The following is a 127105-nucleotide window of genomic DNA, read 5'->3' on the forward strand; positions in this document are numbered from 1 at the left end:
TTGCTGAATGAATTAACCCAAGCTTGTAAGAAAAAAACTTTGTTCCATTTAATAAGATTAATCTTGATTTGTTATTAAGAAAGGACCTGCTCTGTCCTGTGGTAAGGAGAATCCTGCCTGCTCCTTCTTCTCTCTGCAGTTCCTTGTTTTTTTGTTTGTTTGTTTTCTTCATTCAGCACATTGCTTTCTTAGTTTTTTGTTACCCATAATTTCTAAGTTATTCTATTCTGCATTCTCCTTCTAATCTTGCTGTCTCCTCCTGCTCTGATGTCACAGTGATGCTCTTACTCTCAATGCCTTTTCTTTCAATGCTATGCCAATACTTCTAAGGCTTTTTTTTTTTTTTAGTTCAGTTCTGTCTAAAAGTTTCTGCCTAAAAAGCTCGAATCAGCTCAGTTCCTCTGACTCTTCTCTTTTTCCTCAGCACTTAACCATCTTTCACAATACATGATCATGTCTTAAAAAGTTCATCACAGTGTTAAAAAGTTCATCACAAGTTCACATAAAAAATCCAATTATGAATTGAAATAGAAGTAATATCACAAGTTTACATAAAAAATCCAATCATAAATTGAAATAGAAGTAAAATAGAAGTTTACCACACAGAATGTTTACATGCATATCCATTAGGAGTAATGATCTGTCTAAACATCCACCACCTGTCACAGCTCCACAGGTTTGTAGAAGGTTAAAAACAATAACCAAGTTATCAGTCAAGTTTTGTATAGATAAACCCAGTCACTATTTTATCTTCTGTAATAAATATTCTCCTTTTTAAGCCTTTGGTTAATTGTTTATAACCTCTCGGAATGTGCCCTGAGTATGAGAAAGTGTGGTTACTATCTAAGAGCAGCTAACTGGTGACACATGAGAGACTGATGGAGTTATCCTTGCAATTTTGACTATCACAAAAGGACCTAAGAGCAGTACCACTGTAAAAGTGCTTAATAATCACTGGTATAATTTTAGGAATTCTTATAGGATCATGATTAAGAATTAATAAGTCATCTACTTGTCTATATAGCATCACTATAAGGCAGTACATCTTCATAGGTCTGCAGAGATCTGCTCTAAAAGGGGTGGGCTAATACCTAGTGACTGTTATATATGTTTAATCATAAGAGGAAAAAAGTATAGGCTGGTGTTGTATTTAAGAGAAGTAACAAAAGAATGGAAGATGTCCACCCAAGAGCTCCAAACCCATATACACATTTGATTTCCCTACCACCTAACAGGGAAATTTATAGAGTCTTGTGATTTCTTCAGCATTCCCCTAGATAAGAACAGGCAGCCACCTTTTGCCTTTAAATAGCAAGGCCTGCGGAATGGATTCAGTGAACAGCTAACTTGGCTGAGACTTCCACGGGGATTTAAAGATCACCCACTATTATTGATGAAACCTTCCACCAGGGCTTACATGAGTGCAGGTAGACTATGGCACATGTTTCAGTACTCCAGGATGTGGATGATTTACTGTTGGCTACCACCAAAGTTGACATTTGCATGAAATCAACCAGGTCTCCTCTAGAAACATATAGGGTGTTAGTCAAGAAGCCTCAGATCAGTATATCTAAAGTAAGGTACTTGGGTTTCTAGCTAAAGGTAGGTCAACAAAGCCTCTGCTAAGCCTGTTAGGCTTAAGACCATCTTAGGCATCCTGAGGTCTAAGAGCAGTCACCAAGTATGGGAATTCCTGGTGTCAGCTGGTTTCTGTAGACTAGATACTGGTGTTTGCTGACATAGTCAAACCACTCTATGAGGCCACTAGGGGGCAGGAGGAACTTGCACATAGACTGAGGAAAATGCCAAAGCTTTCCAAAGCATCAGCCTTGTCTCTGCCTGACATGAAAAAGCCTTTTCATGGATGAAAGGCAAGGCACCTGCTAAAGGGGCACAAACCTTGGGTCCCTGGTGATGACCACTGGCCTACCTCTCCAAGAAATTCCACCCAGTTGCAGCAGGATGGGCCAACTGCCTGAAAATTACAGTGGCTACCACTTGATCAGTAAGATGCAGACAAACTAACTTTGGGACAGCCTCTGACAATAACCCATGCAGAATCCCTCAAGTTTCCATTGCTCCCTTCCCCACGCACCTCACTGAAACCTGCCACAATACCACCTGATCTGGACTTGAAAAGTGTACTGATATATTACTGGGAGGAACCTTGCAATATAAAAATGGGACCCAGCTAGACCTATTTAACTATGCCTGGCCTAATGCAGATCTTACCATGTACACAGATAGAAGCAGCTTCATGGAAGATAGGAACCAATATGTAGGGGCAGCAGTGATAGATTTAGGGAAGACATTATGGGCATCTCCACTCTTAAGCAGAATCTTGGTCCATAGGGCAGAATTAATAACCCTCACTGAGTCACTCAAATTTGGAAAGGACAAAGTAGTTACTATTTATACTGATAGTCACTACATATTTGCCACTGTACATGCTCATGGGATGATATATCCTGAAAGAGAACTATTACCTGAAGAAGGAAAAACAATTGAAAACAAACAGGAGATCCTAGACCTCTTAGGTGCTCTATAGCTCCCAAATAAATTGAACATCCTACATTGTCCTGGGCACCAACATGGACAGACCCCAGAGGCCATTGGAAACCATGACGCAGACATGATGACTAAAGAAGCAGCCAAACTGCCTCTCCCGCATTTCCCAGTAACCTTCTTAGACCCAGTCCTGCCTAAACATCCAATCTACTCCAAAAAATATGACCAGACCAACACATCACCAGTGTGGTTAACAGTAAACAGCAGACAGAAAAAAGATTCTACCAAAAACTTTGGGTAAAACTTTGACTCAAGATCTCCATGGCAGCACACATCTGAAAATAATTAAAATAAAATCTGCAGTGTTTTTTTTTTCTTTTTTTAACCTTCAGCTCTAACTAAACAGTTATAAGACATTGTCACTAGATGTCAATCTTGTTAATTAACAAGCCCAGGTCCAAAAACCAAATTATGTTAAGATAGAAAGAGGAGCCTCACCAGGAGTCTACTAGAAACTTCACATAGATAAAACCCAGAAAATTTGGTTACACATATCTTTTAGTGTTCATCGATATCTTCTTAGAATGAACTGAAGAATGTCCAACCAAGAAAGAAAATGCTCAATTTGTGAGTGAAAAAAAAAAAACTTGTCAAGAAAATAGTATCTTGATTTGGAAGTCCTAGCACCATGGGATGTGACAATGTACCGGGCCTTATCTCTCAGGTTAGTCAAACCCTAGCAAAAATATTGGGGGTCAATTGGAAGCTTCATTATATATACCATGCCCAACTTTCAGGTCAGGTAGAGAGGATGAATTTGACTCTTAAAAAGACCTTAATAAATTAACCTTAGAAACTGGTGATGACTGGGTGAGCCTCCTTTCCTTTACTTTCCTTGGGGTCAGAAATACTCCTTATATCAATGGGATAACTCTCTATGAGATAATGTTTGAGAGACACTGTCACATTCTTCCCCAGACCTGTATGGCCATCCCTGGCCTAATGCTGATCTCATCATGTACACAGATAGAAGCAGCTTCATGGAAGATGGCAACCAATATGTAGGGGCTGCAGTGGTTATTTAGAGAAGACATTATGGGCATCTCCCCTTCTGAGCAGGACTTCAGCCCATAGGGAAAAATTAATAATCCTCACGTAGGGCAGACTTATTAGCAGACATTTCTAATCATGATGTCCTTGAGTCAATCTAAGCACTCCAGAGGTACCAACTCTCCTGCACACCTATGTTTGACATCTACATGAACCAGACCCACTAACTACCCCTCATTGGTCCCAGACTATAGATTTTGTCCTGATTAAAAGACACTACAAAGAATCCCTGGCCCTCCCTGGAATTGACCTTACACTGTAATCCTGATGATCCACACAGCAGTTGTGGTCGACTAAATCCATACTTGGGTTCACCATTCCCATCTGAAACCTTCTCCTCAAGAACATTAGGACCCAAAACAACTATGAACCATGCAGCCTCATCAACAGGACACACTGAATTAAGAATTGTGCCCAAGAGACAACATCAAGGTCCAGAGTGATGAGAAATTATATGACAATACCCAGAGTTCCCTCTAAAGATAAGACTTGTTACAAGTGGACCTTTACCTTATCTTTAGTACTTATGATAACTCTTGTATAATCCTAGGACTAATCAGAACTAATAACTATAAGTTAAAAACTTTACTATGAAGCTGTCTAATACTAAAACAAGCAGCATTATAACTGATCGATACCATGACGATCGCTTTCAACCTTGAAGAATTGTTACAGACCTTTGTTACTTATGGCCAGAATGAGGCAACAAGCCTCAAGAAGCTCACATTTACCAGCCTTTGCCTTATGATTTTGTGGCTTGGCCACATATGCCTGGACATAAGGGACTAGGTATAGGGCTAACAAAGTGGTAGAAGAACACTTAGTACAAGATCAATTTTATGCATGCCCAGCAGTTACAGGGTCCATATGCACTCAGTATCCTGCTTATTAGAATTGCCATCATTAGGGATGTGAAACCTGGCTTCCAGAAAAGAAACTGAAATGTGCCCCTTATATTGAAATAAAACTCACTTGTCATTAAGATTGTAAAATTCCCGGGGCTTATAATCCCTTAGTTGTAGCTCTCAAATCCTGGGACTCTTTCATTTCCTGACTGAGAATTTGGACACAACTGGGGATTCAAAGCTTCTGTGACAGGAACAGATCCTGGAATATCCTTTAAAATCTGATAATTAGCAAAACCAAAGGTCCTACACACAGTGGGACCTTTAGCACAAATCACAAAACAGAGCTCTTTGACAAAAGTAGAGCCTACAACACACTCAAGACCCAGGGGCACATTGAGGGAGAAATATTAACAATTCACAGGCATTTCCTCAGACTACACTACCTCTTCTTACTGTGCTTCCTCTTTAAGAGGTCCCTGAGTCCTTTTATTACACGGGTGTCCCTTGGTCAATGCCATAGAAGCCACCTTTAAGTTTCTTAATGTTTTTTGGCCAAACATTACCAATGATTTCTGGTTCCTTTTGAACCCCAGACCATCTTATTATATAGAACAGCTACCATTAACCCTGAACATTTCCAACTCCTCAAACTAGTCCCCACTATGATACAGTGTTCAGTCCATGGGACTTGATCTTCCTGGGGATGTACTGGGAAGTGTTTTAAATTTTAAAAATATTTATTACCTTCATCACTTTATTCAGATTATGTCATGATCTTAATATTCATGTCATAAAATTGTCTAATTCCCTTGAAATGAAAAAGATAATCCTTCTGGCAGCACCTAAAGTTATCTGGTTTGCAGGTACCACAAGCTCTTCCCCTTGCTGATCCATGGCTCATTTCCCAAACAAACAAAAGTCAAAATTATGTGTCCTTGTTCATGTGCTACCACAATGAACTGGTAGAAAACTGGAAAAGTCACATCTTTTAGAGGGACAATAGGACCGGAACACAGGGCAACAAAATTTCTGAGTAAACAAATGGATAAGGATCTGGCCCAATTGTATTCTGACACCTCATTTTTAGAACAACGAATAGACTCCTCAGCTGAAATGATCTTGCAAAATGGACAGGCATTAAACTTGCTTATCCTCAAGAAAAGAAGATTATGCATGGCTCTAGGGGAACAATGCTGCTTCTATGTCAATCATTCTGGGATGATTAGAAGCACTTTGAATGAAGTTAAAGTAACCTCCTCAATGGGGAACAAGGGAGAAAACAAGACACAAACTGTTTTGATAAATTATTTAATTGGTCCCCATGGCTAACATCCCTGATTACCTTTCTAGCGCTCCTCCCCATGTATCCTGTTACTAATTCTCCTTTGTGAGTTGTGTCTTGTCAATGTTGTTATGTCCTTTGTCAATAAAAGGATCTCTGCCATTAAACTCATGGTCCTAAATATTCACTATGAGTTTATAGGCGTGAGGAATGAAGCTTACTATGACTTCCTAGACCCTGGGAAAGAGACTCAATATGTATCTTTAGACATAGAGGAAAATTCAGAGTCAATGGTTTGACTCAGGTACAAGCTCAAGGGCAGGTGGGCATGAATGATATAATCAAATATAACTGTAGCCATTTCTTGATTGTAACCATAACTTCATGGCTTCCATGTGAACAAGGATGAAACCAAGTTCATCCACTATTAGGCTGATACCACAGAATGCTACAAGTTGGTCAAAAGGCTGGGGCTGTATTACTCACATTCTATTTCAATGTGCCAAAAATGCCCTATCCACCACCATTCTTGCTTCACTTGGAGCCAATCCGCTTAAAGGTCAGCAGATAATACTCTGTCTAGGAAGCTAAAATTATTTACTGCTCTCCTATATGCCTTTTAAACCTTTGAACTTGATTTTCTTATAAAAAGTCTGCCTTAAGAACAGACTATTACTGCATTTAGGCTCCTAAGTCATTTTTGTGGTTTTGATAAATCAATCTAAATCCAGTGTTCAGTGATAAACTCTCTTTATATCTGATTGGTGTCTGAGTGGTTAGTGCATGGCTAGTCCTGGACTACAAAAGGCCTATAGCCTGATGTGATTACATCTTGGTTGATGACCCATCCTATTGTACAAGTTTTCTGCAGATCAACATGAAGATGAGCTTTCATGAATTAATGCTGTTTAGATAAATTAATGATCCTATATTTCTGGATTTAAGTCAAATAATTTTTAAAAAAAAGTTTAAGGGAATAGTTTTATTTGTTTTGCAGAAAGATGTAATATAGTGTCAAGAATAGAATGTTTGTCCTTCTCATAAAATAGTAAGTAAAGCTGCATAATAAGTAACACCAGGAGCTATCATAAACTACTCTAAGAAGAAAAATGTGTTTGGGACACATTTGTAATCAAGGAAAAACACTCATTCTAGGTCAAATTCAAAGATGAAGTTACAGGCATGCACTATGATAAAGCAAGGCATGCGCTATGATAAAGCAAGGCATGCACTATGATAAAGCAAGGCATGCGCTATGATAAAGCAAGGCATGCACTATGATAAAGCAAGGTATGCGCTATGATAAAGCAAGGCATGCACTATGATAAAGCAAGGTATGTGCTATGATAAAGCAGGGCCAGCACTATGATAAAGCTAGAGCGTGTAAAACTGTTGCTTTGAACTTATAATGAGCTTATAGAATAAACCATCTCTTTGTACTCACTATGGACATCTTTCTGTAACTTCTCTTTTGTGTAACATTAAATCTATGGTATAATTTTTCTTACATAGTGTCTTAGGGATTTACTCCTGTGAACAGACACAATGACTAAGGCAATTCTTATAAGGACAACATTTAATTGTGACTGGTTCACAGATTCAGAGGTTCCATCCATAATCATCAAGGCACGAGTATGGCAGCATCCAGGCAGTCAGTGCAGGAGGAGGTGAGAGAGTTCTACATCTTCATCCAAAGGAAGCAAAGGAACACTGTTTCTTCTACACTGGCTGGAGCTTAGTTCTTCTAACAAGGCCACACCTACTCCAACAGTGCCACACCTCTTAATAGTACATATCCTGGACCAAGCGTATTCAAACCACCCACATGTAGAAATTTTCTATCTAAAAAATTATTAAAAGCTGAAAACAATAATAAAGATGTGTTGTAGCCCTTTTCTGTTTCATCTTGTGTGTGTGTGTGTGTGTGTGTCTGTGTTCCTGGCCTTTTTCTCTTTTTCTTTCTCTCTGATTCATGAAGAGTTAGCAAACTCTAAGCATCTCCTCTGAGCAGTAAGAGACCCTGTGAGTCAAGGAGTAAAGAGACCAAGCACATGAGGTCTCCTCTTTATTTCCCTGTCACTATTATCAAGAGTTACATTGCCAGAAGCTATCAGCTTTTAACCTCAGGAAAATAAAAGTGAGTTAATTGCCAGAAGCCATCAGCTCTGGGCCACTGAAGAGCAAGAGAAAGTTAAATTGCCAGAAGCCCTCAGCTTTTGGCCCTAGAATAGCAAGAGGAAGTCGTCAGTCTTTGGCCTTCATCAGATGCTATGTATCACCTCAGTACCTGATCCAGTCGAGGCTGGGCCTCAGAAAGGCCTGAAAGAGGTCTGAGAAAAAACTCTTTGGGTTGCCACAAAAGGCTGTTAAGAAAAGGGAAAAAAAAGAGAAAAAATAGGAGGAAACATACACACACACACACACACACACACACACACACACACACTGGGATAGATGAAGCAAACTTCAACAAGCTCTAACAAGCAAGCTCCAATGAACAAACTCCAACAACTTCACACATATATTCATATATACAAATAGGCAGACAAACATACACAAAAGCAGACAGACATATATTGATTTATACATTGCGTCAATGGAGCAAAGCTTCAGTAACTTTACATATATACACATTCACACATTTGTGATGAATGGAACTGTTGCATGAAATATTAGAAAAGCAACTCACACTAGCACCAGCTATGTTCTAGTAACATAGTTTCCCCACCCTCAAGGTCCCCATGGTCCCCATGCAGTGAGCCCAACTAGTGGTTCTCTTGCTGCTGGTTCTGCTCACATTCCCAGTCATTGGCTCCCTATTGTTAGCTGTCATAAGCACTCATAGCCTAGTAAAATCAGAATTCTAGAAGCTTATAATTTATCAGTCAGACTCAAATCAGTAAATTCTTAACCCAGAAAATGCGCACACAATGAACTCAGAGTTAATTGATATTGATATAAGTGGTCCACCTAGATTGGACAAATTGTCCCGTATTAATCCATCCCTTCTATGATATTCATAGCTACCTGTGACTATTTAAAGCCACACAGATCTGGTTCATCCTTTCCTTCCACCATCTTCCTTCCTTCTCCTTGTGAGTCCCTGTCTGCCTTGTCTTTAAAACTCTCAGCCCACCTTCTTTAATCCACTGACCAATCATAGGCTATAGCATTATCTTGTACCTGCTCTCACCTGAGTATAGACAGCAATCTACATGGAACAAACTCCAATGAGCATGCTCTAACATCTTTAGATACATACATACATACATACATACATACATACATACATACATACAGGCAATACATATTGGGTGGGTGGAACAAATACCAATGAGTTTACTCTAACAACTTTATTTTTTTTCTCCCAGAGCTTATATATCCCAGTAAAATCTTCCAAGTAGTATAGAATTACAATATGATTACATTCTACTTTTCTTCTAGTGAATGACTATGAAAAAAGTTTGTTCCCCAATAACTTTACATCAAAAACATTACATAGTACAATTAAGGAAAACAAAATACTTCCAAGAACCCACATACATTTTTAACTAAGCAAGTGGTTATAGATTTACAAAGTATGAGGAAGCAAGATAATTTTGTAGCCAGTTTCACTGGCAGATAGCAATTTTTGCTTACAAAGAAAGGATGCGTTGTTTTAATATTTATCTTAAAAAGTAGTCTTACAAAAATCTCAAAAGTATCACAAACCTAAACTTTTATATAAAACAAGTCAATCATTCCTACTTAAAATCCCCAACATTTTCATCTACTCAGTAGCAGTTTTTATTAAGCCAAACCATCAAATTGAAGGCAAAAATGTGTACAGGAAATTCATTATCTTGGTCACCAGCACAGTTTGAGTAAAAAAGAAAAAAAAAAAATCACATGAGCCAGTGATGCCATTGTTTTTGTTCCCTTACCTTAAAAAAAAAAAATTCCTAGGTTAACTATAAGAGTGTGCCTTTCTGAACTTCAAATTTTTCCCTAAGATTTTCTACATCAGAGCTACTAGCAAAAATATCGTAACACGGTTTCACTAATAAATTTTTTTCCAAATTCCTTTTAAGGATGGTATCCATTACTGACAATCTAAATCTCTAAGTTCTTACCTGTAATGGTGATTGAATCATTAATCTACTCCAGCGTCTATGTCTGGGAAAGATCAAGCATGATTACTTCTAGTGTCAATGATATTGTACAGTGAGGCCCTGCAAGCCCCCTTAGAGTTTTTATAAGGTTCATAGATTAAGAGGGACAGGAAGGCAACAATCAGAGCAAAACTCCACTACTACATGCTGTCCTAATGTAGTCCTTTGAGGCCTACACATCATAATTGTGCTAACTGGGGTGTGTGGGTGCATTCCATGGATTCTAAAGCCATTTTTTTTTTTTGTTCCTCCTGCATGGCCCTTAACAGAACACTAATAACCTTTGTGCAGAGTTAATACTAGGCTGTTTTGACATTTCCTTTGCCAATTCAATTAATCCAAAAATTTTTATTTAGCCTCAGAAGACTTTCCAAGCAAGAGCATTGGCGAATACACCAACTGCTAGCATTTGAAGATGGTTTGTCCCTTTCACATGTGATGTGGAAACCTAATCTTTATCATAATCTAGTATGAAAAGATATCAATTCAGATATGGGAAAAGTCATCCATCTAACTAATGAAAAGTCATTTAGGAAAATGCTCTGGGAGAAGTCATTAATTCTACCCTTTGAATGGATCAATTTATCCATCTGATTAATGAATATTGAGTGACTGTGTTATAAAAAGCCTAGGTCTGTTATGCTCTCTGTACCTCACTGTGTGACTCCCTTTCAGCTGCCAATACTCCACCAATCCAAGGCCTTGTCTGATGTGAGATCCATCATTCTTGAACAAAAATCTTGAGCCCAAATAAACCTCTTTAAAATAGTAACGTGGATAATCTTTAGCACTGTTTCTTTGACATCAACAAACAGACCAATATACTAACCTTGATTCTTGTTAAAATTCTACCAAGCAACATAAACTACTCTCCTCAAGTATTTTTCAGAGTTAAATCTGCACTGGCCTCATAGAGAGATTTGTTATTGAATATGCTTTCCATTTTTTCAAAGATTTATCCATTTTTCTTTGTGTTTGAGTATTTTTCCTGAGTGTATGTCTATACACTAGATATATGCAGTGCCTGTGTTGGCTTGAAGATGGCATTGGACCCTCTGGAACGGGAGTTAGAGGCCATATGAGGAACCACCATGCAAGTGCTAAGAACCAAATCCAAGTCCTGTGTGTGCATGAGCAGCAGGTTCTTTTAATTGCTGAGCCATCACTTCAGCCCCTAGGATAACACCTCTCAGTGCCATCTGTGGCCACCAAGGGGAAAAATTACTGAGTTTCTCAGAATGCTCACAATAGCAGAATGTGTTTGGAATTCTACAGGGATAGAGTGATAGGGGGTGTGGCTATGGACTTTGTCCTCTGGAACCGGACTTACTTCTTTGAGTTTTTACTAAGGTCTCGTCTGTTATCTCCCTTGGGAGTTCTCACTGTTTTATTTTACTTAGTGTGAACTATTAATTTTCTAACTCTTCAGGAGTTATTCTAGAAGCATACTAGCTCTACCACAGGGAAGCATTAAACTTTGACCCTGTATGCAGGCATGGGGGCAAGGGAAAAAGATATAAAAGCAGTTTAGAATATTGGCTTTGTAAATGAGAGGTGAGTATACCGCTTGTCAGGTGCTAAGTATATTTATCAAATGCCAACTTCATAATTCAAATTTTCCAGAGGTCCTGTTTGGAAAACTGTTTTTGCTTTTTTTCTGAAAGGATTCCACACCTAGTGAAGCAAGTTTTCATTCGCCCACAGTGCTGAGGTTTGCCACTTCCGTGAGTTCTCACCAACAGTTTAAAACAAATCACTTGTTGGGATTTTAATTGGCCTGCCTTTTCAGCTTAAGCAATTGCTACTTGTGGGCTGGGAAGACAACTTAGTAAAGTAGATAAGTGCTTGCCAAGTAAGCATGCAGACTGGAGTTAGGGTCCCTGGAGCCTATGTGAAAACAGGACATGTGTGGCGGCAGAGAGTCCCTGAATTCAAAAAGATTCCTTGTGAGTTTCAGGCAAATGTGATCTACAAAACAAATCCAAGACAGCATGGGTTACACAGAGAAACCCTGTGTCTATAAACAATAATAAATCAATGTACTGGAGGATATTTGGACCCCATCCAGTCTTGTTCTGATTTATCATCATGAAAATCAGTGTATGTTCAATGGTAATGGTGGTATATAGTACATTTTCTTTGAAAGAAATAAAAATGAAACAGACCTGGATTAAAAAATGGGGTGCTAAATTGGATCAGTCTATACTTCTAATGAATTCAAACTACTGGAGAAAACATAAGTTATGTTGGGAGAGAGGTGTTGTGTTTCTGTCAGCAGAAAAAGCAAAAATGCTTTGGACCATGCAAACTAGTAAGGATTAGACTTGATAGAGGGAGACCTCTTGAAGACCTTGGCTCCAGGCAGGAGGAAAAGAGAAATCAAAAGGACTTTACAGGATGACCGTTTCTTGTTCCATCTACTTGCCTGCAAAATTCATGATGTCATTGTTTCTCTTAGTTGAATAATATTTCATTGTGCAAATGAACCACATTTTTAAATCTATTTCTTGGTTGAGGGACATCTAGAAGGTTTGCAGTTTCTGACTATTATGAATGAGGCTGCTTTGAACATAATGGAGCATATGTTCTTGTGATATGAGGCAAGATTTCCAATGGATGGATTAGGACACCAACCCCATCACAAAACCTTTGACCTACAATTTGTTTCATATACATATACATATACATATACATATACATATACATATACATATATATATATATATATATGTATACATATACATACATACACACACACAAACACACACACACACACATACACACAAGCATTTCCCTTCTGTGTATAAGTATCTCTTTCTTTCTCTCTATTCCTTGACCTTTGTCTGCAAGAATATCTTTCCCTTCAAAGCTGTAACACTCTGGTGAAAAGTTCCCCTGTCGCAGAGATGTAACACTACCATTGGAGAAGGCTTTCCTCTCCGAGCTGCAATGTTCTCATACATTAAATTGAAATGACTTCTACTACAGATTTGCATATTATTTTGATAGAGCGATGGTTAGTTTCCATTATCAATTTGAATGGATTTATAATCACAATGGAAAGGTTTACCTATGGGGCATCTCCTGAAAGTTTAGCTAATGTGTGAAGGATGTGAGTGGTACAATTCTAAGGGCTAGGGGTTCCCAGACTCAGTAAAAAGAAGAAAGTGAGCTGAGCACTAGTCTGCTTTCTGACTGGATGCAATGAGACCTCAGTCCTCTCACTCCTCTTACAACCTCCCTACCATAATGAACTACAACCCCATGGACTGGGCCCAATAATTTCTGTCTCATATTGATTCTTCTAGATATTTTATCTTAGATATGAGAAAAGTAATTAATGCAGTGATCAAGGATGAAGACTGCAATGCACTGAATAGAACAAAATTATGAAAGTTCATAGAGCCTTAAATTACTCTATGTTGGAAGATAAGAGAAACCCTATCCTAGAGCAAAAATCCATCTGCTGAGTGTAAATGAGTTTAATTTTCACTGGAAGCTACAATGAGTGAATTACATTTAGAAACTGTGTGGTATATAGAATGGATGACAAATGTCCTTTGAAACAAATGAGAAATTAATATCTTGATACTAAACATTGGAAGATCCACATGGACCATGGAACCAAAGCCCTCATTACAAATACTGGGACAAATAGACATAATGTATTTGAGCCTTTGTAAAGGCATCATATCCTTCTGATAGTTTCTCACTCAATCTGGGGCATGAGAAACTTTTCATGAAGGATTTCAGACATATTTGTACTGATAGGTATTATGAAAAGCTGACATTCTTAATTTATATTAACAACTTTACATATGTATATATGTGTGTCTGCCATATGTGTGTCTCCTCTAAAGGAGGCTAGAAAAGGGTTTTGCATCTCCTGGACCTGGAGTTACAAATGGTTCTGAACCATCTGATGTGTGTTTTGGAAAAGCAGTGAGTGCTCTTACCCAATAAACCATCTCTCCGGCCCCATAATGTTCTCTGTAAATGGTCAAGATGAACCTTATTTCGATGAAAAGACTGAGAAACTGTGTGTATCAAAGTAAAGTATAGATAATTACCTAAACACAGAGTTGAGATTAGATTGAGTCTTGGGACAATATTTAAAAACATATAGCTGGGCGTGGTGGCACACGCCTTTAATCCCAGCACTCGGGAGGCAGAGGCAGGTGGATTTCTGAGTTCGAGGCCAGCCTGGTCTACAAAGTGAGTTCCAGGACAGCCAGGGCTATACAGAGAAACCCTGTCTCAAAAAAAAAAAAAAAAAAAAAACAAACAAACAAACAAAAAAAACAAAAAAAAACCATATAATGGGTCTGTGAGATGGCTCAATGGATAAAAGTCAGTTGCTGGCAAGCCTTAGGTCATGAATCAGATCCCTAAATACACATGGTGGGAGGAAAGAAATGTTCCTGTTTGTTGCATCCATACACACACACACACACACACACACCTCAAATAAATTAGTGAAATTATTTTTTTCCAAACACCTATAAAGAAAATTACAAGGACAATGAGCCTAATTGAAATAAAATACTATATCATATATTTGATGTTGAATCAATGCTAGTAACAATTTAATGGTAACAATTTGGGTAATATCAAAAGAAAACATTGCACTGGTACTTAAATTAAAAACGTCTTTAAACAGAGAACTTTATTAAAATTCTGTGTTGACAAAAATATCTGTGGCAGAGTGTCCTATGTAACAAGTAGAAAAGGAAGGAAGCAGCTCAATAGTTAACATATGTAGTTGCTAAAAACAATGGGAATTTTAGATTTTACTTCATAGACTGGGTATTCTGTAGCAGGTCTCTGCATAGACTACCACAGTTTTGATCTTTCCATAGCTGCTAAAGGAGGATGTGATTGAACCAATACTCTCAATCTTTTTTGACCATGATGGCTCTTGGAAAACTTGCTATTCCAAAATAGATGGGTGCACTGAGTTCACTGAATATATAGAAATATATATCTTTGAACTTTGTGCCTATGCAGCTATTCAAAGTAAGATTATGTAATTTCTCTTTTTGATGTTTTTCAGATTCTGGACTTCAAATATTTGTGATTTTGCATTGAGATGACACTCTTGCATCATCTGATTGAATGCCTTGTAATCAAACATGAGGAAAGATTCCCAAATCACAAAAACAGTCATCAGTACTCACATACGTAGCATGCTTTTATGATAGAAAGTGCATATATCATATGAACACAGATGGATTACAATCCAAAAAAGCTTATTATATTAACAAGATAGAAAATCGGTGTCAGAAACACTTGAGTAGAACTTCTTCAAAGTTAGTAATGTATTCTAGAATCTCAGAAATGTAGTAGTTAAAAAATGGAGCGTGTCAGAGGCATTTGTGACCTCTGGGATTGTCAGTGGAGCTCTGGGAGCTGGATACACTTTGGAAATAGTGTTATAGCAACAGAAACTTTTTTTCAGGAAAGGCAACTCCGCTCATGTTTTTTTCGATATAGAACATGAGCCCATGTTGCAGGAATATCTAAGACGGGAGGGTGCACAATTGTTTAGTTGATTGCTTGCTTGCTATGAGACATAAGGACCTGAGATCAGGTCTGAAGAACACAAGTATAGCTGGATGCATAGTCCTAGCATTCCCACAGAGATGGGAGTCAGTGACAGAAGGATCCTGACAAGCTCACAGGACAGTTGTCATGGGCATTGAGCAACAATGAGGTGCTGTCTCAACCACGTGGATGGTGAGGACCATTACTTGAGGTATCTGCTAACCTCCACAGGTGTACCTGTAAAAAAGTGTGTGTGTGTGTGTGTGTGTGTGTGTATGTATGTATGTTTTTATGTGTGTATTTCTTTGTGCAAACACACACCTACACACCCATGCAATACACATGTATATACATGCACATGTATATACACATATGCACACACAAAACACACAAACACAAACTCATGTCCAGAAATTCTAAGACAAATAAAGAATAATAGTATAAAACTCAAATGTATATCCTGGTGGAGTTTGAGGCATATAGTTTGTTTTCACTAGAATGGAACACCAAATGGCAGAGACAGTTTTCCACAGCATTTGGAAAGCACATTGGTGTTTCCATGCTGCAAATATACACATAAGGAGAAGACTCTACAGTGGGAACTAGGCTTCATTACAGGCAGAGTTAAAAGAATGTTACAAAAAATGGCAAAAATAACTAACAGTAAGTGTTTAGTTGGCTCTTATTCTTAATCACTTTCTTGAACATACCACTTGAATAAATCATGACATAAAATTCAACCTTCAACACCAACTGGAGCCAGTTACATCATGCTAGAATGATGTTAACCTGATCCTCTATGGAATCTCACCTCCTTAAACTCCATGATCTTCCCTGAAATGGAAAGTAAATAGCTGCTTCTGAAATCTGCAATGAGTGGGAGGCAGTGGTGTGCAATGCATTGTCAAATGGCAGATAGCCCCTGATAAAAATGAATCCACTCATATTTCAAAGTCTGTCCTGAAGAAATCTGAGGTTTGTTAGACACTGAAGTTAAAAAAAATTAAAAATTAAAAAAAATTTTGGATGTTGGAGAGATAGCTGAGCAGTTGAGGATACTGGCAGTTCTTCTAGGGAACCTAGATTTAAAGCCCAGCATCTACATTATAGCTCACAATGATGCTCGAGTAAGGATTACGGTATTCTTGATCATTGTTCATCTGGTCTCACATCCATTTTCATTCATGTGTTTTCCATTTTGTATCTCAGAGAATGACATATTAAGTTTAAGTTTCTTTTTTTTAATTTTTAATATTTTTATTACGTATTTTCCTCAATTACATTTCCAATGCTATCCCCAAAGTCCCCCATACACCCCCCCACTTCCCTACCCACCCATTCCCATTCTTTTGGCCCTGGCATTCCCCTGTACTGGGGCATATAAAGTTTGCAAGTCCAATGGGCCTCTCTTTCCAGTGATGGCCGACTAGGCCATCTTTGATACATATGCAGCTAGAGACAAGAGCTCCAGGGTACTGGTTAGTTCATCATGTTGTTCCCCCTATAGGGTTGCAGTTCCCTTTAACTCCTTGGGTACTTTCTCTAGCTTCTCCATTGGGAGCCCTGTGATCCATCCAATAGCTGACAGTGAGCATCCACTTCTGTGTTTGCTAGGCCCCGGCATAGTCTCACAAGAGACAGCTATATCTGGGTCCTTTCAGCAAAATCTTGCTAGTGTATGCAATGGTGTCAGCGTTTGGAAGCTGATTATGGGATGGATCCCTGGATATGGGTTAGGGTTAGGGTTAGGGTGGGACCTCATGAAACTGCAAAGCTTCTGCAAGGCAAAAGACACCATCAATAAGACAAAAAAAACACCAACAGAGTGGGAAAGGATCTTTACCTATCCTAAATCAGATAAGGGACTAATATCCAATATATATAAAGAACTCAAGAAGGTGGACTCCAGAAAATCAAATAACCCCATTAAAAAATGGGGCTCAGAACTGAACAAAGAATTCTCACCTGAGGAATACCGAATGGCAGAGAAGCACCTGAAAAAATGTTCAACATCCTTAATCAGCAGGGAAATGCAAATCAAAACAACCCTGAGATTCCACCTCACACCAGTCAGAATGGCTAAGATCAAAAATTCAGGTGACAGCAGATTCTGGAGAGGATGTGGAGAAAGAGGAACACTCCTCCATTGTTGGTGGGATTGCAAGCTTGTACAACCACTCTGGAAATCAGTCTGGCGGTTCCTCAGAAAATTGGACATAGTACTACCGGAGGATCCCTCAATACCTCTCCTGGGCATATATCCAGAAGATGTCCCAACCGGTAAGAAGGACACATGCTCCACTATGTTCATAGCAGCCCTATTTATAATAGCCAGAAGCTGGAAAGAACCCAGATGCCCCTCAACAGAGGAATGGATACAGAAATTATGGTACATTTACACAATGGAGTACTACTCAGCTATTAAAAAGAATGAATTTATGAAATTCCTAGCCAAATGGATGGACCTGGAGGGCATCATCTTGAGTGAGGTAACACAATCACAAAAGAACTCACACAATATGTATTCACTGATAAGTGGATATTAGCCCAAAACTTAGAATACCCAAGATATAAGATACAATTTGCTAAACGCATGAAACTCAAGAAGAACGAAGACCAAAGTGTGGACACTATGCCCCTTCTTAGGATTGGGAACAAAACACCCATGGAAGGAGTTACAGAGACAAAGTTTGGAGCTGTGATGAAAGTTTAAGTTTCTTAGGCTTCCTGTTCATCAGATTCAGTTAAGCTGTGTTGCTAGGAAAATTTTGTGTAGCACTGGGATTGTGGAGAATTAGTAAAATACCAGGTCTTTTCTAGTTTCCAGTGGTGGCTTGATGTCCTTGGGGACTGCTCTGTGCATCTCAGCTCTTTCCTTTTCTGATACACTCCTTATCATATTTTCCAGATTGTTTTTCTAACTTGTCTATGCCTTTGTGATGTTTTTCCCACATTAAATGTTCCTGCTCTCTATCATAAACTCTGTTTTCTTCCTTTTACTTTAAGAAAGATAGATATTGTTTTCATTTATAGATAGAGAAATGGAGTGGCTTGTCCATAAATGTAAAGGTAGTTTGCAAACACATCCTCACATTTGTGCTTATTTTAAAACACGAGTGGTTAAACTGTTATACTCCACCCAAATGACACATGAGAATGGTTTTCATTAATATTTTTTTCCTCTGAAATTCATGGCATCATGGCAATAGCTACCAATTAACCCTTAATAATCAATTACTTCAAATAGCCTCTGAGATCTCTCCAGAGCAAGCACAAACTATGCATCTTCAAACCCCTAACACCTACTATTTTGTTTAGAATTGAGTATAGTCTTAATAAATACTTGTGGAATGAACGTATAATTATCAGTGCTGTTGGCAGAGCAACGTACTATTCTAGATCTCTATAAGAGTGGCAATGGGAGATTGACAGTTCATTATTAATAACAGTCTTGCAAACACATATAAAGATTCAGTTTTGTGTTTTGTTTGTTTGTTTCTTTTCTTTTCTTTTTTTTTCTTACTGAAGCCAACTAAAAGCTCATATAAGTAGATCAGCTCTTCTGGGATTAAAGTCATAATAATGTTTCAGATCTGACATTATCTCCAGCTATCTCCTATTTTTTAATATATGAATGAGAAAATGCACTGGTGTGTGGATTAGGGAAAGTTTCTGGGGTTTCGTTGGATTTCCAGATAGGTGTGAAACATTAGAAAGAGAAAAACTCATCCATGGGAAAAGGAAATCAAACATTTCCTTTTGTGAGATTAAGATAGATAACTATTTTGCTCCACAAACTACACATTTGCAGATAAAAGGAAAGAAATAATTGGAACAATCTGAAGAAATTATAACTCCCATTGTGTTGCTCTCAAAGCAAACCCAGTTCTGAGCAGTGAGTAGTGTAAGGCAAACTTTATTTAGGAACTGTACCAACTGCAGAGGGTCTTGCACTCTAGTTCTTGGGACAGTTCAGGACACAGTGGAGATAAGTAGGGCAAGGAAGGTAGGAAGATATCATCAAAAGTAGATAGCATGGCAGCTGCTGTTGTGCTAGCTAAGCCAACCAGAAAATTCATGCTGAGGGAAGCAAGGGTGGACATAACCTGATGATGACTGGGGCATGCAGAAATGGCCCAAATATTGAACCGACTGGGTTTCAGGAGTGGTCATTCTCCAACCTGGCTTTGATTGATTGTCAGTTGAGCAAGAGCACAGAGTTTCAACTAGACTGTGCCATCAATGGGAGGAGAGGCCCTTGTTATTGCGAAGATCATATGTCCCAGTGCAGGAGAATGCCAGGGCCAGGAAGGGGGAGTGGGTGGGTTGGGGAGCAGGGTGGAAGGAGGTTTGAGAATAGCATTTGAAATGTAAATGAAGAAAATATCTAATAAAAAGAAGAAGAAGAAAAAAGACTGTGCCTTAAACAGCTTAAAGCTGCCTGATAAGACTGAGGTCAGAGCATGTCACTCAAGTATGGAACATTGGCTTCTCCTGCAATTATCTCTTCATTCTCTAGATGTACAGGAAGTGACATTGATGCCATTCACAGAAGGCTTTGCTAAACGCAGAACTCAAGTCTTTAATTCCCTGTTCTGCCTCTCAGTCTAGAATTAGAATACATCTAAACTGACAAACTGGGTAGATTGCTGGTGAAGTAATGGTCTGTGTCCCAGTCTTGTTTTGTGGGGTAAAACCACATGAATGGGTAAAGTTCTTGATATCTGACGAGGTTTTTCCCCTAAGGGACGAATTCCAGGGACCTTGACTGTAGGAAATAAACGTGTAAATATATATGTCAGTCTTAACAGGTAGAATTTAGTACTGTCTCCATTGATTTCTGATTGGAAGGAGCTAATAAAAGTAAAATCATTTGCTAGGAATCAAACAAATCATTGTAGCCTTCCTTGACTTAATATTGATTTAAACTATTTCAGCTGGAAGGTATGAAAAAGGCTGTCTAAGTTAGAGAAAATATGAGGATTCTAAAAATAGGTGCTATTCTTAAGACTTTTGTTGCTGTGTATTTCTTTTCTTATCAAATTGGAGAGCATCATTTCCTAAGGATTCTTCATGTATATTCTGTTCACTTGGCCAAGGTAAGGCAAAGTCTTTGTTTCCATAATTCAGTAGTACAGAGAAGGTGGAATGAACAGCATGCATCTTCTGATAATACAAACCGTGTGCGTACGGAGTGTGAGGGAGCATGTTTATTTACTTTAACAAAGTTGTACCCTTCTGTGATTGAGGTGTTATTGACACAGGAGATAATTTCCTCAACAGAACACCAATGGCTCAGGCTCTAAGATCAACTGTAAACAAATGCGATCTCATGAAACTGACAGGCTTCTGTAAGGCAAAGGACACTGTCAATAGGACAAAATGTAACCTACAGATTTGGAAAAGATCTTTACCAACCCTAAGTCTGATAGAGGGCTAATATCCAATATATACAAAGAACTGAAGAAATTAGACTCCAGAGAACCAAATAACCACATTAAAAATTGGGTACAGAGCTAAACAAAGAATTCTCAACTGAGGAATCTTGAATGACCAAGAAGCAAGTAAAGAAATGTTCAACGTTCTTAGTTATCAATGAAATGCAAATCAAAAGGACCCTGAGATTCCTCCTTACACTACTCAGAATGGCTAAGATCAAAAACTCAGGTGATAGCAGATGTTGGTGAGGATGTGGAAAAAGAGACACACTTCTCCATTGCTGGTGGGATTGAAAGCTGGTATAACCACTCGGGACATCAGTCTGGCAGTTTCTCAGGAAATTGGACTTAAATACTACCCGAGGAATCAGCTATATAACTCCTGGGCATATATCCATGCTCCAACATATAACAAGGATACATGATCCACTAAGTTTAAAGCAGCCTTATTTATAATAGCCTGAAGCTGGAAACAACCCAGATGTCCCTCAATAGAGGAATGGACACAGGAAATGTGGTACATTTACCCAATGGAGTAAACTACACAGCTATTAAAAAGAATGATTTCATGAAATTCTTAGGCAAATAGATGGAACTAGAAAATATCCTGAGTGAGGTAACCAGTCACAAAAGAGCACACATAATATATACTTACTGATGAATGGATTAAAATCTCAGCAAACCCATAATACAACTCACAAACCATAGGAAGCACAAGAAGAAGAAAGTTTAAAGTGTGGATGCTTCAGTCCTAAGTAGAAGGGGGAACAAATAATCATGAGAGGTAGAGGGAAAGGAGGGAGGGAGGGAGGGAGGGAGGGAGGGAGGGAGGGAGGGAGGGAGGGAGGGAGGGAGGGAGGGAGGGACCTGGGATGGACAGAGGAGTGGGAGGGGAAAGTGGGGCAGGATCAGGTGTGGTAGAGAAGTGGATGGAAGTGTACAGAGTGCAGGAAATTGAATGGAGGTGTGTATCATTGGGGTGGAGGGGAGCTGGGGGTAGCTACTAGAAGTCCCAGATGCAAGGAAAGCAGGAGGTTCCCAGGACCCAACAGGGATGACATTAGCTAAAATGCCCAACAGAAAGGAGAGAGACCCTATAGAGACCATATCCAAAAGTTAGTCTCAGCCCCCAGTTGAGGGATGGGGCTACTCACCCATCTCAAAAATACTAACTCAGAATTGCTCCTGTCCAAAGAATTGCAGGGAGAAAGAGTAGAGAAGAGACTGAAGGAAAGGCCATATAGAGACTGCCCCACCTAGGATCCATCCCATCTGTAGACACCAAACCCAGACACTATTGCTGATGCCAAGAAGTGCTTGCTGGCATGAGCCTGTTAAAGCTGAACCCTGAGAGGTTCTGCTAGAGCCTGACCAATATGGATGCAGATGCTTGCAGTCAACCATCAGACTGAGCACCTGAGCCCAGGGACCCCAGTGGAAGAGGCAGAGCAAGGACTAAAGGAGCTGAAGGAGTCTGCAACCCCTTAGGAAGAACAATAATATCAATGAACCAGACCTGCCACAGCTCCCATGGACTTAAGCACCACCAAGTGTCCAAGAGTATACCTGGAAGGACCCATTGCTTCAGCTGCATATGTAGCAGAGGATGATCTTATGTCCCTTAGTCCTGTGCAGGCTTGATGCCCCAGCATACAGGAATGCTAGGGCTGTGAGGCAAGACTGGGTTGGTGGGTGGGGGAGCACTGTCATAGATGCAGGGGGAGAGAAAATAGCATAGGGGTTTTGTGGAGGGGAAATCAGGAGGGGGTTTAACATTTGAAATGTAAGTAAATTAAATAACCAATTTTTTAAAAAAGATGATATAGCAAACTGAAGCTTGCCCCCACGGAGGGTTTTTGCTCAATGAATATAAAGTGTCAGTGTGCCAAGGTTAGTTACTGTTCTAGAGATCTGCTCTGTAGGAAGCTCAACTCTCTACTGAGGAATTATGCACTGTAATCTCAAAATGTTGGAGAGAGCATATGTTCCATCATATATCTTTAAAATCAAATAAACAATGCAAAATGATTCATATTTGAGACAAATTTTGCCTTAGAATACATGTGGTGTACTACTATTCCTCATGTGTAAGTTAAAGACATCACATTATTTTTTTTTTTATTTGCTTAAGTAAAAAGTACAATGTAAAAGTAAAAATAAAGTGCACTGCTTTCGTGAGCATTTCTGTTTATACTCTATGACACTGGGAGCAAAAGTAATTGTTTTAAACAAATCTGTGCAAACAAAGGACACTGTTCCATGGCTGTCACTTACCCTGTGCACATTTCTCATCTAGGTTCAAAGTGTTCAGTTACAGAATGTGCTATGATTCAGTACTGGTTGCACAAATTTTGTTGAATCAATGAAACAGATGTTACTTTGCCTCTTTTTCTCTATAGACATTTTTAAAATGTGTCTAAAATATGTAACATTTTTCAGAGAAGAGGTTGGTACATTAGTAGGAAGAGGAGGCTAATTATTAACACTGAATCAGTTTTCAAGTGCCTTACTTTGCATGGTTCACTTACACTCAAGACCCTTGTTTGCAAAACTTCTCTGACACAGCAAAATTATTTTCAAAGTATTCTTCAAGGTGGCGTCTGTTCACAGCAATAAAACCCTAACTAAACCACCAGTATATCTTTATTTATTCATTTATTTATATTTTGATTGATTTAAGCTTTACAGAAGAACCATAGAATTCTAGGGATCTGGTTCCAAGCTCTTTCCTATGGAGACTGGGGCATCTTCTTAAACAATTTCACTTTTCTCTAGAACAGCAAGTTTGTCTTCTTCTGTGTTGAATCTTTGGTGCTTCAGGGAGTAAATGGCAAGAGGTGGGTGTTCGGTAAGTATTTCTTGTAACTGCAAGGCAGTAAAGAGGACTAGAGTAATACAAATGTTGTTCAGAGCATTTTTATAAGTTCTTACTGTGGACATTGATTTAGTGGTGATAAAAATTATCCTACTTTAAAGTAGGATAGTAGATAAAGTGTGAAGAGGCAGGAAGAGTTGAATAGGCAGGCTGTGTCACGGCTTTGGCTAGAAAGCCTCTCACTTCCCCTGTCCCTGACTGTGCTATGAACCCTCTGTGCTTATTCCTTTGAACTTTTCTTCAAGGTTGGCTTTGCATCTCCTTCTGCTTCACATTTAGGAAATACCAGCTCAGAAAAAAAAACAAACAGGGAACACAAGGTAACCTGTCTGCTAGAGCACACAGCCACCTAATGGTGGCTATCTAGATTAATCAAATACTGTTTAAAACTGATGTTATTACCCTCAAACTGTACTCCACATGGAACAATTATAATTGATTCAATAATTCCTTTCCTTCCCAACTCCCACCCTTAACCCTTCTCACCACTCTGGCTTAATTGTGTTACTCTCTGGCCTGTGTAGTGTTTTCTTCTGAAACTACCTCCCCACCCCAAATTTTCACTACAAATGACACAGTCACTCCAGTGATCCCTCACTTTTTAACAAAGTAAAAGGGGGAGTTGTAGGACCATCTCTGAGTGTTTCTCTTTTTAACACTCCAGGGAAGTTTTAGAATGCAAAAGACTCAGGAAGGAAGGCTCCTCATGTAGACTTCATTGGCACAGTGAGGCAAATATTTAGCACAAACAAAATGGATGTCTTCTCATATTTTTTATTGATTTTATATCACATTTAATCACATCGATGGCTCAATGTAAAATGAATTTGTCTTGGGGTTTCCATGGATAAGAAGTTGAGTATATCTTCTTAGAAATTCTACTCAAGATGCCATAAAGCCTCAGAGTATGTACTGGACTTCATACATCTGTGACCTTGTGGACTCAGATGAAAAATCAAAAATGTGATGGGAAGGCACTCTCTTGTTAGACTGTGCTGTACTGCACAGTGTTGGGATAGGCATTCTCATCATTGCCAGTCTTCAACAGGAGCTCTTCCTGTGAGGATTGGAAGACATAAACTGCTTTAACTCTAAAGAAGATTTGTGAGCAGGCCACTTGGTCACATTTAAGGCTCTCTGAGTACCAAGAAGACTGGGTGAAAATCACTATGCAAGCCAAAGTCTCAGTACTACAATTGCAAACAAATTATCCATGTCAGCATTATTAAATGCAGAACCCTTCAAGTAATGCTGTCACCTGAGTTTCATTTGCTTTGACTAAAGAATTGAGAAGCATTATTTTAACTTTGTTTTCATTATCTTAAGGTCAGGGCCTAACTTTCCCAAGGCTATCTTTAATATTACTAAAGAATAAGCATAGTTATTTTCATTGGATTTTTCACTATATATTAAAAAACTATTTCTCCTATGCAGGTATTTTTGACCACATTCAGAATAAAAAAGGCCTTACTAAATAACTTTATAATATTAAAGGTACTGATTACATTTTTCCTATACAAGAGATTCATTCATTCTCTGTCTCTATCTCTGTCTCTGTCTCTGTCTCTCTGTCTCTCTGTCTCTCTGTCTCTCTGTCTCTCTGTCTCTCTGTCTCTCTGTCTCTCTCTCTCTCTCTCTCTCTGTGTGTATGTGTGTGTGTGTGTGTGTGTGTGTGTGAGTGTGTTATAAATGTATTTGAATAAAGGTAAAAGTATGAGCTAGTTGGTTCATTTTACATGAACCTTAGTAATTTTAGTTACAAATGGCAAAATATTATTTTTATATTAACATATTTACATGATATTTACATGACAATTCATAACAGTAGCAAAATTAATTATGAAGTAGCAACAAAAGTGATTTTACAGTTATGAAAAACTGTACTAAAGGCTCACAAGCACTAGGAAGGCTGAGAACCATTGATTTTAGTGGTCTTTTTAAAAATATTGACTAATTTATTTATTTACAGCCCAAAAGCTGCCTCACCACCCTATCCCTTCCTCAGACACCTTTCCTCTGTCTCCCCTTCCCTTCTTTTCTGAAAGTGTGGGACCCCCTGAGGTATCTCTCTACCATGGAACATAAAGTCTTTCCCACTGAGGGAAGACAAGGAAGAGAGGAAGACTTAGCTTATTGTCTGATATGTATGGTCTGGCAGCCTTGTTCCAACCCCTGTCTGTTCTTTGGTTGGTGGCTTAGATTCTGAGAGCTCCAGGAGTCCAGGTTTGTTGACTCTGTTTGTCTTCCTGTGGGGTTCCCAACCGCTTTTGGTCCTTTAATCAATCTCCCAATTCGTCCGGAAGTGCCCCTTACCTTCATCTAATCCGTGGCTATGGTTATATGTATCTGTTTAACTTTGCTGCTGGGGAGAGCCTCTCAGAGGCCAGTTATGCTAGGCTCCTGTCTGTAAGCATAACAGAGTATCATTAATAATATCAGGGATTGCTGCTTGTCCGTGGGATGGGTTTCGAGTTGGGATGGTAATTGGTTGTCCTTTTCCTTCAGTCTCTGAGTGAGATAATCCAGTCTCAAAAGGACATCAGTGGTATATATTCACTGATAAGTGGATATTAGCCATAATGTACAGAATATACATGATACAACCTACAGGCCCAAAGAAGTTAAACAAGAAGAAAATCTCAAGGAAGGATACTTGAATCACAGTTATAAAGGGAAGCAAAATAGTCATAGGAGGCAGAAAGATGGAGGAAACTGTGTTGGAGAGAGATGAGGAGAGGAATGGGGAGGTAGGATAAACTGTGGCAAGAGATAGGAGTTAGATCTACAGGGCCAGGAGAAAAAATGGAAATCTGCAACTGCAGGGCATGGGAAGTACAGAGGTGAATCTCTAAAAGGTCTCAGAGACCTGGGATATGGGAGGCTTTCAGGAGTCAATTCAGGTGACCTTAGCTGAAGTGTCTAACACTGGGGACATGAAAGCTGAAAAAAGCAATGTACTATAGCCTCAGTGAAGGCATGAGCACAACAACTCACCCACAAAATTTTCTACCCCAAATTTACCCTGTCTAAAAGAAATGTATGGATAGAGTAGAGGGTCTTAAGGGAGGGTGGGGTTTAATATGCTTTAAGCTTTTAGGTGTATATTATATTCTGGTAGAATATAGCCTATACTTAGTCTTCAGGTATTCCTGACAAAAGGTTGGGGGTCACAGCAAGGAAGTGGTTCCCAGAAAGTAGCACTTTGTTGATTAATATGTAAAGATGGCTTTGTGATCCAGTCAGATAAATATTTTTCCTCTAGTGTTGGCAACATAACAGTACTATTTATAATAATATAGGCCATTTTGTTAATTGTTTGATTGGCTTCTATTAGTTAGAGACAATTATTGTTCTCATAGCTGAAATGACATCCTTACATCACAAAATGTAAACTTAGAGTTAGGTTTACATCACAAAATGTGAATTTATATTAACCCAGGAAATTTGAGCCTGCCTAGTTTCTGTAGAGTCCCGCAGAGGCTCCAGGGAGTGTATGAGAATGAATCTAGCGGAGATGTCTATCAGTGGGTGATATGGAGCCTAGGGTGGCCTCCTCCTATAGCCAGGCAGGACTCCTAGTGGAGGGATAAGGACATTAACCCTCCCATAAAACCTTTGACCAAAAATTTGTCCTGAATACTAGAAGTACAGGGATTCTGAGGATATTGTGAAGGAATGACCAACCAATGACTGGCCCAATTTGAGACCCATCCCATTGGCAAGAATCCATCCCTGATATTATTAATGATAGTTTGTTTGCTTGTTGACAGCAACCTAACATAACTGTTCTCTTAGGGGCTACAATCAGCAGCTGACTAAAACAAATGTAGAGAGTCATAGCCAAATATTGGATGGGGCTCTGTGAATCATGTGGAAGACATAAGGAAAGGATTGAGGGACCAGGAGGGGATAAGGACTCAACAAGACCAACAGAATCAACTAATCTGGACCCTTGGAGTCTCCTAGTAACTGAACCACAAATCAAAAAGCATACATGGGCTTGATCTAGCGCCTCTACCTGTATGTCACAGATGTGCAGCTTGGTCTTCATGTGGGTCCCCAACAAATGGAACAGGTGCTATCCCTAATTCTCTTGCCTGTCTTTGGATTCTGTCACCCTAACTGGGCTGCTGTGTCTAGTCTTACATGGAAGAAGATGTGCTTATTCCTAGAGTGAATTGATATGCCAGACCAGGTTGGTGCACATGCAGGGACCTCCACTTTCTCAGAGATAATGGGAGGCAGAATCAGAGAAGGGCTGGTAAGGACAGGACTTGGAATAGATGGGAGCACTGGAACTGGATGTAATGTGAATAAAGTATTAATGGAAAAAAGGAAAGGAGAGGAGAGGAGAGGAGAGGAGAGGAGAGGAGAGGAGAGGAGAGGAGAGGAGAGGAGAGGGGAGGAGAGGAGAGGAGAGGGGAGGGGAGGGGAGGGGAGGGGAGGGGAGGGGAGGGGAGGGGAGGGGAGGGGAGGGGAGGGGGGGGAGGGGAGGGGAGGGGAGGGGAAGGGAGAGGAGAGGAGAGGAGAGGAGAGGAGAGGAGAGGAGAGGAGAGGAGAGGAGAGGAGAGGAGAGGAGAGGAAAGGAAAGGAAAGGAAAGGAAAGGAAAGGAAAGGAAAGGAAAGGAAAGGAAAGGAAAGGAAAGGAAAGGAAAGGAAAGGAAAGGAAAAAGGAGAAAAAGGAAAAAGAGGGAAAACAAAGGAAAAAAGGAAAGGAAAGGACTCCCATGACAGAGGAAATCATGGCTTTGATGATGAGCAACTGGTAACTTCACTAAACACCAATTCTTCTAATTTAGTGGCTATCCAGATAGACTTTATTAAGCTACCTGTGTCAACAAAAGCAAACGAAAACCCATGAATCTTGGAAGAAAACTACCAGAAGTAAGGGTTTTGGTGGGAAAAATGGGAGGTGAATAAAGGAAGAAAATAATAATCCAAACATACCATGTCTGTTTGAAATTACTGATCTGAATGAAATTATCAAACAGTAATTTTAATCAATACAAACTATTAATAAAAATAAAGGAAAAAAATTCAAGGGTGTTGGGAAGATGCCTCGGTCAATTAACTACTTGGCTAGGAAGCAGGGAGGCCTGAGTTCAGTCCATGACTTCTACATAAAAACTGGGCACAGTAACATGAATATAGCTTCACCATAGAGAGATGGAGTCAGGCAGATATGTGGGGCTCACCAATAAGACAGCTTTGACTGTTGGTTGAATTTCAGGCTGGTGAGAGCCACTGTTGTCGTTGTTGTTGTTGTTGTTGTTGTTTTGTTTTTCTAAAGTATAATTCCTGAGGAAACATATGTACATATGCATACATGAAGAAAAAATCTCTGCAAATGGCATTTGGAGTTAGAAGACAAACATCTATATTTTTGAACTATACTGATTTTTGTGTTCATATTTTCCAATTGTCTTTTGCATATGTTTCTGCTTAGGTTTATCCAAATTAATTGGTGATATTGTCAATAAATTCATAAGCAGGAAGTACTAGTATAACAGAGTATAATATGAGTGCATATCCACCCTTTATCCTGCACCTAAAGAACTCCAAAAATGTTCTGCTGTGGCTATCTATGCCATGCAAACCACTTGGACTTCTGAGATAAAGTGTTATAGAGCATATTGCATTAGGAAGAAAAAAATGGATCACTTTACTGTGGACGTTGCAATCTGTTGAGAGACTGTAGCTGTTTGTGCAAAAGAATGCAGAGAAAGAGGACAAAGTTGAAGTGGCCAAGGACATCCAGACCCCTGTCATTCCTGTTGAAAGAAGATAGGCTTGCTGCAGACACAATGCCTTGGTTTAATTCTGTGTTCTATTCTTTCCCTTCCTTATCAGGACAACCAACACTTGTCCTTCAGGTAACCGTATAGTCCTGAAGCCCAATCACTAGCTGTGTCTTACATAGAACAACTCCATGTCTTTCTGTATGAATAAGGCACACTGATAAAAGAGCAAAGCCATATAAACATCACAACTGCTAACCAGTTCTTCTACCTGCATGTGCAGAGTGAGGACAGCATAGCAGAAGAGAGATTACACTTTAACAGTTCTTGCATTGTTCAAGGGCTGCTTATATTGAATACAATTGACAGCCTCAGGTGGAGGCTTTTGGATCAGTAGAGGACAGATTCGCAATCAGAAAACAAAGTTCTCATTTTCATGAACATTTTTCCCTAGGTGTTTCTTCTGGCATTCATGTGTGCATGTGTATGCAAATCACTAACAGCAAGTTACACCGCACCGTGTCCATGCTTCTACAAATAGAGAGACAGTTCGGTCTCCCCATATACGCAGTTGGGCTTCTCAGTGGGAATATTTTTATAGGTGAGTTACTCTTACACATACTTTCATATGTTGATATTTTCTCCTTATTTCCTATATTAGACCACTTAATCTGACTGAGATCCATGCTTTCTGAAATTGATGGATAGCCTAGTTTGATGTAAAGGAACTGCTTATTTAAATATTCTCATGATATCAGTTAATGATTGCCACATACTCTGAAAGCCTCTCTCTTTTTTTCCTAAGGTGTGGCAGAAGATTTAAAGTATTGATATCTAATTTTCTCATTTTATATTTCAATGAGAAGCTAAGAAATTTTCCTGGCCATTTTAGAAGGATGCTGTGGTAGCCTAGTGGAGTTTAGGTTCCAAAAAAGAGAGCAAATGTTTCCTCTTTCCGTACTTTGTCTGTGAGGTTGATGGCTCTCCACTCCTAGTCAGTTGGGAAGTTGGGAATCTTTCCTTTGTTTGAGATCTGCAAGACACAATTGTTAAGCAGAGTGAGTAAACGCCACTCCTCACGTGTGTGATAAATTGGTATATGAGAGTGCCAAGTGTAAAAGAGAGGAAGAATCCCTCTATAAGCCCACTGACAAAGAACCCTCGGTGCTTCTAGTCTATAGTTTATTCATAATAGTTTCATCATGTTAGTGGAATTTTCTTTAATGTATTTAGATCAAAATATCATAGAAAGTTTTACTACTCCCTAAGTTGCCCATGCTGGTTGTGAACTCCCTCTGTAGCACAGAGTGACTGATCTTGCAGTCTTTCTTTCCTGACCTTCCAGAAGCTGTGGACAGAGTGTCTGTGCTACCAGGTCCCACTTATTCTTTAAATTCTCAAAAATTTAAAATGAGACCCCCCCCTTTTTTTAAATAAAGCCTTCTACTAAACCACAGAGATGAATTTTTGGTTTGAATTTTTAACTCCCACAGTGTAAAATTGTATAATAAGTCACTGTTTGTAGCATTAGGACTCTAAACAGTATTATCTAGTCTAAGAAAAGTAGTGACAATAAAAGCAGGCTTCGAGATTTGCCATGTTGAGCAATTAATGTGTTTTTATATATTATGTTTAAAACAATGAACCCATTTGAATCTGCGTAGAACAGGCCTGAGAGGACAGGGAAGAAGGGACATGAAAGTATACATCTGCTTTTGTATCCTAAAACAAGGGCAAGATAACCCTGAATAGAGACAGTAATATATTCCAGAGTGGAGGAGATCTTTCCTTTAGGATCACAAATAATTTACAAGTTAAAACAATAGGAAAAACATCCTAAGATCCTGTCCCTGTATTCTTAAGGTGGCTGTTAAACAATGAGGCCTAGACTAGCAATGCTGGAGAGTCTGCTAAGAGTTGCTAAGACTTTATTGAAAAAAGCATTCTCATTCCCCTCCCAGGATATATTTTGGTGATTATACCCGTGAGTTATTTTGGAACAAAACTGCACAGACCTATCGTGATTGGTGTTGGTTGTATGTTTATGGGCCTTGGGTGTTTCATAATCTCACTACCTCATTTTCTCATGGGCAGGTGAGTATTCTAGTCCTTGATATTTTAAGTTCACTTTTCACCTACAGGAAATGAGGCTCAGAATTTCCTCACTGGGGGAACCATGCTCTCTCATCTTACTGAAGTCTCATAGGGAAATTACAGTCTTCAGTGTAACAGTATAATTGGTGAACCTGTGTCCTCAGGCCCATTTAAGTTCCCATCCAGACCATTTGTTAAAAGGAGGCTTGAGACACCTCTTTTGTGAAGTTGAGACCCAGGAACTGATTCTCTGAACCTGTCAATGGTTGTGCTGCCTCCTTCACCAGGACTATTTAGATATGTTGGTCACAAGAGGTCTACAGTGACATAATCATGTATTACTAAAGCTGATTTTTATTTTCATGTGTACCAAAGCAATACACAGAATATTGTACAATATTACACAGAATATTGTAAAAGTGGAATAGATTGAGTTATTTCTTACCTCTCTTCTGCTTTTTGGGGACAGTTTTCAGTTTTTTCTTTCTTTGCCTGAGTGTCTAATTACGTTTTAATACATTAGTGTTAAGTGATTTAAATTTTTCTCTATTTATATTGACTAAAAATGTTTTCTACCATAGAATCATGTTATACTTTGTATAGAACTCAATTTTTTACTTGATTTTTATTCTTTGCTAGTTTTTTTTTCTATTTGATTGACTTTGTTTGTACTGCTCAATATCTTACAAGTCACTTGCCAACTGACAGGGTGAATGTCTCTCAACACATATCAGCAGCTTCACTGTGGTTATCTGGATCCACTTGTTGTCTCCTGTATTACTCTTGCCCCTCCAGTACCATCTACTTGAAATTCCCTATCACTATTTTCCACAAAAAAATATGTTAAACACACACACACACACACACACACACACAGTCTGGAGTTACAGGTGGTTGTTTGCTACCATGTGAGTGCAGGGAAATGAACACCTGTCCTCTTAACCACAGAGTCATCTCTCTCTCTTCCTCATTTTGATTATATTTTTTACAATACGATCTTACTATGTAGCTCAGGCTTGCCTGAAATTTACTGTGTAGCTCAAATTTGCCTCAAACTCTTGGCGCTCTGCTCACTTGAATGGTCCAAGTGTTTCTATTCCCAGGATGAGTTGTAGCAAGTACTCTGCCTTGCCTCTTTATTGCCCTTAATTATTCACTGGAAGAGCATGCTACCCTCTGTGTTGCTGTTTACTCCCCAACTCTTCACTCTGTAGAGAAAAACAATTCCTTACAGACTGTAAAGATATCATCTCAAAATTTGTGGATTAAAAAGAATGAATTTATGAAATTCCTAGGCAAATGGATGGACCTGGAGGGCATCATCCTGAGTGAGGTAACACAATCACAAAGGAACTCACACAATATGTACTCACTGATAAGTGGATATTAGCACAAAACTTAGGATACCCAAGATATATAATACAATCTGCTAAGCACATGAAACTCAAGAAGAATGAAGACCAAAGTGGGGTCACTGTACCCCTTCTTAGAATTGGGAACAAAACATCCATGGAAGGAGTTACAGAAACAAAGATTGGAGCTGTGACGAAAGGATGGACCATCTAGAGACTGCCATACCCAGGGATCCATCCCATAATCAGCTTCCAAACGCTGACACCATTGCATACACTAGCAAGATTTTGCTGAAAGGACCCTGATATAGCTGTCTCTTGTGAGACTATTCAGGGGCCTAGCAAACACAGAAGTGGATGCTCACAGTCAGCTAGTGGATGGATCACAGGGCTCCCAATGGAGGAGCTGAAGAAAGTACCCAAGGAGCTAAAAGGACCTGCAACCCTATAGGTGGTATAACATTATGAACTAACCAGTACCCCGGAGCTCTTGACTCTAGCTGCATATGTATCAAAAGATGGCCTAGTCGGTCATCACTGGAAAGAGAGGCCCATTGGACACACAAACTTTATATGCTCTAGTACAGGGGAACGCCAGGGCCAAAAAAAAAATGGGAATGGGTGGGTAGGGAAATGGGGGAGAGGGACGAGGGTATGGGGGACTTTTGGGATAGCATTGGAAATGTAATTGAGGAAAATACGTAATAAAATATATTAAAAAAATTTGTGGATTTTGGAATCAGAATTTGTGTTTTGGTCCTTATGATTGCTATCTACTGTAGCTTTTAGCTCCACAACCTGAAACTGATGACTCTTGATATAATTCCTTTGCCAGTTTTATTGGGTGCCTGCAATCAGGATATTTTACGAAGTTTCTTGTAATCTTTTCTACTTCATACTATATTCTTCCCTCCCTCCTCACCCCTTTCTGCAGCTGAAATTTGGGCAATGGTACCCTATGTTTCATTCATATTTTGCCATCTTCATTTTCTAACTTAATGTCTTCTCATCTCCTTGGTGTTTCCTGGGAGATTTAACTTTGTCATCCAATCTCTTCATTACGCTTGTCACTGCTATTCTCATATTTATGAATTTACCTTGACTATCTTTCTGGGAGAACATCTTATTATTTTGTCAAGAATTCAGTGTCTTTTCCTGTGTGACTCTCTCCTGTCACCTTTGTGTTCGGCTCCTTGAAGTGTATTTTTGACTTTCCTCTAATAGTGTCTCCATGATATCCTTGGCTAATTGTTCATATCTAAGAGAGAACAACAACAGAATACTAACTGGAAAATCTGTATACTAATATAGACTTGCTTCATGGCAGTTTTTTATCTCTTTCAGATGGATTCAGTGGTCATGTGCATATCCATATCCCAGTCTCAAAATTGTATTGTGCTTAAGTTGACAGCATTTGCAGTCACTCATCTGCAGTTTTGTTGTCATTGTTGTTTTGTAGCTTTTAGTTACTTTGATTGTATATGCTATGGTAGCAGTGGAAGTATATGTGTGTGATTTCAAGTGAGATCATGATACAATTCTGAGGAGACTATTCTCTCTGCCTACCATGTGGGACTTGAAGTAGAATCTAGGTAGTCAGACTTGCACACAATAATCTTTACCCAAGAAGGAATTTGGTAACACACAGCCTGTTTTTTATTTTTCATTTTTTTCTTTGTTTGAAACACTAGTTTTATCTACTGCAGGGTCTCCTCAAACTTGCTATGTAGTTAAGAATATTCATGAACCCGGATCCTCTAGCCTTCATCCCATAAGTTCTGAGAATACAGGTGTTTCTCACCATATGTATTTTCATTGATTCCTCAGGATCAAATCCTACATTGGTGTTTTAAGACCCCAGCTAACAATTGAGCTTCATCTCCACATTGATATCACTTTATTTTTGAGGAAATCGTCTTCCTCGATTTCATTTGAAATCTTTTACTGCCATCTTATTCCCAGTCATGGGAGTAAATGGTCCCCAAATGAACAACTTAGTTTTAAGTGGGCATCGAACCAAATGATGATTATTTGACGGGTATTTTTGAAAGGGATTGAAACCTTGTGAATGGAGCCTAAAAATTTGTATTTTCTATTTCATTTAATGTTAAGATAAAGGTGGCGCATGCCTTTAATCCCAGCACTTGGGAGGCAGAGGCAGGCGGATTTCTGAGTTTGAGGCCAGCCTGGTCTACAAAGTGAGCTCCAGGACAGCCAGAGCTATAAAGAGAAACCCTGTCTCAAAAAACCAAAAAAAAAAAAAAAAAAAAAGAAATATTAATGGTATTTAATGTTAAAATAAAGTGTTAATGTTATTCAATGTTAAGAAATATTTGGCTATTATTGTGTTTCCCCACCTTCTCCCAAAAGTGATAAGTTTTTGATAGTGACCTGTCTTCATGGGATCACGGGAAGAGAAACAAAGGCCATAATTTATTAGCACTCTTGGTCTCATGACAGTGTGTTGGCTGGTGAGGGATTCTATCACTTCTCATTATGACAAGTGTATTCTTCTGTTGAAGTTATTGAAAACATGAAAGAATGATTGAGTTCACAGAAAGAAAGAATAGGGTCACAGGTCAGTGAACCCAGAGGAGGTGTCTTGTTTTGTGTTGTTTGTGTCTTCCTAAGCTCTTGTCTTCTTCATTCTACTTTATTGTGTCTATTTTTCTGTATTTGCATTTGTTCTTTATCTTACATCAATTACTGGTTTTTTTGGAAATAGTCATTCAGAAATGAGAGTTGACATTAGAGAATCTGAAATATATGTCAGCTACATGTAGGAACTTGAGACATAACTATTAATAATTGGCACATTTTTTGGTGATTATCAAGTTCTTTTGATGCTACTGACTACCTACTTTTATTCATTTGTTTTTATGGGTATTGTTTTTTGAGAGGTTAACATGAGGCCCAGTTTGGCCTTAACATGTTTCAAAACCAAGGTGGGCCTTGTGCTTCTGGTTCCTGTGTGTCCACCTTTGAAGTGATTCAGAGACAGGCCTCCAAACCAAATTTATGCAGTTCTGGAATATAAATCTAGAACTACATGCCCAATCTATTGATATAGATTTCTGTTACTAATTATTTATATACTTATTCATTTGTGTGTGTGTATGTGCAAGTATGTGCCTGTTTGTGTGTGTTTGTGTGTGTGTGTGTGTTTACATGTGTATAACAGATGACTATTTAGGCAGCCATTCCTCTCCTCCACTTTATTATGGGTTCTAGGAATTGAACTCAGCTCATTAGGTTTGTGCAGCATATGCCTAACCCGCTGCACAGCCCTGCCATAGGAATCATAGCTATTAGACTGAATGCTGTAGAAATGTCTTACTAGCTCTGAACAACCTGTTTTCAGAGAACCAGGAGTCAGTAATCTGCAGATGCTCTCCCTGAATTTAACACCTCACAGTGAATGTTTCTTGTGTCCACACAGATACGAATATGAAACAACAATATCACCTACAAGCGAATTTTCTTCAAACAGCTTCTTGTGTGTGAAAAATAGATCCCTGACCTTAAACTCAATGAAAGACCCAGCAGGTTGTCTCATGCTTATCATATGAAGTGATCTATGTGATTGGTCTATTTAGTTTTCTGTTGCTGTCATAAAACACTGACTAAAAGTAACTTATTGATGAAAGGATTCATATAGATTACTAATTATAGTCTACCCTGAGAGAAGCCACAGCAGGAACCTGCAGTTACAGACCAAAGCAGAGACCACTGAGATATGCTGCATTCTGGTTGCTCCTCTGATTTGTTCAACTACCTCTATTATACAGCTTAGGCTCACTTGCTAAGGGGTGGTACCACCCTCAGTACTCCATGTCATCTCCCATTAATTATCCAAGACAAACACGCATCATAGACATGCTCAAGGCCAATACGATGGAGACAATTCCTCAACTGAGATTACTTCTTCTTAGGTGTCTAAATTTGTGTTAAGTCGACATAAACTATCCATCATAGTGATTATACAAATAGGAAATAAAGGCAGAAAGAAGCTTCCCTGGATCTGTGATATATACCATGGGTAAGTGGGTGCCTGTGTCACATCTCAGAATTCCTTCCTTTGAGTCTCCTTTTTCCTCTTCAAGAGAGACATTACTTTGAAGTACAACCAAACAGTGGTGCTTCCCTTACTTCCTCTGATCCCAGGCCCTGTGATCCTGTTTCCAGCCCATTCAGTTGTGGTATTAGTTACATTTACATCACCATTATCAAAATCCAGGGGAAGAACTCAAGCGAGAAAAATCTTTGTTTTCCCTCCAGTTTCAGAGAGTTCAGCCTGTAATCTCTTGGCCTTATGTTTATGGACAGAGTTTAATGGTGGCATGAATGTTGGCTGATACTGGTCTTTACTTCTTGGTGGGCAGAAAGAATAAAGAACAAGAAACAGGGATTAGTAAGATAAGATCTCTGTATCCATGCACGCACCAAGCCCTATTTCCTCCAACTAGGCCCACTACTTACCTTTCAGTACTGCTCAATAGTATAAGTCTCATGACTGCACCAACAAATTAGTCCATTAATTATGTCAGAGACATGATGACCTGTCTCTGGACAAGCACTCACAAACACAGCCAGATGCTGTGTAAAAGTACATACCTATCAGTATTAATTCCTTTTCTTTTACTCTGATAGACAGCATGATGAAAGGAACTTCTACAATGAGGAATTCATTTATATTTATGGCTCTAGATCAGTGCTTCCCAACATTCCCAATGCTCAGCCCTTTAACAGAGTTCCTTATGTTGTGTTGACCCCAACCATAAAAATGCTTTCTTGCGACTTCATAACTCTGAGTTTGCTACTGTTATGAATCATAGTGTGAATAGCTGATATTTCTATTGATCTTAGGTCACCCACTTAGGTGACTTAGAGAGATGAGAAGCAATCATGGCAGGGAGGTATGGTAGGAAGCTCAAAGCTTACATCTCAATGATTTGGATAGGGCAGAGATAAAGACAGCAATCTGAAAATAAAGTGAGGCTTTAAACTCTCGAAGCCAGTCTTCAGTGGCTTCTTCATGAATCTCCCCAAACAGCACCACCAACAAGAGACAAAGAATTTAATACCAGAGCCTCTGGGAGGCATTTCCACTAAAACCACCACAGTATTCATACAGAGGGCCTGCTTTGTTTCTAGCACTAACACATCAGGGTGCTCAGAAGCACCTGTAAGTCCAGTCTTGAGGATTGAATGCCCTCTTCTGGGCCCCTTGAGCACGTGCACACATGTGATGCACACACACTCATGAAGGTGTATACACTTACATATCCATTTTTACAAAGTGCTTTTAGAGGCACATATGGAAAAAGAGCAAGCACATTTCCTGAACCTTCAGTTGGGGGCAGAAACAACAGGAATCACCTCAAGTCAGAATATCTTATACGTAATGCATGCTACAGAAATGACAGTAATGTCCAAGTCTTTGAATGTCACTGTTCTCAGGGAATTTATGAAGAACAAAATAATTTGAGACTCAAAGAGTAGCCATGTGTGGAGCTCCAAACTACAAAAACTTCAGTACAGCAAAGTGATTTAACTATGTGTGACTTTCTAAGTTCTTTTCAGCTCCTGAATCAGGGTAGAGTCTTATTAACGCGTATGACCTTATTTTGCCATGTTCCACAACTAGCTCTTAACTTATTTTAACCCATTTGTTCTATTCTGTGTCTACCATGTATCTTGTAGTTACTTCTCCTTAGTTTCATACCTCTGACTTCCTCTGAGTTCAGGTGGACAATCCTCATGTGCCTCTTTCCCAGCATTCCTACCTTCTCCTGAAACTCTCACCTACTCCTTTCTGACTTTGCTATTGGCCATCACATTTTGTTTTATCCAATCATAGGGTGCCTTTGTCTATTAAAGAAAAGAATGTGAATACCTAGACATTGAAACTTAATTTACTGAACTAGAAGTGAATATGAGTTAGACCTCATGGCCCAGTTCAGCTTAGGACACTTATGGGCAATGCTTACCACTGTACATTGTCACTCACTTCTCTGAAAACAAAAAAACAAAAAACAAACAAACAACCCCCAAACAAACAAACAAACAAACATGAAGTCACAGCTTCCCTAGAGAGTGGAAGCTCATTTACATTAGAACTAACTTGGAAAGTACATGCAAACATTCAAAGCATTCTCCTTTTGCCTTTCAAATACCTTTGGCCCAGTTTTGCTATTCTACTGATCACCTTCTACTTCAACTGTTAGCATATTTTATTGATAATAAATTATTAAATTTATAGAAAAATATACATTTACTATTTAGTCAAAATCTTTGGTTTTTACAATGTAATGTAGGCCATAGACAATTCAGACTTCTATTAATTTTATATCTGGGTTGTATAAAAATATGGTGATATGTGGGAGACTTATACAGATGTGTGCTTGTTTATCCTTCCTCAAAACTTTAGAGGAGTTGAATGAGATAGCACAACTACTAATTAACTGGAACTCTGGTTGTTGGAATACTGAGTCCCTGTAGGTGAGGGAAAGTCCTAGATTTTTTCTGTTTGTCTATTTCTATGATGTAATTCTTACTACAATCAATGTGTTGCAACTAAAGGCTGAGTTGGGAAGAGGTATTGATCTGCAGAGTCATCTTTCTCACACAAATGGGAATTGATTCCAGTATAGTACTTATATTCCATTGCTAAGTATTCTTTCAAAGTACACAGTAGTGGTGATTCACAGACTCATAGCTAGCATAGTAATATAAGTCCTTGAATGATCATCATGGGCTTATGACCTGAAAAATGCTTAAAAGTTTATAAATTTACTGTAGGTAACACTTGATTGTCAAATGCTCATATACCTATTTGTTTTAATGCAGAGTGTGTGAAAAACTTAAATCACTAATGTGAATATACATACTGGTAGGAAATATTATACATAGAGTTGGTGAAACTCCTATCGTGTCCTTGGGTATTTCCTACATAGAAGATTTTGCCAAATCTGAAAACTCTCCTTTATACATTGGTAAGTTTAAGAAATATCAGACTTGGAATCATTTCTGGGGTCACAGAAATTGATAATTGATTTAGGTACTCTGTGCCTTCCAGATGGTGAGGAGAATGCTGGGGATGAGCTGGTGATCAGGATCCTGAAGTGTAGTCCTTCACAGTTGATGGCTTCTAGCAGGGGTATGGGTGGGAAAGGACACTTTGACTTAAGTAGCTGTCATTGGGAGTCTAGCCATGGTCCAATGTGTAAATGGCCAACAGAAAATGACTTGGATTCCCTACTTTTAGGGAGGACACAAGAGGGAGATATATCTGAAAAGACTGGGAAGTGAATGAGATCAAGGTTCATTAAGTGAAACTCCCAATTAACCAATACCAAAAAGGAACAGTAATGGAGAAAATGATTGTTGGTAGAGGTCACCTGTAGAGGTCACCAGCAGAGAATCTGAGAGTCAGGAAGCACCTGAGCAGAATGAAAGTGAGACTGTGTGGAGCAGGAACAAACTCAGTAGAAGTTGGAGACCATGTGAGAATCATTGGATAGAGGGCATCAAACAGCAGGGTGTATTTGAGGGAACAAGAGAGATATAAGGGATGGTATTGAGAAGTCAATCACATAAAGGAAAACTAACCCATAGAACCACAGAGAAGGAATAAACAACAGATTCTAAAGTGAAGAGAAGGAAGGAAGTTGACATTCATATCTGGATTTTCTGTGAGTAGGAATGCCTCAGGAGGGATTCTGAACGGCCGATACATTGGGAGATGCTAGAGGCAGTTTCAGAGAAGCCCAGTGTGGTCAGAAAGGACCAAGGAAGTGAAAATAGCTATAAGATAAGAAAGGTGACCAGGATAACATGAAAGAGAAGTGCAGTTATGAAGACATATTCTTTCTATTGAAGGAATTTTCCAGAGTCCATCTTGGATGAAGCTGCAGTAAAAGAAGTTCATTACAATAATATATACTCTACTATATAAACCGTTTTAGTTTAATTTCTGTTGTTGTAAGAATATGTAACTTTGGTGATAACGGATTTCATTTGGAAAAAGGGGTTCAATTTGACTTAGAATTTTATCACAAATTGGAGGTCACACTAGCAGGAACTTGAAACTGCTAGTCACACCCAAAAGAACAAAGAGAATGAATATATGCCCTTGTTCTTGTTGATTTCCTGGTTCTGCTCAGCTGTTTCTCCACTCATACACAGGTCAAAGCCTTCCTAGGGATTGGAGCTGCCCACAGTGGTCTGGGTGTTGTCATATAAAATAGTTTATACTATTATATTTTGAAAACTGCAGTATGATGTGTTGGGTGGGTCACCTTAGTGAGCTCACACTGAAGCATCTTCTCATGAGGTACCATAATACTTAGATGGGTTTACAATAAAATGAAGTTTATTTGGGGGGCATGGGATTGAGAAGGTAGTAGAGGCAGAAAAAGAGAAGGGACAGAGAAGGAGAGAGGGGGTAAAGAGGGAGGGAGGAAGGGAGTGAAAGAAAGAGAGAGACAAGAGGCCAGAAGAAGAAGAGAGGAGAGCAGAGAAGAGAAGGGAAAGGAAGAGAAGATACCAGCCATGAATATATGGAGGGATAAAAGGATGAGACAGAAGAGAGAGAGAGAGAGAGAGAGAGAGAGTTAGTTCAGAGAACTAGGGAGAGGAGGGAAGATAGTGGTTTTATACCAAGAAAGGCTCATACCTAGGTAACTATTGGGCAGAGCCTAAAAAGAAATGTTAATATACTAACAAATACAATTTCCTACTGGCATGTCCACAGGTAAACCCAATGTAGACATTACTTTTTTAAGACCCTACTCATAGGTAATTCTGTGTTGTGTCAAGTCGACAATGAAAGCGAGCCACCACAGATAGTCTCTGAAAACATTGCTATGGAAAAAAGCATCAAAGGGCCTTACTTACATCATTGTTTTGATTGGACTGCCTGTAGTAGCACTGTGTTGCCTTTATTGGAGCATAGGAGAGCATTTGAAAGGTTTTAAGTAATAAGGCATCCATTTCAGGCAGCTTTCTTACCCTTTAATAAATACCTATGTTAATCATTTGTAAAGAGAATCAAATTCATTTTGCTTACATCTTGGTAGGTTTTGGTCTATGTAACTGGACAGTATGGTTTGGTGTCCTGTCATGAGGCAGGCCATTATGGTGAAATGAAGGATTGGTGCAGTCACACCATTAATTTTGTGACTGGGAAGTATAACAGAATTAGGAAGGGGGTATGGTTCTACTCCAGATTATCTGAAAACCCACTACTATGCAAGGAATGGCACGGATCCATCAGACTGCAGTGGTGACCCTGGGGAATAAATCTGTAAGAGGAGGTTTAGGGGAACATGACATATTAAGACAATGGGGACTTATTTCTCAATATTTTTAGAAAACAGTACAAGTACAGGTAATATACATATGTATATGTAACATATATGTACAGGAAACCTAGATACGGAGCTTCATTTCTTTATATGTTGAACATGTGAAAATATGTGAGGTAGTAAGCTATAGAGTACCCAACTTGGCAAAGAAAGGAAAAGAAATCTAGGACTTAAAAAATATCTCTATTTTTTTCCCCAAGGATATTCTTTCTGTGGTTATATATCTTCCTGTCATTGTTTACTTCTAGGGATATTAAAATCAGGAGTGGCCATTGACCCTTTCATTGGACTTACCTTGGGATCTTTCTGTGCAAACGTTTATGTAGACATTGATTCCATGAATACAGGTAACACAAGCATTTTACTCATACAGTACAGCCCGCAGAGTGTGGAAGAATGCTCAGTAATGTTACTCTGCTGCCACTTTTGATACTAAGTTGTATTGTGATATTAGAGATAGTAAATCTAAGAAGAACAGAGGAAAAGATAAAATGCCATCTTCTGCTTCTAAATCCAACATTCTCTAACCACAATTCAGCTACATATTAGTTTCAAAGAGTTAGCCACATAGATTATTTTTACTTTGATTTTCCTGGTTATTTTCTTTATTTAAATATCAAACGTTATTCCCTTTCCTGGTTTCCCCTCCAAAAACCTCCTCCCCCTATCCCCTTCTCCCTCCTTCTGATCACCAACCCACCCACTCCTGTTTTCTAGCCCTGGCATTTCCCTAAAATGAGGCCTAGAGCCTTCATAGGAACAAGGGCCTCTTCTCCCATTAATGTCTGACTAGGCAGGTCATCCTCTGCTACATATGCAGCTGGAGCCATGAGTTCCACCATGTGTAATCTTTGCTTTTTTGGTTCAGTCACTGGGAGCCTTGAGGCAACTGGTCAGTTCATATTGTTGTTCCTACTATGGGTCTGTAAACACCCTCAATTCCTTGGGTCCTTTGTCTAGCTCCTTCACTGGGTACCTTGTGATCAGTCCAAGGGATGGCTGTGAGCATCCACCTCTGTATTTGTCAGGCACTGGTAGAGTCTCTCAGGAGATAGCTATATCATGCTACTGTCAGCAAGCACTTGTTGGCATCCACAATAGTGTCTGGGTTTGGTGATTGTATATGAGATGGATCCCCAGATGGGGCAGTATCTGGATGGTCATTCTTTCAGTCTCTGCTCCACACTTTGTCTCTATAACTCCTTTCATGGGTGTTTTGTTTCCTCTTCTAAGAAGGATCAACATATCCATACTTTGGTCTTTGTTCTTCTTGAGTTTCATGTGGTTTGTGAATTGTATGTTGGACATTCTGAGCTTCCGGGCAGTAAGTGCATATCATGTGTGTTTTATTGTGATTGGGTTGCCTCACTCAGGATGTTATCCTCCAGATCCATCCATTTGCCTAAGAATTTCATAAATTCATTGTTTTTACTAGCTGAGTAGTACTCCACTGTGTAAATGTACCACATTTTCTGTATCCATTCCTCTGTTGAGGAACATCTAGGTCTTTTTCAGCTTCTGGCTATTATGAATAAGGCTGCTATGAACATATTTGAGCATGTGTCCTTATTACATATTGGAGCATCTTCTGGGTACATGCCCAGGAGTGATGTTGCTGGGTCCTGAGGAAGTATTATGTCCAATTTTCTGAGGAGCTACCAAACTGACTTCTAGAATGGTTGTACCAGCTTGCAATCTCACCAGCAATGAAAAAGTGTGCCTCTTTCTCCACATCCTTGCAAGCATTTGCTGTCACCTGAGATTTTAATCTTGGCTATTCTGACTGCTGTGAGGTGGAATGTCAGGGTTGTTTTGATTTGCATTTCCCTGATGACTAAGGATGTTGAACATTTTTTAGGTGCTACTCAGCCATTTGATATGCCTCAATTGAGAATTCTTTGTTTAGCTCTGTACCCCATTTTTATTAGAGTCATTTGGTTCTCTAGAGTCTAACTTCTTGAGTTCTTTGTATATATTGGATAGTAGCCCTCTAGTGAATGTAGAATTGGTAAAGATCTTTTTCCCAATCTGTTGGTTGCCTTTATGCCTTATTGACAGTATCCTTTGCCTTACAAAAGCTTTGTAATTTTGTGAGGTCCCATTTGTCTATTCTTGATCTTACAGCACAAGCCATTGCTGTTCTGTTCAGGAATTTTTTCCCCTGTGACCATATGTTCGAGGCTCTTCCCTATTTTCTCTTCTATAAGTTTCAGTGTCTCTGGTTTTATGTGGATGCCCTTAATCTACTTAGACTTGAGCTTTATACATGGAAATAAGAATGGATCATTTCAAATTCTTCTACCTGCTAAACACCAGTTGAGTCTTCAATATTTGTTGAAAAGGTTGTCTTTTTTCCACTGGATGGTTTTAGCTCCTTTGTGAAAGATCAAGTGACTATAGGTGTATGGGTTCATTTCTGGTTCTTCAGTTCTTTTCCATTGATCTACCTGTCTGTAACTGTACAAATACCATGCAGTTTTTATCACAATTTCTCTGCAATACTGCTTGAGTTCAGGGATAGTGATTTCCCCAAGAAGTTCTTTTATTGTTGAGAATAGTTTTCACTATCCTGGGTTTTTTGTTATTCCAGGTGATTTCACAAATTGCCCTTTCTAACTCTGTGAAGAATTGAGTTGGAATTTTGATGGGGATTGCATTGAATTGCGTTCAGCAAGATAGCCATTTTTACTATATTTTTTTAACAATTTTTATTATATATATTCTTCATTTACATTTCAAATGCTATCCCAAAATTCATGCCAATCCATGAGCATGGGTGATCTTTCTATCTTCTGAGACCTTCTCTGATTTCTTTTTTCATAGACTTGAAGTTCTTATCATACAGAGCTTTCACTTGCCTAGTTGGAGTCACACCAAGGTATTTTATATTATTTGTGACTATTGTGAAGGGTTTCATTTCCTTAATTTCTTTCTCAGTCTGTTTATCCTTTGTGTAGAGGAAGGCCAATGACTTTTTGAATTAATTTTATGGTCCAGCTACTTAGCTGAAGTTGTTTATCAGGTTTAGGAGTTCTCTTGTGGAATTTTGGGGGTCGCTTATGTATACTATCTTATCATCCACAAATAGTGATATTTTGACTTCTTCCTTTCCAATTTGTATCCCTTTGATCTCCTTTTGATGTCTAATTGCACTGACTAGGACTTCAAGTACTATATTGTATAGGTAGGGAAAGAGTGGGTAGCCTTGTCTAGTCCTTGATTTTAGTGGGATTGCTTCAAGTTTTTCTCCATTTAGTTTAATGTTGGCTACTGGTTGGCTATATATTGCTTTTACTATGTTTAGGTATGGGCCTTGAATTCCTAATCTTTCCAAGACTTTTATCATGAATGGATACTGGGTTTTGTCAAATGCTTTCTCAGCATCTAATGAGATGATCATTTGTTTTTGTTTTTTTTCCTTTGAATTTGTTTGTATAGTGGATTACATTGATGGATTTCTGTATATTGAACCATCTCTGCATCCTTGGGATGAAGCCTAATTTAAAATGATGGATGATCATATTATTGTTTTCTTGGATTCAGTTTGCAAGTATTTTATTGAGTATTTTTGCATCTATATTCATTAGGGAAATTGGTGTGACGCTCTCTTTCTTTGTTGGGTCTTTGTGTGGTTTAGTAAGGTATCAGAGTAATTGTGGATCCATAGAATGAATTGGGTGAAGTGCCCTATGTTTCTCTTTTGTGGAATAGTTTGAAGAGTATTGGTATTAGGTCTTCTTTGAAGCTCTGTTAGAAATCTGCACTAAACCTATCTGGTCCTGGGATTTTTTTTTTTTTTTTGGTTGGGAGGCTATTAATGACTGTTTCTATTTCTTTAGATGATACGGGACTGTTTAGATCGTTAATCTGATCCTGATTTAATTTTGGTACCTGGTATCTGTCTAGAAAATTGCCCATTTCATCCAGGTTTTCCAGTTTTGTTGAATATAGGCTTTTGTAGTGGGATCTTATTATTTTTTTGGATTTCCTAAGTTTCTGTTTTTATGGCTCCCTGTTCATTTCTGATTTTGTTAATTAGAATACTGTCTCTGTGCCCTCTAGTTAGTCTGGCTAAGTGTTTATCTACTTTGTGGATTTTCTCAAGGAACCAGCTCCTGGTTTTATTGATTCTTAGTGTAGTTCTTTTTGTTTCTATTTGGTTGATTTCAGTCCGGAGTTTGATTATTTCCTACCATTTACTAATCTTGAGTGAGTTTGCTTCCTTTTGTTCTAGAGCTTTTAGGTAGGCTGTCAAGCTGCTCATGTATACTTTCTCCAGTTTCTTTTTGTAGATACTCAGAGCTATGAATTTTCTTCTTAGGACTACTTTCATTGTGTCCTATAAGTTTGGGTATGTTGTGGTTTCATTTTCATTAAACTCTAAAAAGTCTTTAGTTTCTTTCTTTATTCCATCCTTGACCAAGTTATCATTGAGTAGTGTTGTTCAGCTTCCACATGTATGTGGGCTTTCTATTATTTATGTTGTTATTGAAGATCAGCCTTAGTCTGTGGTGATCTGAGAGGATTTATGGTATTATTTCAATCTGCTTGTATCTGTTGAGGCCTGTTTTGTGACCAATTATATATTCAATTTTGAAGAAGGTACCATGAGGTACTGAGAAGAAGGTATATCCTTTTGTTTTAGGATAAAATGTTCTATAGATATCTGTTAAATCCATTTGTTTCATAACTTCTGTTAGTTTCACTGTGTCTCTGTTTAGTTTCTGTTTCCAGCATATGTCCATTGATGAGAGTGTGGTGTTGAAGTCTCCTACTATTATTGTGTATTGTGCAATGTGTGCGTTGAGCTTTAGTAAATTTTCTTTTATGAATGTGGATGCTCTTGCATTTGGAGCATAGATATTCAGAATTGAGAGTTCATCTTGGTAAATTTTACCTTTGATGACTATAAAGTATCCCTCCTTATCTTTTTTGATAACTTTAGGTTGAAAGTCAATTTTATTCTATTTTTGGAAAAGGTACCATGAGGTGCTGAGGAGAAGGTATATTCTTTTGTTTTAGGATAGAATGTTCTATGGATATCTTTTAAATCCTTTTGGTTCATAACTTCTGTTAGCTTCACTGTGTCCCTGTTTAGTTTCTGTTTTCATGATCTGTCCATTAAAGGGAGTAGGGTGTTGAAGTCTCCCACAATTATCATGTGAGGTGCAATGTGTGCTTTGAGCTTTAGTAAAGTTTCTTTTATGAATGTGGGTGGCCTTGCATTTTGAGCATAGATGTTCAGAATTGAGAGTTTATAGTGGTAGATTTTTCCTTTGATGGATATGAAGTGTCCATTCTCATCTTTTGTGATAACTTTAGGTTGAAGGTCGATTTTATTCAATATTAGAATGGCTACCCTAGCTTGTTTCTTGGGACCATTTGCTTGAAACTTTTTTTTCAGTATTTTACTCTGAGGTAGTGTTTGTCTTTGTCACTGAGGTCCTTTTTCTGTATGCAGAAAAATGCTGGTTCCTGTTTACCCGTCCAGTCTGTTAGTCTGACTTTTTATTGGGGAATTAAGTCCATTGATGTTAAGAGAGATAAAGCAAAAGTTATTGTTTCTTCCTGTTATTTTTGTTGTTAGAGATGAAACTATGTTTGTGTGGCTATCATCTTTTGGGTTTGTTGAAAAAAGATTATGTTCTTGCTTTTTCTAGGGTGGAATTTCCTTCCATGAGTTAAAAGTTTTCCATTTATTATCTACTGCAGGGCTAGATTTGCAGAAAGATATTGCGTAAATTTGTTTTTGTTAGAATACTTTGTTTTCTCCATCTATGTTAATTGTGAGTTTTTCTGGGTATAGTAAGAGGCCTTGGATGGAATTTTTGTTCTCTTAGTGTGTATATCTTCTGGTTTTTATAGTCTCTGGTGAGAAGTTTGGTGTAATTTTTATAGGTCTGCCTTTATATGTTACTTGAACTTTTTCCCTTACTGCTTTTAATAGTCTTTCTTTATTTTGTCCATTTGGTGTTTTAATTATTATATGATGGGAGGTATTTTTTTCTGGTCCAGTCAATTTGGAGTTCTGTAGGCTTCTTGTATGTTCATGGGAATCTCTTTCCTTAGGTTAGGGAAGTTATTTTCTATAATTTTGTTGAAGATATTTACTGGCTCTTTACATTAGAAATATTCACTCTCTTCTAAATCTATTATCCTTAGGTTTTTTCTTCTCGTTGTGCCCTGGATTTCCTGGGTGTTTTTCATTAGAAGCTTTTCATTTTGCATTTTCTTTCTATTGTATCAATGTTTTCTATGGTTTTTTCTGCCCCTGAGTTTCTCTCTATCTCTTGTATTTGATGGTAATGCTTGCATCTATGACTCCTGATCTCTTTCCTAGATTTTCTATCTCCAGGGTTGTCTCCCTTTGTGATTTCTTTATTGATTATATTTCATTTTTAAGATCCTGTATGGATTTGTTCAATTCCTTCTCCTGTTTTGTTGTGTTTTCCTGTAATTCTTTAAGGGATTTTTGTGTTTCCTCTTTAAGGGCTTCTAGCTGTTTACCTGTGCTCAACTCTATTTTTTTAAGGGAGTTATTTATGTACTTTTTAAAGTCCTCTATCATCATCAGAAGATATGAGTTTAAATCCAAATCTTGCTTTCCCAGTGTGTTGGGATATGCTGGACTTGCTGTTGTGGGAGGACTGTATTCTGATGATGCCAAGTAGCCTTGGTTTCTGTTGCTTAGGTTCTTGAGCTTGCCTCTTACAATATGGTTACCTGTGGTTTTAGTTGGTCTTGCTGTCTCTGACTAGAGCTTGTCCCTCTGATGGGCCTGTGAGCCTGTGCTCTTAGGTGTGTCAGCACTTGTAGGGAGTTCAGCTTTCTCCTGGGCAGAATTTTGGTGTGGAGGGCTGTGGGACAGCCTTAGCTCCAGGGCACAAATAGAGACCAAAAGGATCCTGTCCCCAGATGCTCTGCTGTTCCTGTGCCCTGTATGCTTCTGGCTAGTCCCTCTTTGGAAAGTTATTGGAGCTGAAGTGGTGATCTCACCTCTGGGCTTAGGAGTGAGTGTACTCCTGGGAGACAAGCTCTATCATGGAGGGAGTTGGGTGTGGAAGGCTATAGGACAACCTTAGCTCTGGGGCGCAGATCTAAACTACTTTTCTTAAGTTCCAGACGTTCTTTCTTAACACAGGTGTTTCTTATGTATCCCTCTTTATCAAATAATCTATGTAAAGTGCAAACACAATCACACATGGACACAAGTGAATACTGCAAGTTGTCTAATGACCCAAATCATTGATGCTGATGAATGACAAGTTGTATATACACACCTTGATGAAACCAGCCTCTGATTATCCTTAGTGTTTATTCAGTGCCCCATGCTGTTCCCTTTGTGAAATTTATTGTTTTCCACCATCTACATAGAAACCTGAACCATACTGCTCTGACATCAAATATATGCAGCTAGCAGGACATTCTATTCAGTGCCTCAGGGAACCATTTGGCCATTCAATAGCTCTGGGTAGAGACTTAGCATGGCCTTGGACTGACTCATTAAACTCAAATCTATAAAAAGCAAAAGAACAGACCAAATGAGACTTAACACTTGCCCTGAGTGAAATCAATGATAATTACTATCAAAAAGAATTAACATACATTAATCTTGCTCAGAATTATATAGTATTTCTGCTAATATTAAAGAGTCAGTAATAGTAACTTTTGCATAGAACTTTATTTTTTTTTTCATTTGAGAAAGGCTTGTCTTTATCTTATCATGGAGTCCAAATGAAGACCAGGCTTACTCTGACCTTATAACTATCCCCCTGCTTATCCGACTGTAGTGCTAAAGCTGAGAATAAAGGCTTATATACCCCTTATCCTTTATTTAAGAGGTTTTATCTTATTTATTTTTCTGTGATCTTGTGTATCGGCGCCCATGTAAGTCAGAAGCAGAACTTCGGCATCCCTTGCTAGAATTCAAAGACTTTAATAGCTATCTAGTATATGTATTAGGGTCCTGTGCATAGTCCTCTGACCAAGAAGCAAGAGTTTTAAGTACTAGTTCTCTATATCACACCTACTAATCTTACCCAGAAAATCTCCAATGATATTTACAGAAAACAACATAGAAGTTACCAAATGAAAATGAAATGAAATTTGGCAGTAAATCCATTTTGAAGATTCTGGTTTATCGCTTACCCAGAGACATATGAACCTGAGAAGGACCAGATTGCTACCATTGGTAAGAGTCTGAAGGGGAAAATATTGGTTTTGACAATTATGCCATATGTGACATTATACATTTGGCCAAATGCACTGTGCTTGATTCCTGTATCTTTAAAGTTGTATGACAGTATGTTTGCCACTGGGATGTAGGAGAATTTAATGTTCTGATGTGACAATACTTTCCAGTGTATTGCATACAATTTGTGAAACAAACATCAGGTTGTTCTTTATTATTTACTATTATAATATCCCACCATTTCCAACTTTATCAAATAATGTGTTCTATAAATGAGTTCAGAGCTGTCTTTCCAATATAGAAGGAGTTCTTCAGTAATAGACTGTTTTATACATTTCTTGTGTATTAGTCACTCAACTGAAAAGCACACATCTCAGGTGGCATCCATAATATCACCTTGAGCTGTGAGTAAGCTGGTGTTTCTGAATATGATGTCTTACTTCTTTTGACAAGTAGATTTCCTGGCAGTAAGCCTCCAAAGACTTAGTCTTTTCCTTGTGGACAGACTGTGCTCTGTGAAGATCTGATGAGTGTAGCCTTTTTTACACTGATACTGAAGGACTGAGATCATGAATTCTACTCAATAAAAAAATAAGGTGACATGATGGCAAACCATTATTTTTACTGTCACTCAGAGATGTGAGTGTAGGACCAAAAAGCTGCTTAAATAAGCAGCTCTCTGCTGATTGAAGTCAGAACAGCACTGATGACCTAAGTCTATCATGCAGAAGTAAATATCTACCATTCATTGAATGTTACTTGTGCACTCATTTGTTTATAGGAATTAAACATTGTAATTATGCAGTGAGGAATATGGTATTCTTGGTCATTATTCATATGGTCTCACATCCATTTTCATTCGTGTTCTCTCCATTCTGTATCTCAGAGACTGACATATGAAGTCTAAGGTTCTTAGGCAGCCTGTTCATCAAATTCTTTAGGTTGTGTTGCTAGGACATACTTGTAGAACACTGGGATTATATAGAATGAGTGAAATAGAAGGTCCTTCCTAGCTTCCAATGGTGGCTTGATGTCCTTGGGGACTTCAGCCTTCCCATCTCAGTTGTTTCCCTTTCTGATACATTCTTTAACCTACTTTTCAGTTTGGTTTTCTAACACATCTATACTTTTGTGACTGTTTTCCAACATTAAATATATCTGCTATTTATTATGACTTCTCTTTTCTACCTTGCACTTCAACAATTATAGATGTTTTCATTTATAGGTAGAGAAATGAGGTGGCCTCTCCTCAAGTGTAGAGTTTTTTTTGCAAAGATATCTTCAAAGTTGTGCTTATTTTAAAACATCAGTGGTTATACTCCATTCAAATAGCACATGAGAATAGTTTTCATCAATCTTTTTCCCCTGAAATTCACAGCATTACAGCAATAGCTACCGATTACCTCTTAATAATTCATTCCTTCCAATATCCTCTGAGTCCTCTCCAGAGCAAGCACAAACTATATTCATCTTCAGACCGCTAACACCTACTATTCTGCTTAGAATTTAGTAGAACCTTAATAAATATTTGTGGAATGAATGCATAATAATCATTCCATGGGCAGAGGGTCTCTTTCATTCCAGGTCTCCATAAGTGTGCTGATGGGAGCTTTACAGTTCAGTCTTAGTAACAGTCTTAGTAACAGTCTTGCAAGATAGTTGTAAATATTGTGGTGTTTTGTTTTGTTTTGTTTTGTTTTGTTTTCTAACTGATGCAAGCTAAAAGCTCATATAAGCAAATCAGCTCACCTGAGATTAAACTCATAATAATGTTTCACATCTGACATTATCTCCAGCTATCTCCTCCTTTTTAATATATGAATGAGAAAATGCACTGCTACGTAGACTGGGGGAAATTTCTGGTGTTTTGTTGGATTTCCAGATATGTGGGAAATATTGGAAAGAGATGAACCCTTTCTCCTTTGTGAGAAGGAAGTCAAATATTTCCTTCTTTGAGATTAAGAAAAATATCCATTTTGTTCCATAAACTATACCTTTGCAGATAAAAGGAAAGAAATAATTCAAACAATCTGAAGAAATTATAGCATCCATTGTGTTGCTCTCAAGGCAAACCTAGTACTGTACAGTGAGTAGTGTAAGGCAAGCTTTCTTCAGGAACTGTAGCAACTGCAGAGGATCTTGCAGTCCAGTACTTGGAACAGTTTAAGACACAGTGGGGATAAGTAGGAACTTACAGACAAGGAAGGGAGGGAGATGTCATCAAAAGTACATAGCATGCCAGCTGCTGTTGTGCTAGCTAAGTCAACCAGACAATTCATGCTGAGGGAAACAGGGTGGATATAACCTGATGATGATTGGGGCATGCAGAAATGGCCCAAAAATTGAAGTGACTGGGTGTCAGTAGTGGTCACTCTCCAATCTGGCTTTAATCGATTGTCAGTTGAACAAGAACACAAAGTTTCAACAAAACTGTGCCTTAAACAGCATAAAGCTGCCTGATAAGACTGAGGTCAGAGCACGTGACTCAAGTATGGAACATTGGCTTCTCCTGCAATTATCTCTTCATTCTCTAGATGTACCAGGAAGTGACATTGATGCCATTTACAGAAGGCTTTGCTAAATGCAGAACTCAAGTCTTTAATTCCCTGTCCTGTCTCTCAGTCTAGAATTAGAACACATCTAAACTGACAAACTGGATAGATTGCTGGTGAAGGGATGGACTGTGTCCCAGTCTTGTTTTGTGTGGTAAAACCACATGAATGGGTAATGTTCTTGATATCTGATGAGGTTTTCCCCTAAGGGACACATTCCAGCTATCTTGACTGTAGGAAATAAATGTGTAACTATATATGTCAGTCTTAACTGGTGGAATTTAGTACTGTCTCCATGGATTTCTGATTGGAAGTGGCTGACCAAAGTAAAATCATTTGCTAGAAATCAAACAAGTCATTGAAGCCTTCCTTGACTTAGTATTGGTTTAAACTATTTCATCTGGAAGGTATGAAAAAGGCTGTCTCTCCCAGTTAGAGAAAATATGAGGATTTTGAAAATAGGTGCTATCCTTAAGACTTTTGTTGCTGTGAATTTCTTCTCAAATTGGAGAGCACCATTTCCTCAGAATTCTTCATGTACATTCTGTTCACTTGGCCAAGGTAAAGCAAAGTCTTTGTTTCCATAACTCAGTAGAACAGAGAAGGTGGAGTGAACAGCACGCGTTTTCTGATAATACAAACTGTGTGCATGTGGAGAGTGAGGGAGCATGTTTATTCACTTTGTACAAAGTTACATTCTCCTGTGATTGATATGTTATTAAAGACCACCACCCGAAGGGTGAAACAAAGGGTTTCTGTTCAATGAGCATGGAGTGTCAGTGCAGGAAGGTAGTTAGTATTCTGCAGAGCTGCTTTGTGGTAAGCTAACCCACCTACTTAGCAACTCTCCCCCTTAGTCTTATGACATTTCAGAGAAGAAGTCTCAACATATATCTTTAAAATAAAACAATGCAAAATGATTTATATTTGTAAAAAATAGAGCCTAAGAATTGGTGTGGTGCACTCCTACTCCTCATGTGTATGTTAAAGACATCACAATTTATTTTGCATATTAAAAGTATAATGCACTTTTTTCCTAAGCATTGATGATTGATATGGATTTACCTGTGATACTGTGTGACACTGGGAGCAGAAGTAATTGTTTGAAAGGATACTCTTCACATGGCTGTCACTTACTCTGTGCACATTTCTCATTTAGGTTCAAAGTGTTCAGTTACAGAATGTGACATGATTCAGTATTGGCTTAGACAAGTTTTGTTTAATCAATGAAACAGATGTTACTTTGCCCCTTTTCCTGTATAGACATATTTTAAATGCATCTAAAACAGATAATATTTTAGAGAAATGGTTGGCACATTAGAAGAAAGTGGAGGTTAGTTTACTCACACTGAATCCGTTTTCAAGTGTCTGGCTTTATATAATTTAGTTACTGTCCAGACACTTCTTTGCAAAATTTCTCTGGCGTAGCAAAAGTGTCTTGAAAGGAATCTTCAATGTGGTGATAGAAACTACCGAGATGATTATCTAGTGCTCACAGAAAGAAATATCCACTGATATTCTAGGGACTAAACCCAGTTTCTCTTGGCTAAAAAAAAAAAAATGAAAAATGGGTCTTTAGAATGGTTCTATTTTAAGCTACTAAATGAAGTGAAGGTAGCTTTGACATGGGAGAGGAGTACGTTCTCTCTTACTGATGAGAAGGGTGACCATCCTGGGCTCAGACATGGGCAAGGGGAAACAGAAGAAAGGCTGATGAGAAATTGGACTATGGATGAGAACATAAGGCAGGTGGGGCTGTTGAGAGTTTAATGTTTCATCTGTATCCATTGTAGAATTAAATTATGAGCTTCCTCTCTCCTATAAATGGTCCCCTCTCACCTTTCTTTCCAAAATCAGTATCAGGTTCTCTCAAGAAGTTAAGTGGAAGTTAAATTTTATGTGGGAGCCCTTCAACTGGGAGTTTGGTTCAAATGTGGGTTCAGAACTGCCAATATAGTATCTATAATTTTTTCCATATTCTAAGAATTTTCTTCCCCATTTCTACATAGCCCCATTCAACCCCAGTATAAATTGGTTGATTGATTGATTGATTGATTGATTGATACATACATTCATACATTCATTCATTTCTAATAACTTTTAACTTTTCCAGGAGAACCATTGGCTCCTAGGGTTTTGGTTGCAAACTACTTTCTGTGGTGACTGGGGTATCTTATACAATTTCAGTTTTCTCTAGGAGAGCAAGTTTGTCTTGTTCTTTCTTGAATCTTGGTGCTTCAAGGAACGAATGGCAAAAGGTAGGTGTTCAATAAGTATTTGTTGAAACTGCAAGGAAGTAAAGAGCACTAGAGTAATACAAATGTTGTTCAGAACATTTTTATACATTAATACTGTGGACTTGTTGAGAAATCATGTGAGTACGCTAAAATAAATTCTGTAGAATAATTATGAAATTAAGATACTTGAGTGGTGATAAAAATTATCCTACTTTAAAGATGTAAAATAGATGAAGTTTGAAGTGGCTAGAAGAGTTGAATAGACCTCAAGATATCTTTTGGCATTACATATAAATACTCATACCAACATATTGCCTATACAAACAGGGGCATGGCCACAAATACATAAGATATAGAACATAAATAACCACATTTAGATATCTGTTTAGGTTTCTAGTCTTTTCCTAAACTGTACATTTTAAAACCTAGCATTGTTGGATTCATCCACAGATGGCAGACATTTTTGCAGTTTTTAATTAGCTTGTTTTCACAACTAAAATTCTGTCTCTACACGTTTCTTTGAATTCACAGAGTCTTAATGTCTTTCTCTTTTTGAGAGACCAGGAAACTATTAGAATGCAAACAATTCAAGAAGAAAGAAGTCTTATGTTCATTGACACCCACATAGAAGAGAAGGAAAGAGATTCCGACCTTTGTGCTATGGTAGAAGTTTGGGAAATGGTTTTGAGTTTAAAGTATGAACACTCCTTAGTTTGACTGAAAACTGTGTGAGAGAGTCTTCTTTCCTTTATTCAGAAGACTGGGTGTATATAAATTTAGTATTTTTGATTCTATACTTAAAAGTCCTCTGAAGAAAACTTAAAAATTCTGAGCTGTGTCTATGATATCATCAGAACTCCATTGATCAATGTAAAGACTTTGAACTTTATATAGCATGTTGTAGAAAATACCTCTGAACTCCTATCATCATTACACAAAAATCTATACCAAAGTAAAATATTGACTCCTGTAATTTTCGACTAAAAGGAGATAAAATAAAATTTTAAATTGATTAAAATATCTTTAATCATTGATTTAATCTTTCTAATGTTGTAAATCTTTAAAAAATGTAAAAGAAGTTTGAAATCTCCCAATTGTGTTTTTGAAGTTTTAAAATAAAGTAGCATTTAAGAATAGTCACAGAGCAAAACCATAAGTTTCAGAAGACAAAACAACTGAAATAAAATAGAGTTCAAATTCAAGCAATCCATCTACATCTCTTGTAACTTATTTTCCAATTTTCTGTTAGACTCAGCTGATAATTTTCTTCGAGTATTTAAGTCCAAACTATCTGGGAAGCTTCTAGATAAACATCTTAGCTTTTGAGTAGTTTATCACATAATCTGATAATATGATAGCTAGTTCTGGATAGTAAGTTCATATGTCCCATGAAGGAAAAATCGGCAGTTGTTTCTGCTATTAGGAAAAAAAAATTAAGCAATATTCAAACTAAGCAACAGGAAAATTCTAAGTTTGGAGCCAATGGCATTGTTCCAAGATATGTCATCACAAGTTGCAGATTTAGCAGCAAAATTCTACCCATCACTCTTGTAATTCAGGTTTTGAAGCTCTGTGACTTTTTGCTGAAATGCTGCTAGTCATGAAGTATGCTCAGGTTTCCCAGAGACTTGCAGTGGGCATGTAGTATTGGAGGATCCTTTCCATTACTACCATCCATGCCTGGAATTGGGGAGGCGCCCACCATACCATTGCCAGGTAATACCAATTTTTAATTTACCCCTTGGAAAGTAGACTGACAAGGGAGACAGGTGCAGGGGGTGGGGAGTTGTGGGTGTGCTCATGGGGCCAGGGGAGGGGTTTTGTGAGCCAGAGGCAGCAGTGACTTTGTCTCAGGCTTGAAGCTTATGGAGGTGCACTCAATTGCAACAACCGGCTGAGCTGTGGGAAAAACTGCTTAAATTGGTAATCTGACTTTAGGGGAATCCAGCCCTAATAGAGTGGACATCAACTGGGAATGCCTGAACTGTAGACTACTGGCAGAGTCAGCAGTAGAGGAAATAGCAGAGATAGATGGGAGGTTGATTTGTAATTTTTCTACTTTAGGATTAGTGGAAGAAGTGAAGGGGTTTTGTGATATTTCATCCATTTATTTATTTATTCATTCATTCATTCATTCATTCATTCATTCCGGGCAGAGTTGTGAAGAGTACAGCTTTGCTGGCCAGTGGAGTAATGTGTAAAAGAAGCCCTGACTTGGCAATAAGGTATGTCTACCTTTGTAGTGGAGTCCTGCAGGGTGCAGAGTTGTTGGGTGATTGGAGGGGAAGCAGATGGGACTCCAGGTCCATGTGGCATTTTGGTGAGTTTCATGGGTGATTTAAGAGGACCCATATTTTCCTAATCTGAGGAGATTTGTTTGTTGTTTGCTTGTTTGTTTTGTTTTGTTTTTTACGTGATGGGGAATTCCCTATAATAAAAAAGGGAAGGAGACATCTGTTCCACAGAAGAGCTACCCAGCAGCCTTACTGCTGTCAGGGGAGTTACATAATAGTCCCAAACCATCAGCCTGCAGACAAATTTTAAGAGTTCTTAGTGATCATGCTAGGTGGTATTTATTGGTCACTGTGTGATCTTTTTTTAAGGAGAAAAACTATAGGAGATTTTTGCAAACTACTGGGCAGGCTATCAGGGTTAGGCACAGTGGTTTAGGGAACTACTGCCAATATCAGAGAAGGCTTTGGCCAGAAGACTTCAATTGGCCTTTCAGTATGTTTGAACTGAATACCATGGCATAAACCAAATCAAAGAAGGAAAAAGTAGTCTGCCACCCCTCAGTATGTTGAGACTTGAGCCTTTGGGCTAATGCTGAAGACAGGGGGCACTCACCTTTCATTGCTCAAACAAGAAATCCCTGTTGCAGCCATGTGGAAACCAGCTGCCACCATATGTTCTGCTTCAGGTCTCAGGGTATCTAAGCTGATATCAAGGTAATGATGTATAGCTGGGCAGGTGTGTTCCATTGGATCTCAGTCAGCATGAGGGTCAGGAGGAAAAAATAGGCTTTGCAAAGATGGTTTTCAATGAAATAGATATCCTTTATTAGGGGTACAAGAGCTATATATGCTTGGGGAGTTGGCAGGAGTTTGGGGAATGAATGTACATTATTGACTGGTGCTGAGGTGCTGCGAATGCTTTGTGTGCATGAAGAGAAATTCCAGGTGCTTGCTGGAAATGTCCTTACGAGAAGGGAGGAAGTTAAACCTATAGTTTGGCCACCAGACTATGTGACTTCATCAAGGGTACAGAGGTGGATGTTATCCTGGCTCTGTTCCCCTGGAGTTGCAGGCCCAGAGCAAGTAGGAAACAGGCCTAACTACTTCGAGTCTCGGGATAGTATTTCCTGGATTTGGACATATCTCATTCAAAGTAGGATGTGGCAAACAGGTGACCTTTCTGGTGATGGCCCAGCATTTTCTTTTTATGGCTTCAAGTGAGGTACCCTGTGGGGCAAGGACCCCAGGGACAACCTCTTTGACTTGATCCTTGCTGATATGCTTTCCATGTCCCCACTGACTTTTTCCTCAAATACCTGGCATGGCCTTGTTTGTTGCTTGGTTTCTATACCCACTCAATTGGGCAGCTTTTCTGAAAAATCAATATGAAGATATATTGCCATGGACTTACCTCATTTGGCTCCTTACTCCTTGGGAGAATCAGAGTCCCAGTACAGGTGGGCATGAGTCGGCAAAAAGGTGACAAACAGTTGTGAACACAAGGGAGTGTTGTATCTGAATGTAATTTCTCAAAGCAAGCACCAGACTTATAATACAGAAGAAAAACAAGAAAGCTAGGTCAGCCGAGGTACATTGAAATGCATAATGGTTCTTTATACAAAACAAAGAAAATGTATGCATAAAATGCTAGGGGGAGCCAGACAATGTTTACAACTGAGATAGGAACAGCCCTATCTAAGATCAGCTAAACACAGGAGCCAGGTGAATGGTCTGATGCAATGCTAATCTAAACCCACCACCAGGGGTCCCTTAGTAAATACCTAATTATGCTATTCCTCTGGTCCTAGTGAAAATCATGTACCAGGGGAATTCCATTCTACTAAGCCTTTCATGAATAATACAATACTTCAGTTCCTCCTAGAACCACAACCCACCTTCTTTCCACTATTATGTAATATAGGCTGCCATTCATGTCTGTAACGAGAATTCTAAGTTTACTCTTTTGAACTAGCCCTGAGAGTACTAGCTCCTATCCTTCAAACTGAGATGCCTGATTGCTGTCAGCAGTGGAGCATTTTGTCTGGATGAATAACATTCTTAAGAAATTCCAAGCCCAGGGTCAGCTCAAGGACTGCCTAGGACATTGATGAAAGCCAGGGAGTAAAGTTCAACATGATTTAGGTATTTGTAAGATCATTTCTTGGAGGCACCTATAATAAAAAATACTGAAAGAAAGCACACAGATCCATTCACTGACTAACTCAGGGACAGGTTTGGAGCATTCGTGCTATAGGAATGCCAAGGTTCCAGGAGGCTATGTTTAAGTGAAACTCTTTGCCTTTAGGCCTGTCATGCAGACTTCACTGGAGTGGGTGTGGCAATATATTTCATGTAATAATGCTGTTATTAATGATTTCATAATTTCTGATAATGATATTATAGAACTACTGAATTGATTCAAGTAATTGTAAGAGTTCTGTACCATGAGCTAATTGTACTAGGAAAAGGAAATAAGCTTAGAACAAATTTATGATCAAGGAATACTTTTCTTCTAGGTTAGAAATGAGGCCACCAATCTTGGTAACTACAGGTCATAAACTGGGAATTAGCAATTTGTTATGGGCATAATGACAGAAAATAAATGGTTGGCTAGTTTATCTATGTAAGACTTCAAAATAATAAGGCACAGGCAGATGACCTTTCTCTTGGAAAATCTTTGCTAACTTATGACGTAAAAACTATTGCTCTAAACTTAGAATAAACTTGTAGAACTATAAAACTCATGAGGAACATTTAAACAGATATGATGACTCTTAATAAAATACATATAAACAATTATGCTGTAATTCCTTAAACCACTTTGACCAGTGACATGAGCTCTAACTTTAAAGTAACTAGGGATTTATAGAATGTAAACTTATTTAGAGAACTATGTAATCAATTAAGCTGCCATATTGATTTTTACCTGTATTTATGCCAGAACAACAAGAGAGAGTTGACTGCCAAAAGCTATCATCTTTGGATCTTGCCAATTCTATGTTCCACTCAGTGCATGGATATCAAGGCTGGTCCTGGCACTCAGCCTCCTTCCGGCTCAGGCTCTGGCTGCCCAACTCACATGGCTTTCTGGGTCCATGCATGTGCCTATTGTGAAGGCCTGAAGGCAGTGCTGAATGTCTTCCTCTAGAATATTCTGTAAGTGTGCCAACTTGGCACACTGGAATGATTCTGCTCTCTGTGTACTCTCAGTGTTGGGGTTACAGACAGATGTAGAGAATCCCAGGTTTTATCTGGTTGCTTAGAATTCAAAGGAAGGTTCTCAATGTTAGGAATAAAATTTTATATCCATGGAACCACCTGTGCTTGATAGTTCTATACCAACACCACACAGGCTAGAGTCATTTGAGAAGAAGAATCCTCAACTGAGAAAGTATCCCAATGAGAGAGACAAATGGCCTAGTCAGCAAAGCATTTTCTTGATTGATGATTGATTTTAGAGGATCCATGTAACTATGGGTGGGGTAATCCCTGGGCAGGAAATTTTCAGTTGTGAGAGAAAGCAAACTGAGCATGTCATGACAATCAAAGAAGAAAGCAGGGTTCCTCCATGGCTTCTGCATTGGTTCTTACATCCAGATTGCTGCCTTGAGGTCCTGCCCTGGTTGTCTCAGTGATAAACTGAGATTTAGAACTGCAAATAAAATAAATAAATAAATAAATAAATAGGTAGATAGATAGATAAATAAATAAATAAAAACTGACTTTTCTTCAATTTGTTATTGATCACGTTATTTCATCAGAAGATTTGAAACTGAATAAAACATCCTTGCCCTAAGAGAGTATTTGTTACTTTGTCTTGTAATTTTTTTCTGGTTTTGTTTTGTTTTATTTTGTTTGTTTTTAAGAATGATTTATTTCAATAAAAATTAATAACTGTCTGTTTTCTTGTAAAGAGAATAGTAAGACACTTAAAGAGTTGAATCTGGAAACAATCAAAAGAATAACATGGAAGAAACTGAGACAAGGATTCTAACCCATGGGGTCAGATGTTTTTCCAAGGTCAAGGTATGGATTATTTCTATGTATATATTTCTGGAAGTCTTCTTCAAACAAATATTGAGTGCTCATAGTATTACTCAGTTTTCATGAAATCTTACAACAGGAAAGACACTTTACCCAATATGTTGTTAATTTCTTGCCTTAGGGAATTTGGTTTTATAATTACATATGTTTATCCCTGATTATTCATCTAGAAAATATTATAAAAATGATTTAGAGCAAAGAGATCATCTAAGACTACCAGAAAACACAGATATTTGCATGATAATTCATAAGAGTAGCAAAATTAATTATGAAGTAGCAACAAAAATACTCCTAAAGTTAGGGTCAATATAACATGAGGAGCAGTATTAAAGGCTCACAAACACTAGGAGGGTTGAGAACCACTGATTTTGATGGTCTTTTTAAAGATTTTTATTTATATATTTATTTACATGTCAAAAGCTGCTCTACCTCCCAGTCCCTTCCTCAGACTCCCTTCCTCCATCCCCTCACCCCTTCTTCACTGAGAGGGTGGGCCCCCCTTGGGTATCTCTCTACCCTTGGACATAAAGTCTCTCCCACTAAGATAATACAAGGCAGTCAGGAAGAATTAGCTTACTGTCCAATACATATGGGCTGGCAGCCTTGTTCTAGCCCCTGTCTGTTCTTTGGTTAGTGGCTTAGACTCTGAGAGCTCCCAGGGGTCCAGGTTTGATGACACTGTTGGTCTTTCTGTGGAGTGCCCAACCTCTTCAGGTCTTTCAATAAATCCCCCAACTCTTCTATAAGTTTCCACAACCTTCATCTAAACCTTGACTGTTGTTATCCATGTATGTTTCAATCTGCTGCTGGGTAGAGCCTTTTAGAGGACAGTTGTGTTAAGCTCCTGTCTGCAAGCATAACAGAGCATCATTAATAATATCATAAATGGGTGCTTGCCCATGGGATTGCTTTCCAGTTGGCATGGTTATTGGTTGTCGTTTCTTTCAGTCCCTGAGTGAGGTAATGTAGACCCAAAAGAACAAGGATGGTATCTACTCACTGAGACGTGGATAGTAGCTATAAAATCCAGGATCAACATGAAACTCCCCACAGACCCAAAGACGTTAAAAAGGAAAAAAAAAGCCCAAGCAAGGATACTTGAATCACAATTATAAAGGGAAGCAAAATAGTCATAGGAGACAGACCAAGGAGAAAACCTGTTGGGAGAGGAAGGGGTAGAAGAATGGGGAGGCAGGATCAGTTGTGGGAAGAGACAGGAGGGAGACACAGAAGGCCAAGAGAAAAATAAAAATCTGAAGCTGCATAGCATGGGAAATGGAAGGGAGAATCTCGAGGACCTGGGATAAGGGAGGATTTCAGGAGTTAATTCAGGCGACCTTAGCTGAGGTACCTGGCACTGGGGACATGGAACCTAAAGAGGTCACATCCTGTAGCCCCAACCTGCCCACAAAACCTTCCACCTGAAATTTATCCAGTCTAAAAGAAATGTAGGGATGGAGTAGAGGGTCTTAAGAGAGGGTGAGACTTAGTATATTTTAGGTTTTTATCTGTATTTTACATTCCAATAGAATTTAACCTGTGCTTAGCCTTCAGGTATTCCTAACAGAAGGTTGGGGCCACTGCTAAGAAACTGTTCACTGACAGAAGCACTCTATTGATTAATATGTAAATATGGCGTTATAATCCAGTCAGAAAAAAATTTTCCTCTAGTGTTGGCTGTTCACTGACAGAAGCACTCTGTTAATTAATATGTAAATATGGCTTTATAATCCAGTCAGAAAAAAATTTTCCTCTAGTGTTGGCAAAAACAGTTGCTGTTTATAAGAATACAGTCCACTCTATTAGCTGCTTGATTGGTTTTTAGTATTTTAGAGACAATTATTGTTCTTATAGCTGCAATGGAATCTTTACATCACAAAATGTAAACTGAGGGTTAGGTTTACATCACAAAGTATGCATTTATATTAACCCAGAAAATTTGAGCACTGGACAGTTTCTGTAGAGTTCCACAGAGACTCCAGAGTGTCTATGAGAATAAATCTAGCTGTGACTTCTATCAGTGGGAGATATGGAGCCTGAAGTGGCCACTTCTTGTACCCAGCAGGACTCCTACTGGAGGGATAAGGACACCAACTCACCCACAAAGCCAAAATTTGTCCTTCCTACAAGAAGTGCAGGGATTCTGAGATTGTGAGGGAATGGCCAATCAATGACTGGTTCAGTTTGAGACCCATCCCAGGAGCAAGAATCAATCTCTGACACTATTAATTATAGTTTGTTATGCTTGTAGACAGCAGTCTAACATAATTGTTCTCTGAGAGGCTCCAGTAAGCATCTGACTGAAACAATTGTAGAAAGCCTTAGCCAAACATTAGATGTGAATCTTGTGGAAGAAATGGGGGAAGTATTGAGGGACCAGGATGGTATATGGACTCAACAGGACCAACAGAATCAACTAATCTGGACCCTTGTGGGCTCCCAGAAAGTGAACCACAAACCAAAAATCATACATAAGCTTAACCTAGCCTCCTACACATATGTAACGGATATTCACCTTGGTCTTCATGTGGATCCCCAACAAATGGAACAGGGGCTATCCATGATTCTGTTGCCTGTCTTTGCATCCTGTCTCCATAACTGGACTGCCTTGTCCAGTCTTACATGGGAGAAGATGTACCTACTCCTGGAGTGAATTGATATGCCAGAGCAGATTGGTGCCCTTGCAGGGACCTCCACTTTCTCAGAGGAGAAGTAGATGGGATATCAGAGGAGGGCTGTGTAAGGACAGGGCTTGGAGCAGTTGGCACTGCAACTGGATCTAATGCAAATAAATAAAGTAATTAATGCAAAAGAATAAAAGAAGAAAGAAATAGAGAGAGGGAGAGACAGAGAGACAGAGACAGAGAGAGAAAGGAAGAAAGAGAGAGAGAGAGAGAAGGGAAGAAAGGACGGAAGGAAGGAAGGAAGAGAGAGAGATGAAAATCTACAAGGACAGAGAAAATCACAGCCTTCATAGATTTCAGCCATGCACAACTGGTGACTTCACCAAGTACCAATGCTTAGTTCTAATCTAGTGGCTATCCAAATAGCCTTTTATTAAGCTACCTGTGTCAAAACCAAAACCCATGAATCTTGAGAAAAAACTGCTAGGAATGAGGGTTTTGATGGGAAAAAAATGGAGGAGAATAAAGGAAGAAAATAATAATCTAAGCATACCACTTGAAATATCTGATCTGTATGAAATTATCAAACAGTATTTTAAATCAATGCAATCTATCAAAGAAAATAAAGGAAAAACCTTAAGGGAATTTGGAAGAGGCCTTGTTCAATAGACTTGGAAAGCATGGGGCATCTGAGTTCAGTTCATAAGGTCTACATAAAAACTGGGCATAGGGCTGGCGAGATGGCTCAGCGGTTAAGAGCACTGACTGCTCTTCTGAAGGTACTGAGTTCAAATCCCAGCAACCACATGGTGGCTCACAACCATCCGTAATGAGATCTGACGCCCTCTTCTGGTGTGTCTGAAGACAGCTACAGTGTACTTAGATATAATAATAAATAAAATCTTAAAAAAAAAAAAAACTGGGCACAGCAATACATAAGTATAACTTCCTCATGGAGATATGGACTCAGGCAATACATGGGGCTGCCAATGAGACAGCATTGACTCTTGGCTGAATTACACGCTGGTGAGAGCCACTGTTTGTTTGTTTGTTTGTTTGTTGTTTTGTTTGTTTTGTTTGTTTTTAAGTGTAATTCCTGAGGAAACGTTTGTACAAATGCATACATGAATTCATCACACACAAACATTCAGACACATACACATAAACAATGAAAGAAAAAAGGAGAAAAAAAGAATACTCCCTTCGAAAGCAGGAAAAGACTGCTCTAAAGGAGATTGCTTCAGATTCCAGAGTGCTGACATAAAAAGTCAGTAGGATTAGATTTTTAAATACAGGTGTTTAAATATAGGAGATATGTATAAATATGTCCACTGGCTTTTACTTTTGAGAAACAACAATGGGCTCTTTAATTATATAGCTTTCTTCTTGAAACAAAAAAAATTTTTTTTAATTTGATAAACTTTGCTTTTAAAAAGAGGATCTGAAGTCGGGCGTGGTGGCGCACGCCTTTAATCCCAGCACTCGGGAGGCAGAGGCAGGCGGATTTCTGAGTTCGAGGCCAGCCTGGTCTACAAAGTGAGTGCCAGGACAGCCAGGGCTACACAGAGAAACCCTGTCTCGAAAAACAAAACAAAACAAAACAAAAAAAAAAAAAAAACAAAAGAGGATCTGAATTACAAAACTTATGTGAAAATTAAGTCTCGGTCACATCTTCTGAAAGATGACAGTGGGAAGAGAAACATTTCCACAAATAGCATTTGGAGTTAGAGAAAAGCATCTATTTTTCAACTATAATGAAATTTGTGTTCATATTTCCCAATTGTTTTTTTTTTTTTTGCAGATGTATCTGCTCAGGTTTATCCAAATTTATTGATGATTTTGTCAATAAATTCATAAGCAGGAAGTTCTAATATAACAGAGTATAATATGAGTTAATATGGGTGCATATCCACCCTTTATCCTGCACCCAAAGAACTCCAAAAATGTTCTGCTCTGGATATCTATGCCATGCACACCACTTGGACTGCTGAGATTAAGTGTTATAGAACATATTGTGTGAGGAAGAAAAAAAGACATAGGCCACTTTGCTGTGGCCATTGAAATCTGTTGAGGGACTGTGCTTGCTGTGCCCAAGAATTCAGTAAAAGAGGACAAAGTGTTCAACTGGCACAGACAACCAGAGACGTTTCATTCCTGCATAGAGAACGTAGTATGCTTACTGCAGACACAATGCTTTGGAGTAGTTCTCTGTTCTCTTCCTTCCCTTCCTTGACAGGACAACACTTGTCCTTCAGGTAACCGTATCGTGCTGAAGACCCATCACTAGCTGTGTCTTACATAGAACAACTCCATGTCTTTCTGTATGAATAAGGTACACTGATAAAAGAGCAAAGCCATACCTATCAAACAACACGACTGCTAACCAGCTCTTCTACCTGCATGTGCAGAGTGAGGACAGCATAGCAGAGGAGAGATTACACGTTAACATTCCTTGAGTGTTCAAGGGCTCTTTATATTGGGTACATTTGACAACCTCAGGCGGTGGCTTTTGATCAGCAGATGACAGAAACATATTCACCAAACAAAGTTCTCATTTTTTCATAAACATTTTTCCTAGGTGTTTCTGTTGGCATTAATAGGTGCATGTATATCCAAATCACTAACAGGAAGTCACATGAAGTCCATGCTTTCACAAATAGAGAGACAGTTTGGTCTCCTCACATCTACAGTTGGGCTTATCACTGGGGGCTTTAGTATGGGTGAGTTACTTTACAATTACTTATTTTATATGTTGATAATTTCTTATTTACTACTTTAGACCATTTAATCTGACTGAGATCCATGCTTTCTGAAATTGATGGATAGCCTAGTTTGATATGAAGGAGTCACTCATTTAAGAATTCTCATGATGTCAGCTAATGACTGCCACATACTCTGACAACATCTCTGTTATTTTTTTTAAGGATAGCCAGAAGACTTAAAGTATTAATATCTTATTGGCTCATTTTATAATTCAGAGAAAGTAAGGAATTTTTTGTGGCCATTTTAGAAGGATGCCGTGGGAGCCTGGGTCAATTTATGTTCCAAAAAAGAGAGCAAATGTTTCTCTCTCCCTACTCTGTCTGCAGGGTGGATGGCTCTCCACTCCTAGTCGCTAGGAAAGATGTTTCCTGGGCTTGAGTTCTACAAGACACAGTTCTTAAGAAGAATGGATGAACTCCAACTCCTGATTTGCTGTCCTAAAATGGCATATGAGAATACAAAGTGTTGAAGAGGGAAAGGTTCCCTCTATAAAACCAAGTGTCATGGAACCCCTGGTGACTCTTGTTTCCAGTTGAATTATAGTTTTTTTTTAATTTCTTCCATGAGAAGTTATCTTTAATGTATTCGAATCAAAAAGCAAAGGAAGTACTCACTAAGTTGCCCAGTCCTGTCCTGAACTCACTCTGTAGTCCTGACTGACTTTTATTTTGCCACTTTCTTCTCCTGGCCTTCTAGAAACTGTAGACAGAGGGTCTGTGCTACCAAGTCCCAGTTGTTTTTTCCACTCTCAAACATTGAAAAACATCCCCTTCTTAAGAATGAAGCTTTCTCCTGAAGCACAAGGATGAATTTTTGGTTTGACTTTTTGACTCCTATAATGTAAATCTAAGTTGGATAATAAGTCCTAGTTGGAGAATTAGGATTCTGAACATTATTATCTGGTCCAAAGAAAGAAGTGAAAATATAAGCAGGCATCCAGCTTCTCCATGTTGAGCAATAAATGTGTTCTTAAATAGTGTGTTTAAAAACATGAGTCCATGTGAATTTGTATAGAGCAGACATGGGAGGATGAGGCTGACATGATAAGATGTTATCACAGGGCAAGATAATCCTGAGTAGAGACGTTTAATATATTCCAGAGTGGAAAAGATTCTTCATTTAGGATCACAAATAATTATATATTAAAACACTGTGAAAAATATCCTAAGTTCCTGTCCCTGTGTTCTTTTTCTTTTTTAAGTTTTATTAGATATTTTCTTTCTTTACATTTCAAACATTATCCCCTTTCCTAGTTTCCCCTCCGAAAATCTCCTATCCCCTCCCCCTCCCCCTACTCCCCAACTCATCCATTCCCATTCCTGGTCCTGGCATTCCCCTATACTGGGGCCCAGAGCCTTCACAGGACCAAGGGCCTCTCCTCCCATTGATGACCAGCTAAGCCATCCTCTGCTACATATATAGCTAGAGCCACAAGTTCTACCATGTGTTTTCTTAGGTTGATGATATAGCTGCAAGGAGCTCTGTGGGTACTGGTTAGTTCATAGTGATGTTCCCCTATACCTGTATTCTTAAGGTATTTTTAAACAATGAGCCCTAGACACCAAAGAGCTGGAGAGGATGTTGACTAAATGTTGCTAAGACTTTATTGAAAAAGTGTTCTCATTCCATCTCCCAGGAATGCTTTTGGCGATTATACCCGTGAGTTATTTTGGAACAAAACTGCACAGACCTGTCGTGATTGGTGTTGGTTGTATGTTTATGGGCCTTGGGTGTTTCATAATCTCACTACCTCATTTTCTCATGGGCAGGTGAGTATTCTAGTCCTTGATATTATAAGTTCACTTTTCACCTACAGGAAATGACGCTCAGAATTTCCTCACTGGGAGAACCATGCTCTCTCATCTTACTGAAGTCTCATAGGGAAATTACAGTCTTCAGTGTAACAGTATAATTGGTGAACCTGTGTCCTCAGGCCCATTTAAGTTCCCATCCAGACCATTTGTTAAAAGGAGGCTTGAGACACCTCTTTTGTGAAGTTGAGACCCAGGAGCTGATTCTCTGAATCTGTCAATGGCTGTGCTGCCTCCTTCACCAGGACTATTTAGATATGTTGGTCACAAGAGGTCTACAATGACATAACGATGCTTTAGTAATGTTGATTTTTATTTTCAAGTTTATCAGAGTATCTTACACAGAATGTTCTAAAAGTGGAAATACATTGAGTTATTTCTTTTTTTCTTTCCTGTTTTCTGGGGACAATTTTCAGGTTTTTTTTTTTTTTTTTTTTTTTTTGGTTTTGTTTGTTTTGTTTTGTTTTGTCTTTCATTTTTGCCTGAATGTCTAGTTAGGTTTTAATCCATTAGTGTGAAGTGATTTAATTTTTTTTCTACTTTCATTAGCTTGACTAGAAATGCTTTTTACCATAGAATCATGTTCTTCTTTGCATGGAATTCAATTTTTGACTTGATTTTTTTATACATTGCTTATTTTTCTATTTGATTAACTTTGTACTTCTCAATATCTCAAAGTCCCTTGCCAAGTGGCAGGATGAACATCTCTCGACACATATCAGGGGCTTAAAGTGGTCATGGGGATGCACTTGTTGTCTCTTATACCCCTCCTACTTGTGAAATACGAACTTATAGGTCACTTCAGTGCCATCTCCTTGGGATTTTCTTTTAATTAGGTATTTATTTCATTTACATTTCCAATGCTATCACAAAAGTCCCCCACATGCTCCCCCCACGCACTCCCCCACCCACCCACTCCCACTTCTTGACACTGGCATTCCCCTCTACTGAGGCATGTAAAGTTTGCACAACCAATGGGCCTCTCTTTCCACTGATGGCCGACTAGGTCATCTTCTGATACATATGCAGCTAGAGACACAAGCTCCGGGGGGAGGGGGGTACTGGTTAGTTCATATTGTTGTTCCACCTATAGGGTTACAGATCCCCCCAGCCCCTTGGGTACTTTCTCTCTCTATCTCGTCCATTGGGGGCCCTGTGATCCATCCAATAGCTGTGAGCATCCACTTCTGTGTTTGCTAGGCCCCAGCATTGTCTCACAAGAGACAGCTATATCTGGGTACTTTCAGCAAAATCTTGCTAGTGTATGCAATGGTGTCAGCATTTGGAAGTTGATTATAGGATGGATCCCCGGATATGGCAGTTGATAGATGGTCTGTCCTTCTATCTCAGCTCCAAACTTTGTCTCTGTAAGTCCTTCTATGGGTGTTTTTTTTCCCAATTCTAAAAAGGGGCAAAGTGTCCACATTTTGGTCTTCGTTCTTATTGAGTTTCATGTGTTTTGTAAATTGTATCTTGTATCTTGTATCTTGGGTATTCTAAGTTTCTGGGCTAATACCCACTTATCAGTGAGTACATATTGTGTGAGTTCTTTTGTGATTGGGTTACCTCACTCAGGATGATGCCCTCCAGGTCTATCCATTTGCCTAGGAATTTCATAAATTCATTCCTTTTAATAGCTGAGTAGAACTCCATTGTGTAAATGTACCACATTTTCTATATCCATTCTTCTGTTGGGGGGCATCTGGGTTCTTTCCAGCTTCTGGCTATTATAAATAAGGTTGCTATGAACATAGTGGAGCATGTGTCCTTCTTACCGATTGGAACAACTTCTGGATATATGCCAAGGAGAGGTATTGCAGGATCCTCTGGTAGTACTATGTCCAATTTTCTGAGGAACCACCAGACTGATTTCCAGAGTGGTTGTACAAGCATGCAATCCCACCAACAATGGAGGAGTGTTCCTCTTTCTCCACATCCTCACCAGTATCTGGTATTACATGAGTTTTTGATCTTAGCCATTCTGATGGTGTGAGGTAGAATCTCAGGGTTGCTTTGATTTACATTTCCGTGATGATTAAGGATGCTGAACATTTTTTCAGGTGCTTCTCAGCCATTCTGTATTCCTCAGGTGAGAATTCTTTGTTTAGCACTGAGCCCCATTTTTAATGAGGTTATTTGATTTTCTGGAGTCCACCTTCTTGATATATATTGGGTATTAGTCCCATATCTTATTTAGGATAGGTAACGATTCTTTCCCAATCTGTTGGTAGTCTTTTGGTCTTGTTGACGGTGTCTTTTGCCTTACAGAAGCTTTGCAATTTTATGAGATCCCATTTGTCGATTCTTGATCTTACAGCAGAAGTCATTGCTGTTCTATTCAGGAATTTTTCCCCTGTGCCCATATTTTCAAGGATTTTCCCCACTTTCTCTTCTATAAGTTTCAGTGTCTCTGGTTTTATGTGGAGTTCCTTGATCCACTTAGTTTTGACCTTAGTACAAGGAGATAGGAATGGATCAATTCATATTCTTCTACATGATAACTACCAGTTGTGCCAGCACCATTTGTTGAAAATGTTCTCTGTTTTTCCCTGGATGGTTTTAGCTCCCTTATCAAATATCAAGTGACAATAGTGTGTGGGTTCATTTCTGTGTCTTCAATTCTATTCCATTGGTCTACTTGTCTGTCTCTATACCACTACCATCAAGGTTTTTTGTTGTTGTTGTTGTTTTTGGTTTTTTTTTTTACATATTTTCCTCAATTACATTTCCAATGCTATCCCAAAAGTCCCCCACACTCTCCCCCCCACTTCCCTAACCAACCATTACCATTTTTTTTTTTTTTTGGCCCTGGCTTTCCCCTGTATGTGGACATATAAACTTGGTGTGTTCAATGGGCCTCTTTTTCCAGTGATGGCCGACTAGGCCATCTTTTGATACATATGCAGCTAGAGTCAAGAGCTCCAGGGTACTGGTTAGTTCATAATGTTGCACCTACAGGGTTGCAGATCTCTTTAGCTCCTTGGATATTTTCTCTAGCTCCTCCATTGGGGGTCCTGTGATCCATCCAATAGCTGACTGTGAGCATCCACTTATGTGTTTGCTAGTACCCGGCCTAGTCTCACAAGAGACAGCTATATCAGGGTCCTTGCAGCAAACACTTGCTAGTGTATGAAATGCTGTCATTGTTTGGAGGCTAATTATTGGATGGATCCCTGGATATGGCAGTCTCTAGATGGTCCATCCTTTTGTCTCAGCTCCAGACTTTGTCTCTGTAATCCTTCCATGGGTGATTGTTTCCAATTCTAAGAAGGGGCAAAGTGTCCACACTTTGGTCTTCGTTCTTCTTCAGTTTCATGTGTTTTGCAAATTGTATCTTATATCTTGGGTAATCTAACTTTCTGGGCTAATACCCACTTATCAGTGAGTACATATCATTTGAGTTCTTTTGTGATTGTGTTACCTCACTCAGGATGATGCCCTCCAGGTCCATCCATTTGCCTAGGAATTTCATAAATTCATTTTTTTAATAGCTGAGTAGTACTCCATTGTGTAAATGTACCACATATTTTTTATCCATTCCTCTGTTGAGAGGCATCTGGGTTCTTTCCACCTTCTGGCTCTTATAAATAAGGCTGCTATAAACATAGTGGAACATGTGTCCTTCTTACCGGTTGGGACATCTGGATATATGCCCAGGAGAGGTATTGGGGGATGCTCCGGTAGTACTATGTCCAATTTTCTGAGAAACAGCCAGACTGATTTCCAAAGTGGTTGTACAAGCATGCAATCCCACCAACAATGGAGGAGTGTTCCTCTTTCTCCACATCCTCGCCAGCATCTGCTGTCACCTGTATTTTTGATCTTAGCCATTCTGACTGGTGTGAGATGGAATCTCAGGGTTGCTTTGATTTGCATTTCTCTGATGATTAGGGATGTTGAACATTTTTTCAGGTGCTTCTCAGCCATTCTGTATTCCTCAGGTAAGAATTCTTTGTTTAGCTCTGAGCCCCAATTTTTAACGGGGTTATTTGATTTTCTGGAGTCCACCCTCTGGAGTTCTTTATATATATGTGATATTAGTCCCCTATCTTATTTAAGATAGGTAAAGATCCTTTCCCAATCTGTTGGTGGCCTTTTTGTCTTATTGATAGTGTCTTTTGCCTTGCAGCAACTTTGCAGTTTCATGAGGTCCATTTGTCAATCCTCGATCTTACAGCACAAGCCATTGCTGTTCTATTCAGGAATTTTTCCCCTGTGCCCATATCTTCAAGGATTTTCTCCACTTTCTCCTCTATAAATTTCAGTGTCTCTGGTTTTATGTGAAGTTCCTTGTTCCACGTAGATTTGACCTTAATACAAGGAGATAGGAATGGATCTATTCGCATTCTTCTACATGATAACAACCAGTTGTGCCAGCACCATTTGTTGAAAATGCTGTCTTTCTTCCACTGGATGGTTTTAGCTCCCTTGTCAAAGATCAAGTGACCATAGGTGTGTGGGTTCATTTCTCGGTCTTCAATTCTGTTCCATTGGTCTACTTGTCTGTAACTATACCAGTACCTTGCAGTTTTTATCACAATTGCTCTGTAGTAAAGCTTTAGGTCAGGCATGGTGATTCGACCCGAGGTACTTTTATCCTTGAGAAGAGTTTTTGCTATCCTAGGTTTTTTGTTATTCCAGATAAATTTGAAGATTGCTCTTTCTAATTCGTTGAAGAATTGATTTGGAATTTTGATGGGGATCGCATTGAATCTGTAGATTGCTTTTGGCAAGATAGCCATTTTTACAATGTTGATCCTGCCAATCCATGAGCATGGGAGATCTTTCCATCTTCTGAGATCTTCTTTAATTTCTTTCTTCAGAGACTTGAAGTTTTTATTATACAGATCTTTCACTTCCTTAATTAGAGTCACGCCAAGATATTTTATATTATTTGTGACTATTGAGAAGGGTGTTGTTTCCCTAATATCTTTCTCAGCCTGTTTATTCTTTGTGTAAAGAAAGGTCATTGACTCGTTTGGGTTAATTTTATATACAGCTACTACACCGAAGGCATTTTTCAGGTTTAGGAGTTCTCTGGTGGAATTTTTAGGGTCACTTATATATACTATCATATCATCTGCAAAGAGTGATATTTTGACTTCATCTTTTCCAATTTGTATCCCCTTGATCTCCTTTTGTTGTCGAATTACTCTGGCTAGGACTTCAAGTACTATGTTGAATAGGTAGGGAGAAAGTGGGCAGCCTTGTCCAGTCCCTGATTTTAGTGGGATTGCTTCAAGCTTCTCACAATTTGTTGTTTACTACTGGTTTGCTGTAGATTGTTTTTATCATGTTTAGGTATGGGCCTTGAATTCCTGATCTCTCCAAGACTTTTATCATGAATGGGTTTTGGATTTTGTCAAATGCTTTCTCAGCATCTAAGGAGATGATAATGTGGTTTTTGTCCATGAGTTTTTTTATATAGTGGAATACGTTGATGGATTTCTGTATATTAAACCATCCCTGCATCCCTGGAATAAAACCTACTTGGTCAGGATGGATGATTGTTTTAATGTGTTCTTGGATTCAATTAGTGAGAATTTTATTGAGTATTTTTGCATTGATATTCATCAGGGAAATTGGTCTGAAGTTCTCTATCTTTGTTGGGTCTTTCTGTGGTTTAGGTATCCACAGTAATTGTGGCTTCATAGAATGAGTTGGGTAGAGTACCATCTGCTTCTATTTTTTTGGAACAGTTTGTGAAGAACTGGAATTAGATCTTCTCTAATGGTCTTATAGAACTCTGCAATAAACCCATCTGGTCCTGGGCTTTTTTTTTGGGTTGGAGACTATTAATGACTGCTTCTATTTCTTTAGGGGATATAGGACTGTTTAGATCATTAACCTTATCTTGATTTAACTTTAGTACCTGGTATCTGTCTAGAAACTTGTCCATTTCATCCAGGTTCTCCAGTTTTTTTGAGTATAGCCTTTTGTAGAAGGATCTGATAGTATTTTGGATTTCTTCAGGATCTGTTGTTATGTCTTTCTTTTCATTTCTGATATTGTTAATTAGGATTCTTTCCCTCTTCCCTCTAGTGAGTCTGGCTAAGGGTTTATCTATCTTGTTGATTTTCTCAAAGAACCAGCTCCTCATTTGGTTGAATCTTTGAATAGTTCTTCTTGTTTCCACTTGGTTCATTTTGTCCCTGTGTTTGATTATTTCCTGCTGTCTACTCCTTTTGGGTGAATTTGTTTCCTTTTGTTCTACACCTTTTAGGTGTGTTGTCAAGCTGCTAGTGTGTGCTCTCTCTAGGTTCTTTTTTGGAGGCACACAGAGCTCTGAGTTTTCCTCTTAGAAATCCTTTCATTGTGTCCCATAAGTTTGGGTATGTCGTGGCTTCATTTTCATCAAACTCTAAAAAGTTCTTAATTTCCTTCTTTATTCCTTCCTTAACCAATGTATCATTGAGAAGAGTGTTGTTCAGTTTCCACATGAATATTGACTTTCTATTATTTATGTTGTTATTGAAGATCAGCCTTAGTCCATGGTAATCTGATAGGATGCGTGGGATAATTTCAATATTTTTGTATTTGTTGAGGCTTGTTTTGTGAACAATTATATGGTCAATTTTAGAGAAGGTACCATGAGGTGCTGAGAAGAAGGTATATCATTTTGTTTTAGGATAAAATGTTCTGTAGATATCTGTTAGATCCATTTGTTTCATAACTTCTGTTAAATTCAATGTGTCCATGTTTAGTTTCTGTTTCCATGATCTGTCCATTGATGAAAGTGGTGTGTTGAAGTCTCCCACTATTATTGTGTGAGCTGCAATGTGTGCTTTGAGCTTTACTAAAGTTTCTTTAATGAATATGGCTGCCCTTCTATTTGGAGCATAGATATTCAGAATTGGGAGTTCTTCTTGGAAGATTTTACCTTTGATGAGTATAAAGTGCCCCTCCTTGTCTTTTTTGATGACTTTGGGTTGGAAATCGATTTTATTAGATATTAGAATGGCTACTCCAGTTTGTTTCTTCAGACCATTTGCATGGAAAATTGTTTTCCAGCCTTTCATTCTGAGGTAGTGTCTATCTTTTTCCCTGAGATGCATTTCCGGCAAGTAGCAAAATGTTGGGTCCTTTTTGTGTAGCCAGTCTGTTAGTCTATGTCTTTTTATTGGGGAGTTGAGTCCATTGATATTAAGAGATATTAAGAAAAAGTAATTGTTATTTCCTAGTTTTTTTTTTTTTTTTTTTTGGTTAACTTTGGCATTCTCTTCTTCTGGCTGTCTTCTTTTAGGTTTGTTGAAGGATTACTTTCTTGCTTTTTCTAGGAAGTGGTTTCTATCTTTGTATTGTTTTTTTTTTTTTTTTCTGTTATTATCCTTTGAAGGGCTGGATTCCTGGAAAGATAATATGTGAATTTGGTTTTGTCATGGAATACTTTGGTTTCTCCATCTAAGGTGATTGAAAGTTTGGCTGGGTATAGTAACCTGGGCTGTCATTTTTGTTCTCTTAGTGTCTGAATAACATCTGTCCAGGATCTTCTGGCTTTCATAGTCTCTGGTGAAAAATCTGGTGTAATTCTGATAGGCCTGCCTTTATATGTTACTTGACCTTTTCTCCTTACTGCTTTTAATATTCTATCTTTATTTAGTTCATTTGTTGTTCTGATTATTATATGTCCGGAGGAATTTCTTTCTTTTTTTTTTTTTTTTTTTTTTTTTTTTGGTTTTTCGAGACAGGGTTTCTCCCCTGGCTGTCCTGGAACTCACTTTGTAGAACAGGCTGGCCTCGAACTCAGAAATCCACCTGCCTCTGCCTCCCAAGTGCTGGGATTAAAGGCGTGCGCCACCACGCCCGGCTAGGAATTTCTTTTCTGGTCCAGTCTATTTGGAGTTCTGTAGGCTTCTTGTATATTCATGGGCATCTCTTTCTTTAGGTTTGGGAAGTTTTCTTCCATAATTTTGTTGAAGATGTTTGCTGGTCCTTTGAGTTGAAAATCTTCATTCTCATCCACTTCTATTATCAGTAGGTTTGGTCTTCTCATTGTGTCCTGGATTTCCTGGATGTTTTGAGTTAGGATCTTTTTGTATTTTGCATTTTTTTGATTGTTGTGCTGATGACCTCTATGGAATCTTCTGCTCCTGATATTCTCTCTTCCATCTCTTCTTTCTGTTGCTGATCGTCGTATCTATGGTTCCAGATTTCTTTCCTAGGGTTTCTATGTCCAGCATTGCCTCACTTCATGTTTTCTTTATTGTTTCTACTTCCCTTTTTAGGTCTAGTATGGTTTTGTTCATTTCCATCAACTGTTTGGATGTGTTTTTCTGTTTTTCTTTAAGGACTTGCAACTCTTTAGCAGTGTCCTCCTGTATTTCTTTAAGTGAGTTATTAAAGTCCTTCTTGATGTCTTCTACCATCATCATGAAATATGCCTTTAAATCTGGGTCTAGGTTTTCGGGTGTGTTTGGGTGCCCAGGACTGGCTTAGGTGGGAGTTCTGCGTTCTGATGATGGTGAGTGGTCTTGCTTTCTGTAAGTAAGATTCCTAAGTCTGCCTTCTGCCATCTGGTAATCTCTGGAGTCAGTTGTTATAGTTGTCTCTGGTTAGATCTTGTTCCTCTACTGATTCTGTTATTCTCTACAAGCAGATCTGGGAGACTTGCTCTCTCATGAGTTTCAGTGGTCAGAGCACTCTCTGCAGGGAGGATCTCCTCTTTCAGGGAAGGTGCACAGATATCTGGAATTCTGACTTGTCTCCTGGCAGAAGATGAAGGCCCGAAACAGGACCTGTCCCAGAAGCTGTTAGCTTCTGTAGTCCAAACTTGCACCTGTGCAGACTAGTCTCAGTGGGATCCAGGGACCAAGATGGCTCCCTCAGGTACTCTGGCAAAGCCCTCCCAGGCAGGGCGGACACCTCTCCTCTGGCAGGGAAGGTACCCAGATGTCTGGAGCCCGAAAAGGAGTCTGCCTCAGAAGCTCTGTGGCTCCCGCCTGTCCCAGAAGCTGTTAGCTTCTGTAGTCCACACTCTCACCTGTGGAGTCCGGGAACCAAGATGTCTCCCTCAGATGCTCTGGCAACTCCTCTCCTTGGAATTCTCCAACACTATTTTCTACATGAATCTGTTATTCTTCTTTCCCTTCAACTTCCTGCCTCCCCTTTCTTCCTTCTTACTTATTTCTTTCCTTTTAATTTCTTTTATCTATTTTATGTGTATGAGTGTTTTACCTGCATATGTATGTGTGTGTGTGTGTATATATATATCACAGACACACACATATATAAATACATAGGTGTGTGTGTGTCTGACTGTGTGCACCATGTATGCCTATCACACATAGATATCAGAAGGGGATGTTTGAATCCTGGAATGGAGCTACAGATTGTTATCACCTACCATGTGGGTGCTGGAAAATAAACAAAGATTCTCTTCAAGAGCAGCAAGTACCCTTAACCACAGAGACATCTCTTTGGTCCCACTTTGATTATCTTTTTGAAAACATGGTCTTGCTATGTAGCCCAGGCTTGCCTGAAATTTACTATGTAGCTCAAATGTGTCTCGAATTCCTGGTGATCCCCTATCTTCAGTGTTCCAAGTGTTTCTATTCTGAGGATGAGTTACAACAACTACCCTGCCTTGCCCCTTTCTTGCTCTTAATTATTCACTGGAGGAGCTTGCCACCCTCTGTTTTGCTGTTTACTCTCCCACACTTCATTCTGTAGAGAGAAAAAATTCCTTGTAGATTTTAAAGGTGTTGTCTCAAAGTTTGTGGATTTGGGGGTCAGAATTTGTATTTTAATCCCTGTGACTATTTTCTTTTTAGCTTTTAGCTCCCCAGTCTGAAACTGATGACTCCTGGTATAAATCCCTTGCCAGATCTATCAGATTCCTTCAGTCAGAACATTTTAAGAAGTTTCTTTTCTCCTTCATACTATATATTTCCCTCCTTTTCCTCCCCTTTATGCAGTTTCTATTTGGGCAATGACGCCTAATAGTCTATTCATATGGGGGAGGGGGGGTTCGAGACAGGGTTTCTCTGTATAGCCCTGGCTGTCCTGGAACTCACTCTGTAGACCAGGCTGGCCTCAAACTCAGAAATTCGCCTGCCTCTGCCTGCCAAGTGTTGAGATTAAAGGCATGCACCACCACTGCCTGGCTTCTATTCATATTTTTACCATCTTCGTTTTCTTACTTCATTTCTTCTCATCTCCTTGGTGCTTCTGGGGAGATTCAACTTTGTCATATAGTCTCTTGAATGGTAGTGTCACTGGTGTTATCATATTTATAAATTTTTATTATCAAGGATACCTTTCTACCTTTGCTACCTTTCTGAGGGGAACATCTTGTTATTTTTGTCAAGAATTCAGTGTTTTTTTCCTGTGTGACTCTCCTTATGTTACCTTTGTTTCTGGATCCTTCAAGTGTATCTTTGTCTTTGACTTTCCTCTAATAGAGTGTCCCCATGATAGTGTTGGCTATGTGTTCATATCTAACAGAGAATAACAACAGAATGCTGACTGGAAACCTGTATACTAATATAAATTTGCTTAATGGCAGTCTTTTGTCTTTTTTCAGAAGGATAACTCACTAGGTGACTGAATATGGACTGGATGGTGTTGAGCTTTCTCTGAAACCTGAATATCTTGTGTATCTAGTAAGAAATGTTCTTCTCTTTTCGTAGGGGTAGCAACTTGGCTACCAGTCAGAAGGGAATGGGATAATCACATTTTTCCCAGGATTTAAAATTTTGTTGACTCTCCCTTTTGACTAGATCCTCAGAGTACCTGTTCAGATCCTCTTACACCTGTGAGCATTTCCACATGGAGAGATGGAGGACAAGGCTGAGGATCTAGCTATCCTAATGCACACCTTCACTGTCACTTTAGACTTTGTCTTGTGTAAAGGATCCTTCATTGGGAATCTCTTCTTGGAACCTCTCATGGAGGCCTGGGATGTATCAGTATGCCCTGTGCAGCATGATGGTCATGTCTCCATGACTTTCTGATTCAGTGGCAGTTCACATATTCACATCCCCGTCACAGAATAGTATTGTGCTTCAGTTGACAGCATTTGCAATCTTTCATCTACATCTTTAGTAGTGGTAGTAGTAGTAGTAGTTTTGTGATTTTTAGCTTTTTTTGTTTGTATATGTTCTGGTAACAGTGGTAGTATATGTGTGTGATGCCAGGTGAGGTCATGAAACAACTCTGATGAGTCTATTTTCTTTGCCTACCCTGCAGGATCTGAGGTAGAATCTAGGTGGTCAGACCTGCACACAATCATCTTTACCCAGGAAAGTATTTGGTACTCACAACCTGTTTTTTGTTTTAGTTTTTTGTTGTTGTCCTGGTTGTTGTTGTTGTTCTTGTTTGAAAGATAGTTTTATGTAGTTCAGGGTCTCCTCAAAATTTCTATGTAGTTAAGAATATTCATGAACTTTGGATACTCTAGCCTTCATCCTCTGGGTGCTGAGAATATGGGTGTTTCTCAGCATACCTAATTTTATTGATTGCTCGGGATCAAACCCTAGATTGGTGCTTACCAGACCCCAGTGACCAATTGAACTATATCTCTGCATCTATATCACTTTATCTTTGAGGAAATGGTCTTCCCTCGTTTCATTTGAAACCTTTTACTGCCATTTTATTAGTAGTTGGTGGAATTAATTGCCCTATTGCCCTTGAATGAACAACTTTATGTTCATCTTCTGTCATTTTCTTTCTAGGATAACAATCTCTGTTGATTTGCGCAAGATTAATGACCACATTTTATTAACACTACTACTAAGTTTCAGGACACTATATTTTCAGGTGATAGAGTCTGTCAGCTCTTATTATTACTTGTGTATTTTTTTCTGTTGAAGATTTTAAAAACATGAAATAATGATTGTTTTTAATTCACATAAATGAAGGATAGGGACAAAGGTCAGTGAAGCCATAATACGTGTCATGTTTTGTGTTGTCTGTATTTCGCTAAAGATTTTGTCTCCTTGATTCTACTTTATTGTGTCTCTTTTTTTACTTTTGCTTTTGTTCTTTATCTCACACCAATTAATTCTTGGAAATGGTCATTCAGAAATCAGGAAGTTGACCTTAGAGTATCTGAAATATTTGTCAGCTACACGTAGGCTCTTGAAAGCTAAATATAACTTCTTGGCACATTTTTGGTGATTATCAAGTTCTTTTGATGACACTGCCTACTTATTTTATTCATTTATTTTTTTGTCAGTATGTTTTTGTTTAGACAGGTTAACATGAAGCCCAGGTTGGCCTCAACTTGCTGTAAAACTGAGGCTGGCCTTGTGTTTCTGGTTCTGCTGTGTCCACATTTGAAGTGTTTCATAGACAGGCATGAGCCTCCACACCAATTTTATGCAGTTCTTGGATATAAATCTAGAACTACATGTCAAATCTAATATATGTTTCTGATTATTTATTTACTTATTTATTTGCGTGTCTGCATGTGTTTGCACGTAGGAGTGTGTGAGTGTGTGTGTCTGTGTGTGTTTGTGTGTGTGTGTTTACATGTGTATATTAGATGACTATTTAGGCAGTCATTCCTCTCCTTCCACTTTATTGGAGGTTCCAGGAATTGAACTCAGTCCATCAGGCTTGTGCAGAAATGTTTCACCAGCTGCACAGTCTTGCTGGTCCTGCCACAGGAATCATAGTTATTAGACAGAATGCTGTGGAAATGTCTTTTCTGGCTCTGGACGCCCTCTTTTGAGGGAAGCAGAAGTCAGGAATCTGCAGAAGCCCTCCTTGTACTTAACACCTCACAGTGACTGTTTCCTGTGTTCCCACAGATATGAATATGAAACAACAATTTCACCTACAAGCAACTTGTCATCAAACAGCTTCTTGTGTATGGAAAACAGATCCCTTACCTTAAAGCCAACACAAGACACAACAGGTTAACTAATGATTCTCATTGGATTCTTTTTTTTTTAATAATTTTTTATTGCGTATTTTCCTCAATTACATTTCCAATGCTATCCCAAAAGTTCCCCATACCCTCCCCCGACTCCCCTACCCACCCATTTCCACTTTTTGGCCCTGGCATTCCCCTGTACTGGGGCATATAAAGTTTGCATGTCCAATGGGCCTCTCTTTCCAGTGATGGCCGACTAGGCCATCTTTTGATACATATGTAGCTAGAGTCAAGAGCTCTGGGGTACTGGTTAGTTCATAATGTTGTTGCACCTACAGGGTTGCAGATCTCTTTAGAGAAAGTATCCAAGGAGCTAAAGAGATCATTGGATTCTTAATAGAGACTCAGCTAAGGAATGTCCCTTTATGAAGGACTTTAATATGACACTGTGTTTAGCAGATACATATGACAAATGAACAAAATTCATATTGCTCTTCAAAGAAGGGAAATGCCTAGTAACCTAGATTACTCTTTCTCCTGAATTTGAATGTAGTTATTACAAATCCTTGTTTCTTAGGCAACACCATAGAGTTAGTCTCCCAAAGAAAAATAACTTAGAAGGATACATTTAAACTTAAGAGGTAACCTATGTGATTGGTCTATTTGGTTTTCTGTTGCTGTCATAAAACACTCACTAAAAGGAACTCATGGAGGAAAGGGTTCATATAGATTACTAATTATAATCTACCCTGAGAGAAGCCACAGCAGGAACCTACAGTTACAGACCAAAGCAGAGACCACTGAGGCGTGCTGCATCCTGGTTGTTCCTCTGATTTGCTCAGCTATCTCTATTATACAACTTAGGCTCATCTCCTAAGGGGTGGTACCACCCACACTACTCCATGTCATCTCCCATTAATTATCCAAGAACATGCATCATAGACATGCCCAAGGTCAATACTATGGAGGCAATTCCTCAACTAAGTCTTAACAGACACACCCAGATGCTGTGTAAAACTGCATGCTAGAAGTATTAATTACTTTTCTTTTACTCTGATATACACCATGATGAAAGAACTTATACAATGAGGAATTCATTTATATTTATAGTTTTAGATCAGTGCTTCTCAACATTCCCAATGCTGCAGCCCTTTAATATAGTCCCTTAAGTTGTGTTGACCCAACCATAAAAATACTTTCTTGCTACTTCATAACTGTGAGTTTGTGACTGTTGTGAATCTTAGTTTGAATTCTGATATTTCTGATGGGCTTATGTCACCCACTAAGTTTCTAGACAGATGAGAAGCAGTCATAGAAGGGAGGAATGGTACTAAGAACAGGAAACTCAGAGCTCACATCTCAACAATTAGCATAGGACAGAGATAAAACAATCCAGAAACAATCCAAGAATGATGCTTTAAGCTCTTGAAGCCTGCCTCCAGTGGCATTTTTCTTAAACTTCCCCAAACAGTACCATCAACTGGAGACTAAGAATTTAATACCAGTGCCTCTGGGAGGCATTTCTACTCAAACCACCACAGTATTCATACAGAGGGCAGGCTTTGGTTCTAGCACTGACATCAGGGTGCTCACAAGCAACTGTAAGTCCACTCCTGGGGAATTGGTTGACCTCTTCTGGCCTTCTTGGGCATCTGTATACATGTGATGTACATACACTCATGAAGGTACACACATTTACATATCCATTTTACAAAGTGCATTTAAAGACGCATATGGTAAAAGACCCAGCACATTTCCTGAACATTTAGTCTGGAGTTGACTCAAAAGAATCACCTTGAGCCAGAACATCTCCATTATGCTGGATTCATGGCACAGAAATTATAGTAGTAGCTAATTTTAGAATGTCACTGGTCTTAGAAAATGTGTGGAGAACAAAATAATTTGAGAGTCAAAGTGAACCCAAGTCTAGAGTTCCAAACTATAGAAACTTCATAAGTACAGCAAAGTGATTTAACTGTGTGTAACTTTGTAAGCTTGCCACAGTTCCTAAATCAGGGTACAGAGTCTTATTAACAATGCTTATGACCTTGTCTTGCCTTATTCCCCAAATAGTTCATAACTTCTTTTAACCCATTTATTCTATTCTATATCTACCATGTAGCTTATATCTTGTAGTTACCGCTCCTTAGTTTCATGCATCTGACTTCCCCTGAGTTCAGGTGAGCAATCCTCATGTGCCTGACTCTTTCCCAGCATTGCTATCTCCTCCTGCAACTCTCACCTACTGCTTCCTCTCTTTGCTACAGGCCATCACATTTTTGTTTTAGCTTACCTTTGGTAGGCAAGGAAGGCAAGAAAAACATCTTCATACAGTGTATATAAAAATTATCTCTACATCATGAAACAACCACTTCCATATTAGTCCATTCACTTAGTAGTTAGATGATTACCTCATACTAATGTTCTTACCTCCAGAACTGACTTTTGGAAAGCCTTACCTTGTTATCCTTGCATTGCGGTACATGATTTAAGATTCCCCAATGTGAAGAAACCCAGAAAAGCTCTTGAGTCTACTGGTGGCTGATAGTTTCAGTTTTACCTTAGAAGAGGGTTGAGTATCTCCCTGTGATCAATAGATAGAAGTCATCATGTCTGAATACCTAGAGATGGAAACTGATTTTACTGAACTAGCAGTGAATATGAGTTGGACCTATAGCCCAGTTGTGCTTAGGACATTTATGGGCAATGCTGACTACTCCACAGGAGAGGGGTACATTGTCCTTAATATACCTTAAAACATTATGTCACACCTTCCCTAGGGAGTGGCAGTTCATTTCCTTTAAAATAAACTTGGGAAGTGCGTGCAAACATTTAAAGAGTTCTTCTTTTCCCGTTCAATTACCTTTGGCCCAGTTTCTGACATTCTACTGATTACCTGCTACTCTAACTGTTGGAGAATTTTATTGACAATGAATGATGAAATTTATAGAAATAATCTATATTTACTCTGCAGCCAAAATCTGTAGTTTCTACAAAGTAACATAGGCCATAGAAAATTCAAACTTCTATCAAATTTCTGTCTGTGTTATGTAAAAACAACAAGATAGGCTAGAGACATATACACATGTGTTTTTGTTTTTCCTTCCTCAAAGCTTTAGAGGAGTTGAATGAGGTAACACACTTACTAACCAACTGATACACTGGTTATTGGAATACTGAGTCCCTCTAAGTGAGGAAAAGTCCTAGATTTTTCTGTTTGCCTATTTCTATGGTATAATTCTAACAATCAATGCAGTGCCACTAAAGGCTGAGTTGGGAACAGGCATTGGTCTGTAGAGTCATGTCTCTCACTGTAATGGGAATTGTCTCCAGTAAGGCACTTACACTCCATTGCTAAGTATTCTTTCAAAGTACACAGTAGAAGTGATTCTCTGATTCAGACCCAGCATAGGAATGTAAGTCCTTGAATGGTCATTGTAAGCTTATGACCTGATAAATACATAGAAAACTTTTGAATTTACTGTCAAATAACACTTGACTATCAAATACTCTGTAGTTTTTGTTTGTTTGTTTGATTGTTTTAATGCAGAGTGTGGAAGAGAAATTAAATCACTAATGTGGATATATGTACTAGTAGGAAATATTATACGTGGAATGGGTGAAACTGCCATCATGCCCTTGGGTATTTCTTACATAGAAGATTTTGCTAAATCTGAAAACTCTCCTTTATACATTGGTAAGTTTGAATAGTATGCTCTGGGATCATTTTTAGGTATGCAAGGTCTGAGGTCATGGACATTGATTATTGCTTTGAATGCTTTCTGGTTTTCAGATGGTGAGCATAGTGATAGGGATGTGCTGGTGATCAGGATCCTGAAGTGTAGTCCTTCACAGTTGACAGCTTCTAGCAGGGGTATGGGTGGGAAAGGGCTCGTTGACTTAAGTAGCTGCCACTGGGAGTTTGGCCATGCTCCAATGAGTAAGTGGCCAACACAAATTGGACTTGAATTTCCACTTTTGGGGAGGACACAAGAGGGAGATATAACTGAAAAGGCTGAGAAGTGAATGAGATCAAGGTTCATTAAATGAAACTCCTAAGTAATTAATACCAAATAAATAAATAAATAAAGTAACAATAGTGGAGAAAGTGATCCATGATGGAGGTCACTTTTAGAACCTGGAGAGAACCTTATAGTCAGGAAGCATTTGAGCAGAATAAGAGGCAGACAGAGTAAGGCAGAAAAGAACTCAGTAGAAGTGGAAGATCATGTAGGAATCATTGCATAGAGGGCATCAAACAGCAGGGGACATTTGAGAGAACAAGGGACATACAAGGGTTTGGTATTGAAAAGTCAGACACACAAAGGAAGACTAAGCCATAAAACCACAGAGAAAGAAGAAAAGACAGAATATAAAGTGAAGAGAAGGAAGTTGTCCTTGTTCCTCTCTGGATTTTCTCTAGGAAGGGATGAGTCAGGCGCGATTCTGATCTACAGCTACATTTGGAAATGCTGAACATGGATTCAAAGAAGCCAGGTGTGGCTGGAGAGGACAAAGGAAGGGAAAAGAACTATAAGATCAGAAAGGTGACCAGGATAACACCAGATAGAAGTGCTGTTATGAAGACACACTCTTTCTGTGGAAGAGTTTCCAGAGTGGAGCTTTGAAGAAGCTGCAGTTCAAGACTTTCATTGCAGTATACACTGCTTTACAGACAGTTACATTTATGTTGCTGTGAGAAAATGTAACTTTAGAGATAAAGTATTTCATTTGGAAAAAAAATGTGGAAAAAAAATGTGTTAAATTTGGTTTAGAATTTTATCAAAACAGGGAAGTCACAGTAACAGGATCTTGAAATTTCTAGTCGTACCCAAAAGATCAGAAAGAATGAATATTTCGGTATTCTGTCCTTGCTTGCCTGGTTCTGCTCAGCTGTTTCCCCACTGTTACACAGTTCAGAACTTCCCTAGGGAATATTGCTGCTCACAGTGGGCTTGGCTTCTCATATGAAATATTTAATACTGATATATTTTGTGAAATACAGTATGATGTGGTATGAGGGTTGACTTAGCAGGTCCATGTTGAGACATCTTCCCATGAGGTACCAGTCATACTATGACAGGTCTACTATAAAATGAAGTTTATTTTGGAGCATGGGAAGGGAATTGGAAAGGGTGTAGAGAAAGATAGGGACAGAGAAAGAGAGATGGAGGATGGAGGGAGGGAGGGTGGAGACGGAGAGGAGAGGAGAGGAGAGGAGAGGAGAGGAGAGGAGAGGAGAGGAGAGGAGAGGAGAGGAGAAGAGAGGAGAGGAGAGGAGAGGAGAAGAGAGGAGAAGAAAAGGGCAGAGGCTGGTCAAGAATTTAGAGGGGGGAGAGGGAGGAGAGGGAGGAGAGGGAGGGGAGGGAGGAGAGGGAGGAGAGGGATGAGAGGGAGGAGAGGGAGGAGAGGGAGGAAAGGGGAGAGGGGTCAGAGTCAGAGACTAAGAAAAGGTTCAGAAGGCTTAGGAGAGGCCAAATAATCTTTTTATAGCAAGCTCATACCTGTACCTAGCTGTTGCTAGGTAACTGTGGGGCAGAATCTTGAAGAAACATCAACATACTAACAAATACAATCTCCTGCTGACATGTCCACAAATAAACCCAGAGTAGACATTACTTCATTAAGATGCTCCTCCCTGGTAATTCTGTATTGTCAAGTTGACAGTGAAAGCTAGCTGTCACAGAGACTCTCTGAAAACATAACAATGGAAGCATCAAAGGGCCTAACTGAAATCATGGCTTTGATGAGATTGCCTATGATAGTACAGCCTTGCCTTTATCAAAGCATAGAAGATCATTTGATAGATTTAAGTAAGAAGGCATCTGTGTTTGCCAACTTTCCTTCCCTTTAATAAATACCTGTGCTAATAATTTATAAAGAGAAAAATTTCATTTTGCCCACATCTTTGGAGACGTTGGTCTATGTAACTGGGAAGTGTGGTTTGGTGTCCTGTCCTGAAGCAGCTCATTATGGTGAAAGGATTGGTCCAGTCAAACCATTCATCTTGTGACTGGGAAGCAAAATAGAATTAGAAAGGGGATATAGTTCTATTTCAGATAACCAGAAGACCACCACCATGTACTGAATGACAGCAGTGCCCCTGGGAAAATAATTCTGTACTGGGGAACATCACATATTTTAAAAATGGGAGCTTATTTCTCAATATTTAGAGAAATATATATATAATCTTGAGGTCAGCAATGGTGCTTCCCCTGAAGTTTTTTTTTTATTATTATTTGTTTATTTTTGTTGAGAATTGTTTTCTCCCCAGTTTTTTGTTATTCCAAATGGATTTGAAAATTGCTATTTCCAATTCTGTGAGGAGTTGACATGGAGTTTAATGGGAATCACACTGAATCTATAGATTGCTTTCAGTGTGATGGCCATTTTTTACTATATTAGTTCTGCTGATCCATGAGCATGTGAGATCTTTCCATTGTCTGAGGTCTTCTTTGGTTAGTTGGGGAGCTTTCTCATAGAGGCAAAGAGGATGGAGAGAAGGAAAATGTGAGAGGAGGGATTTGTGGAGGACTAACCAGGAAGGGGGATCATTTGAGATGTAAATGAAGGGAGTGATTAGCCGGGCGTGGTGGCGCACGCCTTTAATCCCAGCACTCGGGAGGCAGAGGCAGGCGGATTTCTGAGTTCGAGGCCAGCCTGGTCTACAAAGTGAGTTCCAGGACAGCCAGGGCTATACAGAGAAACCCTGTCTCGAAAAACAAAAACAAAAAAAAAAAAAAAAATGAAGGGAGTGATTAAAGATAATAATAATAAATTATTAATAATAATAACTCAAGGCTTTTTTTCCAAGCAAATTCTTTGCGCAGTTATGTAACTTCCTATCTCTGTTTACTTCTAGGGATTTTACAAATAGGAATAACCATTAGCTACTGGATTGGATATTCCTTGGGATCTTTCTGTGCTAACATTTATGTAGACACTGACTCTGTGAATACAGGTAACACATGCATTTTATTTATGCAGTACAGTCCCCAGAGTGTGGGAGAATGCTAAGGAATGCTATTCTGTGTGTCCTTTGATCCTTAGTTAGTTATATTATCAAATTAGAAATGGCAGAACAAAGGGGAACAGAGGAAAGAATAAAATGCCGCCCTCTGCTTCAAAATCCACCATTCTCCAACCACATTTCAGATACAAGTTGTTTTCAAGACATAACCAAGTGGGTTTTTCTAAATGAGGCATTCAAAGTGGATAATGAACTGGATCTTTCTATTTACACTGTAGGCATCAATTTGCAAAGGTTTCACATAATACACAGAAATACTTATTTACTGCTGGAAAGTATATCACCACATACTGCATCATAAAATTATATAATGTTCTTTATAAACACACAGAACATAAAAAGTAATTAGATACCATGTATTTTATTTTACGTGTGTGTGTGTGTGTGTGTGTGTGTGTGTGTGTGAGTGAGTGAGAGAGAGAGAGAGAGAGAGAGAGAGAGAGAGAGAGAGTGTGTATTCACAAATGCCTGCTGGGTCAGAAGAGGTATCTTATCTCCTGAAATCAGAATTACAGACAGTAGTTAATATCAATGTATGTGCTTGGAACAGAACTCAGTATTTCTGTAAGAGCAACAATAACTTTTGGACACTAAACTGTCTCTCCAGGCCCTATCCTCACCAACTGTGATGTTTTGAGACCTTATTACATCAGGTTAAAGCTAATTTCCTAAATATTTCTTGAATTCTGTTTCTGACTTGTTTCAAATGCAGTTTTAAATATTATGCCATGTGTCACTCTAAACACCTTTATTCTTATTTAATTTTAACTTCACCTGATTGGTCAACAACAGAGACTTTTTCTAAAGGTCTTAATTAGCACAGAGGGGTAGCAGATGCCAGTAATTTCAGCATTGAAAAAAAGAAGAAAAAAATGAAAGAGGAAGAGGAGAGAGGAAGAGGAGGGGGAGGAGGAGGAGAAGAAGGAGGAGGAGGAGGAGGAAGAAGAGGAGGAGGAGGAGGAGAAGAAGAAGAACAACAACAACAACAACAAGAGTGTCACAGGATCAAGTTCTCAAACAACAAGAAGAACAAATTATGAATAAATAACAAATGATATACAAAGTTTATGCTTAGACAGAATTACATTGATTAATAATTTTATAGAGTTTACACAAAAAGAATGATGCAAGCTAATACAACAACTTATTTCTTTTCAGATGACCTGACCATAACTCCCGAAGATACACGCTGGGTCGGTGCTTGGTGGATTGGCTTTTTGATCTGTGCAGGAGTGAATATCCTGACCAGCATCCCCTTTTTCTTCTTTCCAAAAACACTCCCAAAGGAAGGATTACAGGAAAATGGGGATGGAACTGAAAATGCCAAAGAGGAGAAGCACAGAGAAAAAGCCAAGAAGGAAAACCAAAGAATCATTAAAGGCAAACAAGAAAAATCTAAACTCTATTTAGTGTAGATGGGTTTGTGGTTTGTGGGTACCTGTCACATGTGTTGAGATAAGACAGTGTGTAATGAATCATCACTAATCGCTTGTGTTCAATGTCTTCCACAGTCACCACTGGAAACAACCTACAGAATAGGAAGTCTGACTTACCTTAAGTTAGACTTTATAAAAAATTCAAGTCAATCTGAAAAATCAATCAGCAAATATATTTTCCCATGTTTTAAAAAATCCTATTTTCCAGAAAATTTTAGTTCAAGTTAAACATACACAACACACACACACACACACACACACACACACACACACACACACACAGAGAAATTCAAGCTAAACATAAAGGGGTCACCACTGTATACTCTCATGTCATCTACAAAGAGTGATGCTTTGACTTTTTCCTTTCCAATTTGAATCCCCATTATCGCTATTTGTTTTCTTATTGCTTTGGCTAGAACTTCAACCTCTATACAGACTATATATGGAGAGAGCGGACAGTCTTGCCTTGTCCCTGATTTTAGAGAAAATTACTTTGAGTTTCTCTCCATTAATTTTATACTAGCTAATGACTTGATATATATTGTCTTCATTGTGTTTAGGCATTTCCTTGTATCTATAACCTCTCCCAGACTTTAAACCTGAACGTGTGTTGGATATTGTTAAGGCTTTTTTAGCATCTAATGAGATAATCATGTCCATTTTTCTTTCAGTTTCTTAATATGGTGGAGTACATTGATGGATATTGAATCACCCTTGCATCCTTGGGATGAAGTCTACTTGATCACAGTGGAAGATATTTTTCTTGTGCATTTTCTACAAGACTTTCAAAGAGTAGCTAAGACCCATACTCCTCAAATTATTTCACAAAATAGAAACAGAAAGATCATTGCCAAACACATTCTATGAGACCATAGTCACTGTGATACCTAAACCATTCAAAGATTTAGCAAACAAAGAGAATTTCATCAATGTTAACAAAGTAAAATGGTCTGAAATTCCCTGTCTTTATTTCTATTTTGTGAAATAGTATGAGAATTATTGGTATTAGCTACACTTTGAAAGTCTGATAGAATCCTGTGCTACAACCATCTGGTGCTCTTTTCTTTCTTTCTTTCTTTCTTTCTTTCTTTCTTTCTTTCTTTCTTTCTTTCTTTCTTTCTTTCTTTGTTTAGTTTGTTTTGTTAGGGGACTTTTGATGAAAGCTTCTATTTCTTTAGGGGTTAGAGGACTGCTTAGCTTAGATGGTTTACCTGATCTTGATTTAAATTTGACAAGTAAAATCTATTAAGTAATTCACCCATTATATTTAGATTTTCCAAATTTATGGAGCACATTCTTTTGAAGTAAAACCTGATGACGATTCGGATTTCCTCATTGTCTGTTATTATGTCTCCCGTTTCATTTTTGATTTTGTTAATTTGGATAATCTCTCTCTCTCTCTCTCTCTCTCTCTCTCTCTCTCTCTCTCTCTCTCTCTCTCTCTCTCTCTCTCTCTTGTTTGGCTAAAGGTTTGTCTAGCTTGCTGATTTTCTTGAAGAATCAGCTCCTGGTTTCATTGCATTAATTATTTAAATTTTCTGATTTTTTTATAATTTATTTCATCCACAAATTTGATTACTTCTTGCAATTTGCTCCTCTTGGGTAAATTTGCTTCTTGATCTATAACTTTCAGGTGTACTTTTAAGTTGTTAGTATGAGATCTCTCCAATTTCTTTATAAAGGTACTCAGTCGTATGAACTTTCCTCATAGAACTGCTTTCATTGTGTCCTACAGCTTAAGTGTGTTGAGTCTTAATTTCAGTGGATTCTAGGAAGTCTTTAATTTGAATTCTTATTTGTTCATTGACCCAGTGGTCCTTCAGTGGAGAATTGTTCTGATTCCATGAAGTTTGTAGACTTTCTAATGTTTCAGTTCTTGTAAAAGTCCAGTTTTAATCCATGGTGATTTGATAATATGCAAGGATTTATTTCAGTCTTCTTAGATTTGTTGAGGCTTGCTTTGTGACTAAGTACATGATCAATGTTACAGAACATTCTGTGAGGTAAGGAGGATTTTCCAAATGCATTTGCTGCTGTAAAGTGCTTACGAGATGATTAAGTTGTTTGGGCTGCAGCATGATTCCTTAGCTATTAGTTTATCTACTAGTTTATACAGGAGTGATAGGATCATCATCCGATTCAAACTTCATCAAAGTAAATTCCTCACAGATTCTAAAGGATAGCTAGTGAATCTCTAGAGAATACAGGAAATAGAAATAATGAACTGAAAAATGAATGAAAGAGCGTGGCCACATACATAATACTTCTACATAAAAAATAGATTTTTTTTGATTTGATGGAAAATTGTGGTCTGGTTCTTATATATCCAATATATATCACTAACTTACAGAAATGACTAGAAACAATGATATAGAACTTTAGCCACTAGGGATTATGATTTTTCAAATGCGTGTTTGTTACAGCATAGAATCTGTGAAGTTTTTGGAGATTTCTAGACACAAAATGCAAAGCCAAGTTGACTTGGTAATCTCTACATGCTTTTGTTTCAGATTTCTTTCCATTAATGAAGAGCCTCTCCTGCAATCCAGTTTATATGCTTTATCTCCTTATAAGTGTGCTCCAGTTCAATACATTTGTCAGTATGATATCTTATGTTCCTAAGTACCTGGAACAGCAATATGGAAAATCATCTGCAGATGTACTTTTCATCATGGGTATGTAGTTTCATTATTTCTTTAGTAGCTCTCTTGCTGCAAGGATATTGGCTTAGTTGGGGTTTTAAAGCTGTAAAGAGACAGGCACCACGACCCAAGCAACTCATATAAAGGCAAATAAGTAATGAACAGGCTTACAGTTTTAGAGGCACAGTCCATCATCATCATGTCAGGAAATATGGAAGCATACAAGCTAATGTGGTACTAAAGAAGGAGCTGAGAGTTCTTCATCTTGATATGGCTGCAACCAAGAGAAACTGACTATTGTCCACTAGGCAGTACTTCAAAGCCCACCTCCTTCAGTGATACACTTCTACTAGCAAGGCCACTTCCTCTCCAACAGGGCCATACCTTCTAATAATGTCACTTCATATAGTCAAGCATATTCTAACAACCACAAACATAATAGGAGAAACCTCAAGAGCAAGATAAAGAGTAAGATAAAGAATAAAGACTTAACTCACTGGGATACTATATCTTACTCCTAGAATATTATATTTTGGCTTCAATTTTTGTTTTCTTTTCCTTTTTCCAATTTTTTATTAGGTATTTTCTTCATTTACATTTCAAATGCTATCCCGAAAGTGCCCCCGCCCTGTTCCCCTACCCACCTACTCCCACTTCTTGGCCCTGGTGTTCCCCTGTACTGGGGCATATAAAGTTTGCAAGACCAGGGGGCCTCTCTTCCCAATGATGGCTAATTAGGCCATCTTCTGCTACATATGTGGCTAGAGACACCAGCTCTGGGAGTACTGGTTAGTTCATATTGTTGTTCCACCTATAGGGTTGCAGATACCTTTAGCTCCTTGGGTATTTTCTCTAGCTCTTCCATTGGGGGTCCTGTGTTCCATCCAATAGCTGACTATGAGCCTCTACTTCTGTGGTTGCCAGCCACTAGCATAGCCTCACAAGAGACACTTATATCAGGGTCCTATCAGCAAAATCTTGCTGGCGTATGCAATAGTGTCTGCATTTGGTGGCTGATTATGGAATGGATCCCCGGATATGGCAGTCTCTAGATGGTAAATCCTTTCTTCACAGCTCCAAACTTTGTCTCTGTAACTCCTTCCATGGGTATTTTGTTCCCAATTCTAAGAAGGGGCAAAGTGACCACACTTTAGTCTTCGTTCTTCTTGAGTTTCATGTGTTTTGCAAATTGTATCTTTGGTATTCTAAGTTTTTCGGCTAATATCCACTTATTAGTGAGTGAGTACTTTTGTGATTGGGTTACCTCACTCAAGATGATACCTTCAGATCCATTCACTTGTCTAGGAATTTCATAAATTTGTTGTTTTTAATAGCTGAGTAGTCCTCCATTGTGTAAATATAAAACATTTTCTGTATCCATTCCTCTATTGAGGGATATCTGGGTTCTTTCCAGCTTCTGGCTATTATAAATAAGGATGCTATGTGTCCTTATTATCAGTTGGAACATCTTCTGGATATATGCCCAGGAGAGATATGGCTGGGTACTCAGGTAGTATTATGTCCAATTTTCTGAGGAACGGCCAGACTGATTTCCAGAGTGGTTGTACAAGCTGGCAATCCCACCAACAATGGAGGAGTGTTCCTTTTCTCCACATCTTCGCCACCATCTGCTGTCACCTGTATTTTTGATCTTAGCCATTCTGACTGGTGTGATGTAGAATCTCAGAGTTGTTTTGATTTGCATTTCCCTGATGATTAAGGATGCTGAACATTTTTTCAGGTGCCTCTCAGCCATTCGGTATTCCTCAGGTGAGAAATGTTTGTTTAACTCTGTGCCCCATTTTTAATGGGGTTATTTGATTTTCTGGAGTCCACCTTCTTGAGCTCTTTGTATATATTGGATATTAGTACCCTATCTGATTTAGGATTGGTAAAGATCCTTTCCCAATCTGTTGGTGGCCTTTTTGTCTTATTGAGAGTGTCTTTTGCATTACAAAAATTGCTTTGCAATTTTATGAGTTCCTATTTGTCAATTCTCAATCTTACAGCACAAGCCATTGCTCTTCTATTCAGGAATTTTTCCCCTGTGCCTATATCTTCCAGGATTTTCCCTCACTTTCTCCTCTCTTCCAGGATTTTCCCCTGTGCCTATATCTTCCAGGATTTTCCCTCACTTTCACTGTCTCTGGTTTTATGTGGAGTTCCTTGATCTACTTAGATTTGGCCTTAGTACAAGGAGATAGGAATGATCAATTCGCATTATTCTACATGATAACCACCAGTTGTGCCAGCACCATTTGTTGAAAATGCTGTCCTTTTTCCACTGGATGGTTTTAGCACCCTTGTCAAGGATCAAGTGACCATAGTGTGTAGGTTCATTTCTGAGTCTTCAATTCTATTCCATTGGTCTACCTGTCTGGTGCTATACCAGTACCATGCAGTTTTTATCACAATTGCTCTGTAGTACAGCTTTAGGTCAGGCATGGTGATTCCACCAGAGATTCTTTTATCATTGAGAAGAGTTTTTGCTATCCTAGGTTTTTTGTTATTCCAGATGAATTTGCAAATTGCCCTTTTTTATTTATTTATTTTTTATTAGATATTTTCTTTATATATTTCAAATTGCCCTTTCTAATTCCTTGAAGAATTGAGTTGGAATTTTGATGGGGATAGCATTGAATCTGTAGACTGCTTTCAGCAAGATAGCCATTTTTACAATATTGATCCTGCCAATCCATGAGGATAAGAGATCTTTTCATCTTCTGAGATCTTCTACTATTTCTTTCTTCGGAGACTTGAAGTTCTTGTCATACAAATCTTTTACTTCCTTAGTTAGAGTCACACCAAGGTATATATTTATATTATTTGTGACTATTGTGAAGGGTGTTGTTTTCCTAAATTCTTTCTCAGCCTGTTTATCCTTTGTGTATAGAAAAGCTATTGATTTGTTTGAGTTAATTTTATATCCAGATACTTCACTGAAGCTGTTTATCAGGTTTAGGAGTACTCTGGTAGAATTTTGAGGGTTGCTTTTATATAATATCATATAATCCGTAAATAGTCATATTTTGATTCTTCCTTTTGAATTTGGATCCCCTTGACCTCCTTTTGTTGTAGAATTGTTCTGGCTAGGACTTCAAGTACTATATTAAATAGGTAGGGAGAAAGTGGACAGCCTTGTCTAGTCCCTGATTTTAGTGGGATTGCTTCCAGCTTCTCTCCATATCCTTTGATGTTGGCTACTGGTTTGCTGTAGATTACTTTTATTATGTTAAAGTATGGGCCTTGAATTCCTGACCTTTCCAAGACTTTTATCATGAATGGGTGTTGGATTTTGTCAAATGCTTTCTCCACATCTAACGAGATGATCATGTGATTTTTGTCTTTGAGTTTGTTTATATAGTGGATTACATTGATGGAATTCTGTATATTAAACCATCCCTGCATCCCTGGAATGAAAACTACTTGGTCAGGATGGATGATTGTTTGATATATTCTTGGATTCAGTTAGCAAGAATTTTATTGAGTATTTTTGCATTGATATTCATAATGGAAATTGTTCTGAAGTTTTTTTCTTTGTTGGGTCTTTATGTGATTTCGGTATCAGAGTAATTGTGGCTTCGTAGAATGAATTGGGTAGAGTTCCTTCTGTTTCTATTTTGTGGAATACTTTGAGAAGAACTGGAATTAGATCTTCTTTGAAGGTCTGTTAGAAATCTGCACTAAACCTATCTTGTCCTGGGCTTTTTTTTTTTTTTTTTGGTTGGAAGACTATTAATGACTGTTTCTATTTCTTTAGAAGATACTGGACTGTTTAGATCATTAATCTGATCCTGATTTAAATTTGGTACCTGGTATCTGTCTAGGAAATTGCCCATTTCATCCAGGTTTTCCAGGGTTTTTTGAGTATAGCCTTTTGTAGAAGAATCTGATGGTATTTTGGATTTCCTCAAGATCTGTTGTTATGTCTCCCTTTTTATTTCTGATTTTGTTAATTAGGGTGCTATCTCTGTGGCCTCTAGTGACTCTGGCTATGGGTTGGTTTATCTATCTTGTTGATTTTCTCAAGGAACCAGGTCCTGGTTTGGTTGATTCTTTGAATAGTTCTTTTTGTTTCTACTTGGTTGATTTCCAACCTGAGTTTGATTATTTCCTGCTGTCTACTCCTCTTGGATGAATTTGCTTCCTTTTGTTCTACACCTTTTAGGTGTGCTGTCAAGCTACTAGTGTATGCTCTCTCTAGTTCCTTTTTGGGTGCATCAGAGCTATGAGTTTTCCACTTAGGAATGCTTTAATTGTGTCCCATAAGTTTGGGTATGTTGTTGCTTTATTTCCATTAAACTCTTAAAAAGTCTTTAATTTCTTTCTTTATTTCTTCCTTGACCAAGGTATCATTGAGGACAGTGTTGTTCAGTTTCCACGTGAATGTTGTCTTTCGATTATTTATGTTGTTATTAAAGATCAGCCTTAGTCCATGGTGATCTGATAGGATGCATGGAACAATTTCAATATTTTTGTATCTGTTGAGGCCTGTTTTGTGACCAATTATATGGTTAATTTTGGAAAAGGTACCATGAGGTGCTGAGAAGAGGGTATATCCTTTGTTTTAGGATAAAATGTTCTGTAGATATCTGTTAAATCCATTTGTTTCATAACTTCTGTTAGTTTCACTGTGTCTCTGTTTAATTTCTGTTTCCAGGATCTGTCAATTAATGAGAGTGGAGTGTTGAAGTCTCCCACTATTATTGTGTGAGGCGCAATGTGTGCTTTGAGCTTTACCAAAATTTCTTTAATGAATTTGGCTGCCCTTGCATTTGGAGCATAGATATTAAGAATTGAGAGTTCCTCTTGGAAGATTTTACCTTTGATGAGGATGAAGTGCCCCTCCTTGTCTTTTTTGATGACTTTGGATTGGAAGTCGATTTTATTCGATATTAGAATGGCTACTCCAACTTGTTTCTTTAGACTGTTTGCTTGCAAAATTGTTTTCCAGCCCTTCAGTCTCAGATAGTGTCTGTCTTTTTCCCTGAGATGGGTTTCCTGTAAGCAGAAAAATGTTGGATCCTGTTTGTGTAGCCAGTCTGTTAGTCTATGTTTTTTTATTGGGTAATTGAGTCCATTGATATTCAGATATATTAAGGAAAAGTAATTGTTGCTTCCTATTATTTTTGTTGTTAGAGTTGGCATTCTGTTCTTGTGGCTGTCTTCTTTTATGTTTGTTAAAGGATTACTTTCTTGCTTTTTCTATGCCATAGTTACCATCCTTGTATTGGTGTTTTCCAGTTATTATCCTTTGAAGGGCTGGATTCGTGGAAAGATATTGTGTGAATTTGGTTTTGTCATGGAATACTTTGGTTTCTCCATCTTTCGTAATTAAGAATTTTGCTGGGTATAGTAGCCTGGGCTGGCATTTGTGTTCTCTTTGTGTCTGTATAACATCTGTCTAGAATCTTGTGGCTTTCATAGTCTCTGGTGAGAAGTTTGGAGTAATTCTAATAGGTCTGCCTTTATATGTTACTTGATGTTTTTCCCTTATTGCTTTTAATATTCTGTCTTTATTTAGTGCATTTGTTGTTCTGATTATTATGTGTTGGGGGAATTTCTTTTCTGGTCCAGTCTATTTGGAGTTCTGTAGGCTTCTTGTATGTTCATGGGCATCTCTGTCTTTAGGTATGGGAAGTTTTCTTTTATAATTTTGTTGAAGGTATTTGCTGGCCCTTTAAGTTGAAAATCTTCATTCTCATCTACTCCTATTATCTGTAGGTTTGCTCTTCTTATTGTGTTCCAGATTTTCTGGATGTTTGAGTTAGGATCTTTTTGCATTTTGCATTTTCTTTGATTGTTGTGTCCATGTTCTCTATGGAATCTTCTGCACCTGAGATTATCTCTTCCATCTCTTGCATTCTGTTTCTGATGCTCGTATCTATGGTTCCTGGTTTCTTTCCTAGGGTTTCTATCTCCATAGTTGTCTCCCTTTGGGTTTTCTTTATTGTTTCTACTTCCATTTTTAGACCCTAGATGGTTTTGTTCAATTCCATCAACTGTTTGATAGTGTTTTCCTGTAACTCTCTAAGGAATTTTTGTGTTTCCTCTTTAAAGGCTTCTAGCTGTTTACCTGTGTTTTCCTGTATTTCCTTCTTAAAGTCCTTCATCATCATCATGAGAAGTGACTTTAGATCCATGTCTTGCTTTTTGGTGTAATGGTGTATCCAGGACTTGTTATGGTGGGAGAGTTTGGTTCTGATGATGCCAAGTAACCTTGTTTCTGTTGCTTCTTTTCTTACATTTGCCTGTTGCCATCTGATTATCTCACGTGCTTCCTGCCCTCAATATATCTGATTGAAGCCTGTCCTTCCTATAATCCCAATTGATTCAGGTCTCCTCAGAGTCCAGCTTTCTCTGTGATCCTTTGATTGTGGGCTCTTGTGAACCTAAGATTCTGGGTGTGTCAGAGTTCTTGACAGTCAAGTTCCTCTGAGATCCTGAAATACTGGTGTGACCAAGGTCCTGTTATCCTGGGAACCTTTTGTCCTAAGATCCTGGGTGTATTACAGTGCCTGGAAGTGGTGTCTCCTTTGAGGAGCATGGAGCTGTCTGGTCTGTTGGAAACTAACGTAAACCAGAACTGATCAAAAGGAAGGGCTCTGGTGTCTTTGTTCCTGCTGTCCCAGGCCCATCACAATTGGATTGGAACCAATGTTGTGTTCTGCTCACCTATGATCCTAAGATCGCGTGGAGTGTCCTCCTGGGACCGTGGGGGTGTCATCTGACTACACGTACAAGGTGACCCAGTGCTGGCGCTGACCGGAAGGGACTTGTGCCCCTGGTCAGGCCAGTTTTCTGCCTCTGTAATCCAATGTTTGTTTTCTACATTATTCCTAATTCAGTTGCTCAGACCCCAGTTGGTGTAATCACACTCTGCTTTGTTAGTACACTACACCCAGGAATCCTAATTTATCCGAGAAAACTGCCACCACCCACTTTATCTATACTTCTCTGAAAGTCCAAATCCTATTCAGATGTATAAAGATATCACAATTGTTTGGAGCTGCAAAGAACGGTTAAATTGTTACAAGCCTGGTTGTGGTATTGTGTGAATCCACCCAGTGAAGAATTTGCTCTTAACTCTTCTTTTTTTCTTTTTTTCTGTTCTTCTTCTTCTCCGTCTGTCTCCTTCTCTGTCTCCTCCTCGTCCTCATCCTCCCCCCTCCTCTTCCTCCTTTCCTCCTTCTTTCCCTTCTTTCTTCTCCTCCTTCTCCTTTCTTCTTCTTTTTCTTCTTCTTCTTCTTCTTCTTCTTCTTCTTCTTCTTCTTCTTCTTCTTCTTCTTCTTCTTCCTCCCCCTCCTCCTCTTCCTCCTCCTCCTCCTCCTTCTCCTCCTCCTCCTCCTTCTCCTCCTCCTCCTCCTTCTTCTTCTCCTCCTCCTCCTCCCCCTCTTCCTCCTCCTCCTCCTCCTTCTCCTCCTCCTCCTCCTTCTCCTCCTCCTCCTCCTTCTTCTTCTCCTTCTACTTCTTCCTCTTATTTTATTCTTCAATTTTTTATGGAGAAAAAAAGTAAGGGAACAAGAATGTTGGTCAACATCAACAATGCACAAAATGTTTTATAGTTAATAAGCATGGACTCAGAAGCAACCTTTAAAATCACCCAGAGCTGAGTCAAATTCCCAAAATACCAAGCCAAAACAAACAATACAGGAAACGTCTAACATTATAAATTTATGTAGGTATAATAATGTGTGAGTGAATGTGTGAGTGTGAGTGTGTGTGTGTGTGTGTGTGTGTGTGTGTGTGTGTGTGTGATGTTTAGAAGATGTTCATAGAAATTTATAGCCTAAAGCAAATGATTAAACAGTAGTAGGTTTTTTAAGTGAATTGATAGGCATTTGAAAACCTCCTTTTATGTAACATGTAAGTTAATAGAGGTTAGAATCATTGTATATCAGTGCTAAGTAGGTTCTTAAGTAAGATGTATTAGATATATTCATAATATATTTTTATCTGCTCTCTTTCATCAGTGCTATTTACTTGCAATTTTAGGTATTTATATGTTACCTCCAATATGCCTTGGATATTTACTTGGTGGTTTGATTATGAAGAAGTTCAAGATTACTGCCAAAGAAGCTGCATACATAGCATTCTGGCTATCCCTGTCTGAGTACCTTCTAACTTTGTCTAACTATATGACAAACTGTGACAATTTCCAAGTTGCTGGCTTAACTTCCTCTTATGAAGGGTACGTTGTTTCCTAATGAACACCATAATCAAATTGCTAGTAAATTTTCTTCATGAATCAGATAGAACCAGATCATTTTGTTGTGACTTAATAGCAGTGACCCACAGTTATCTAGCATTTTCATTCCAACAAATCTAAAGCATCACACAGAAGTTATAAACTTATTAAAGATGTTTGAGAACTACCAGTAAGTAAATTTATGATTCAATAAGCATACGGTCATTGCTATGGGGATATCCTAGTCTGCTTTAAAGTGTAATGAAGAAAAATAATAATGCTTTGTAACCTAAAGCATTAAAAGCTAACTATGCAAGACAGTAGTCATTCATGGGTTTCTACAATGGGCTCAAATTTAGCATATTTGAATCTAGTACTGGTTTGACTATTAATGTTTGTATTTTTATATGACACTGGAATAGTTATATCTCATGTACTCTGTGGTTCTAGATTTTGGGTTTCAAGGAATGTCTGGTCATATTCTGTAATAGCATGAGAAATTTGTCTTATTTTAGGACACACTTATATAAACACCCAATCAGTTAAAATGAAACATAGACTTGAAGGTTCCTTTCAAAGGGCTAGGGAGATGACTCAGTAGTCAAAGGCTTTCTGAGCATGCAGAAAGAGCTGAGTTTAGATAGCCAGACCCCATATAATGCTTCAAATAGTAGGATATCTATAATCCCACTGTTCCTAAAGTGATCTAAGTGGCACAGGCATGAAAACTTGAAAGTTCATGTGCCTACTAATCTTTTATTTGTGGCAGTGAACAACAGGGGACTCTGTCTCTAATGGTGGAAGATTATCATTTGACACCCACATTCACAGTGCTATACAATGTGCCTGCACACACACACACACCCACACACACCAAAAAGAGATGGAGAAACCAACACAGAGAGAGAAACAGAGACACAGAGACAGAAAAAGAGATTAAAACTAAATTGAATTTAAAAAGTAAAGAGTAAAATTCTTTTCAAAATTCTTAAGAATTTTAAGATTGGATTAATTTCAAATATAAAATCTAACTATTTATAAATACATATATATGTATTATATATATGTGACTTGGATCTTTTTTAAGACAGGAAATATTTCATTTACTTTGCAGATGTACAAATTGAAACTCCAGGGAGGATTAGTGTGTTTGTGCTTACAGAAAATGACTCCAACACCATCAAAGTAGAGTTGTTCACACTGAGCCCATCTCCAGTCATGTTGACTCTACACAGAATTCAAATATAGCCTACCGACTCCCACATTTTTCTTTTTCAATTTAATTTTTCATTGCTCAGTAGTTTTGGATGAGCGTGTGTGATTAGCCAAGCACTTTGTATTAGGAGCTAAATGCAACATCTATCTTATAAATAGAAGTTGTAGGTTTTGTTCAAGTCAGCCCTCTTTCATTTCTACCTTGTAGATCAAAGAAAGATTAGCCCTCTTCAATTTAGCTCTGACAGGACTGTATATTCCCATAGGGTAGACACTTTTTGTTTAGTTTTGAAGTAATTATTAAAAAAAAGGTCATGGGACCACTGAAGTAGATAACTTGTGTGTCAAAAACATAGTATAGAACATCTTTGTATTAATAAGAAAATTGACTGAAAACTAAATACTACAAAGGCAGACTAGTGTTCATTAAAAAGGACTGGTAAAGTTAATTGTAATGGAATTTTTATGGTATATGAACAATAAAATGTTCAAGATTATCCATTATTCACCTTTTTATAAACACAGCTATTTATAAAATGGGTGGAAAGGAATCCATTAAAACATTAACTCTGATTTAAAAAAAAAAAAAAAAAAAACAACACCCCTGGGCATATATCCAGAAAATGTTCCAACCGGTAAGAAGGACACATGCTCCACTATGTTCATAGCACCCTTATTTATAATAGCCAGAAGCTGGAAAGAACCCAGATGCCCCTCAACAGTGGAATGGATAAAGAAAATGTGGTACATTTACACAATGGTGTACTACTCAGCTATTAAAAGGAATGCATTTATGAAATTCCTAGGCAAATGGATGGACCTGGAGGGCATCATCCTGAGTGAGGTAACCCAATCACAATAGAACTCACACAATATGTACTCACTGATAAGTGGATATTAGCCCAAAAACTTAGTATACCCAAGATATAAGATACAATTTGTTAAACACATGAAACTCAAGAAGAATGAAGACCAAAGTGTGGACACTGTGCCCCTTCTTAGAATTGGGAACAAAAACACCCATGGAAAGAGTTACAGAGATAAAGTTTGGAGCTGTGATGAAAGGTTGGACCATCTAAAGACTGCCATATCCAGGGATCCATCCCATAATCAGCTTCCAAACACTGACACCATTGCATACACTAGCAAGATTTTGCTGAAAGGACCCAGATATAGCTGTCTCTTGTGAGATAATGCTGGGGCCTAGCAAACACAGAAGTGGATGCTCACTCACAGTCAGCTATTGGATGGATCACAGGGTCCCCAATGGAGGAGCTAGAGAAAGTACCCAAGGATCTAAAGGGATCTGCAACCCTATAGGTGGAACAACATTATGAACTAACCAGTACCCCAGAGTTCTTGACTCTAGCTGCATATGTATCAAAAGATGGCCTAGTCAGCCATCACTGGAAAGAGAGGCCCATTGGACTTGCAAACTTTATATGCCCCAGTACAGGGCCAAAAAGTGGGAGTGGGTGGGTAGGGGAGTGGGTAGGGGAGTGTATTGGTGACTTTTTGGATAGCATTGAAAATGTAAATGAGGAAAATACCTAATAAAAAAAAACATAATATAGAGACGACATGATGATATATGGATGATTTATGTTTCTTTTCTCAGGGAGAAGACGAACTGTGATTATTTGTTTCTCTCTGTCTGTCTGTCTGTCTCTTTCTATCTCTCTTTGTCTGTCTGTATTCCTCTCTACCCCATTCCCCCAATTCCTTGGAATGTTTTCATATGCATGTGCATGCGAGATGAAGGGATGAAAATCAAATGCTTGAGGTTTTTCAGTATCTGTAACATCATTTCAAATCATTACAGAGTTCAGCACCCTCTACATGTGCAGAATGAGGTCCTTGCTGACTGCAACACGAGGTGTAGCTGCTTAACGAACACATGGGATCCAGTGTGTGGAGACAATGGCCTAGCATACATGTCAGCCTGCCTCGCGGGCTGTGAGAAGTCTGTTGGGAATGGAATCAACATGGTAAGAACCCTTTCAGGGTTAGTACTGATGTGTATGTGTTACATTAACATGTGCTACGAACTAAGTCAATATCTGCTAAAAAGAAAAAAGTAGTCCTTGCCTAAATTAGATTAGTATTCTTTGTGAACAATTCAATTTACACTGCATAAACTTATTTGACCTTAAAATTCCTAGATGTTATGTAAAACCGTGACAGAGAATGAGTATTATTTCATAACTTCAAACACTTGAGATCATTGTTCAAGATATGAGTTACAGTGCTCTGGAGAGGTTGGGAGAATAACTCAGCTATAAAGAGCACATGTTGCTCTTTCAGAGTGTATGTTTAGTTTTCTGAACACACAAGGTGCAGATCACAACTCCAGGTCCAGGCCATCTGATACCCTCTTCTGCCTTTCTCCGGCACCCACATTCATGCATTTGTGTAAACAAGAAATAGATGCATAAGCTTAAATCAACACTAAAGGTAAAATTTTAAGTTATTGTGGGCAGAATCTGCCCTTTGTTGTAATAATATCTTATGAAGCCCAGGTTGTCCTCCAAACTTACTATGTTGTGAAGGTGGACATAAAGTTGTCATTTCTATCATGAGTTTTGGGGTTTTTGTTTGTCTATTATTTATTTATCTATTTATTTTGTTCATATGGGGGGGTATACAGGTGCATATGCACATGGATGAAAGAGGCAACCTCACATGTTGGCTCTCAGGACCATATACTTTGAGCTTCTGAGACAGAATGTCATTGGCCTGGAATTTGCTGGTTCTGTTATGCTGCCCTGCAAGTGAGCCCCAGAGAGTTGCCTGCTCTCATCTTCAGGTCCAGTGTTGGGAACACATCCTCTATGCATGCACCTTTTACAGATGTGTTAGGAAGAGAATTCAGGTCCTCATGCTTGTGCAGGATGTTACTGACTGTTTCATCTTCCCAGCTCTAATCATTATAGTTCAGCATGATAGGGTCACACATTTTCCTTGATGTCAACATGTTATAATATGTAGAGGTGGTTGGTAATAAAAATTAAATATAAACTTTGATTCTTAATCAGACCTAACAATATAATGACTCAAAACTACTGTCTTTATTGTTTAAATAAACTCCATTCTTTGAGTACACTAGTAAGCACCTAATTATTCCATCAACATTCAGAGGTAAATGTTGTTTAGCACTTGCTATTAGGTAAAAACAAAACAGAGACATATTTATTTATTTATTTATTTACTTTAAAAATTATGTAGGGTAGATAGTCCTCTCACTGTGTACAGCCATTGCCAACAAGCCTTACCACCAATTTAAATCCTAGGATCCACATAGTAGAAAGAGAGACCTAACTTAAACTTTTCACTTCTATAAGCATGAGATGGCAAACACATGTACACATATAGATACACACATTCACATGCATCCACACAAATATGTACATGCATACATACAGGCAAGAAAAATCAAATAAACAAATAAAATACAGTGTTCATTCAGGATAATTGAGTATTTGCAAATTTACTCCATGTATTGAGAAAATACCAAATTTTTTTTTTGTTTTGTTTTTGTATTTTGTTTTTTTGAGACAGGGTTTCTCTGTATAGCCCTGGCTGTCCTGGAACTCACTTTGTAGACCAGGCTGGCCTCGAACTCAGAAATCCGCCTGCCTCTGCCTCCCAAGTGCTAGGATTAAAGTCATGTGCCACTACCACCTGGTGAGAAAATACCAATTATTTAAATCCATACATTTATATTCAATGATAGAATTCTGAGATGGAAAAAGAAAGATGAAAATAAATGGGGAAAGGGTCTGCTATTTAATTACTTAGTGTTTTGGTTTTTTTTATTTAATTGTGTTTGTGCTGAAACTTGTGTATTTTGGACTTAGTGGGTGCTCTTCCTCTGCGTCCCAACACTCCCAATTTTGAGTCAACTGGCTGTGCAGAAAATGATAAAGGTTTAATCTCAATATTTTCTTCTTTATGTAGGACATGGTTTAGTTTTGTTTTGCTTTTTGACAGGTGTTTCAGAATTGCAGCTGCATTCGGCCATCAGGAAACTCATCTGCAGTCCTCGGGCTGTGTAAGAAAGGCCCCGACTGTGACAACATGCTGAAGTACTTTATAATCATATTTTCAATCAAAATGTTCATCTTCTCATTATCATCTATACCTGGGTACATGGTTCTTCTGAGGTAATATGTAGCTTCATTTAGATTTCTATCTGTCCTTCTTCACAGTGTGTGCACACAATCATGTGTGCTGGCATTTCTGCATGTTCATGATTGTGTCTCTGTGAGTGGTGGGGTATGCATGGTTTAGGTTTATGTGTTCCTCTCAGTAGGTCAGAAGACAATGCTGGGTAATCAGCCCTCTCTTTTCATCTTGTTTTTGAGATAGAATCTTTCTTATTTCTGTTGGTGTGTTTCCTAGCCTCCCTGTCTCCCAAGGTCCCAAGCAATTCTGATGGCTCCTCCTATTTCACTGTGGGGATGCTGGGATTACAAATGCCTGACATTGAATTTTTTAAAAATTTTTTTTTACATATGTTCTTGGGTTCTGAGGATTGAACTGAGGTCATCAAGTTTTTCTTTTCACACTGAGTCACCCCATGGATGTCATGTAGACATGTTGTTGGTCAGTATTAAATACTTTTCCCAATAAAGGCTGATGGAGTCATGGTTCCTTGGACCTCAATGCTCTAACATACCTGAGTCAAAACTCTAAATACTGCTTTACTAAACATTACTAAATTTACTAATAATTGAAAGTTTTCTGGAATTTTCCTTCCTGCCCTCTCCTATTTTCTCCCTTTATTAAGGATAAATGAATGGGTGTCTTGTTTTGGAATGTGAGAGTAGTTGCCTCGTGCTCACTTCCTGTGGCTCAGCTAACTGACTGGCAGAGAGTGACACTGTGTAACAGGAAGGAGGCTCCCTGTACATCATTCCCTCAATCTATCTTTTAAAAAACGGAGGGGATCTGTTCTGGTCGGGGCCATGCCCGCCATCTTCCTTCTGAGCCCAGTGGAGACTGCTAAGGGCTCCAGCATGCTCTCCACTCTGCAGGATCTCAGGATCACCTCAGGATTATGGGTGAGTGGAATGCAATATTAGCTCCAAAGAATTGTGGTTGGTCTTGTACCAGCAGGAACAGGGACAAAGGAACCCCACCTGACCAGAGGATGGGATCCATTCAGGTCAGGGCCAGCCTGACTATCTTCTGCATGAACCCAGCTGAGGGCATCTAGGGCACCAGAGGACTCTTCACACCGCAGGAACCCTAGCACACCCAGGACCTCCTGATCACCTGAGATCACGTGGGCTATAGAAGCAACAGACCTTCTTGGTCAGGGTCCCATTGGGCCTTCATCCTCAGCCAGGAGGTGGAGCTGAGACTCAGACACCTGGGCACATTCCTTGCCAGAGAAGAGTCAGCCTACAAGGAGAGTTCTGACCCCAAAATTCAGGAGGTGGATCAGAGCTCCAGACTGGTGGACACCTGCCCTGAAAGAGGAAAGCTTGCCTGCAGAGAGTGCTCTGACCACTGGAACTCAGGAGAGAGTTGGACTCCCAGGAGTGCTGACAGAAGCTAAAAGAATCACAGGAGGATCAAGCTCCAACCAGAGACAGCTTGTACATTAAAACCAGAGATTTCCAGATGGCAAAAGGCAAACTTAAGAATATTACTAACAGAAACCAAGAACACTGGGCATCATCAAAACCCAGTATGCCCACCACAACAAGTCCTGGATACCCCAACACACCTGAAAAGCTAGACACAGATTTAAAATCATATCTCATGTTGGTGGTAGAAGATTTTAAGAAGGGCATTAATAACTCACTTAAAGAAATACAGGTGAGCACTGTTAAACAGGTAGAAGCCCTTAAAGAGGAAGCACAAAAATTCCTCAAGGAATTACAGGAAAACACTGTTAAACAGGTAGAAGTCCTTAAAGAACTACAGACAAACACTGCTAAGCAGGTAGAAGAAACACGAAAATCCCTTAAAGAGTTACAGGAAATTACAACCAAACAGGCAATGGAGTTGAACAAAACCATCCAAGATCTATAAATGGAAGTAGGAACAATATGAAGAAAACCCAAAGGGAGACAACTCTGGAGATAGAAATCCTAGGGGAAAAAATCAGAAACCATAGATATGAGCATCAGAACAGAATACAAGAGATGGAAGAGAGAATCTCAGGTGCAGAAGATTCCATAGGGAACATGGACACAACAATCAAAGAAAATGCAAAACGCAAAAGGATCCTAACTCAAAACATCCAGGAAATACAGGACACAATGAGAAGACCAAACCTACAGATAATATAAGTAGATGAGAATAAAGATTTTCAACTTAAAGGGCCAGCAAATACCTTCCACAAAATTATAGAAGAAAACTTCCCATACCTAAAGACAGAGATGCCCATGAACATGCAAGAAGCCTACTTCCAAATACTGGACCAGGAAAAAATTTCCTCCTGACACATATTAATCAGAACAACAAATGCACTAAATAAAGATAGAATATTAAAAGCAGTAAGGGGAAAACGTTCAAGTAACATATAAAGGCAGGCATATTAAAATTACTCCAGACTTCTCACCAGAGACTATGAAAGTCACAAGATCCTATACAGATGTTATGCAGACACTAAGAGAACACAAATGCCAGCCCAGGCTACTATACCCAGCCAAACTCTCAATTACCATAGATGGAAAAACCAAAGTATTCCATGACAAAACCAAATTCACACATTATCTTTCCACGAATCCAGCCCTTCAAAGGATAACAAACAAAAACACCAACACAAAGATGGAAACTATACCCGAGAAAAAGCAAGAAAGTAATCCTTTAACAAAACTAAAAGAAGACAACAACCAGAACAGATTCCCAATTTTAACAACAAAAATGAGAGGAAACACCAATATTTTTCTTTGCTTTCTCTTAACATCATTGGGCTCAATTCCCCAATAAAAAGACATAGACTAATAAACTGGCTACACAAACAGGACCCAACATTTTACTGCTTATAGGAAACCCACCTCAGGGATAAAGACAGACACTACAACAGAGTAAAAGGCTGGAAAACAATTTTCCAAGCAAATGATCCGAAAAAAACAAGCTGGAGTATCGATTCTAATATTAAATAAAATTGACTTCCAACCCAAAGTTGTTAAAAAGACAAGGAGGGGCACTTTATACACATCAAAGATAAAATCTACCAAGATGAACTCTCAATTCTAAATGTCTATGCTTCAAATGCAAGGGAAGCCACATTCATTAAAGATACTTTAGTAAAGCTAAAAGCACACATTGTACCAATACAATAATAGTGGGGGACTTCAACACCCCACTCACACCAGTGGAAGGATCCTGGAAACAGAAATTTAACAGATACACAGTGAAACTAACAGAAGTTATGAAACAAATGGATTTAACAGATATCTACAGAACATTTTATCCTAAAACATAAGGATATGCCTTCTTCTCAGCACCTCATGATACATCCTCCAAAATTGACCATATAATTGGTCACAAAACAAGCCTCAACAGATTCAAAAATATTGAAATTATCCCATGCATCCTATCAGATCACCACGGACTAAGGCAGATCTTCAATAACAACATAAGTAATAGAAAGCCAACATTCACGTGGAAACTGAACAACACTCTCCTCAATGATACCTTGGTCAAGGAAGAAATAAAGAAATAAATTAAAGACTTTTTAGAGTTTAATGAAAATAAATTCACAACATACCCAAACTTATGGGACACAATTAAAGCATTCCTAAGAGGAAAACTCATAGCCCTGAGTGCCTCCAAAAAGAAACTAGAGAGAGCAGACACTAGCAGTGTGACAGCATACCTAGAAGCTGTCAGAAAGAAAGGAAGCAAATTCACCCAAGAGAAGTAGATGTCAGGAAATAATCAAACTTAGGGCTGAAATCAACCAAGTAGAAACAAAAAGAACTAAAGAATCAACCAAACCAAGAGATGGTTCTTTGAGAAAATCAACAAGATAGATAAACCCTTAGCCAGACTAATTTGAGGACACAGGGACAGTATTCTAATTAACAAAATCAGAAATGAAAAGGGAGACATAACAGATCCTGAGGAAATCCAAAACATCATCAGATTGTACAACAAAAGACTATACTCAACAAAACAGGAAAACCTGGGTGAAATGAACAACTTCCTAGAGGCATACCAGGTACCAAAGATAAATCAGGATGAGATTAACGATCTTAACAGTCCCAACTCCCCTAAAGAAATAGAAGCAGTCATTAATAGTCTCCCAACCAAAAAAAGCCAGGACCAGATGGGTTTAGTGCAGAGTTCTTATCAGACCTTCAAAGTAGACGTAATTCCAACTCTACTGAAACTATTCCACAAAATAGAAACAGAAGGTACTCTACCCAATTCATTCTATGAAGCCACAATTACTCTGATACCTAAACCACTCAAAGATCCAACAAAAAAAGAGAACTTCAGAACAATATCCCTTATGAATATAGACGCAGAAATACTCATTAAAATCCTCACAAACTGAATCCAAGAACACATCAAAACAATCATCCATCATGACCAAGTAGGCTTCATCCGCAGAGATGGTTTAATGTATGGAAATACATCAATGCAATCCACTATATAAATAAACTCAAAGACAAAAATCACATGATTTTCTCGTTAGGTGCTGAGAAAGCATTTGACTAAATCATGATAAAAGTCATGGAAAGATCAGGAATTCAAGGCCCATACCTAAACATGATACAGCAAACCAGTAGCCAACATCAAAGTAAATAAAGAGAAACTTGAAGCAATCTCACTAAAATCAGGAACTAGACAAGGCTGCCCACTTTCTCCCTGCCTGTTCAAAAATTCCATTGGAGAAATCCTAAACCTGATAAACAACTTCAGTGAAGTAGTTGGATATAAAATTAAGTCAAACAAATCAGTGGCCTTTCTCTACACAAAGGATAAACAGCATGAGAAGGAAATTAGGGAAATAACTCCCTTCACAATAGTCACAAATAATATAAAATACCTTGGTGTGACTCAAACTAAGGAAGTAAAAGATCTGTATGACAAGAACTTCAAGTCTCTGAAGAAAGAAATAGAAGAAGATCTCAGAAGATGGAAAGATCTCCCATGTTAATGGATTGGCAGGATTAATATAGTAAAAATGGCTATCCTGCCAAAAGCAATCTACAGATTCAATACAATCCCCATCAAAAGTCCAACTGAATTCTTCACTTAGTTCAAAAGGGCAATTTGCAAATGGGTGTATCTGGAGGACATCATCCTGAGTAAGGTAACCCAATCACAAAAGAAGTCACTTGATTTGCACTCATTGATAAGTGGATATTAGCCCAGAAAATTAGAATACCCAAGATGCACCTTCCAAAACACAAGAAAATCAAGAAGGAAGACCAAGGTGTGGATACTTCATTCCTCACTAGAATAGGAAATAAAATATCCATGGAAGGAGTTGGAGCTAAGACGAAAGATGGACCATCCAGAGACTGCTCCACCCAGGGGTCCATCCCATAATCAGCCACCAAACACAGACACTATTGCATATGCCAGCAAGATTTTGCTGAAGGGACCCTGATATAGCTGTTCCCGTGAGGCTTTGCCAGTGCCTGGCAAATACAGAAGTGGATGCTCACAGTCATCTATAGGATGGAACACAGGGCCCCCAATATAGGAGCTAGAGAAAGTACCCAAGGAGCAAAAGGGGTCTGCAACCCTATAGGTGGAACAACAATATGAACTAACCAGTACCCCCAGAGCTCCTGTCTCTAGCTGCTTATGTAGCAGAAGATGGCCTAATTGACCATCATTGGGAAGAGAGGCCCCTTGGTCTAGGCAAACTTTATCTGCCCTAGTACAGGGGAACACCAGAGCCAAGAAGTGGGAGTGGGTGGGTAGGGGAGGGGGGGAGGGGGGCAGGGCGGTGGTGGGGGGTGGTTTAGGGGACTTTTGTGATAGCATTGGAAATGTAGATGAAGAAAATAATAAAAATGTGGGGAAAATAAAATTGTGCACTTAAAAAATGAGGTGGGGATGCAATAAATAACAGGTACTCTCTAACAAGAAGGTACATGAACGACTGTTCAATATTCAACTCTAACATAAAGTAAGGAATTTGCAACAGAGATGAGTTTCATAGTTGTTTTATTTTGCTTGATTTTTTAGCAGTTGTTCTTTTCAGTCCAGCAAACTTGACCCCCACTAACAATGTGAAACACTTCAGCCCCCGCTTTCCTTTCTTGCTGGAATTCAGAAGAACAGTTGAGCTGTGTAATTTGTAGCATTTTATTCTTATACACTGGACCAAGGTTCTCACTTCTCCCTTCTTTCCATTTCCAACCCTTTCTCCTCCCCTCCTTTTCCAAATCCCTTTCCCCTTTCTCCGTTGATTCCCTCCTGTTCATCCATCACTTCTCTTCTCTTCTCTTCTCTTCTCTTCTCTTCTCTTCTCTTCTCTTCTCTTCTCTTCTCTTCTCTTCTCTTCTCTTCTCTTCTCTTCTCTTCTCTTCTCTTCTCTTCTCTCTTCTCTTCTCTTCTCTTCTCTTCTCTTCTCTTCTCTTCTCTTCTCTTCTCTTCTCTTCTCTTCTCTTCTCTTCTCTTCTCTCCTCTCCTCTCCTCTCCTCTCCTCTCCTCTCCTCTCCTCTCCTCTCCTCTCCTCTCCTCTCCTCTGATCCCCTATACTATTGCTCCCCCACTTCTTCTCTTTTTCCCCTATCTTACTTTCACTCCCTGTTTCAACCCAACATACAGCTCACTAAAATAAGCATGACCTTACATATTCATTTTCCAGTCTAAGATGTTATATTCTTAATTCCTATCTACAGAGATGTGGTATATGCCTTGTTTTGGTTCATAGGTTCATGGCCAAAAAAAGGAATCAAATATTGCTAGTGAATAAGGCTTAAAACTTATGCTACAAGTGAGGGAAGTTTGTCTGTCTGTGACATCTGACACCCCATCACCTTCCAGAAATATTCAGATGATGGGGCTAAGTGGTGTCTCCTTCCTCCCTCCCTCCTCCAGGTGCCTCAGTTGCAAAGGTGCATGCTCCGTTGATAAGGATGATTTTTCCTCATAGAAGAGGGGGGGTCACAGGTGAAGGGTATATGAACAACTGAAATCTCCTGTTATAATCTCTAAACATACTCTGTAGTGATGTTTTCAGATCTACTGCATGGCTGTTCACAATTCTATCCCTCACTTACATTCACAATTACCTTACTTCCTAACGTTTCCACTGGGTGTTAAAAACATGTCTTATTGATGCTTAAATTATGATTATTTAAAATACTTTCTGTGATTAGCATAAATGTTTCTTATGTGAGTGTGAGTGTGTATGTACACGTGTGTGTGTGTGTGTGTGTGTGTGTTTGCATACAATGACATGCATGTTAAAATGACAAGACAGCACATAAAATTTTGTATCTATCCATTATTCCATTACATGGGTTCCAGGTATTGAACACAGTTGTCAAGCTAAGTGGCAAGAAACTTTACACACTGAACCATCTTGTATGCCCTAATGTGTGATTTCGTGATGTACTGCACTTACATTTTTTTTTAAATTTCTTTCCTTATTTGTGCTGAATTTGATGATTATGATATAAATGTTAGATGATGTAATGCTACTATTTGCATGCTATCATTGCTCTTCTAGTCTGTTCGATTTTCTTGAAATCTTTCATGGAATTACTGCTGCCAAAATGAAATTCCAATAGTTGAATATATTATGTTTTTCTTAACAAAAGGTGTATTGGTAGGAATACCAATAAAAGGTCTTCCATATTCCTAATTTATAAGAATATTTTCAGAAGGGTTTTTTGGTTTTTTTTTTTTTTGGTTTTCTGGCTTTTTGGTTTTGTTTGGTTTGGTTTGGTTGTTTTAATTTTTTGTTTTTTGGTTTTTTTGTTGTTTTTGTTTTGTTTTGTTTTTGTTGTTTTTTGGTTTTTTGGTTTGTATTTATTTATTTATTTATTTATTTATTTATTTATTTAGAGACAGGTTTTTCTGTGTAGCCCCGGCTGTCCTGGAATCCACTCTGTAGACCAGACTGACCTCAAACTCAGAAATCCACCTACTTCTGCCTCCCAAGTGCTGGGACTAAAGGCATGTGCCACCACTGCCTGGCATATTTTCAGTTTTTATTCGGGATGATGTATAGGACCCCTTTTGTATCTAATTATCAAAGTAATCCCATCTATTTCTGTAGGTAGTACAGGAAAGATAAATGTCTACAATTGTTAACTCCATATAACACTTTTTTTTTTTTTTTGAGACTGGGTTTCTCTGTATAGCCCTGCCTGTCCTGGAACTCACTTTGTAGACCAGGCTGGCCTAGAACTCAGAAATCCACCTGCCTCTGCCTCCCGAGTGCTAGGATTAAAGGCATGTGCCACCACACCCAGCTTCATATAACACTCTTAATGTTGTAGCTTATATGATGAATTCGTTCTATGTTTGTCTGTGAGACCACCTTCACAATACTTAGATTTTTTTATATAACATGGTTGGTTATCTTTTTATCAATGTGTTAAATAGCCTGGGAAACAACTTAAGAAAACAAATATTTCCTTGGTTTGTATTTTCACAGGTTTTGGTTTGTGATAGTGGATATGGCATGCTGATTCCTGTGGCAACCAGAAAACTATTCATCTAGGTTTGCAAACAATATCTAACTTTTAAAGGGTTCAGCCCTGATTTAGGTATGTCGAGAGCAGAGGGTAGCTTTTAGAAGTCCTTCTTCTCCTCCCTCTGTGTGAGCATATAAGAGGTAGAGCTGTATCGATAGCTTGCACGTTAGAATCATGAACTACCACTGTCATTAGGAGGATACTAGGGCAGACATGGATTGGCATGATGTACTTTTATGTATACATGTATGTATTGTGTATGTTTGTATGCATATACTTTTCAGGTGTATGAAGTCTGAAGAGAAGTCACTTGGAGTTGGATTACATACATTTTGCATAAAAATATTCGGTATGAAGAATTTTCTAAACACATCAGACCAATATTAAATATTTAGTAAACCAATCGATTTTCTCTGAACAACAACAACAACAAAAAAGCAAATTTATTGTCAACCCAAACACACCTCTTATGCTAAAGGAATGAGATGGATCATTCTTAAATCAAACAAGAGTCAGCAGGACACATAAGATCATAGATTTGGGTCATCCAAATGTTCTGTCCCCAGATAGAGATAGTTGGCAATGTTTGTAGTTAGAGAACAAAGAGATGCATAAGCAAGGTTCATGTCAAATATATCTGTGATGACAACAGGTAGGTTGTTTACAGCAAGTGTGGAATTCTGTGCTGTAGGCTCAGATGTTATCGCTTGGCATTCTTAGTGTTTATGTGGGTATATGTTAGGGGCAAGTTAAAACAATACAATCCAAACTACTTCATATAATATTCAGATGGAGAATAAGGCCAGATACACAGATGAGCAATGAATGATAAATAAGAGAGATAAAGATAATTTGTCTCTGTATCAGTGATATCACAACTCTCCCAATCCAGAGTGACTCATGATCTTGTAGCATCAGTAAAGTAAGTGTGTTCTGCCCACTTTACCTGAACTTCAGTTTACAAACCCTTCTGTTTAGAACTGGCTACTTGCAATTAGACTGAGAATGAAGTAACTATAAAAGATGAACAAAATACTTCATTTGTTCTTAAGTAACTTGCTTTAATTAATTACACCTTTTGTCTTTTAGTAGATTCAAAAATAAAATAAGAAGGAGATGGTTGTTTTAGTTAGACTGATAGCAAACCATCACAAGATGTTTCAGAAAATTCATGAGGTTCATGAGTATGAAGTATCAATGAATATTTTCTTCACAAATTATAGTTTGTATTTGTTTTGATCTAGAAAATTTACATTGACTTATAATTCCTAAAAGTAAATTTAGAGCATTTGATTCACTATTTATTATATTGATTTTTTTAGTAGAGAAATTGAAGTATTTGCAAATAAAAATAAGCACATCTCTCTCTGTTCTTTCTTCCTGCCAATGAGCTGTTTTTCTTTTTCTTTTCGTTGCAGCTAGCATTCCAGCACCTATTTACTTTGGAGCTTTGATAGACAGAGCCTGTTTACACTGGGGAACTCTGAAATGTGGTGTGAAAGCCGCATGCAGGATATATGATATAAATAGTTTCAGGTAAAGATAACTTTGAGATCTAATTTTATGGTGCATAAAATGTCTCTGTTCCTATTTAACATGTTCTTCAGTGATAATATTACCTTGACATCATTTTCAGAATGGGTATGGACGCTATAACTTTACTGTTTATATGTTTTAATATTTTCCATTTTTTCAAAGGATATATATGTGGGGTGTGTGTGTCTGTGTGTGTGTGTGTGTGTGTGTGTGTGTGTGTGTGTGTGTGTGAATGCAAGGTGTCTGCCAAGAGGCCCTAAAGGAGTTGGGAAGAGCTACATCTTTAAGTGAACTAGCATGGCAGAATACCAGAGATTAAAATTAAAAAAAAGACAGCAAGATACAGTCAGAGGCATAGGACAATGGTGCTATAGGTGGGAACAAAACCTTTTAACTTCTACCACCCCCTTTTTTTATGGACAAAGAGGAGGGACTCTTTCCCTCTTCAGTGGTCAGATAACAGAGTCTCATTTCATTTGGGGAAAATGTATTCCGGTATTTGAGCTGCTGGAAAGTTCACAGAACTCTTACTCTTGCAGTCAGGCTAGAAAAGACTCCTCAAAAATTTTAGTACCTTTTCAGCTTAAAAAGGGTATACTGATAGTCATCTGTAATTCCAATGCCAAAGGCACTGCATACAGACGATGCATATGCACACAATGCCCATACACATAAAATAAAATGATCTTAAAAAAAGACTACAGCATCCTAGTCTTGCTGATTGTTATCTTAAGCTGTTTACTTAAATCTTACAACATTATTAAACTTAATGTAAACTATTTTAATGACTTAATTTCTGATTTTTAAATTAATTTTATTAATTAGGTATTTTCTTATTTTACATTTTAAATGCTATCCCAAAAGTCCCCCATACTCCCCCCCTACCCACCCACTCCCACATCTTGGCCCTGGTGTTCCCCTGTACTGAGGCATATAAAGTTTGCAAGACCAAGGGGCCTCTCTTCCCAATGATGGTCGACTAGGCCATCTTCTAATACATATGCAGCTAGAGACATGAGCTCTGGGGGTACTGGTTAGTTCATATTGTTGTTCCACCTATAGGATTGCAGACCCCTTTAGCTCCTTGGGTACTTTCTCTAGCTTCTCCATTGGGGGCCCTGTGTTCCATCCAATAGCTGACTGTGAGCATCCACTTCTGTGTTTGCCAGGCACCAGCAAAGCCTCACAGGAGAGAGCTATATCAGGGTCCTTTCAGCAAAATCTTACTTGTTCTGTTATTTGGTTTGGTTGTTTATCTGGTGCTAGGAACTGAACCCTGGGTCCTTGATGCATATATTTACCAGTGAGCTACAACTTTTGACCCAATTATGAACTTAAAATTATGTCTCCTAATTTCTCCCTTTTATAAGCCACCGTGTGAGCACTGTGAATGGATCTAGGATCCTTTAGGACCAACCAGTGCTCTTAAGTACTGAGCCATATCTCTGGCATGACAAAAATTTAAAGACCAAAATAGCATCATTTTTTAAACTTTTGGAAGAGAGAGGTGATACAGGTCCTAGTCCAAGACATTTTTTAAAGCATTCTGAAAATGTTTTGAATTTAATTTTAAATAGGACAGAACTGAAAAGAGTAAAATGATTTTAAGTTTGGGAAAAGGTGTAAGCAATAGAACGTCTCAGGGAAAGAATAAAGCACATGCCAGGTGTACCTAGACAACCTTCTGCTTAAGGCTGATCAGAGGTGAAGACAGAATTGAATTTGCTGCTTAGAAATAAGGAGATAGTAGAGAAGAAGGGAAACAGAAATTTAGTTTTCTCTGTAAGACATTTGGGGAAAAGCAGCACACTAACCATGATCTGATTCACCTTCAACTCTTGCTTTCTTCCCCTTCACACGCCACATTGCACATTGTTTTATCCTACTCTGAAGTGATCGCTTGTATTTCACTCTTTCTTAGTCATATCACTTCATACTGGTTTTTTGTTGTTGTTTGTTTTGTTGTGTTTGTTTGTTTTCTGGTGTTTAGGTTTTTTTTTTTTCATTTTTTCTTTTTTGCTATTTGTAAGATGTCTTTTCCTCTGCCCCATCTTGTTCAGGTCAAACTCCATTGTTACTCTAAAGTAAGGTACACTGTACCTTCCTAATGCATGAATAAAAAGAAATAGCATTTTTAAAAAGTTATGCTGAGCGCTGTAGCCAGAACCTATCTTCAGAAGCGACCTACTATCTATATTTGTCAGCTGCTTCTCTTTAGAAAACTCAGAGGGTCCCCACTGCACTTAGTGGTTTACCTTGCAGATGCAACTCAGTTCAGTAGAGGGTTAGTGGTACAAACCCACAGAGAGTGTCACAAAGATGTTTCCACACATAGAAATAACTGGATATGTTACCCTCAAGAAGCAGGAAACCAGAGAGCTGGCCTCCTGAGATCAGGCTGTATCCAGTTGGGTGTGGCTTCATGCTGCTGCTTTGACTTAGAGCCCTCACCTACATGTTTTCACACTATCCTCAGTGTTGTATAGGCAGCTGTCACTAACACTAAAGGGGAAGAACTGTGGGTTCCCTGCTATCCCACCCCCCGGCTTCATGACAGTCTGATCGTTAGCTAGACTCTGGCTGTTTACTTGCTTGCCCTCTAGGCCAGCAGGTCCAAGGAAATAAAAGGAGAAACTTTGTTTGACAAAGGCTGTACTGTGCTTCTCCTTGTTCCTAAAACTTCTCAACTAGATGGAATTTTGCCTCTTTCTAGGTATTCTCATACATGCTATGTTTCTGGATGAGCACTATACTTAAAATACCTGCAAGAGAAAGTGCTGCCACTTCCCTTTCTACAGTGTTGTATGGCTGAGGTGTCTGAGATCCCATTCCTGGTCTGGGATAGCTAGATAAACAGTGAGGTGGAAGGACTCAACTACTGTCAGCATATTTGTATGGGTTAAATTTCCAGCTGCCTTGACAGCCCCACAATGGTGGACTCTAACCCAGATGTATGAGAGAGTTATCCTTCCCTTTCTTAAACTGATTTTTTTCAGGGTCTTTTATCACAATGTCAGGAAAATAAACTAAAGTATTTGTTAATCTATTCTCCATCTAGAGAAAATTTTAATTGTATTTCTAAATTCTTATATCTGAAGTCTTAAGCATCTACTTAAGCATCTATACACTGTACTAATACTTCCCTTCTATAGAAATACACATGATCATTTTCTCTATACTTATGAGATTTTCTGCCTAAAGAATAGTGACACGCACTGTAGTTTGGTTTTTCTCATTTCTATTAATGTCATCAAAATAATGTCCCATGAACTGTTCACAGGCCAATGTTATCCACACAAACCTTCACTGGAATTTCCTTCCCAGGGACTCTAGATTGTATGAAGGTGACAACACTATTCATCACACCAGATTTTACATAAATATGTTGAGAATATGAAGGAATACTTTCATAGTTATTTATAAATAGAGATATTTTTAAAATACCTATTATCAAAACATATTAAGATACTTTTATCCAATTTGCAAAGAAAATAGACTTAAAAATGAATATAAGTTATTCTGCAAAATATTCTAAGCAGGATAAAAGGGAAAATTCGCTAATCTATTTCTGGAAGCTTATGTAGTCTTCATGTTTAACTGAACAAGTTCAGCAAATAAAAATAACGTGGGGCTAAAGAATGGCTCCGGGGTTAAGAGCTCTTAATGTTCTTGCAGAGGACATGAGTTCAATTCGCACAACCCATATTGGGCAGATTATAAAACCCTCTTAATCCAATTCAGATATCCAGGACTCAGGACCACACACCCACATAGAGACATATACATATACATAGTTAGAAGTAATTTTAAAATTATCAGATAAGTTGGTTACTATACATGCTAAATTAAGCATGCAAATTGAGAAAAATAAATCTACTCACATATAAAAATGACTAAGATTACTAATTTTAGATAGCCAGGGATTTCAATATCATAAAATCTATTTGTTTACCATAGCATACAGATGCTGGAAAGAAAAGAAAACATGAAAAGTTTTTTCAGCAATGTCTTATACATGTGTGATCAAACTTTGTGTAAACAAAACAGAAAACTTTCCTTAACCTGACATAGGGTTTTATAGACTTAGTATATAAGAGAACAGGCAATGATGGCAGAGGAGGCATGGTGGTGCAGTGTGAGGTCATCTTGCCTGCTTTTTCAGGAAGCTCTAAGTTCTAGAAGACCAGAGGATGGTGGTCACATTCACAGTGGAAATCCACTATCATCTAAATTTTTCTAAAAATATCCTCAGAGACACACCCAAAGATGAATTTCAATAATGACATAAAATCCAGTCAAGTTGACAATGAAAACTAGCCATCACCCAAATGAAGAAAATACATTAAAATTTTATGATGGAAAAAAATCAACATTTTAACAAACAGAATTAATAACTCAGCAAACCAGATCATAAAAAGGACATGGAGAAAATAATCATCAGGTTGCTTTAAAGGAATAAATGATCTGTAAGAATATGCAAACCTAGCTTTCACTGAACACATGAAGATTTAATGCTGATGAGTTCTGTTCAATAGGTACCTTTTCTTTGGGCTGCCTGCTACACTAACAGGATCGAGCTATCTCCCTGCATTCTTCCTTCTAAGACTTATGAGGAAATTCCAGTTACCTGAGGACACTGGCTCTTCAGAAACTGAACTTGCAGAGATGAAGCTCATAGAGAAGGAAGACAATTGCACAGATGTGCACAGAAGTCCTAAGGTCGAGAGTGATGGAGAACTGAAAGCTAAGCTGTAATGAGTTTTCTACTGCCCTGTGCAAGGTCATGAACAGAATGCACATTTCACTTTCTTTTAATCATGGGATAAATCATAGCTTATCCTTAAGGGCCTCAAAAGTTATTTTGACTCATTATAAAAATATTTACCGATAATATTTTCTGAGGGTTGGTGTAGTGCTTAAGATTTTTCCCAGGGAAGACTTGTATGGAAACCTCCATGCAGAACTTTAAAAATGCCTTCATTATCGAACAGCATTTTCTCCTTTAACTCAATCAAGGGAAGTGTGTATTTCCCACACATCTACAAATAGATTCGAAACCTTCCTATCCCAAAGGCAGTGTTTAAATGTATTGAATTACACTTCAATGCTGGACGTATTGATAGCTCAAAATATGCATTCTGGTTGTGCCTCATTAAAATTTGACACAATAAAATGTGCCATGTTTTTTTAGATTTATCCTTTGAATGTGCAAGATGCCTGCATACGACATTTTACTATAAATTGTAATTAATAAACTTGAAGGTACACATTTCAAACAAAACCAAGTTGTAGTTGTTTGGATGAGAAAAGTCCCTCCCTTCTAGGTGCAGGTATTTAGATATTTGGTTTCCAGTTAGTAGTTCTGCTTGGGAATGGTTGGGCTTGCATCCTGAGTACAGGAGGTAAATCACTAGGGTAGCATTGAGAGTTGAAGGCCACGCCCTACTTCCAGTACTGCTCTCTGCTTTGTGTTTTGGCTGATAATGTGAAATCTCAGCTTCCTGTTCCAGTCCCTTTACCTGCTGCCTGCTGTCATTCCTTGCTATGAGTGACTAGAGACATACAGCGAAATAAATGCTTTTTTTGTGTATGTTACTTTGTGGATTGTTACCACAGTAGTGAAAAGAAACTGAAACAAAAATCATCTTATTTTGTAACTGATAAAGAATGAAGAGATTATTTTATGGAAAAACAAGCCTTTTTGTTTTAGAGCTGTGGCTGAAGATAGATATATTACAAATTTATAAAATGATAAATCATATATATAAATTAAATTTATACAATACATATGTTATAATATGCATAATATATAAAGTATATAAAGTGGAATAAATCCCTAAAGATCAGGAGGATGAAGGAGGAAGAGAAAGGGTAGAGGTCATTATACTATGTTTATTTATGCACAGTTAAGTGAGAATGTCTACAAGCTGGAGCAGATTAAAGGCAAGTACAATCTCTACAGCTCTTTGTGGCAGCCAGATTATTTATGGGAGCCTAGGGTAACAGATGTCTGTTACATGAACTGAGACCAATACACTTCCAAGAAGGAAATTTACACTTGGTTCATGCTTCCAGAGGTCTCAGGCCATAATAACTTGACCTTGCTGCTTTGGGCTTCTGTCTATGCAGCACTTTGGGGAAGAAACTCATAGAAAGGAAGCTGCTGACCTAACATTGGATAAGAAGTAGAGAGAAGAGTATTGGAGGAACCAGGAACCTAGTACCTCTTCCAATGTCTTATCATTCACCCAAATTCCCTTGCTAGGCTCCACGTCTTAATGCTTCCACAAACTGTCAATAGCTGAAGACTAAGATTTTAACACATAGGATATGGGAAGATAGTCTAAACCCACTCAACAGCAAAAACAAACAAACAAACAAACAAACAAAGTAGAGAACCCAACTGAATGGCTTTCTACAGTTATCTTCCAGGTGTTATGATTTCCTGAATTAGTGAGTTTGTATTATAAAAGACTTGTGGAGATGTAGAGATGGGTCAGCAGTATTCATCATGTGCTGCTCTTGCTCAGGATCTGAGTTCAGTTCCCATCATCTACATTAATAGTCTCCTAAGCAGCTGTGACCCCACCTCTGGGTGATCTGATGCCTCTGACCTCCCAGGTGTTCCCATGGATATGCCCAGTGCCTGGGAATCACCCTTACGAAAGAGGTAGTCTTTCTGTCTAAGAGCACAGGGCCTTCCTTGATACCTCATGGTGAGGAAATCAGTCTAGAAAACACATTAGAAAGCATTAGAGTGATTGGAACTTTTCATGGTGTCCATGAGGTGTGTAAAAGTGGGTTAGTCTCATCAGGGTCTGATCATTGTACATGAGACAGATGTAGAGGAGAGGAGGAGGGATGACCCAGGGAGACTGCTGGTGAACTAGTTTACAATTTTGCATTGTTATGTGTTTAGACTTGACAGAATACCTGATAGTTCACAACTGGTTGAACTATAATCCCAATGTAACCAACACTGCACAAAACTGAAAGTCAACACCATAAACACAGAAGCTGGAAAAATAAATAGAAAGGGAAGGAGAGGCAATAATTGTGTCTTGTTGGCCATGGCATGGAATTGAACTTGATAAGTTTATATTCTATCATATGGGCTTGTTACAAGAGTTGAGTCCACTACAAAGGAATCAGAGACGTTTACAAGATCACAAGTGATTGTATCCAGGCCATTGTGAGAGAAAGCAGGAAGAAAAACAACTCAATTTAAAGAAAAAAGGTTGCTTTAATACAAATCCCTAGGAATCTACACTTTTCCTAGGAAAGGTAATTTTTTAGATAGATAGATAGATAGATAGATAGATAGATAGATAGATAGATAGATAGATTCCACTGGATAGAACAAGAATATGTAGGCTGAGATATAAATTACTTATAGTGAAGTAGTGAAGGAAATTCATAGACTGTAAATAAAAAGTATAGGAACTACCTAAGATCTGCCAATGATTATTGTTCTTTCATTCTATAAATATTTATTTAGGCTTTACTAAATTCCAAGCACAGTAGCAGGTGTTAGGCATCCAAAGATGAATAGTTTGTGATTGTTCTCAGGTAGTCTCAGAAGCAACTGGGGAAAAAAATGGAGTGGTAATAGGTAGCTTTTGCCATGGTGAACTTAATTTCAGGGGGAAGAAAAGGACTGAGGAAAACCATTCTTGGTTCTGGTTGGCGCCAGCCCACTGCCCCTTGGGCGGGAAGTTGGAGGATGGTCCCAAGTTCCCCAGAGGATTCTCCACACCGAAGGCACCCTAGCAAGCCCAGGATCTCACTGAGGAGAGTTGGCCTCCAGAGAGGGCTCTGGCTCAGGTGAGAGCACCATCTTGTATCTCAGGTCTCTCAGAGACCAGTCAGTGCAGAAGAGCGCATGGCCCACAGAAGCAACAGAGCTTCATGGACAGGGTCCCTTCAGGCCTTCATCTTCAGCTAAAAGGTGGATCTGAGCTCCAGACCTCTGTGTGCCTTCCCTGCAAGAGGAGAGCTTGCCTGCAGAGAGTGCTCTGACCACTAGGAACTCAGGAGACAGTTGGATTCCCAGGAGTGCTGACAGAGGCTAAGAAAACCACAGGTGGAACAAGCTCCAGCCAGAGACAGCTAGAACATCTAACACTAGAGATTACCATATGGCAAAAGGCAAATGTAAGAATCTTACTAACAGAAACCAAGACCACTTGGCATCATCAGAACCCAATATGCCCACCACAGTGAGTCCTGCATACCCCAACACTCCCAAAAAGCAAGATTCAGATTTAAAATCATATCTCATGATGCTGGTAGAGGATTTTAAGAGGGCTTTAATAACTTACTTAAAGAAATACAGAAGAGCACTGTTACACAGGTAGAAGCCCTTAAAGAGGAAGAGCAAAAATCTCTCAAAGAATTACAGGAAAACACTGCTAAACAAGTGGAAGAACTTAAAAAGGAAACACAAAAAAATCCCTTAAAGAATTACAGGAAAACACAACCAAACGAGTGATGGAATTGAACAAAACCATCCAATATCTAAAAATGGAAGTAGAAACAATAAAGAAAACCCAAAGGGAGATAACTCTGGGGATAGAAATCCTGGGAAAGAAATCAGAAGCTATAAATGCGAGCATCAGCAACAGAATAATAGAGATGGAAGAGAGAATCCCAGGCAAAGAAGATTCCATAAAAAACATGGACACAACAATCACAGAAAATGCAAAATGCAAAAAGATCCTAGCTCAAAACATCCAGGAAATCCAGGACACAATGAGAAGAGCTAACCTAACCATAATAGATATAGTTGAGAAGGAAGATTTTCAACTTAAAGGGCCAGCAAATAACTTCAACAAAATTATAGAAGAAAACTTCCCTAACCTAAAGAAAGAGATGCCCATGAACATACAAGAAGCCTACAGAACTCCAAATATACTGGACTAGAAAAGAAATTCCTCCCGACACATAATAATCAGAACAACAAATGCACTAAATAAAGATAGAATATTAAAAACAGCAAGGGAAAAAAGTCAAGTAACATATAAAGGCAAATCTATTAGAATTACACCAGACTTCTAACCAGAGACTATGAAAGCCAGAAGATCATGGACACATGTTATACAGACCCTAAGAAAACAAATGCCAACTCAGGCTACTATAACCACCAAAACTCTCAATTACTATAGATGGAGAAACCAAAGTATACCATGAAAAAACCAAGTTCACACAATGTCTTTCCATGAATCCAGCCCTTCAAAGGACAATAAAGGGAAAACTCCAACATGAGGATGGAAATTATGCCCTAGAAAAAGCAAGTAAGTAATACTTCAACAAACCTAAAAGAAGATAGCAGCAAGAACAGAATCCCAACTCTAACAACAAAAATAATAGGAAGCAACAATTACTTTTCCTTAATATCTCTTAATATCAATGGACTTAATTTCCTAGTAAAAAGACATAGACTAACGGACTGGCTACATAAACAGGACTCAACATTTTGCTGTATACAGGAAACCCACCTCAAGAACAAAGACCGACATTACCTCAGAGTAAAAAGATGGAAAACAATTTTCCAAGCAAATGGTCCAAAGAAACAAGCTGGAGTAGCTATTCTAATATCAAGTAAAATAGACTTCCAACCCAAAGTTATCAAAAAAGACAAGGAGGGGCACTTCATACTTGGTCAAAATTAAAATCTTCCAAGAAATCTCAATTCTGAATATCTATGTTCCAAATGCAAGGGCAGCCACATTCATTAAAAAACCTTTAGTAAAGCTAAAAACACACATTGCACCACATACAATAATAGTAGGAGACTTCAGTACCCCACTCTCATCAATGGACAGATCCTGAAAACAGAAACTAAACAGAGACACAGTGAAACTAACAGAAGTTATGAAACAAATATATTCAACAGATATCTACAAACATTTTATCCTAAAACAAAAAGATATACCTTCTTCTGAGCACCTCATGGTACCCTCTCCAAAACTGACCATATAATCAGTCAGAAAACAGGCCTCAACAGATACAAAAAATATTGAAATTGTCCCGTGCATCCTATCAGATCTCCATGGACTAAGGCTGATTTCATTAATGACGTAAATAATAGAAAGCCAACATTCATGTGGAAGCTGAACAATACTTTACTCAATGATAACTTGGTCAAGAAAGAAATTAAAAACTTTTTAGAGTTTAATGAAAATAAAGCCACAACATACCCAGACTTATGGCACATAATGAAAGCTGTCCTAAAAGAAAAACTCATAGCTCTGAGTGCCACTAAAAAGAAACTAGAAAAAGCATACACTAAAAGTTTGGCAGCACACCTAAAAGCTCTAGAAAAAAAGGAAGCAAATTCACCCAAGAGGAGTAGATGGCAGGAAATAATCAAACACAGGGCTGAAATCAACCAAGTGGAAACAAAAACAACTATACAAAGAATCAACCAAACCAGGAGCTATTTTGGGGGGAGTTTTTGTTGTTGTAGTTTTTTGTTTTGTTTTGTTTTTTGAGAAAATCAACAAGATAGATAAACCCTTAGCAAGACTAACTAGGGGGCACTGGGACAGTATCCTAATTAACAAAATCAGAACTGAAAAGGGAGACATAACAACAGAAACTGAGGAAATCTTAAATATCATCAAATCCTACTACAAAAGGTTATACTCAACAAAACTGGAAAGCATGGATGAAATGGACAATTTTCTAGACAGATACCAGGTACCAAAGTTAAGTCAGGATCAGATTAACAATCTAAACAATCCCATTTTCCCTAAAGAAATAGAAGCACTCATTAATTGTCTCCCAACCAAAAAAAAAAAAAAAAAAAAAAGCCCAGGACCAGATGGGTTTAGTGCAGAG

General features: G+C 38.5%; 1 protein-coding gene across 1 annotated transcript; it reads left to right on the top strand.

The window, feature by feature from the left end:
- Positions 1-61479: 61479 nt before the first annotated feature.
- Positions 61480-121018, top strand: LOC110287589 (solute carrier organic anion transporter family member 1A4-like). Its single transcript, XM_085839805.1, has 14 exons — positions 61480-61548; positions 66769-66910; positions 68590-68722; positions 81517-81623; positions 85132-85278; positions 88444-88542; positions 89770-89991; positions 92558-92722; positions 100685-100880; positions 103915-104080; positions 106083-106255; positions 115012-115076; positions 116146-116263; positions 120799-121018. The coding sequence occupies exons 1-14, from the start codon at positions 61489-61491 to the stop codon at positions 121016-121018; spliced, it is 2013 nt and encodes a 670-aa protein (XP_085695931.1). The 5' UTR covers positions 61480-61488.
- The last annotated feature ends 6087 nt before the right edge of the window (positions 121019-127105 follow it).

Source organism: Mus caroli, unplaced genomic scaffold (assembly GCF_978045245.1).
Source record: "Mus caroli unplaced genomic scaffold, Mus_caroli_1 scaffold_7, whole genome shotgun sequence".
NCBI classification, from domain to species: domain Eukaryota; kingdom Metazoa; phylum Chordata; class Mammalia; order Rodentia; family Muridae; genus Mus; species Mus caroli.

Bases quoted from the DNA above. Each gene is read 5' to 3' on its own strand.
- LOC110287589 (XM_085839805.1), top strand. From the start codon at position 61,489: ATGGAAGAAACTGAGACAAGGATTCTAACCCATGGGGTCAGATGTTTT. The intron at 88,543-89,769 runs GTAACACATGCA...ATTTCTTTTCAG, and splicing joins CACTGACTCTGTGAATACAG to ATGACCTGACCATAACTCCC. The intron at 89,992-92,557 runs GCAAACAAGAAA...CTTTTGTTTCAG, and splicing joins AAACCAAAGAATCATTAAAG to ATTTCTTTCCATTAATGAAG.